We start from the raw sequence: 144,179 nt of genomic DNA on the forward strand, positions 1-144,179 counted from the left end.
CCCATCAATCCACCAAAATCAAGTTTGATTGATTCAAAAGCTATAGCAACAATGAAAATGACTCAAGAAAGTCTTAATACACTAGATCAATCTGGAAATTATCAGCTAGAATGAATTAAATTCAGATTAGACATCCAAGGATTTTTAAGCATGGTGAAAACCTTGAAATAAGACCAAAATAGTAGGTTCTTCTGGTTTATGAGGCAACCAAGCTATTCTAGATGCGTTTCATTGCTTGTTATGGTTTGCCATACCATTTGCAACCTTAGACAACACCAAACAGTGGTGGACAATGCATCAGAACAGACTTAAAAGACTTAAAACGGATTCAAAGAAAACTTAAACCAGAAATGAATTTTCAATCAGATTTGAAACTTGAACCAGAGCTTTAGTGATTCTGCTCATATCACCAAGGCTAGATTAACCTTTCATTGCCTTATTTGGTTGATATATGAATTCACTTTCATCTGAACTCAAGCACATCCAAAGATGGAGGAATAGCTTAGCTCTTGGTGCGTGGACGACCTAAGCTCATGATACCACTTGATGGAAGAAGGATCCAGCTGATTTTGGTGCAAGATGGAATCAACGGAACTTCTCCTAGGAACTTCTGGAATTTGAACTAGAAAGGAGGATGAACATCATTTTGTTGCAGCGGAAGAAGATGAATTATGATGATTATGACCGGAGGAAGCATAAACTCTGGAACCCACTCTTCAAACAGTGTTCGGTGACTGGATTGAAGGAGAGTAGATGATTCAGTGATGAAGATAAGTTTGAGGCAAAGGAGGATTGAATCAAACAGTGATGCGGTGAAGAAAACAGATGAATCGAGGATGGAGAAAATGGAATGAAGGAAGTGGTTTAGGTGCTGAAATATGATACGGAATGTGTAGAGGAATGCTAGGAATGGAAGCCTAGCTAGGGAGAGAGGCTAGAGGAAACTCTCAGGCTCTCTCTCTCGGTGACCTTCAATAAGAAGAAAGTTCTGGACAGCATCAACAGAAAAAATTTCTTCATTCAAATCAAAGGTGCGGTTACAAGCACTGGAGCAAGGTATTTAAAGGAGAAACAAAGCTCCTGGTTCACGCCTACACTTAGCTACGTTAGCTATGATGCAAGGGCCAACTGTGCAAGTGGAAAGAAAATGTGAGTGGCTACGTGGCCTATCAAACAAGAAGCTGGTGAAGAAATGTGAGTGGCAACTGGTGCATTTGTTGACGCTGGGCGCAAACCCTCATCTGTTGAGCACTAGGCTTTCTTCAACTTCAACCAAGCTGCTGGTTGAAGATTTGGCTTGCTTCTTCATTCTTGATGTTTCCTTGCTTCTTGATTTATCAAGTTTCTTGGCTATTTGATCCATGATCTCCTAGCTTTATTAGACCCTACAAAACACATATAAACATATTAAAGAGAATCCTACTAACACTTAGAGAAAGAAACTTAAGAAAGAGTCTTTAACAGTCCTTCTTCACTTCCCTTTCTTAGCCTTAGCTTAAGTTGATACTCCTTTGAATGGACTGCCCTAAATGGGTTTCCATCATTATTCTTCTTCTTGTTCTTCTTCTTGTCCTTCTTGTTCTTGTTCTTATTCTTCTTTTTCCACTTCGTCCACGTCTTCCACTATGTCTACTTCATCCACTTTGCCACTTCGTCCACATCGTCCACTTCGTCAATTTCGTCAACTTCGTCAACTTCGACAACTTCGTCCACTTCGTCCACTTCCACTTCGTCCACATCGTGAACTTCGTCCACTTCGTCCACTTCGTCCACTTCGCCCACTTCGTCCACTTCGCCCACTTCGTCCACTTCGTTCACATCGTCCACATCGTCCACTTCGTCCATTTCGTCCACTTCGTGAACTTCGTCCACTTCGTCCACTTCGTTCACTTCGTCAACTTCGTCAACTTCGTCAACTTCGTTCACTTCGTCAACTTCGTCAACCTCGTCCACTTCGACCACTTCGTCAACTTCGTCCACTTCAACTTCTTCCACTTCGTCCACTTCTCCCACTTCTTCCACTTCTTCCACTTCTTCTTCTTATTCTTCTTCCACTTCTTCTTCTTGTTCTTCTTCTTGTTCATCTCTTTCTGCTTATTCTGCTCCTTCCACTACTTCCACTTTGTCCACTTCGTCCACTTCTCCATCTTCTTCCACTTCTTCTTCTTATTCTTCTTCCACTTCTTCTTCTTGTTCTTCTTCTTGTTCATCTTGTTGTACTTATTCTGGTTTTTCCACGTCTTCCACTACGTCTACTTCGTCCACTTCGCCACTTCGTCCACATCGTCCACATCGTCCACTTCGTCAATTTCGTCAACTTCGTCAACTTCGTCCACTTCGTCCACTTCCACTTCGTCCACTTCGTCCACATCGTGAACTTCGTCCACTTCACCCACTTCGCCCACTTCGTCCACTTCGTCCACTTCGTTCACATCGTCCACATCGTCCACTTCGTCCATTTTGTCCACTTCGTCCACTTCGTTAGCTTCGTCCACTTCGTCCACTTCGTTCACTTCGTCAACTTCGTCAACCTCGTCCACTTCGTCAACCTCGTCCACTTCGACCACTTCGTCAACTTCGTCCACTTCAACTTCTTCCACTCCGTCCACATCTCCCACTTCTTCCACTTCTTCTTCTTATTCTTCTTCCACTTCTTCTTCTTGTTCTTCTACTTGTTCATCTTCTTCTGCTTATTCTGCTTCTTCCACGTCTTCCACTTCGTCCACTACGTCCACTTCTCCCACTCCGTCCACTTCGTCCACTTCGTCCGCTTCGTTCACTTCGTCTACTTCGTCCACTTCGTCCACTTCGTCCATTTCGTCCACTTCCTCCACTTCGTCCACTTCGTTCACTTCGTCAACATCGTTAACCACGTCCATTTCGACCACTTCGTCCACTTCAACTTCTTCCACTTCGTCCACTTCTCCCACTTCTTTCACTTCTTCTTCTTATTCTTCTTCCACTTCTTCTTCTTGTTCTTCTTCTTTTTCATCTCTTTCTGCTTATTCCGCTTCTTCCACTTCTTCCACTTTGTCCACTTCGTCGACTTCTCCATCTTCTTCCACTTCTTCTTCTTATTCTTCTTGCACTTCTTCTTCTTGTTCTTCTTCTTGTTCATCTTGTTCTACTTATTTTGGTTTTTCCACGTCTTCCACTATGTCTACTTCGTCCACTTCGCCACTTCGTCCACATCGTCCACATCGTCCACTTCGTCCACTTCGTCAATTTCGTCAACTTCGTCAACTTCGTCCACTTCGTCCACTTCCACTTCGTCCACTTCGTCCACATCGTGAACTTCGTCCACTTCGTCCACTTCTTCCACTTCGTCAACTTTGTCAACATCGTCAACTTCGTCAACTTCATCAACTTTGTCAAATTCGTCCACTTCAACTTCTTACACTTTGTCCACTTCGTCTATTTCTTCCACTTCACCCACTTCTTCGACTTCTTATTCTTATTCTTCTTCCACTTCTTCTTTTTGTTCTTCTTCTTGTTCATCTTCTTCTACTTATTCTGCTTCTTCCACGTCTTCCACTTCGTCCATTTCGTCCATTACTTCAACTTCTCCCACTTCTTCCACTTCTTCTTCTTATTCTTCTTCCACTTCTTCTTCTTGTTCTTCTTCTTGTTCATCTTGTTCTACTTACTCTGCTGCTTCCAGTTGTTCCACTTCGTCCACTTCTTCCAATTCTTCAACCTCGCCATTGAGTCCACTTCGTCCACCTCGTCCACCTCGTCTACTTTGTCTACTTGGTCCACTTCGTCCATTTCATCCACTTCGTCCACTTCGTCCACTTCGTCCACCTCGTCAACTTCGTCCACTTCACTCACTTCGTCCACTTCGTCTACTTCGTCCACTTCGTCCACTTCGTTCACATCGTCCACATCGTCCATTTCGTCCATTTCGTCCACTTCGTCCACTTCGTCAACTTCGTCCACTTTGTCCAATTTGTCCACTTTGCCACTTCGTCAACTTTGTCCACGTCGTCCACTTTGATGGACAAATTTGTAAGCACCAAAATATGATGTCACAAACTTGTTTCACAATCGGCAAGTATGACCGAATCGTTCAAGTAATAAAACTTGGTAAGACCAAGTATCGTTCTTCCCAAAGGACTCACGGCCTAGTTTAGTTATGTGGTTTCTTGATTAACTAAGACTTACAAACGAAATATTTGAGTTTAAAATGCAAGACAGAAAATAAACATGTATGCATGAATTTTGATCAATGGCAAAGACAAAAGATAAACACTTTCAATGGAATATATGAATGAATATGTTGTTGGGGGTCAATTTCATCTCATCCACTCTCATATATTTTAGGAATTCAACATTCAAATCATCATTGTTAATGCCACTCTCTAATGTACCATTCTAGATGGCTTCTCCCTAATCAAATAGTTCATACAATTCCTAGCATTCCTAATGATTAGTTCATGAGTGCAGGAGCTTAAAGGCAACCAATAGAATATTGTCAGTATAATATTGGGAGAAATTCCCCGGATCTAGACTTCCCCGTACGTGTCCGTATCGACAAAACCAATAATCATGCATTAGAATGAGTTAAACAATGCAAGCATTGAGCAAAGAGGAAAAACCCTAACTAATGATGAAAGAAAGCATATGTCTTAATTCAAAGATGTACTCAACAGATTCCATATATGAGAGCTTCAAGAGATTACATTGATTCCCCAACAAACATACAAGGTTTAGTTCACCATATTCATGGTGAACCTAGATGAATAACAATGAAAGTATGAAAGAATAAACCCAATAAAGTGGAAGAGGTAGCCTGAGCATCCAAGATCCTCCTTCAAAGGGGTGAAAGAGAGAGTGTTTGCCTCGTTTCTGCCAAAGATCCCTAACTAAAGGACGTGCAAGCCCTTATATACTAATCTAGAGTTACAAAAGATTACAAAAGCCCAAGCCCAAAAAGTGCCGCTCAGCGCCATTTACCGCTCAGCGGTGGTTACGCGTCTTCTTTCTTCCCCTCAGCGGCCATTTGCCCCTCAGCGGTTCCAACGCCACCTCTTGAGTGCCGCTCAGCGGTAGTTTGCCGCTGAGCGGTGCCTTCGACTTCTCTTTTTGCACTCTTTCTTGTCTTTTCTAATGTCCTCTCTCTCATTCTTCACTTCTTTCACCAAATTCACCTCAAAACCTGCACAAAAGCACTTAAATCAAGCATAAACCTGTCCAGCTCTCTTATTTCTGAAAATATAAACAAAATGCATGATTTCAAGCTAGTTTCTAAGTCTAAAGGTTGCTTTTAGTATCACTTTTAAGCATGAAAATAACAGTTTTTCAACTGTTATCACAACCCCAAACTTAGAACTTTGCTTGTCCTCAAGCAAATAAAATGTAACTCCATCTCCAACCAATTCATATGATGGTTCACTCATTCAAAATCCTCTTTTCAAGATAAGTAATAACTTCACTCAAACTTAAGACCAAGAGTTCAATCAAGATGTGCACATGCTTTAGTGTTCACAAAGTCATTTAAATTCCAACAAATGCTATTTTTCATGAATGATCAATCAATTAAGCATGGATGTTCATGTGCTTATGGAATATTTCCTCACTAGGTAAAGTGTTTCACTCAACACACAAGTGTATAAGAGGTAAAGTGTTTCACTCATTCACTCCACTATCACAATCGCATGAATCAACTTTGACTTTCATTTAACCACAATCAAATACATTCACAAGCATGCATCATCACAAGGACTTTTCAATGGCTTATAATGTGGCTGGGCTAACAAGAAAATTGGTTTTTCTGGATCACAAAATCCTTGTGTTAAGAGAATCATAACAACACAATCTTCTTATTCATTCCCAACTTTCTTTTGCCTTTGCTTTTGCATTTGCATTGAGCTTTGCTTCTTTTTCTTTTCTTTTCTTTACATATTCTTACTTTTTAGCTGTTAGCTCAATGCTTTTTCCTTTTTCATGTTTCCCCAATAACCCCAAACTTGAACATTTAACAATACCACACAAGATCTTCTACTTAACTCAAGGTAAAGATTATCAATCAAGGGTGTTCAGTGTATATTTAAGGCTAAGGGTTCAAAGGATAGAACACAACGTGTTCTCTTTTAGAAGGCTAACTTTAGGAATTTGGCCAATAAAAAGGGTTTCAAAAACACGGCCTTTGATCATATGATGCAAAACAAGCAATTGATTCAATCATAGAAAACCTGGGCAAAGTCATTCATGCTTTCAAAGTAACAGCATTCAACAATAACAACTCTGGAGCTCAAAACCTCACATATAAGCTCATTCACATTTGACATGCACATCCTGCTTAATTTCACAATCACAATCATGATATTATGCATTTGTTCACAAAGCTTGTGAATCACCTGTATAAGCATTTTAATGTGCACATCATCTCAACATCAATCAATCAATAAGCATCATCAAGCATTACTTATCACACAATCACAGTTAATAGCAAACCATCATAACAAACCATCATAACAAACCAGGTGTTCAATAGAGTACATCAAACCCTAATCTAAAAACAAAAACAAATAAGTTCAGAAAACTTAAACCACACAAAGCATAAGTCCTGCTCTAGTTATGATAACATTCATCAGTAAATGCTATCTCAACTCCTCCTCAATCTGAGCTGTCCTCTGTATCCTCCTTCTTCTTGGATCTTATAGTCTTGATTCTTTTTGCCCGATGAGGAGGCCATCCCTGCATCAAACATAATTCACAAAACCAAAAGATACATTGTTAAGCATTAGTAAACCATAATGAAGAAATCAGCCCCTTCAATGATGCTCTCTCCCAACCCCAAACTTAGATGGAAAACTAGTGAGCAAGTGAGTGGAAGAGAAATTTTCTTAAGAGGGAAGAGTAAAAAGATGTGGAAAACCTAAGAGAAGGTATGTGGGAGTGTTTGTGCAGAGAAGAGCTTGAAAGACTGAGAAATTACGCAGCTTAGGGTTTAAAAATACCCCAATGGGCTCGGGTTCCGCTAAGGGGAACTTAAGCCCATCTGCAATAGTACCGCTCAGCGGTAATTGCCGCTCAGCGGCACTTTCTTGATGTGCCCTTCTCCTTCTTTTCTTGACCTACGTGCCTTCCTAACCTACCCCTCATAGGTTCCCTGTAATTCAATGTTAAAAATGCTTATGCAAACCCTAACTAAAATAGACAAACAGAAAACAATCAATCAACTGGGTTGCCTCCCAGGTAGCGCTTGTTTAACGTCACGAGCCTGACCCAAAATCCACCAACACCCATCAGTAGGTGTTTCAAACTTACCAGCACCCATCAGTAGGTGCAAAATCTTCTCACCAACACCCATCAGTAGGTGTTACAAACTTAGTATCCTTCAGTAGATACTTAACCACCTAGCATCCTTCAGTAGATGCTAAATCCAAAAAAAAAAAAAAAAAAAATTACAGAATAATATTCACAAATTATAAATTACAAAACCAAATCAAAAGTTTGTAAATCCACTGGGTTGCCTCCCAGCAAGCGCTTCTTTAACGTCACTAGCTTGACCCTGTTAAAGCTCACGTTCCATCTTCTTTATAGTTGACGTAGTCCTTCCACCAACCCTTCAACTGCTTCCTTTGGACTGTCTTAGATTCTCTAGAATATGGAGACTCTATCTCTATCATCTCCTTCTCTTTAAAGCCTTTAATAACCCACAACTTGTTCTTGAGTCTTACAGGTGTGCCAAGTTGGAGTCTTAATTTTTTCCAGTCTCTAGGAACTTCTTCTCCTTTTCCAATCTCTTCTACCTTGGGTGCCTGAAAATACAAACAATGGTTATCAGAAACCTTAAGATTTTTATTTTTACCTCTCGTTATGGGTGCATCTCGAAATGCAGCTTTATAACTGGCTTCTTCCTCCTTTGTTTGTATCTCATCTTTGAACACATCCACCACCACTCTCTCCTCTCTGTCTTGGAGAACCACTATACCTTCATTCACATCAATGATAGCCCTGGCCGTTTTCATAAACGGTCTTCCAAGTATGATAGGTATCTTCTCGGTCTCCATCTTCATCACCACAAAGTCTGCCAAGAACTGAAGTTTGCCAACACAAACTATAATGTCCTCTACAATTCCACTTGACTCCTTTGAAGATCCATCGGCCATTACTATTCTAACCTTTGCAGGTTTCATTTTAACCTTGCCAATTTGCTCCAGTAAAGAATAAGGCATCAAGTTAACACTTGAACCTAAATCAAGGAGAGCTTTCTTTACCTTTTTCTTCCCTATAGAACAAGGGATAGAAAAGCTGCCTGGATCAGATGCTTTAGGAGGGAATGGCTCTTTTTTAACAGCTATACACTTCTTTGCTTCCTCATCTCTACGTCTTTTCTTTGTAGAGATGTTCTCATCAGATTTTGTGTAAACTGTGATTTTCTGTAGAATCTGCTCCCAAGGTGCTTCATTATCCAACATATTAAATAATTCTGTGAAATCCATTTGTTTCTCCTGATTTATTGGAAAAGGAAAATTATTTTCACTCTCTATTTCTCTTCTTTCTTCTGTTTCTTCTTCTTCTTCCAACTCAATGATCTCTTCATTTACACTCTTGACCACTTTGCACTCTTCTCTGGGGTTAACCTCAGTATTAGCCCCAAAGTTTCTGTTGGGTCTTTCTTCCAATTGCTTAGTGATCTGACCCATCTGAATCTCCAGATTCCTTATAGCAGCTTCAGTGCTCTTTTGAGAAGATTCAGTTTTTTGGATGAATTGCTGAAGAGTTTCTTCCAACTTTGTTGATCTGTCATTAAGCATAGATAATTGTTGCCACAAAGTTGGTTGCTGCTGCTGCTTATTAAACTGATTAGCCTGCCTAGTTTGTCCTTGGCCAATGCTTGGATGTGGTTTCCAACCCTGATTATAATTTCCTTGACGGTATGGAAACTGATTAGCCATGAAGTTAACATCCTCCAAGGCCTCTACTGGAAAAGCACACTGGCCATTGATGTGATCACCTCCACACAGTTCGCACAACTGGGTTTGTACCTGTGCAGCAGATTTTAACTCTTTAGGTAGTGAAGCAAGAGTTTTGGTCAGAGTTTCCAGCTGTTGAGTTAGAATCTTATTCTGTGCTAGCAGAGCATCATGGGTTTGTAATTGAAGAACCCCTTTCTGTTGCATAGGGGCGCCTCTTTCATTGTGAAGCTCATTATCACTTGTAGCCATATTTTCAATAATTTCAGTTGCTTCCTCTGGAGTTTTCCATTTGATATTGCCTCCAGCTGAGGCATCCAACATCATCTTGGTTTGTGAACCAAGCCCTCCAAGGAAAGTTAGGACTACTTCTTGATCTTCAAAGCCATGCGTGGGAGTTTTACGTAACAAGCTTTTATACCTGTCCCATGCATGTCCCAGTGATTCCTCCATGCCCTGCTTGAATGAAGATATCTCTTGCTTTCCTTTAGTCACTTTAGATTGTGGAAAGTATTTGCTTAGAAACTTTGTAACCACTGCTTCCCACTCCGTGAAACTTTCTTCTGGAAAAGAGTTCAACCAAAGCTTAGCATTGCCTCCCAATGAGAAAGGAAACAAGCTAAGTTTGATAGCTTCGTCTGGCACCCCGTTAATCTTGACCGTGTTACAGATCTCATTAAATGTTGTAAGGTGCTCATATGGGCTTTCATGTGATAACCCATTAAATTGATTACTCTTTACCAGTTGAATTAATGCTGGTTTGACCTCCATGTTGGCTGCATTGACTCTAGGCCGAGCTATGCTATTGAAGTGCTGAGGTCCAGCAAGATTAGTGTAATCTGCAAGAGTTCTTCTAGCATTATTATTGTTCTCCATACTCCCTGTGCTATGAACAGAACCTTGTGGTGATGATTGTAGGAGAGTTTCAGGAGAAGGGAAAAGTTCTCTGGACGTTCTGATTCTTCTCCTCCTTCTACTCTCTTCTAGCCCTTCAAGTAGTGGTTCTGTTGTTTTCTTACTTGTAGTTCGAATTGCCTTCTGCATGCACAAGAAAACAAAACCCTAGAACAGATTTGTTAGCACAAAAAGATATAGAAGAAAATAAAGATTGAAAAGATATAAGAAGATAAAAGATTTAGAAGATAGAATCAAATAAAATATAATAAAACCTAATCTAAAAAATAAAATCTAATCTAAAAAGATAAAAATCTAACCTAACCTAAAAGATAAAAATAAAATCTAATAAAATCTAACCTAAAAATAAAAAACAGAAAACAGAAAAACAGAAAACAGAAAAATAAAATAAAAATTCGAAAATAAAATAAAATCTAATCTAAAAAGATAAAAATAAAATCTAATCTAAAAGATAAAAATCAAATCTAAAAAAAAATAAAATCTAATAAAAACAGAAAAAATAAAAACAGAAATTCAAAATTAAAGTCAAAGGTAATCAATAATCACACAAATTAACCAGTTAAACCATGAATCCCCGGCAACGGCGCCAAAAACTTGATGGACAAATTTGTAAGCACCAAAATATGATGTCACAAACTTGTTTCACAATCGGCAAGTATGACCGAATCGTTCAAGTAATAAAACTTGGTAAGACCAAGTATCGTTCTTCCCAAAGGACTCACGGCCTAGTTTAGTTATGTGGTTTCTTGATTAACTAAGACTTACAAACGAAATATTTGAGTTTAAAATGCAAGACAGAAAATAAACATGTATGCATGAATTTTGATCAATGGCAAAGACAAAAGATAAACACTTTCAATGGAATATATGAATGAATATGTTGTTGGGGGTCAATTTCATCTCATCCACTCTCATATATTTTAGGAATTCAACATTCAAATCATCATTGTTAATGCCACTCTCTAATGTACCATTCTAGATGGCTTCTCCCTAATCAAATAGTTCATACAATTCCTAGCATTCCTAATGATTAGTTCATGAGTGCAGGAGCTTAAAGGCAACCAATAGAATATTGTCAGTATAATATTGGGAGAAATTCCCCGGATCTAGACTTCCCCGTACGTGTCCGTATCGACAAAACCAATAATCATGCATTAGAATGAGTTAAACAATGCAAGCATTGAGCAAAGAGGAAAAACCCTAACTAATGATGAAAGAAAGCATATGTCTTAATTCAAAGATGTACTCAACAGATTCCATATATGAGAGCTTCAAGAGATTACATTGATTCCCCAACAAACATACAAGGTTTAGTTCACCATATTCATGGTGAACCTAGATGAATAACAATGAAAGTATGAAAGAATAAACCCAATAAAGTGGAAGAGGTAGCCTGAGCATCCAAGATCCTCCTTCAAAGGGGTGAAAGAGAGAGTGTTTGCCTCGTTTCTGCCAAAGATCCCTAACTAAAGGACGTGCAAGCCCTTATATACTAATCTAGAGTTACAAAAGATTACAAAAGCCCAAGCCCAAAAAGTGCCGCTCAGCGCCATTTACCGCTCAGCGGTGGTTACGCGTCTTCTTTCTTCCCCTCAGCGGCCATTTGCCCCTCAGCGGTTCCAACGCCACCTCTTGAGTGCCGCTCAGCGGTAGTTTGCCGCTGAGCGGTGCCTTCGACTTCTCTTTTTGCACTCTTTCTTGTCTTTTCTAATGTCCTCTCTCTCATTCTTCACTTCTTTCACCAAATTCACCTCAAAACCTGCACAAAAGCACTTAAATCAAGCATAAACCTGTCCAGCTCTCTTATTTCTGAAAATATAAACAAAATGCATGATTTCAAGCTAGTTTCTAAGTCTAAAGGTTGCTTTTAGTATCACTTTTAAGCATGAAAATAACAGTTTTTCAACTGTTATCACACTTCGACCACTTCGTCAACTTCATCCACTTCAACTTCTTCCACTTGGTTCACTTCTCCCACTTCTCCTCCTTCTTCCACTTCTTCTTGTTGTTCTTCTTCTTGTTCATGTTGTTCTGTTATTCTGCTTCTTCCGCGTCTTCCACTTCGTCCACTACGTCCATTTCGTCCACTTCGTCAACTTCGTCCGCTTCACCACTTCGTCAACTTCGCCCACTTCGTCCATTTCGTCCACTTCGTCCACTTCGTAAACTTCGACCACTTCGTCCACTTCGTTCACTTCGTCAACTTCGTCAACCTCGTCCACTTCGACCACTACGTCAACTTCGTCAACTTCGTCCACTTCAACTTCTTCAACTTCATCCACTTCTCCCACTTCTTTCACTTCTTCTTCTTATTTTTCTTCCACTTCTTCTTGTTCTTCTTCTTGTTCATTTCTTTCTACTTCTTCCACTTCTTCCACTTTGTCCACTTCGTCCACTTCTCCGACTTCTTCCACTTATTCTTCTTATTCTTCTTCCACTTCTTCTTCTTGTTTTTCTTCTTGTCCATCTTGTTCTATTTATTCTGCTTTTTCCACATCTTCCACTATGTCCACTTCGTCCACTTCGCCACTCCGTCCACATCGTCCATTTCGTCAATTTCGTCAACTTCGTCCACTTCGTCCACTTCCACTTCGTCCACTTCATCCACGTCGTCCACATTGTCCACGTTGTCCACGTCGTCCACCGTCGTCCACCTCGTCCACCTCGTCTACCTCGTCCACCTCGTCCACCTCGTCCACCTCGTCCACCTCGTCCACCTCGTCCACTTCGTCCACATCGTCCATTTCGTCTACTTCGTCCACTTTGTCTACTTCGTCAACTTCTCCACTTCTTCCACTTCTTGCACTTCTTCTTGTTCATCTATTTCTGCTTATTCTTCTTCTTCCACTTCTTCAACTTTGTCCAGTTCTCCCACTTCTTCCACTTGTTCTTCTTATTCTTCTTCCACTTCTTCTTCTTATTCTTCTTCTTGTTCACCTTGTCCTACTTATTCTTCTTTTTCCACGTCTTCCACTTCGTCCACTACGTCCACTTCGTCCACTACGTCCACTTCGTCCACTTCGCCCACTTCCTCCACTTCGTTCACTTCGTCCACGTCGTCCACTTCGTCCATTTCGTCAACTTCGTCCACTTCGTCCACTTCGTCAACTTCTCCCACAACTTACACTTCTTCTTCTTATTCTTCTTCCGCTTCTTCTTCTTGTTCTTCTTCTTGTTCATCTTGTTCTGCTTACTCTACTTCTTCCACTTGTTCCAATTCGTCCAATTCATCCACTTCATCCAGTTCATCAACTTCGTCCACCTCATCCACCTCGTCCACCTCGTCCACATCGTCCACTTCGTCCACTTCTGCCACTTCTTCCACTTCTTCTTCTTGTTATTCTTCATCTTATTCTTCTTCTTCTTCTTCATCTTCTTCTTCTTCGTCCACTTTGTCGACTTCGTGCACTTCGTCCACTTCCTCTTCTTATTCTTCTTCCACTACTTCTTCTTCTTTTTCTTCTTGTTCTTCTTGTTCTTCTTGTTGTTCTTCTTCTCCTTCTTTTTCGTCCACTTCGTCCACTTTGTCCACTTCGTATTCTTGCTCTTCTTTCACTTCTTCCACTTCTTCCACTTCTTCCACATTTTCCACTTCTTCCACTTATTCCACTTCGTCCACTTCGCCACTTCGTCCACTTCGTCCCCGTCGTCCACTTCGTCCCCTTCGTCCTACTTCGACCACTTCGTCCACTTTGTCCACTTCGTCCACTTCTTCCACTTCGTCAACTTTGTCAACTTTGTCAACTTCGTCCACTTCAACTTCTTACACTTTGTCCACTTCGTCCAATTCTTCCACTTCTCCCACTTCTTCCACTTCTTCTTCTTATTCTTCTTCCACTTCTTCTTGTTCATCTTGTTCTGCTTATTCTGCTTCTTCCACGTCTTCCACTTCGTCCATTTTGTCCACTTCGTCAACTTCTCCCACTTCTTCCACTTCTTCTTCTTATTCTTCTTCCACTTCTTCTTCTTGTTCATCTTGTTCTGCTTACTCTGCTGTTTCCCGTTGTTCCACTTCGTCCACTTCTTCCAATTGTTCAACTTCACCATTGAGTCCACTTCGTCCACTTCGTCCACTTCGTCCACCTCGTCCACCTCGTCTACTTCGTCCACCTCCTCCACCTCGTCTACTTTGTCTACTTCGTCCACTTTATCCACATCATCCATTTCGTCCATTTCGTCCACTTCGTCCACCTCGTCAACTTCGTCCACTTCGCACACTTCGTCCACTTCGTCCACTTCGTACACTTCGTCCACTTCGTCCACTTCGTCCACTTCGTCCACTTCGTCCACTTCGTTCACATCGTCCACATCGTTTACTTCGTCCATTTCGTCCACTTCGTCCACTTCGTCCACTTCGTCCACTTCGTCCACTTCGTCAACTTCGTCCACTTCGTCCACTTTGTCCACTTCGTCCACTTCGCCACTTCATCAACTTCGTCCACGTCGTCCACTTCGACCACTTAGTCAACTTCGTCCACTTCTCCCACTTCTCCCACTTCTTCTTGTTGTTCTTCTTCTTGTTCATCTTGTTCTGCTTATTCTGCTTCTTCCGCGTCTTCCACTTCGTCCACTACGTTCACTTCGTCCATTTCGTCCACTTCCTTCACTTCGTCAACTTCGTCCACTTCCTCCACTTCGCCACTTCATCCACTTCGTAAACTTCGACCACTTCGTCCACTTCGTTCACTTCGTCAACTTCGTCAACCTCGTCCACTTCGACCACTTCGTCAACTTCGTCCAATTCAACTTCTTCCACTTCATCCACTTCTCCCACTTTTTTCACTTCTTCTTCTTATTTTTCTTCCACTTCTTCTTCTTGTTCTTCTTCTTGTTCATCTCTTTCTGCTTATTCTGTTTCTTCCACTTCTTCCACTTTGTCCACTTCGTCCACTTCTCCGACTTCTTCCACTTCTTCTTCTTATTCTTCTTCCACTTCTTCTTCTTGTTCTTCTTCTTGTTCATCTTGTTCTATTTATTCTGCTTTTTCCACATCTTCCACTACGTCCATTTCATCCACTTCGCCACTCCGTCCACTTCGTCCACATCGTTCACTTCGTCAATTTCGTCAACTTCGTCAACCTCGTCCACTTCGTCCACTTCCACTTCGCCTACTTCATCCACGTCGTCCACATTGTCCACGTTGTCCACATCGTCCACGTCGTCCACGTCGTCCACCTCGTCCACCTCATCCACCTCGTCCACCTCGTCCACCTCGTCCACCTAGTCCACCTCATCCACCTCGTCCACTTCGTCCACATCGTCCACTTCGTCTACTTCGTCCACTTTGTCCACTTCGTCAACTTCTCCACTTCTTCCACTTCTTGCACTTCTTCTTGTTCTTCTTCTTGTTCATCTCTTTCTGCTTATTCTTCTTCTTCCACTTCAACTTTGTCCACTTCTCCCACTTCATCCACTTGTTCTTCTTATTCTTCTTCCACTTCTTCTTCTTGTTCTTCTTCTTGTTCATCTTGTCCTACTTATTCTTCTTTTTCCACGTCTTCCACTTCGTCCACTTCGTCCACTTCGCCCACTTCGCCCACTTCGTCCACTTCGTTCACTTCGTCCATTTCTTCTTCTTGTTCATCTTGTTCTACTTACTCTACTTCTTCCACTTGTTCCACTTCGTCCAATTCATCCACTTCTTCCAGTTCATCAACTTCGTTAATTGAGTCTACTTCTTCCACTTCATCCACTTCATCCACTTCGTCCACATCGTCGACTTCGTCAACTTCTGCCACTTCTTCCACTTCTTCTTCTTGTTCTTCTTCATGTTATTCTTCTTCTTCTTCTTCATCTTCTTCTTCTTCGTCCACCTCGTCCACTTCTTCTACTTATTCTTCTTCCACTACTTCTTCTTCTTTTTCTTCTTGTTCTTCTTGTTGTTGTTGTTCTTCTTCTTTTTCGTCCACTTCGTCCACTTTGTCCACTTCGTCTTCTTGCTCTTCTTCCACTTCTTCCACATTTTCCACTTCTTCAACTTATTCCACTGCGTCCCCTTCACCACTTCGTCCACTTCTTCCCCGTCGTCCACTTCGTCCACGTCGTCCACGTCGTCCACCTCGTCCACCTCCTCCACGTCGTCCACTTCGTCCCCTTCATCCTACTTTGACCACTTCGTCCACTGATAACAGTTGAAAAACTGTTATTTTCATTCTTAAAAAGGATACTAAAAGCAACCTTTAACACTTAGAAACTAGCTTGAAATCATGCTTTTGGTTATATTTTTAGAAATAAGAGAGCTTGACAGGTTTATGCTTGATTTCAATGTTTTTATGCAGGTTTTAAGGTGAATTTGGTGAAAGAAGTGAAGAAGGATAGAGATGGAATCAGAAAAGACATAAAAAAGTGCAAAAGGAGAAACCGCAACTGCCGCTCAGCGGCACTCAGAAACCTACGTTGGCTCCGCTGAGGGGTGAAAAGGCCGCTGAGGGGAGAAAAACAACTCACGCACTTACCGGTAAGTGTTAACTCTTTGGCAAGTGTACCAAATCGTTCAAAGTAATAAAACCGGTAAGACCGGATATCGTTTCCCAAGAGACTCGTGTCACCAAACAATCGTATAATTTCACCCTAACTTAGACTAAAGAATGCTTCATAATTTGTGTTTTTATGCAAATAAAGTAAACATGAAACATAATTAATAAAAGTGATCTTAGATACTCAAACACTTGGAAATGGAAAGATTAGAAATGATATGGAATGGTATTGTTGGGGGTATGATTTCACCTACTTCACTCTTATGTAAAGAAAATCACTTCCTCTTCATTCAAAAGCCAATGTCAATCTACTAAATTACTCAAACCCAATTCCTTGGTAGAGAGAGCCTAGACTTCCTTATTAGACTCCAATTCCTTGGAAAACCTAACAATTATTTCTGCATTAAGAATTGAGATCTTAAGACAACCAAAAGTCCTAGCTCTATCCCTAGATACTATTTCCTTTAGGTGTTTAATCCAAGTCCAGATTTACCCAACATTTTCCAATATCAAGCAAACCCTAAAATCATGTAATGGGTAGCAATTTCACAACAAGCATTAAGAAAAGGAATTAAACACTAACAATCAATGAAAGAGGCATAAATTCATTCAAAACATAGTATTTTACATAAGATTTCAGTGGCTACATCAATCCCCCAACAATAATGAAACTAGCTCTCCATGAATGGAGAGCTCAAGCTTACAACAATGGTGGAAATGGGAGAAGGAAGAAGACCCAAGGATGAAGAAGGACTGTTTCCACAGCTCCTAGCTCGCCTCCAAGAGCTCCAATTGAGAGAAATCGTGTCTGGGCAGCAAAAGATCCCTTCCCCTTCGCGTTTTAGGGTTAAATAAGCTGTCTGCCACATCAGTAAAAATCGCGCCCGGGCGCCCTCTGTCAGTTGCGCCCGAGCGCGAAGCTCTCGTAAAAATTCAAACCTGGCGAAAAGTCGCGCCCGGGCGCCCTCTCTGTTTCGCGCCCGGGCGCGAGCCTCTCGCATCTGGACGAGCGCCCTATTCTGGCTTGGACGAGCGTCCTCTGCCTGGGACGAGCGTCCTATCATGGACGAACGTCCTCTCCTCTGGACGAGCTTTCTGGACGAACGTCCTCTGCCTGGCTGGACGAGCGTCCACTTCTGCCTGGCTGGACGAGCGTCTGCTTCTTGGACGAGCGCCCGCTTCTGGGACGAGCGCCCTCGGACAAGCGTCCTCCTGGACGAGCGTCCTCCTTCCTGGACGAACGTCCACTGTCCTGGGACGAGCGTCATCCTTCCTAGACGAACGTCCACTGTTCTGGGACGAGCGTTCGCTCGTGCTTCCACTCTGGACGAGCGTCCGTTCTTCTGCCTTCTGGACGAGCGTCCGCTCTCCTGGGACGAGCGTTCTTGCACTGCTGATGGCATTTCTTCGTGCTAATTTCTTGGTCCAGTTCTATCGTTTGTTGGAGAGTCTTCCAAGCTCATTTTTAGCTACAAAATAAGGGATTATTGATGAAAGTACATCAAGGTAGCCAAAAACACAAATATATAGAAAACAAGACAAAACAAGAGGACTAAGCAAGTTATAAGTTAGAAAGGAGTTGATTTTGCTACTAAAATGATGCTTAAAATATGGTAAAATTTAGCATTATCAAATACCCTCAAACTTACAACTTTGCTTGTCCTCAAGCAAAAGTACTTCTCCTAGCAAACAATTCAATCACAATGGTCTAGCTGGTCAAGCATAGTTTCAATCAAATAAACAAAATCAATCATGCTTGCTCAACTTATAAATCACATTCAAGAGACAATATAGTCTTAACAAGCTAAACTTCAATCATGGTGCTCACAAATTAAAAGTCACAAGATAGATGCAAATGATAGATCAACAAACATGGCAAGATGTTTTCAATGAGTGCATGGAACCAATCCTCACCAAGGAAAGTGTTTCACTCAAGCACAATGGTGTATAAGGATGTGTGTCTAACTCTCAAATATCACAATGTTACACAAATAAACTTTGCCTTTCGTTTCAACAATTTCAAACACATTACAAGCAAGTTACATCACAAGGACTTTTTGAAGCTTGTATTGTGGCTGGGCTAAGAAGAAAAATTGGTTTTTCTCAACAACAAAGTACCTTGAGATAAGAGACCAAACAATTTAATTCATGATATAACATAGTATCTCTTTTTCTCCAAAATTGAATAAACCACTCTCAACCTATTTCCCAACTCTTGGTCATTGAATTCATGTTTTTGTTTTTCTTCCTCTTTCTTCCTTTTCTTTCTTTTTAACTCAACTTATTGTTTTCTCAATGCTCCCCTTTTTACACTCCCCCAAAACTTAGACCATTCTCCTCACTCTAATATATATGATCATCTCAACTCAAGGTAAGGAGGTTAAGGATTTTTCAATAAGCTTAAGGTTTCGGGAATGAGAAAGTTTTCTTTAAGGTTCAAAGGTTATACATTGGCTTTTAGGTTCAAAATGTAGAAGAGGTGGAAGAACAAGATGGCCTTGATCATTTGTAACAAGCAAGCAAATAGTTCAAATAGAGAAACTTAGGCAAAATCAACTGTGATTCCAAAGTAATAACATTCAGCAATAAACTCTGAGGCACAACATCTCACAGGTTTACTCAAAGTTCCAAAGTTTGATAAACATCATGCCAAGAATATTGATCACAATTAAAACCAAGCATCTATCTAAACAGATACAAGCAACCACAATCTCTGTTCAACAAGCTCAACCACATAATCTAATCAGATTTTCAAAACAATTCTCATAGATAAAGAGCAAGCACAAGAGATTTGCATTCATTTCAAGCTTAACATATGATTCACTCAAATCACCAGACCAATTGCACAAGAACTATCCACAAGGCAAGTCAAAAAGAAATCAAAAACACAAATACTGAAAGCAAATAAGAACTGGAAATTAAAACTGAAAAACCGAATTAAAATGGACTCTTTGCATCTCCAGCAGTGTAGGACACTAGCTTCACTTTCATCTAAAACATCTTCCTCCAACAGTAGAGTATACTCCGCAACTGCTCCACCTCCCCCATCAGTAGGGGCCTGGCCCCCAGGCCATGCTACACGAGCAGCAAAATTTTCAAGTCATAGGTTGGCCAATGGTGGTTTCAAACTTGTTAAGTCCTTAGGAAGATCTTATCCTGTAACAACAAAGCTCAAAGCAAACTTAGTATCTCATAGTCAACAACTGGAGAGAAGAATCCATAAAACAAACTAAAAGAAATATGCAAAAGAAAGCAAAAAAAAAAACAAAACAATGAAAGCCAAAACAAACAAAGACAAAGTACAAGAACAAAGAGGGAAATCTTAGAATTAAGCTTCCCAAAGGTACAACAACACAAAAAGGAATAACAACACATCAAAAGGAGTGTGTGAAAGAGTGCAAAAGAATGGGAAACTCATCATAAATCAAGAAAACAAAAGTGCAGAACCAGAATTTTTGGTGCTGGGCGCCCCTGGTGCAGCTCACGCCCGGGCGCCCCTGGTGCAGGGGGGCTTGGGCGCCACTCAGTCAATCTGGTGCAGAGGCCACTGGTGCAGCTCGCGCCCGGGCGCCCCTCAGCAGGGGGGGCTTGGGCGCCATATCAGTTTTCTGCATAATGCAGATTTCTACGAAATTGGCCACTCACCATGTGATTTTTGGTTCTAGACCTTCATTCAATGCACTTACACACAAACCAAGCTACAAATAACATAAAACTTATACAAACCACAAAAACAACATTACAACTCAAAAATCACAACAATTCAAAACTACACAAACATGCAAAACATAAGCTACTAATACACAAAACACAAAAATCACACAACCATAAGTAAAAAGGGTAAGAAAATTGGGTTGCCTCCCAAAAGCGCTTGTTTAACGTCATTAGCTTGACATCATTAAGCTCAAGTTTGATTCTTGATGTTGCAGTGTCTCTTCTTGTCATGACACCAACATCCTCTCAGTAATTTCCTAGTCACCAACTTGACTCTCCTAGAATATGGAGCCTCGATCTCAAGTACTCCATTTATCTTGATGTTCTTGATGACCCATAACCTATTCTTGAATTTCACTGGTTTGCCATGTTTGGGCTCATCGCTTGCTTTCACAGAATTTTGGTGAACTAGTTCTTCTTCCTTTTCTTCTTCCTCTCCCTTTACTCTTGGGGATAAACAGCTGAGGCTCCTCTTGACCAACTTGGCAGCTTGCTCTGTTAGACTAGTGATTGATAAAATTTCATCAGTGGCTTCAATACTAGTCTCTTTTTCATGATTTTGCTGCTCAACCCCAAAGACGTTGAAAGTTACTTCCTCATCTTGGTCCTTTAATTTCACTGTTCCTTCTTCCACATGAATGACAACCTTTGCTGTCTTCATGAAAGGTCTTCCAAGTATGAGTGGTATCTCTGCATCTTCTTCCATGTCCATAACTACAAAATCCACCGGGAATTGGAGTTTATCTATTTTGACCACCACATCTTCCATGACACCATACGGATACTTGATGGATCTGTCCGCCAGCTGCAGCATCATTTTTGTAGGCTTGACTTCAAGACCACCAATCTTCTGAAGCATAGATAGGGGTATCAGATTGATACTAGCCCCCAAGTCAATGAGAGCCTTCCCTATATCATGGTCTCCAATGGTGCACGGGATGGTGAAACTTCCCGGATCTTTAAATTTTGGAGGGAGAGTCTTCTGCATGATGGCACTACAATTTCCCTGCACTTCAATTGTTTCCCTCATCTAAATACCTCTTTTTCTTGTTGAGGAATTGCTTCATGTGCTTTGCATAGGCGGGAATTTGTTGCAATGCTTCAGTAAAGGGTATGGTGATCTCAAGCTGGTTGAAGATATCCATAAACCGCCCCAATTGCTTCTCTTTCTCCTTTCTTGAGTAGATTTGTGGATAGGGAAGAGGCTTCTCAACTTCCTTTCCTTTTCTTCTCTCATCTCCCTCTTCTTTCTTTTTCTCTCCTCTAACATTTTCCTTTTCTTCTGACTCATCTTCTTTCAATTTATTATTCTCTCCACTAACTTGTTCCATCTCATAATCTTTCTTTGCTTTTTCCTCCATCTCTCTCTGAGCTAATACCTTTCCACTTCTAGTACTGATTACATTGCATTCTTCCTTCGGATTAGTTTCAGTATTGGCTCCAAAACTCTTATTAGACTTTTCCTCTAGCTTCTTGGCCAGTTGACCAACTTGTATCTCCAAATTCCTGATGGAAGCTTCCGTGCTTTTATGGTTGGAGATGGACACTTGCATAAACTGCTGAAGAGTATCCTCCAACTTTGAGGTCCTGTCTAATAAAGAGGAATGTTGTTGATATTGTTGTTGTGGTGGTCTATTTGATGGCCCAGCTTGTTCTTGACCCATGCTTGGGTGAGGTCTCCACCCTTGGTTGTAGTTACCTTGTCTACCTTGATTACCCATATAGTTCACCTCTCCTTGGGACTTTGCTTGCATGGCACACTGACCATTCACATGATCTCCACCACATAACTCACAACCTTGATGTTGAGCTTGAGAAACATTTTGGAGCTCTTTTGGCAACTGAGAGAGTTTGTTCATGAGAGCTTCAAGTTGTTGAGTCATTATCTTGTTTTGAGCTAACAAGGCGTCCTGAGATTGTAGTTGAAAAACACCTTTTTGTTCGAGTTGAGCCCTTTCATTTTGCACTTCATTGTCATTAGAAGCCATATTCTCTATCAGCTCATGGGCTTCGTCTGGAGTCTTCCAGCGGATATTTCCTCCTGCTGAGGCATCCAACATCAATTTGGTTTGGGATCTCAATCCTACCAAAAACATGTTGAGAACGGTAGGCTCATCAAACCCATGAGTGGGTGTCTTTCTCAGTAGCCCTTTGAATCTGTCCCAGGCTTGACTCAGAGTCTCATTGACATCCTGCTGAAAAGATGAAATCTCCTGTTTCCCTTTGTTAACCTTGGACTGTGGAAAGAATTTGTTGAGGAATTTTGCCACAACATCTTCCCAAGTAGTAAAGCTATTTTCAGGGAAAGAATTCAGCCACATCTTCGCATTACCTCCCAAGGAGAATGGAAATAAGCTGAGCCTTATCGCTTCATCCGGCACTTGATGAATCTTTACAGTGTTGCAAATTTCCAAGAAAGTTGCCAAATGATTATAAGGGTTCTCGTGTGATAGGCCATTGAACTGATTACTCTGCACCAGATGAATGAGAGCAGGCTTCATTTCCATGTTCACAGCATTTACCTGTGGTCGAGCAATACTATTAAAGTGGAGCGGTCCTGCGAAAGTAGAGTAATCTTCCAAGGTGCGCCTTGCTTGTCTATCACCATTGTCATTCATATTGTCACCCATATCCCCCATTTCCTGATCAGCTGTAGGAGAGTTTGGTAGCTCAGAGGTTACAGGTGTAGGAGAAATGTCTCTTGAAGTCCTGTTTTCTCTTCTTCTTTGGCTATTGTTTCTTCTTACTGTCTTTTCAACTTCAGGATCCAATAGAAGAGGTTCAAGTGATGGTGTGCTTCTAGTACGAATTTTTGTCTGCATTCACTAAAAACAACAATACTAGAGCACAAGATTAACTTTAAGATTAATAAAAACAAATTTATTCACAGTATAAAGAATATAAGAATAAAGCCTAAGTTGGTTAAGAATTACACAACAGTAAAGTACTAACACCGAGTCCCCGGCAACGGCGCCAAAAACTTGTTAACTCTTTGGCAAGTGTACCAAATCGTTCAAAGTAATAAAACCGGTAAGACCAGATATCGTTTCCCAAGAGACTCGTGTCACCAAACAATCGTATAATTTCCAACTAACTTAGACTAAAGAATGCTTCATAATTTGTGTTTTTATGCAAATAAAGTAAACATGAAACATAATTAATAAAAGTGATCTTAGATACTCAAACACTTGGAAATGGAAAGATTAGAAATGATATGGAATGGTATTGTTGGGGGTATGATTTCACCTACTTCACTCTTATGTAAAGAAAATCACTTCCTCTTCATTCAAAAGCCAATGTCAATCTACTAAATTACTCAAACCCAATTCCTTGGTAGAGAGAGCCTAGACTTCCTTATTAGACTCCAATTCCTTGGAAAACCTAACAATTATTTCTGCATTAAGAATTGAGATCTTAAGACAACCAAAAGTCCTAGCTCTATCCCTAGATACTATTTCCTTTAGGTGTTTAATCCAAGTCCAGATTTACCCAACATTTTCCAATATCAAGCAAACCCTAAAATCATGTAATGGGTAGCAATTTCACAACAAGCATTAAGAAAAGGAATTAAACACTAACAATCAATGAAAGAGGCATAAATTCATTCAAAACATAGTATTTTACATAAGATTTCAGTGGCTACATCAATCCCCCAACAATAATGAAACTAGCTCTCCATGAATGGAGAGCTCAAGCTTACAACAATGGTGGAAATGGGAGAAGGAAGAAGACCCAAGGATGAAGAAGGACTGTTTCCACAGCTCCTAGCTCGCCTCCAAGAGCTCCAATTGAGAGAAATCGTGTCTGGGCAGCAAAAGATCCCTTCCCCTTCGCGTTTTAGGGTTAAATAAGCTGTCTGCCACATCAGTAAAAATCGCGCCCGGGCGCCCTCTGTCAGTTGCGCCCGAGCGCGAAGCTCTCGTAAAAATTCAAACCTGGCGAAAAGTCGCGCCCGGGCGCCCTCTCTGTTTCGCGCCCGGGCGCGAGCCTCTCGCATCTGGACGAGCGCCCTATTCTGGCTTGGACGAGCGTCCTCTGCCTGGGATGAGCGTCCTATCATGGACGAACGTCCTCTCCTCTGGACGAGCTTTCTGGACGAACGTCCTCTGCCTGGCTGGACGAGCGTCCACTTCTGCCTGGCTGGACGAGCGTCTGCTTCTTGGACGAGCGCCCGCTTCTGGGACGAGCGCCCTCGGACAAGCGTCCTCCTGGACGAGCGTCCTCCTTCCTGGACGAACGTCCACTGTCCTGGGACGAGCGTCATCCTTCCTAGACGAACGTCCACTGTTCTGGGACGAGCGTTCGCTCGTGCTTCCACTCTGGACGAGCGTCCGTTCTTCTGCCTTCTGGACGAGCGTCCGCTCTCCTAGGACGAGCGTTCTTGCACTGCTGATGGCATTTCTTCGTGCTAATTTCTTGGTCCAGTTCTATCGTTTGTTGGAGAGTCTTCCAAGCTCATTTTTAGCTACAAAATAAGGGATTATTGATGAAAGTACATCAAGGTAGCCAAAAACACAAATATATAGAAAACAAGACAAAACAAGAGGACTAAGCAAGTTATAAGTTAGAAAGGAGTTGATTTTGCTACTAAAATGATGCTTAAAATATGGTAAAATTTAGCATTATCAGTAAGCGGCACTATTTTGGGCTTGGGCCTAATTTTTCTGTAATTTTAGAATAGTATATAAGCTTTAGGACATCCTAGGGTTTGTATCTTTGGCAGAGGACGAAGCAAACACTCACTTTTCCATCCCTTGAAGGAAGATCTTGGATGCTCAGGCTACCTCCTCCTCTTTCTAGGGTTCTATCTTTCGTTCTTTCATTATTATTCATCTAGTTTCACCATGAATATGGTGAACTAAACCTTGTATTGTTGTTGGGGAATCAATGTAGTCTTGTGAAACTCTCATATATGGAATTTATTTTAACGTCTTATATTAAGATATATGCTTTCTTTCATCTTTAGCTAGGGTTTTTCCTCTTTGCTTATTGCTTGCTTTGTTTAACTCATTCATTGCCATGATTATTGATTTTGTCGAAACGTACATGGAAGTCTAGATCCGGGGAATTTCTCCCAATAGCATATTGGTTGCCTTTAAGCTCCTGCACTTTAAGAAATAATTACTAGGAATGCTAGGAATTGTATGAACACATAATTAAGGATAGGCCTTCTTGCAAGGTGATTTAGAGAGTGGCATTAGCATTGATGATAAGAATGATGAATTCCTAAAAGTATATGAGAGTGGATAAGATGAAATTGATAACCCCAACAACATACTCATCCATCTAATTCATTGAAGTGTTTGTATTCTGTATTTCTCCATTGATCAAATTCATGCATACATATTTAATTACTGTCTCTTGCATTTAAACCTACAATCAATTTGTTCTTAAGTCTTAAATAATCAACAAAACATATAGCTAAACTAGGCTGTGAGTCCTTTGGGAAAACGATACTTGGTCTTACCTTGTTTTATTACTTGATACGATTCGGTCACACTTGCCGATTGTTAAACAAGTTGGTGGCGCCGTTTTTCGGTGATCATAAATTTGTCATCATCCACTTCATCCACTTCTTCCACTTCGTCAACTTTGTCAACTTTGTCAACCTAGTCAACTTCGACCACTTCAACTTCTGACACTTTGTCCACTTCGTCCACTTCTTCCACTTCTCCCACTTCTTCCACTTCTTCTTCTTATTCTTCTTCCACTTCTTCTTATTGTTCTTCTTCTTGTTCATCTTGTTCTCCTTATTCTGCTTCTTCCAGTTGTTCCACTTCGTCCACTTCATCCACTCCTTCCAATTCTTCAACTTCGCCATTGAGTCCACTTCGTCCACTTCATCCACCTCGTCCACCTCGTCCACCTCGTCTACTTCGTCTACTTCGTCCACTTTGTCCACTTCGTCCACATCGTCCACTTCGTCCATTTCGTCCACTTCGTCCACTTCGTCAACTTCGTCCACTTCGCCCACTTCGTCCACTTCTTCTTCTTGTTCTTCTTCCACTTCTTCCACTTCTTCTTCTTATTCTTCTTCTACTTCTTCTTCTTGTTCTTCTTCTTGTTCATCTTGTTTTGCTTACGCAACTTCTTGTTCTTCTTCTTGTTCTTCTTCTTGTTCTTCCACTTCAACTTCTTACACTTTGTCCACTTCGTCCACTTCTCCCACTTCTTCTTCTTATTCTTCTTACACTTGTTCTTCTTGTTGTTCTTCTTGCTCAACTTGTTCTGCTTATTCTGCTTCTTCCACGTCTTCCACTTCATCCACTTCGTCCACTGCGTCCACTTCGTCCACATCGTCCACTTCGTCCACTTCGTCCATTTCGTCCACTTCGCCCATTTCGTCAACTTCGTCAACTTCATCCACTTCGTCCACGTCTTCCACTTCGTCCACTAAATCCACTTCGTCCACTTCGCCCACTTCGTCCACTTCGTACACTTCGTCCACATCGTCCACATTGTCCACTTCGTCCACTTCATCCACTTCTTCTTGTTCTTCTTCCACTACTTCTTCTTGTTCTTCTTCCACTATTTCTTCTTGTTCTTCTTTTTCTAGTTCTTCTTCTTCTTCTTTTTCTTCAACTTCGTCCACTTCGTTCACTTCGTCTTCTTCCTCTTCTTAACCTTCTTCCACTTCGTCCATTTCGTCCAATTCGTCCCCTTTGCCAACTTCGTCTCTTCGTCCATTTCGTCAACTTCGCCCACTTCGTCCACTTCGTTCACTTCGTCAACTTCGTCACCTTCGTCCACTTCGTCTACTTCGTCCACTTCGTCAACTTCGTCAACTTCGTCAACTTCGTCAACTTCGTCAACTTTGTCCAATTCAAATTCTTCCACTTCGTCCACTTCGTCCATTTCGTCCACTTCTCTTTCTTATTCTTCTTCGACTTCTTCCTCTTGTTCATCTTATTCTGCTTACTCTACTTCTTCCACTTGTTCCAATTCATCCACTTCATCCACTTCTTCCAGTTCGTCAACTTCGTCCATTGGGTCCACTTCGTCCACCTCGTCCACTTCGTCCACGACGTCCACTTCTCCCACTTCTTCCACTTCTTCTTCTTGTTCTTCTTCTTCTTCTTCTTCTTCTTCTTCTTCTTCTTCTTCTTCTTTGTCCACTTCGTCGACTTCGTCCACTTCTTCTTCTTGGTCTTCTTCCATTACTTCTACTTGTTCTTCTTATTCTGGTTCTTATTATTCTTCTTCTTCTTTTTCTTCCACTTCGTCCATTTCGTCCACTCGTCCATTTCGTCCACTTCGTCCATTTCGCCCACTTCGTCCACTTCGTAAACTTCGTCCACTTTGTCCACTTCGTTCACTTCGTCAACTTCGTCCACTTCGTCCACTTCGTCCACTTCGTCCACTTCGTCAACTTTGTCAACTTCGTCCACTTCGTCCACTTCAACATCTTCCACTTCGCCCATTTCCTCCACTTCTTCTTCTTATTCTTCTTCCACTTCTTCTTCTTATTCTTCTTCTTGTTCATCTTCTTCTACTTAGTCTGGTTCTTCCACTTCTTCCACTTCGTCCACTTTGTCCACTTCGTCCACTTCGTTCACTTCGTCCACTTCGTTCACTTCATCCACTTTGTTCACTTCGTCCACTTTGTCCCCTTCGTCCACATCGTCCACTTCGTCCACTTCGGCACTTCGTCCACTTCGTCCACTTCGTCCACTTCATCCACTTATTCTTCTTGTTCTTCTTCTTGTTCTATTTCTTCTTGTTCTTCTTCTTGTTCTTCTTCTTTTTCTTCCACTTCATCCACTTCGTCTTCTTCTTCTTCTTCCACTTCTTCCACTACTTCCACTTCTTCCACTTCTTCCACTTCGTCAAATTCGTCAACTTCGTCCACTTCAACTTCTTCCACTTTGTCCACTTCGTCCACTCCGTCCACTTCTTACATTTCTTCCAGTTCTTCCACTTCGTCAAATTCGTCAACTTCGTCCACTTCAACTTCTTCCACTTTGTCCACTTCGTCCACTCCGTCCACTTCAACTTCTTCCACTTTTTCTGCTTATTCTTCTTCTTGTTCATCTTGTTCTGCTTATTCTGCTATTTCCACGTCTTTCACTTCGTCCACTACGTCTACTTCGTCCACTTCGTCCACATCGTCCACTTCATCCATTTCGTCCACTTCGTCAACTTTGTCAACTTCGTTCACTTCTTCCACTTTGTCAACTTTGTATACTTCGTCAACTTCCTCCACTTCGTCCACTCCGTCCACATTGTCCATTTCGTCCACTTCGTCCACTTCGTCAATTTCGTACACTTCTTCAACTTCGTTCACTTCGTCAACATTGTCAACTTCGTCCACTTTGTCAACTTCATCCACTTCTTCTTCTTGTTCTTCTTCCACTACTTGTTCTTTTTCTTCTTCTTGTTCTATTTGTTCTTGTTCTTGTTCTTCTTCTTCTTCTTTTTCTTCCACTTCATCCACTTTGTCTTCTTGTTCTTCTTCAACTTCTTCCACTACTTCCACTTCTTCCACTTCTTCTACTTCGTCAAATTCGTCAAATTCTTCCACTTCGTCCACTTCAACTTCTTCCACTTTGTCGACTTCGTCCACTTCTCCCACTTCTTCCACTTCTTCTTCTTATTCTTCTTCCACTTCTTCTTCTTGTTCTTCTTCTTGTTCATCTTGTTTTGCTTACTCTGCTTCTTCCACTTGTTCCACTTCGTCCACTACGTCCACTACGTCCACTTCGTCCACTACGTCTACTTCGTCCACTTCGTCCACTTCGTTCACTTCGTCAACTTTGTCAACTTGGTCCACTTTGTCAATTTCGTCAAATTCGTCAAATTCGTCCCCTTCGTCCACTTCAACTTCTTCCACTTCGTCCACTTCGTCCACTTCGTCCACTTCTCCCACTTCTTCCACTTCTTCTTCTTATTCTTCTTCCACTTCTTCTTCTTGTTCTTCTTTTTGTTCATGTTGTTCTGCTTAATCTGCTATTTCCACGTCTTTCACTTCGTCCACTACGTCCACTTCGCCGACTTCGTGCACTTCGTCCACTTCATCCATTTCGTCCACTTCGTCAACTTCGTCAACTTCGTCCACTTCCACTTCGTCCACTTCGTGTACTTCGTCCACCTCGTCCACTTCGGCCACTGCGTCCACTTCATCCACTTCTTCTTCCTGTTCTTCTTCCACTACTTGTTCTTGTTCTTCTTCTTGTTCTATTTGTTCTTGTTCTTCTTCTTCTTTTTCTTCCACTTAATCCACTTCGTCTTCTTCTTCTTCTTCTTCCACTTCTTCCACTTTGTCCACTTCAACTTCTCCCACTTCTTCCACTTCTTCTTCTTATTCTTCTTCCACTTCTTCTTCTTGTTCTTCTTTTTGTTCTTCTTCTTGTTCATCTTGTTCTGGTTAATCGGCTTCTTCCACTTGTTCCACTTCGTCCACTACGTCCACTTCGTCCACTTCGTCGACTTCGTTCACTTCGTTCACTTCCTCAACTTTGTCAACTTCGTCCACTTTCTCAACTTCGTTAACTTCGTCCACTTCAACTTCTTCCACTTTGTCCACTTCGTCCATTTCGTCCACTTCGTTCACTTCGTCCACTTCCACTTCGTCCACTTCGTCCACCTCGTCCACCTCGTCCACTTCGTCCCACTTCGTCCACTTCGGCCACTTCGTCCACTTCATCCACTTCTTCTTCTTGTTCTTCTTCCACTACTTGTTCTTGTTCCTCTTCTTGTTCTATTTGTTCTTGTTCTTGTTCTTGTTCTTGTTCTTCTTCTTTTTCTTCCACTTCGTCCACTTCGTCTTCTTCTTCTTCTTCCACTTCTTCGACTACTTCCACTTCTTCCACTTCTTCCAATTCGTCCACTTCGTCCACTTCGTCCACTTCGTCAACTTCGTCCACTTCGTACACTTCTCCTACTTCTTCCACTTCTTCTTCTTACTCTTCTTCCACTTCTTCTTCCTGTTCTTCTTTTTGTTCTTCTTCTTGTTGATCTTGTTCTGCTTACTCTGCTTCTTCTTGTTCCAATTCGTCCACTTCGTCCACTTCTTCCAGTTCGTCAACTTCGTTCATGTCGTCCACTTCATTCACCTCATTCACTTCGTCCACGTCATCCACTTCGTCCACTTCTCCCACTTCTTCCACTTCTTCCTCTTATTCTTCTTCCACTTCTTCTTCTTGTTCTTCTTCATGTACTTCTTGTTCTTCTTGTTCTTCTTCCACTTCGTCCACTTCGTCCCCTTCGTCCCCCTTGTCCCCTTCGTGCACTTCGTCCACTTCGTCAACCTCGTCCGCTTCGTCCAGTTCGTCGACTTTGTCAAATTCTCTCACTTCTTCCACATCTTCTTTTTGTTCTTCTTGTTCTTCTTCCACTTCTTCTTCTTGTTCTGCTGGTTCTTCTTCTTCTTCCACTTCGGCCACTTCGTCCACTTCGTCCAACTCGTCCACTTCGTCCAGTTCGTCGACTTTGTCCACTTCTCCCACTTCTTCCACTTCTTCTTGTTCTTCTTGTTCTTCTTGTTATTCTTCTTCTGCTGGTTCTTCTTTTTCTTCTTCTTCTACTTCGTCCATTTCATCCACGTCGTCAACTTCGTCCACTCCGTCCACATCGCCCATTTCGTTTACTTCGTCCATTTCGTCAACTTCGTTCACTTCGTCAACTTCGTCCACTTCGTCAACTTCGTCCACTTCGTCCAGTTCAACTTCTTCCACTTCGTCCACTTCGTGCATTTCGTCCACTTCGTCTATTTCGTCCAATTCGTCCAATTCGTCCAATTCGTCCACTTCGTCCACTTGGTCCACCTCGTCGACATCATCCACATCGTCCATTTCGTCCACTTCGACCAATTCGTCGAGTTCTTCCATTTCGTTCACTTCGTCAACTTTGTCAACTTCGTCCACTTCGTCCACTTTGTCAACTTCGTCAACTTCGTCCACTTCAACTTCTTCCACTTCTTCCATTTTGTCCACTTCGTTCCCTCCGTCCACTTCTCCCACTTCTTCCACTTCTTCTTCTTATTCTTCTTCCACTTCTTCTTCTTGTTCATCTTGTTATGCTTATTCTAGTTCTTCCACTTCGTCCACTTCGTCCACTTCGTCTGCTTCGTCCACTTCGTCCACTACGTCCACTTCGTTCACTTCGTCCACTTCGTCCACATCGTCCACTTCGTCCACATCGTCCACTTCATCCACCTTTGCCACTTCGTCCACTTCATCCACTTCTTCTTCTTGTTCTTCTTCCACTACTTGTTCTTGTTCTTCTTCTTGTTCTATTTGTTCTTGTTCTTGTTCTTCTTCTTCTTCTTTTTCTTCCACTTCATCCACTTCGTCTTCTTCTTCTTCTTCCACTACTTCCACTTCTTCCACTTCTTCCACTTCGCCCACTTCGTCGACTTCGTCAACTTCATCAACTTCATCCACTTCAACTTCTTCCACTTCGTCCACTTCGTGCACTTCTCCCACTTCTTCCACTTCTTCTTCTTATTCTTCTTCCACTTCTTCTTCTTATTCTTCTTTTTGTTCTTCTTCTTGTTCATCTTGTTCACCTTAATCTGCTTCTTCCACTTGGTCCACTTTGTTAACTACGTCCACTTCCTCTACTTCCTCCACTTCTTCCAATTCCTCAACTTCGTCCGTTGAGTCCACTTCGTCCACTTTGTCCACTTCGTCCACTTCGTCCACCTCGTTCACGTCGTCCACTTCGTCCACTTCTCCCACTTCTTCCACTTCCTCTTCTTGTTCTTCTTCCACTTCTTCTTCTTGTTCTTCTTCCACTTCTTCTTCTTGTTCTTCTTCATGTACTTCTTGTTCTTCTTTTTCTTCTTCTTCTTTGACTTTGTCCACTTCGTCCCCTTCGTCCCCCTCGTCCACTTCGTCCACTTCGTCAACCTCGTCCACTTCGTCCAGTTCATCAACTTTGTCAACTTCTCTCACTTCTTCCACTTCATCTTCTTGTTCTGCTTCCACTTCTTCTTCTTGTTTTTCTGGTTCTTCTTCTTCTTCAGCTTCGTCCACTTCGTCGACCTTGTCCACTTCTCCCACTTCTTCCACTTCTTCTTCTTTTTCTTCTTGTTCTTCTTCCACTTCTTCTTCTTGTTCTGCTGGTTCTTCTTCTTCTTCCACTTCGTCCGCTTTGTCCATTTCGTCCACTTTGTCCACCTCGTCCACCTCGTCCACTTCGTCCAGTTCGTCGACTTTGTCCACTTCTCCCACTTCTTCCACTTCTTCTTGTTCTACTTGTTCTTCTTCCAGTTCGTATTCTTGTGCTGCTGGTTCTTCTTTTTCTTCTTCTTCCACTTCGTGCACTTCGTCCACTTCGTCCACTTCCTCCACTTCGTCCACCTTGTCCACTTCGTCAACTTCGTCCACTCCGTCCACATCGTCCATTTCGTCCACTTCGTCTACTTCGTCAACTTCGTCCACTTCATTCACTTCAACTTCTTCCACTTCATTCACTTCAACTTCTTCCACTTCGTCTACTTCGTCTACTTCCTGAACTTCGTCAACTTCATCCACTTCGTCAACTTCGTCAACTTCGTCGACTTCGTCCACTTCATCCACTTCAACTTCTTCCACTTCGTCCACTTCTCCCACTTCATCCACTTCTTCTTCTTATTCTTCTTCCACTTCTTCTTCTTGTTCTTCTTCTTGTTCATCTAGTTCTGCTTATTCTGGTTCTTCCACTTCTTCCACTCCATCCACTTCCTACACTTCGTCCAGTTCATCGACTTTGTCCACTTCTCCCACTTCTTCAACTCCTTCTTCTTGTCTTCTTGTTCTCCTTCCACTTCTTCTTCTTGTTCTGCTGTTTCTTCTTCTTCTTCCACTTCTTCCACTTCGTCCACTTCGTCCACTTCGTCCACTTCGTCCACTTCGTCCACTTCGTCCACTTCGTCAACTTCGTCCACTTCGTCCACATCGTCCATTTCGTCCACTTCGTCCACTTCATCAACTTCGTCCAGTTCTTTACTTCATCAACTTCGTCAACTTCGTTAACTTCGTCCACTACGTCCACTTCGTCCACTTTTTCCACTTCTCCCACTTCTTGCACTTCTTCTTCTTATTCTTCTTCCACTTCTGCTTCTTGTTCATCTTGTTCTCCTTATTCTAGTTCTTTCACTTCTTCCACTTCGTCCACTACGTCGACTTCGTCCTCTTCGTTCACTTCGTCCGCTTTATCCACTTCGTACACTTCATCCACTTCGTTCATTTCGTCCACTTCGTCCACTTCGTCAACTTCGTCCACTTCGTCCACTTCTTCCACTTCGTTCACTTCGTCAACTTTGTAAACTTCGTCCACCTTATCAACTTCGTCAACTTCGTCCACTTCAACTTTTTCCACTTCGTCCACTTCGTCCCCTTCGTCCACTTCTCCCACTTCTTCCACTTCTAATTCTGATTCTTCTTCCACTTCTTCTTCTTGTTCATCTTGTTCTACTTATTCTGGTTCTTCCCCTTCTTCCACTTCGTCCACTTCATCCACTTCGACCACTACCTCCACTATGTCCACTTCGTCCACTTCGTTCACTTCGTCCACTTTGTCCACTTCGTCCCCTTCGTCCCCTTCGTCCACTTCGTCCCACTTCGTCCCCTTCTTCCACTTCATCCACTTCGTCCCACTTCGTCCCCTTCGTTCACTTCGTCCACATCGTCTAGTTCGTCCACTTTGTCCACTTCGTCCACATCGTCTAGTTCGTCCACCCTGCTTCTTCCACTTGGTCCACTTTGTTCACTACGTCCACTTCCTCCACTTCTTCCAGTTCCTCAACTTCGTTCGTTGAGTCCACTTCGACCACCTCGTTCACGTCGTCCACTTCGTCCACTTCTCCCACTTCTTCCACTTCTTCTTCTTGTTCTTCTTCCACTTCTTCTTGTTCTTCTTCCACTACTTCTTCTTGTTCTTCTTCATGTACTGCTTGTTCTTCTTCTTCTTCTTTGACTTTGTCCACTTCGTCCCCTTCATCCCCTTCGTCCCCCTCGTCCCCTTCGTCCACTTCGTCAACCTTGATGAGTCGTTATTTCTGGAATTATATTTAGTTTATTGCACTTAAATAAACCAGGGAATTGTGTTTAATTGTCTGTCATTTCCCCGTTTTCTGAATTCTGCTTAATTTGGTCGGAAATTCGTAATTGTGCTAATTTGGGTTTTCTGAGCTGATTAAGTGCATTTCTGGTTGCAGGGCAGTTGTGGAAACATCATCTGGAGCATTGGGATATTGAGTGACACACTCAAAGGCTCAACATTTAGTCATTTAGATTCTAATTAAAGTTGTAATTTCGTTTTCTAGAAGCCCTTAATTAGAATTAGGTGTTTTGGACCCTTTTAGGGGCAATTTTGTAAAAATATTTTTTTTTAGGACATATGGCTTTTAGGTTAGGGTTTGTAATTTTGTGTGTGGACCTTACCCTTATTAAAAGAGGGACACACGGCCCTTGTGCACAGCCGCCACTTGACACGGACCAATTACTCTTTCATTTTTGGACCTTAGTTTTTTTTCCGAGAACGTTGTTTTGATAATGAAGGAAGAACAAATATTCTCTTTTTCTTGGAGGATGAAACACTGATTCATTGTGCCCTTGTTTTATTCGGCTACACTATGCACGTTATTTTTCTTGGCTTGGAGAAATGATGATTTAACTTGGGAGGGGCTGGAACGTTTTTTTTGAGTATTCACTTTTCAAAAAGAGGGGCGCTGATTCCAGTAGCTGCACGGAGAAGGGCTGGAATGAAGGGAGCGTATGGAAGGAAGAAGCTGGATGGTGTCCTTATTTTTATTCAGAGAAATGGAACGTTTGAGGGAAGTGGTGAAGTGGTGTGGTAGGAGCTGATTCCATTTCGGAAGAAGCTTGTGCAGCGTGCGCGTGTTGGACGTCTTGGAAGAAGTGAGGCGCACGGCTGCCACATCATTGAAGAAGTGTTGTCTCGGTTGGAAAGTAGGAAGGCCACGGAAGCAGCTGGCAGCAGGGCACGTTGTTGAATGTAGTAGGAGAATGGTGTGCACGGTGCAAGCTGCTGGAAGGTTGATTAAAGAAGAAGCTGGAGAAGGTGTGTGGTGAGCACGAAGATTAAGAAGGAAGAAGCGGTCTAGAGAAGGGCTGGAACGGTGATTGACTTTAGGAGTTTATTTCTATTAGCTTAGCTGGAATAGAGAATGTAAGGTGGACACTTGGAAAGAACAGCACGGTGTAGTGTTTCTTTCGGCTTGGAGCACAAGCATGGGAGCGTCCTGGAATGAAGCGGTAATGAGTTTTAATTTCTTTCTTGGAGAAAGAAGTGAAATGGTGTCATGTTTAGGAAGCACACACGGGCATTGAAATAGCATGGATGCACACGGCCATTTTTATTTTTGCTGGAGAAGCTTTATGCTTTGAGGATTGGGAGACGTGAAGTTAATTTAAGTAGGGGCTGATTTCATTTGTTGAGCTGCTCATTAAAATCTTGAAAAAGAAGAGGTGATTGGACGGAGGGGCAGTTCTACGTTGGAAGAGGAGAAATCATTTTTTTGGAGAAAGGCACAGTGATTGATAATGGAGAAAAGAAAGAGCACGTTGCTGGAAGTGGGAAACATTTCCATTTTTATCTTTCTTTGAATGAAACACATTAGGTGCAGGGATGCTACGGCTTAGAGGAAAAGTATAGCTTTGCTTTTGATTATTTTTTTTGGAGATGGAAAGGAGTTGGTGGTGTGCACGGTGTTGAATGGTGAGACGTGCCAAGACTAGGCAAGTACACGGTCACGGGTGCAGCAAGAAAAATGGAATTGGGTCACGGTCTATGGTAGAGAAAAATTTATTTTCTATTACTTTGTGTGCTTAAAATATTTTATATCATGTTGAGTTGATTTTCTTCCATTTGGTTGTGAATGCGTAGGATAAATGACAACATTGTGTATTTGATGTTTTAGTGTAATCGTTGCATGTTTACAGCTTGAATTGTGTTTCGGTATTTATCTGTTGTAATTTCCATTTTAATGTTTGTATTCATGTTCGATTGTGTTTAATTCCCAGTTTTAATTTAATTTATTTCCAATCACAAGAACACTTTCAAACCCCCCCCCCCCACTACGTGTTGATCTAAGACTGAACCCAATTTGGTCCTTGAGAGACGACCTAGGAGTCACTTCCTAGTACTATACTGCATTCTTTTATGCACAATTTTTGTGGGAGGTGCGACCCTCTCATCAAAATGGCGCCGTTGCCGGGGACCAACGGTTCAGTTTTAGGTCTTTTGTGTTGATAATGTGTTGTTTGTTTGTTGTGTTTGTCTTGTATGTTTGAGTGTGTGTGATTTGTTTGTTTAGGTTGTTTTGTGTGTTCAAAATTTTTGTGATATCGTTTCATGATTTTAGGGTGTTGTGACTTAGTGCATGACTAGGGGAAATCCTGGGCCTATACCACCCTTTGATCCTGAGATTGATAGAACTTTTCATAGGTTAGCTAGGCATTCTAGAAATTTATCTTTAGAGTCTGTTTTTGAGTCTGTTCCATTGGATACTGTGCATCCCACTGCTGAGTACTTTGTGCATACTGCATCTACTGCATCTGTTGCATCTGCACGTGATTCTGATTCTGATTCTGTTGTTTTTCACACTGAGAACAATATGGCACAACCTCCACCTCGTGAGAGGACTTTTAGGGAGATGGCTGCACCTGATTTCGATATCGAAAGCTTGTGCATCCAATATCCTGATGAGGACGTTCCATTTGTTCTCAAGACTGGACTGATCCATTTGTTGCCCAAGTTTCATGGTCTTGCAGGTGAGAGTCCTCATAAGCATTTGAAGGAATTCCACATTGTCTGTTCTAGTATGAAACCACATGATGTTCCTGAAGAGCACATCTTCTTGAAGGCATTCCCTCATTCATTGGAAAATGTTGCTAAGGATTGGTTGTATGGTTTGGCGCCTAGATCCGTCACTAGCTGGGATGATCTGAAGAGGCTGTTCTTAGATAAATTTTTTCCAGCAGCCCGGACCACAGCTATCAGAAAAGACATAACTGGGATTAGGCAGCTTGGTGGAGAGAACTTATATGAGTATTGGGAGAGATTCAAGACACTTTGTGCTAGTTGTCCCCACCATCAGATACCTGAGCATCTCCTTGTCCAGTATTTCTATGAGGGTTTGAACAACATGGACCGTGGTATGATTGATGCTGCCAGTGGTGGAGCTCTTGGAGACACCACACCTGCTGAGGCCAGGCAATTGATTGAGAAGATGGCCTCCAACTCCCAGCAGTTTAGCACCAGGAATGATGCCATTGTGGTGAGGGGCGTACATGATGTTGTTGCCCAGTCTTTATTAGCTGTTGAAAGCAAGTTGGAAGGAAAGATTGACTCTCTTACGAAGATGGTGACACAGTTGACTACCAACCAGAGATCTGCAGCTCCATCTGCATCTGTTGCACGACTATGTGTTATTTGTCCTTCTAGTGACCATTATACAGATGCTTGTCCTTCTTTGCAGCACTCTGCTGCCTCTGATGCGCCTCAGGCTTATGCTACGAACATCTACAACAACAGGCAGCAACAACAGCAAAATCATGACTTATCCAGCAACAGGTACAACCCAGGGTGGAGGAATCACCCCAATCTGAGATGGAATAATGCGCCACAGCATCAACAGCAGGCACCACCTTTCCAAAATGCTGGAGCACCTAACAGATATGTGCCTCCACCTATGCAACAACACCAGAGGCAACAACAACAACAGCAACAAGAGGCACCTGCCCAACCAGTTGCCCAACCTTCCACTTCGTCTGAACCTTCATTGGAAGAGTTAGTGAGACAGATGACTATGCAAAACCTGCAGTTTCAGCAGGAGACTAGAGCTTCCATACAGAGTCTCACTAACCAGATGGGTCAGATGGCTACTCAGATAAACCAGGCGTAGTCTCAGAATTCGGATAAGTTGCCATCCCAAACTGTGCAGAACCCAAGGAATGTGAGTGCCATAACCCTTAGATCAGGGAAGCAGATTTTTGTGCCTTGAGAGCCCGCTTCTACACCTACGCCCATGCCTGCTACTTGTCCTAGAAAGAACGACCATGACGGTCCGAGCAAGGCATTTGAGGTGGGTGAATCTTCTTCTCCAGCCGGTGGTTCTTCTTCAGGTGGATCTTCTCCCTCTTCCACCACCACCGCTGCCACACCTTCTCCATTGGTTGACCGACCTATCCCTCTACCATTCCCTTCACGGGAACTTCCTAGCAAAAAGATGGAAGAGGTGGATAGGGAAATTCTGGAGACCTTCAGGAAGGTAGAGGTGAACATACCTCTACTCGATGCCATCAAGCAGATACCGAAGTATGCCAAATTCTTAAGGGAGCTGTGCACACACAAGAGGAAGATGAAGGGAAATGAGAGGATTAGCATGGGAAGGAATGTATCTGCGCTTATTGGTAAGTCGGTCCCGCACATCCCTGAAAAGTGCAAGGACCCAGGTATATTTTGCATTCCTTGTGTGATTGGAAACAATAAATTTGAAAATGCCATGCTTGATTTGGGTGCTTCTGTTAATGTCATGCCTTTGTCTATATATGCATCTTTGTCTCTTGGTCCCTTGCAAACCACGGGTGTGGTCATTCAGTTGGCCAATAGGAGTGTTACCCACCCAGCAGGTTTCATAGAGGATGTCTTGGTTAGGGTTGGTGAATTGATTTTTCCTCCTGACTTTTATGTTTTGGAAATGGAGGAGGGATTCTCTCATGGATCCGTTCCCATTATCTTAGGCAGGCCATTCTTGAAAACTGCCCGAACTAAGATTGATGTGTATGCTGGAACTTTGTCTATGGAATTTGCTGATATTGTTGTTCATTTTAATATCCTTGATGCAATGAAATTTCCAGCTGAGGACCATTCTCTGTTTAGGATCGATGCATTGGATGACATTATTGATAAATATGTTGTTGATGATTTTGATTCTTTGCATAAGAAAGAGCATTCTTTTCTATCTTCTCTACACACATGCATTGAATCTGAATTTGAGAATTATGTTGATTTTGAAGAGAATTTTGATATCCATGATGTTGATGATGTTTTTGATATGGATGATGTTGATAATGTAATTGTCATGGATATGGATTTGGAGCTTGATGAGATAGGTGTTCCGCCTTTAGCTGTGAATTCTTTGGAGTGAGAATGCACTAACCACTTTGTAGGAAGTACAAATGAATCTGACTTGCAGGCACCTACTCTTGAGTTGAAACAGCTCCCAGATAACCTCAAGTACGTGTACTTGGAGGATGATGAGAAGAAACCAGTGATCATTTCTACCTCCCTTGATTCTGTTCAAGAGGAGAAGTTGCTTGGTGTGCTGAGGAAGCACAAGAAGGCCATTGGTTGGAGTTTGGCTGACATACCTGGTATTAGCCCATCCACATGCATGCATAGAATTCTTTTGGAAGATGGGGCAAGGCCAGTGAGACAGCCACAAAGAAGGCAAAACCCCGTGATCATGGACGTCATCAAGAAGCAGGTGACCAAGCTTTTGCAAGCTGGGATCATCTACCCTATTTCAGACAGTCAGTGGGTTAGCCCCATCCATGTTGTGCCCAAAAAACTGGCCTCACTGTGGTGAAGAATGAGAGGAATGAGCTTATCCCAGCTAGAGTACAGAACAGTTGGAGAGTCTGCATTGACTATAGGAGGCTCAACCAAGCAACCAGGAAAGATCATTTCCCCCTGCCATTCATTGATCAGATGTTGGAGCGCCTGGCAGGTAAATCTCATTATTGTTTTCTTGATGGTTTTTTTGGTTACTTTCAAATAAATATTGCGCCTGAGGATCAAGAAAAAACCACATTCACCTACCCCTTTGGCACTTTTGCCTATAGGAGGATGCCCTTTGGTCTATGCAACGCCCCTGGTACCTTCCAGCGGTGCATGCTTAGCATTTTTAGCGACTTTCTTGAGAATTGCATAGAGGTGTTTATGGATGATTTTACTGTGTATGGATCCTCCTTTGATGCATGTTTAGACAGTCTGGAAAAAGTTTTGAAAAGATGCATAGAAACAAACCTTATTCTCAATTTTGAGAAATGTCACTTCATGGTTGGACAAGGTTTGGTTCTAGGGCATATCATTTCTGAAAAGGGAATAGAGGTAGACCCTGCTAAGATATCTGTAATTTCGCAGTTGCCTTACCCCTCTTGCGTGCGAGAGGTGCGATCTTTTCTTGGACATGCAGGTTTCTACAGGCGCTTCATCAAAGATTTCAGCAAGAAGGCGCTTCCCCTGTCCAGACTGCTGCAGAAAGATATTGACTTTTCTTTTGATGACAGATGCAAGCAGGCGTTTGATTGCCTGAAGGAAGCTTTGACTACCGCCCCTATCATTCAGGCACCGGATTGGACAGCCCCATTTGAGCTCATGTGTGATGCGTCTAATTATGCATTAGGGGCTGTCTTGACACAGAAAATTGACAAGCTGCCGAGAGTGATCTACTATGCTTCACGCACTTTGGATGTTGCCCAGGCAAATTATACCACCACTGAAAAAGAGTTGTTGGCAATTGTTTTTGCCCTTGATAAGTTTAGGTCATATTTGCTTGGATCACCTGTTATTGTGTATACTGACCATGCAGCTCTAAAGTTTTTGTTGAAAAAGGCTGAGTCAAAGCCTAGATTGATCAGGTGGATGCTACTGCTCCAAGAGTTTGACTTGCAAATTGAAGACCGGAGTGGAGCACGAAATTTGGTTGCAGACCACCTAAGCCGGATTGAAAAAGCTGGGAATGAAGCTGATGTGTTGCCCATACAGGATGCCTTTCCTGACGAGAGTTTGTTGATGATTTCTTACTCTCACCCCACTCCTTGGTTTGCACACATTGTAAATTACTTGGTTGCTTTTGTTTTTCCTCCCTTAGCATCACGTGCTCAGATTGCTAAAATTAAGAGTGATGCTAAGTATTATGTTTGGGATGACCCATATCTGTGGAAGTTGTGCAGTGACCGGGTTACTAGGAGATGCATTCCGGACCATGAGATTGACTCGGTCCTGCAGTTTTGTCATGCCTCCTCACCTGGTGGTCATTTGGGGATACAGAGAACAGCTCGCAGGGTGCTGGACTATGGTTTCTATTGGCCTTCCATCTTCAAAGATGCGGAGAAGATTTGCAGCACTTGTGAGCCTTGTCAGAGAACAGGAGGATCAATTTCACAAAGACAAGAGATGCCTCAACAACCTATGTTGTTCTGTGAGGTGTTTGATGTATGGGGTATAGATTTCATGGGTCCTTTTCCTGTTTCTTTTGGTTTCTGTTATATTCTCCTTGCTGTGGATTATGTTTAAAAATGGGTGGAAGCTAGAGCCACCAGGACTAATGATGCTCGGGTTGTTGTAGATTTTGTTAGATCTCACCTCTTTTGCAGGTTTGGAGTGCCTAAAGCAATTGTTAGTGATCAAGGAACCCATTTTTGCAACAGATCCATGCAAGCTTTGCTCAAGAAATATGGGGTGACGCATAGAGTTTCTACACCTTACCACCCCCAAACAAATGGGCAGGCTGAGATCTCCAACAGGGAGATTAAGAGGATTTTGGAGAAGATTATCCAGCCCAACAGGAAAGATTGGAGCAATAGGTTGGATGATGCTCTTTGGGCTCACAGGACAGCTTACAAAGCACCGATAGGGATGTCTCCCTACCGGGTTGTCTTCGGAAAGGCATGTCACCTACCGGTCGAGATTGAGCATCGGGCATATTGGGCTGTGAAGATTTGCAACTTCTCCATGGACCAAGCTGGAGAGGAAAGAAAGTTGCAACTGAATGAATTGGATGAGATCCGATTGGAGGCATATGAGAACTCGAAGTTCTACAAGGAAAGGACAAAGAAGTTCCATGATAGTTCTATTGTTAGAAAGGACTTCGAGGTTGGCCAACAGGTTTTGTTGTATAACTCTAGACTGGGCCTCATGGGTGGTAAGTTGAGATCAAAATGGACTGGACCTTTTGTTGTGACTAATGTTTATCCTTATGGTGCAGTAGAGATCCAAGGTCCATCTACAGCTAAAAGCTTCAAGGTGAACGGGCATAGACTGAAGCCTTTCCTCAGCAACCCTTCTTTAGTGGATGTAGTGGTGGAGGAGACGTCTTTGGTCCACCCCACCTATCCTCCCATCTGACTCAGGGAGTTTCTCTTCTCCTTCCCTCCTCACTTTTATTGCACTTTGTCGATATCTGATGATTGTTCTGATTGTTTGATCTACTGATTGTGACACACTGAGGACATTGTGTCGTTTAAGTGTGATCTATTAGGGGAGGTTGTTTCTTTGTTCGTGTTTCGGTTTTTATGTAGTTTGTTGTGTCTTGTGTACAGTTTTGCATGCTTTTCGTAAATTCTGGATTGTGGTTCGGTTGTCAGTTTTCCTTCACTTCATTGATACTCTGAGATGTGGATTCCTTGCTTTTCTTTGCTTGGAAGATGATCATGATGTTTGAAAGTTGAATTGATTGTGACACAAATGCCCTGTGTGAGAATTTGAGCCACTTTATGTTCTTTCTTGTGTGATATGTCTCTTGATTGCTTGCACATATGCCTTGGCTTGACTCTTGTTGATAATTCTTGATTGATATGCATGTTTGGAAGTGATAAAGGCAGTTTTGTTCTTGAGCCTCTCTAGCCAAATAAGCCTACCTTGTTCTGATCCTTTGAAAACCCTTTTTGAGCCTATACTTTCCCCCATTTCTTTGTTTTGAATGCTCATACACTAGCCCTAAGAGAAAAACCATGATTACCTTAACCTTAGGGAATTTTGGAGCTTTGGAAGTGTTTTGGGAACAAGTGTGGTCTCATGGGGGTTTCTGATGAGTTGGCCGGTTGGTTCCTCTTCTTGTTTGTTTTGGTAAATATATGTGTATCTTGTCTTTTACAGTTTTGTTTTGAAAAGAGAGAAAAGAAAAGAGATAGGATGAAAAAAAAAGAGAGCAGTAAAATAGTGAAAAAAAAATGTGTGAATAATTGTGAATAATGGAGTCAAGAAGAGGATGGAATTAGAGGTTGTGGGTGTGTTTGAATGTGTTTACACTTGTTCCCCATTGCTCCTCTGTTCCTTATGGTTTGTAGCTTCTTATCCAGATATATCCTCCCTTGTCCTTGGCCCCATTACAACCATGAAAAGACCTTTTGATTTGAACATGCGTATGTGTTTGAGTGTTGATATTAGAGGCTTGCCAAGTCTATTTGTGATTGCTTTCTTGAGTGCATTGAGTGACATTGATTTACCTTAAACACTTGAGAGAAACACTGATTGTGTGCATCTGTGAGGCTCTGTTGCTTTTGATTCATCTCTTGAACTGATTGAATGTTTTCCTTGTACTGAACTGTTTGGATGATTCTTTGAGTATTTGCTTTCAAACCTCGTCCACTTCGTCCAGTTCATCGACTTTGTCAACTTCTCCCACTTCTTCCACTTCTTCTTCTTGTTCTGCTTCCACTTCTTCTTCTTGTTTTTCTAGTTCTTCTTCTTCTTCAGCTTCGTCCACTTCGTCCACTTCGTCGACTTTGTCCACTTCTCCCACTTCTTCCACTTCTTCTTCTTCTTCTTCTTCTTCTTCTTCTTCTTCTTCTTCTTCTTGTTCTTCTTCCACTTCTTCTTCTTGTTATGCTGGTTCTTCTTCTTCTTCCAGTTCGTCCGCTTCGTCCGCTTCGTCCACTTCGTCCACCTAGTCCACCTCGTCCACTTCGTCCAGTTCGTCGACTTTGTCCATTTCTCCCACTTCTTCCATTTCTTCTTGTTCTTATTGTTCTTCTTCCAGTTCTTATTCTTGTTCTGCTGGTTCTTCTTTTTCTTGTTCTTCTACTTCGTCCACTTCGTCCGCTTCGTCCACTTCCTCCACTTCGTCCACCTCGTCCACTTCGTCAACTTCGTCCACTTCGTCCACTCCGTCCACATCGTCCATTTCGTCCACTTCGTCTACTTCGTCAACTTCGTCCACTTCGTCCACTTCGTTCACTTCCTGAACTTTGTCCACTTCGTCCACTTCGTCCACTTCGTCAACTTCGTCAACTTCGTCCACTTCGTCAACTTTGTCAACTTCGTCCACTTCATCCACTTCAACGTCTTCCACTTCGTCCACTTCTCTCACTTCTTCGACTTCTGCTTCTTATTCTTCTTCCACTTCTTCTTCTTGTTCTTCTTCTTGTTCTTCTTCTTGTTCTTCTTCTTGTTCTTCTTCTTGTTCTTCTTCTTGTTCATCTTGTTCTGCTTATTCTGGTTCTTCCACTTCTTCTACTTCATCCACTTCCTCCACTCCGTCCATTTCGTCCAGTTCATCGACTTTGTCAACTTCTCCCACTTCTTCCACTCCTTCTTCTTGTTCTTCTTGTTCTCCTTCAACTTCTTCTTCTTATTCTGTTGTTTCTTCTTCTTCTTCCACTTCGTCCACTTCGTCCTCTTCGTCTACTTCGTCCACTTTGTCGACTTCGTCCACTTTGTCCACTTTGTCCACTTCGTCAACTTCGTCGACTTCGTCCACATCGTCTATTTCGTCCACTTCGTCAACCTCCTCCACTTCGTTCACTTCCTCAACTTTGTCAACTTCGTCTACTTCATCCACTTCGTCAACTTCGTCAACTCCGTCCACTTCGTCCACTACATCCACTTCGTCCACTTTGTCCACTTATCCCACTTCTTCCACTTCTTCCACTTCTTCTTCTTATTCTTCTTCCACTTCTTCTTCTTGTCCATCTTGTTCTGCTTATTCTGGTTCATTCACTTCTTCCACTTCGTCCAATTCGTCAACTACGTAGACTTATTCCACTTCGTCCACTACGTCGACTTCGTCCTCTTTGTTCACTTTGTCCACTTCGTCTACTTCGTCCCTTTTATCCACTTCGTACACTTCGTCCACTTCGTCCATTTCGTCCACTTCGTCCACATCGTCCACTTCGTCCACTTCGTCCACTTCGTCCACTTCGTCCACTTCGTCCACTTCGTCCACTTCGTCCACTTCGTCCACTTCGTCCACTTCGTCCACTTCGTCAACTTCGTCCACTTCTTCCACTTTGTCCCCTTCGTCCACTTCTTTCACTTCTTCTTCTCATTCTTCTTCCACTTCTTCTGCTTGTTCATCTTGTTCTGCTTATTCTGGTTCTTCCATTTCTTCCACTTCGTCCACTTCGACCACTTCGTCCACTTCGTCCACTTCCTCCACTTCCTCCACCTCGTCCACTTCGTCCACTTCCTCCACTTCGACCACTTCGACCACTTCGTCCACTTCGACAACTACGTCCACTACGTCCACTTCGTCCACTTCGTTCACTTCATCCACTTCGACGACTTCGTCCACTTCGTGCACTTCGTCCACTTCGTGCACTTCGTCCACTTCGTCCCCTTCGTCCACTTCGTCCCACTTCGTCCCCTTCTTCCACTTCGTCCACTTCGTCCACTTCGTCCCACTTCGTCTCACTTCGTCCCACTTCGTCCCACTTCGTCCACTTCGTCCACTTCGTCCACTTCGTCCACTTCGTCCACTTCGTCCACTTCGTCCACTTCGTCCACTTCGTCCACTTCGTCCACTTCGTCCACTTCGTCCACTTCGTCCACTTCGTCCACTTCGTCTAGTTCGTCCACTTTGTCCACTTCGTCTACTTCGTCCACCTCGTCCACTTCGTCCACTTCGTCCACTTCGACCACTTCGTCCACTTCGTCAACTTCGATCGCTACGTCCACTACGTCCACTTCGTCCACTTCGTTCACTTCGTCCAGTTCGTCGACTTCGTCCACTTCGTGCACTTCGTCCACTTCGTGCACTTCGTCCACTTCGTCCACTTCCTCCCCTTCGTCCCACTTCGTTCCACTTCGTCCACATCGTCTAGTTCGTCCACTTTGCCCACTTCGTCCACTTCGTCCACCTCGTCCACTTCGTCCACTTCGTCTATGATGGAGAAATTTATGAACACCAAATTATGATGTCACAAACTTGTTTTTCAATCGGCAAGTGTGACCGAATCGTTCAAGTAATAAACTTGGTAAGACCAAGTATCGTTCTTCCCAAAGGACTCACGGCCTAGTTTAGTTGTGTGGTTTCTTGATTAGCTAAGACTTAAAGACGAAATATTTGGATTTTATATGGAAAAGAGGAAAATTAAATATGTATGCATGAAGTTTTGATCAATGGCAAAAAGCAAAAGATAAACACTTTCAATGAAATATATGTATGAATATGTTGTTGGGGGTCAATTTCATCTTATCCACTCTCATATATTTTAGGAATTCAACATTCAAATCATCATTGTTAATGCCACTCTCTAAAGTACCTTTCAAGAAGGCTTCTTCCTAATCACGAGTTCATACAATTCCTAGCATTCCTAATGATCAGTTCATAAGTACAGGAGCTTAACGACAACCAATATAATATTGGGAGAATTTCCCCGGATCTAGACTTCCCCGTACGCGCCCGTATCGACAAAACCAATAATCATGCATCGAATGAGTTAAACAATCCAAGCATTACGCAAAGAGGAAAAACCCTAACTAATGATGAAAGAAAGCATAGGTCTTAATTAAAATATGTAAAAAACAGATTCCATATATGAGAGCTTCAAATGATTACATTGATTCCCCAACAAACATACAGAGTTTAGTTCACCATATTCATGGTGAACCTAGATGAATTACAATGAAAGAATGAAAGATAAAACCCTAAAAAGGTGAAGAGGAAGCCTCAGCATCCAAGATCCTCCTTCAAAGGGGTGGAAGAGAGAGTGTTTACTTCGTTCCAGCCAAAGATACAAACCCTAGGAAACCCTAAAGCTTATATATTATTCGTAAATTACAGAAAATTAGGTCCAAGCCCATTAAAGTGCCGCTCAGCGGTAAAATACCGCTCAGCGGTAAGTGCGTGTCACGTTTCTTCCCCTCAGCGGCCATTTTGCCCCTCAGCGGTCCTCCCGTGAGCTCCTGAGTGCCGCTCAACGGTAAACTGCCGCTGAGCGGTGACTTCGGCTTCTCCTTTTGCACTTTTTGATGTCTTTTCTGATTCCATATCTCTCCTTCTTCACTTCTTTCACCAAATTCACCTTAAAACCTGCACAAAAACACTGAAATCAAGCATAAACCTGTCCAACTCTCTTATTTCTGAAAATATGAAGAAAAGCATGATTTGAAGCTAGTTTCTAAGTATAAAGGTTGCTTTTAGTATCAATTTTAAGCATGAAAATAATAGTTTTTCAACTGTTATCACAACCCCAAACTTAGAACTTTGCTTGTCCTCAAGCAAACAAGATGTAACTCCATCTTCAACCAATTCATATGATGGTTCACTTCATTCAAAAATCTTCTTTTCAAGATAAGTAAAAACATCAATCAAACTTATGATCAAGATTTCAATCAGGATGTGCACATGCTTTAATGTTTCACAAAATCAGTTAATACCCAACAAATGCTCTTTTTCATGAATAACCAATCAATTAAGCATGGATGTTCATGTGCTAATGGAATATTTCCTCACTAGGTAAAGTATTTCACTCAACACACAAGTGTATAAAAGGTAATCACTCATTCACTCTACTATCACAATGTCACCTGAATCAACTTTGCCTTTCATTTTACCACAATCAAAAACATTCACAAGCATGCATCATCACAAGGACTTTTCAATGGCTTATAATGTGGCTGGGTTAACAAGAAAATTGGTTTTTCTAGATCACAAAATCCTTGAGTTAAGAGAATCATAACAACACAATCATCTTATTCATTCCCAACTTTCTTTTGCCTTTGCATTGAGCTTTGCTTCTTTTTCTTTTCTTTTCTTTTTCTTTGCATATTCTTACTTTTTAGCTCTTAGCTCAATGCTTTTCCTTTTTCATGTTTTCCCAACAACCCCAAACTCAAACATTTAACAATATCACACAAGATCTTCTACTTAACTCAAGGTAAAGATTTTCAATCAAGGGTTTCAGTGTATGTTCAAGGCTAAGGGTTCAAAAGATAGAACACAAAGTGTTCTCTTTTAGTGGGCTAACTTTATGAATTTGGCCAATAAAAAGGGTTCCAACAAACGGCCTTGATCACATGATGCAAAACAAGCAATTGATTCAGTCATAGAAAACCTGAGCAAAGTCATTCATGCTTTCAAAGTAATAGCATTTGACAATAACAACTCTGAAGCTCAAAACCTCACACATATAAGCTCATTCACATTTGACATACACATCCTGCTTAATTTCACAATCACAATCATAATATCATGCATTTGTTCACAAAGCTTGTGAATCACCTGTATAAGCATTTTAATGTGCACATCATCTCAACATCAATCAATCAATAAGCATCATTCAGTATTACTTATCACACAATCATAATTAATAGCAAACCATCATCAAACCAGGTTTTCAATAGAGTACATCAAACCCTAATCTAAAAACAAAAACAAATAAGTTCAGAAAACTTAAACCATAAAAGCATAATCATATGATAGCATTTATCAGTAAATGCTATCTCAGCTCCTCATCAGTCTGAACTGTCCTCTGTATCTTCTTCTTCTTCCTCATCTTCAGCATCTTCAAATGCATCATCATCAACTTCATCTTCTTCCATCTCTCTAACTGAAGCTTCAGCTGCTCCAGCTCCTCCTCCATGCACTGGTTCCTCTGGCCAAGCTACCACATTATGGAATTCATCCATAGTCCACCTGTGAGCTGGAGGTGTATCATACATCCCCACAATCATCTCAGCAGTAGCCACCTGCCCTCTGTGAATGGACTGCAACTGAGCACCTATAAGAGACATATACATGTCCCTCATCTGGAATGGTTCTGCTTCATGTGTATCAGCAGATGTCTGGCTCTATGCTGGCCCTCTCTCTCTACGAGCCCGGCGTGGTGGAACTGGCTGAGCTGCATCCTCACCTCCACAGTACTGTCTGTAATAGGCCTCATCAATAGCTTTTCTTGGCCTCTCAAATGGTGGAGCAGAAGTGTCCACCCGAGCTATCTTGCAAAGGTGCGTGATCAAAGAAGGATGTCCTAGTGGTGCTTTGTTGTTTGAAGTATTGGCGCACACACTAATCTCATCAGCTATCACCTGCCCAATATGAACATTCAAGTTTCTGATAGCACAGTAGATGAAGAATGCCCTGCTGAGAGTAATATCTGACACATGTGAACATGGCTGAATGTTGGCATGAGAAAACGCCATCCAATACTTTGCAAGAGGAGTCAAATCCGTCCTCCTAATGTTAACCACTGAGCCAGATCTATTCCGTTGGAAGTGTCCTCCAGGTATACACAATACTCTCTCCACATCCTCATAATCAGCACCTTCCTCCATGCAAAGAGCAAACTGGCACTACTCACCAGCCCATACAGTGTTGATGGACAAATTTATGAACACCAAAATATGATGTCACAAACTTGTTTTTCAATCGGCAAGTATGACCGAATCGTTCAAGTAATAAACTTGGTAAGACCAAGTATCGTTCTTCCCAAAGGACTCACGGCCTAGTTTAGTTATGTGGTTTCTTGATTAGCTAAGACTTAAAGAAGAAATATTTGGAGTTTAATATGCAAGACAGAAAATAAACATGTATGCATGAAGTTTTGATCAATGGCAAAAAGCAAAAGATAAACACTTTCAATGAAATTTATGTATGAATATGTTGTTGGGGGTCAATTTCATCTTATCCACTCTCATATATTTTAGGAATTCAACATTCAAATCATCATTGTTAATGCCACTCTCTAAAGTACCTTTCTAGAAGGCTTCTCCCTAATCACGAGTTCATACAATTCCTAGCATTCCTAATGATCAGTTCATAAGTGCAGAAGCTTAACGACAACCAATATCATATTGGGAGAAATTCCCCGGATCTAGACTTCCCCGTACGTGCCCGTATCGACAAAACCAATAGTCATGCATCGAATGAGTTAAACAATGCAAGCATTAAGCAAAGAGGAAAAACCCTAACTAATGATGGAAGAAAGCATAAGTCTTAATTAAAAGATGTAAAAACAGATTCCATATATGAGAGCTTCAAAAGATTACATTGATTCCCCAACAAACATACAGAGTTTAGTTCACCATATTCATGGTGAACCTAGATGAATTACAATGAAAGAATGAAAGAATAAACCCTAAAAAGGTGAAGAGGAAGCCTCAGCATCCAAGATCCTCCTTCAAAGGGGTGGAAGAGAAAGTGTTTACTTCGTTCCAACCAAAGATACCTAACCCTAGGAAACCCTAAAGCTTAAATACCATTCGTAAATTACAAAAAATTAGGTCCAAGCCCATTAAAGTGCCGCTCAGCGGTAAGTGCGTGTCTTGTTTTCTCCCCTCATCGGCCATTTTGCCCCTCAGCGGATCTCCCGTGAGTGCCTGAGTGCCGCTCAGCGGTAAACTGCCGCTGAGCGGTGACTTCGGCTTCTCCTTTTGCACTTTTTGATGTCTTTTCTGATTCCATATCTCTCCTTCTTCACTTCTTTCACCAAATTCACCTTAAAACTTGCACAAAAACACTGAAATCAAGCATAAACCTGTCCAACTCTCTTATTTCTGAAAATATGAAGAAAAGCATGATTTGAAGCTAGTTTCTAAGTATAAAGGTTGCTTTTAGTATCAATTTTAAGCATGAAAATAATAGTTTTTCAACTGTTATCACAACCCCAAACTTAGAACTTTGCTTGTCCTCAAGCAAACAAGATGTAACTCCATCTTCAACCAATTCATATGATGGTTCACTTCATTCAAAAATCTTCTTTTCAAGATAAGTAAAAACATCAATCAAACTTATGATCAAGATTTCAATCAGGATGTGCACATGCTTTAATGTTTCACAAAATCAGTTAATACCCAACAAATGCTCTTTTTCATGAATAACCAATCAATTAAGCATGGATGTTCATGTGCTAATGGAATATTTCCTCACTAGGTAAAGTATTTCACTCAACACACAAGTGTATAAAAGGTAATCACTCATTCACTCTACTATCACAATGTCACCTGAATCAACTTTGCCTTTCATTTTACCACAATCAAAAACATTCACAAGCATGCATCATCACAAGGACTTTTCAATGGCTTATAATGTGGCTGGGTTAACAAGAAAATTGGTTTTTCTAGATCACAAAATCCTTGAGTTAAGAGAATCATAACAACACAATCATCTTATTCATTCCCAACTTTCTTTTGCCTTTGCATTGAGCTTTGCTTCTTTTTCTTTTCTTTTCTTTTTCTTTGCATATTCTTACTTTTTAGCTCTTAGCTCAATGCTTTTCCTTTTTCATGTTTTCCCAACAACCCCAAACTCAAACATTTAACAATATCACACAAGATCTTCTACTTAACTCAAGGTAAAGATTTTCAATCAAGGGTTTCAGTGTATGTTCAAGGCTAAGGGTTCAAAAGATAGAACACAAAGTGTTCTCTTTTAGTGGGCTAACTTTATGAATTTGGCCAATAAAAACGGTTCCAACAAACGGCCTTGATCACATGATGCAAAACAAGCAATTGATTCAATCATAGAAAACCTGAGCAAAGTCATTCATGCTTTCAAAGTAATAGCATTTGACAATAACAACTCTGAAGCTCAAAACCTCACACATATAAGCTCATTCACATTTGACATACACATCCTGCTTAATTTCACAATCACAATCATAATATCATGCATTTGTTCACAAAGCTTGTGAATCACCTGTATAAGCATTTTAATGTGCACATCATCTCAACATCAATCAATCAATAAGCATCATTCAGTATTACTTATCACACAATCATAATTAATAGCAAACCATCATCAAACCAGGTTTTCAATAGAGTACATCAAACCCTAATCTGAAAACAAAAACAAATAAGTTCAGAAAACTTAAACCATAAAAGAATAATCATATGATAGCATTTATCAGTAAATGCTATCTCAGCTCCTCATCAGTCTGAACTGTCCTCTGTATCTTCTTCTTCTTCCTCATCTTCAGCATCTTCAAATGCATCATCATCAGCTTCATCTTCTTCCATCTCTCTAACTGAAGCTTCAGCTGCTCCAGCTCCTCCTCCATGCACTGGTTCCTCTGGCCAAGCTACCACATTATGGAATTCATCCATAGTCCACCTGTGAGCTGGAGGTGTATCATACATCCCCACAATCATCTCAGCAGTAGCCACCTGCCCTCTGTGAATGGACTGCAACTGAGCACCTATAAGAGACATATACATGTCCCTCATCTGGAATGGTTCTGCTTCATGTGTATCAGCAGATGTCTGGCTCTATGCTGGCCCTCTCTCTCTACGAGCCCGGCGTGGTGGAACTGGCTGAGCTGCATCCTCACCTCCACAGTACTGTCTGTAATAGGCCTCATCAATAGCTTTTCTTGGCCTCTCAAATGGTGGAGCAGAAGTGTCCACCCGAGCTATCTTGCAAAGGTGCGTGATCAAAGAAGGATGTCCTAGTGGTGCTTTGTTGTTTGAAGTATTGGCGCACACACTAATCTCATCAGCTATCACCTGCCCAATATGAACATTCAAGTTTCTGATAGCACAGTAGATGAAGAATGCCCTGCTGAGAGTAATATCTGACACATGTGAACATGGCTGAATGTTGGCATGAGAAAACGCCATCCAATACTTTGCAAGAGGAGTCAAATCCGTCCTCCTAATGTTAACCACTGAGCCAGATCTATTCCGTTGGAAGTGTCCTCCAGGTATACACAATACTCTCTCCACATCCTCATAATCAGCACCTTCCTCCATGCAAAGAGCAAACTGGCACTACTCACCAGCCCATACAGTGTTGATGGACAAATTTATGAACACCAAAATATGATGTCACAAACTTGTTTTTCAATCGGCAAGTATGACCGAATCGTTCAAGTAATAAACTTGGTAAGACCAAGTATCGTTCTTCCCAAAGGACTCACGACCTAGTTTAGTTATGTGGTTTCTTGATTAGCTAAGACTTAAAGAAGAAATATTTGGAGTTTAATATGCAAGACAGAAAATAAACATGTATGCATGAAGTTTTGATCAATGGCAAAAAGCAAAAGATAAACACTTTCAATGAAATTTATGTATGAATATGTTGTTGGGGGTCAATTTCATCTTATCCACTCTCATATATTTTAGGAATTCAACATTCAAATCATCATTGTTAATGCCACTCTCTAAAGTACCTTTCTAGAAGGCTTCTCCCTAATCACGAGTTCATACAATTCCTAGCATTCCTAATGATCAGTTCATAAGTGCAGGAGCTTAACGACAACCAATATCATATTGGGAGAAATTCCCCGGATCTAGACTTCCCCGTACGTGCCCGTATCGACAAAACCAATAGTCATGCATCGAATGAGTTAAACAATGCAAGCATTAAGCAAAGAGGAAAAACCCTAACTAATGATGGAAGAAAGCATAAGTCTTAATTAAAAGATGTAAAAACAGATTCCATATATGAGAGCTTCAAAAGATTACATTGATTCCCCAACAAACATACAGAGTTTAGTTCACCATATTCATGGTGAACCTAGATGAATTACAATGAAAGAATGAAAGAATAAACCCTAAAAAGGTGAAGAGGAAGCCTCAGCATCCAAGATCCTCCTTCAAAGGGGTGGAAGAGAAAGTGTTTACTTCGTTCCAACCAAAGATACCTAACCCTAGGAAACCCTAAAGCTTAAATACCATTCGTAAATTACAAAAAATTAGGTCCAAGCCCATTAAAGTGCCGCTCAGCGGTAAGTGCGTGTCTTGTTTTCTCCCCTCATCGGCCATTTTGCCCCTCAGCGGATCTCCCGTGAGTGCCTGAGTGCCGCTCAGCGGTAAACTGCCGCTGAGCGGTGACTTCGGCTTCTCCTTTTGCACTTTTTGATGTCTTTTCTGATTCCATATCTCTCCTTCTTCACTTCTTTCACCAAATTCACCTTAAAACTTGCACAAAAACACTGAAATCAAGCATAAACCTGTCCAACTCTCTTATTTCTGAAAATATGAAGAAAAGCATGATTTGAAGCTAGTTTCTAAGTATAAAGGTTGCTTTTAGTATCAATTTTAAGCATGAAAATAATAGTTTTTCAACTGTTATCACAACCCCAAACTTAGAACTTTGCTTGTCCTCAAGCAAACAAGATGTAACTCCATCTTCAACCAATTCATATGATGGTTCACTTCATTCAAAAATCTTCTTTTCAAGATAAGTAAAAACATCAATCAAACTTATGATCAAGATTTCAATCAGGATGTGCACATGCTTTAATGTTTCACAAAATCAGTTAATACCCAACAAATGCTCTTTTTCATGAATAACCAATCAATTAAGCATGGATGTTCATGTGCTAATGGAATATTTCCTCACTAGGTAAAGTATTTCACTCAACACACAAGTGTATAAAAGGTAATCACTCATTCACTCTACTATCACAATGTCACCTGAATCAACTTTGCCTTTCATTTTACCACAATCAAAAACATTCACAAGCATGCATCATCACAAGGACTTTTCAATGGCTTATAATGTGGCTGGGTTAACAAGAAAATTGGTTTTTCTAGATCACAAAATCCTTGAGTTAAGAGAATCATAACAACACAATCATCTTATTCATTCCCAACTTTCTTTTGCCTTTGCATTGAGCTTTGCTTCTTTTTCTTTTCTTTTCTTTTTCTTTGCATATTCTTACTTTTTAGCTCTTAGCTCAATGCTTTTCCTTTTTCATGTTTTCCCAACAACCCCAAACTCAAACATTTAACAATATCACACAAGATCTTCTACTTAACTCAAGGTAAAGATTTTCAATCAAGGGTTTCAGTGTATGTTCAAGGCTAAGGGTTCAAAAGATAGAACACAAAGTGTTCTCTTTTAGTGGGCTAACTTTATGAATTTGGCCAATAAAAACGGTTCCAACAAACGGCCTTGATCACATGATGCAAAACAAGCAATTGATTCAATCATAGAAAACCTGAGCAAAGTCATTCATGCTTTCAAAGTAATAGCATTTGACAATAACAACTCTGAAGCTCAAAACCTCACACATATAAGCTCATTCACATTTGACATACACATCCTGCTTAATTTCACAATCACAATCATAATATCATGCATTTGTTCACAAAGCTTGTGAATCACCTGTATAAGCATTTTAATGTGCATATCATCTCAACATCAATCAATCAATAAGCATCATTCAGTATTACTTATCACACAATCATAATTAATAGCAAACCATCATCAAACCAGGTTTTCAATAGAGTACATCAAACCCTAATCTGAAAACAAAAACAAATAAGTTCAGAAAACTTAAACCATAAAAGAATAATCATATGATAGCATTTATCAGTAAATGCTATCTCAGCTCCTCATCAGTCTGAACTGTCCTCTGTATCTTCTTCTTCTTCCTCATCTTCAGCATCTTCAAATGCATCATCATCAGCTTCATCTTCTTCCATCTCTCTAACTGAAGCTTCAGCTGCTCCAGCTCCTCCTCCATGCACTGGTTCCTCTGGCCAAGCTACCACATTATGGAATTCATCCATAGTCCACCTGTGAGCTGGAGGTGTATCATACATCCCCACAATCATCTCAGCAGTAGCCACCTGCCCTCTGTGAATGGACTGCAACTGAGCACCTATAAGAGACATATACATGTCCCTCATCTGGAATGGTTCTGCTTCATGTGTATCAGCAGATGTCTGGCTCTATGCTGGCCCTCTCTCTCTACGAGCCCGGCGTGGTGGAACTGGCTGAGCTGCATCCTCACCTCCACAGTACTGTCTGTAATAGGCCTCATCAATAGCTTTTCTTGGCCTCTCAAATGGTGGAGCAGAAGTGTCCACCCGAGCTATCTTGCAAAGGTGCGTGATCAAAGAAGGATGTCCTAGTGGTGCTTTGTTGTTTGAAGTATTGGCGCACACACTAATCTCATCAGCTATCACCTGCCCAATATGAACATTCAAGTTTCTGATAGCACAGTAGATGAAGAATGCCCTGCTGAGAGTAATATCTGACACATGTGAACATGGCTGAATGTTGGCATGAGAAAACGCCATCCAATACTTTGCAAGAGGAGTCAAATCCGTCCTCCTAATGTTAACCACTGAGCCAGATCTATTCCGTTGGAAGTGTCCTCCAGGTATACACAATACTCTCTCCACATCCTCATAATCAGCACCTTCCTCCATGCAAAGAGCAAACTGGCACTACTCACCAGCCCATACAGTGTTGATGGACAAATTTATGAACACCAAAATATGATGTCACAAACTTGTTTTTCAATCGGCAAGTATGACCGAATCGTTCAAGTAATAAACTTGGTAAGACCAAGTATCGTTCTTCCCAAAGGACTCACGGCCTAGTTTAGTTATGTGGTTTCTTGATTAGCTAAGACTTAAAGAAGAAATATTTGGAGTTTAATATGCAAGACAGAAAATAAACATGTATGCATGAAGTTTTGATCAATGGCAAAAAGCAAAAGATAAACACTTTCAATGAAATTTATGTATGAATATGTTGTTGGGGGTCAATTTCATCTTATCCACTCTCATATATTTTAGGAATTCAACATTCAAATCATCATTGTTAATGCCACTCTCTAAAGTACCTTTCTAGAAGGCTTCTCCCTAATCACGAGTTCATACAATTCCTAGCATTCCTAATGATCAGTTCATAAGTGCAGGAGCTTAACGACAACCAATATCATATTGGGAGAAATTCCCCGGATCTAGACTTCCCCGTACGTGCCCGTATCGACAAAACCAATAGTCATGCATCGAATGAGTTAAACAATGCAAGCATTAAGCAAAGAGGAAAAACCCTAACTAATGATGGAAGAAAGCATAAGTCTTAATTAAAAGATGTAAAAACAGATTCCATATATGAGAGCTTCAAAAGATTACATTGATTCCCCAACAAACATACAGAGTTTAGTTCACCATATTCATGGTGAACCTAGATGAATTACAATGAAAGAATGAAAGAATAAACCCTAAAAAGGTGAAGAGGAAGCCTCAGCATCCAAGATCCTCCTTCAAAGGGGTGGAAGAGAAAGTGTTTACTTCGTTCCAACCAAAGATACCTAACCCTAGGAAACCCTAAAGCTTAAATACCATTCGTAAATTACAAAAAATTAGGTCCAAGCCCATTAAAGTGCCGCTCAGCGGTAAGTGCGTGTCTTGTTTTCTCCCCTCATCGGCCATTTTGCCCCTCAGCGGATCTCCCGTGAGTGCCTGAGTGCCGCTCAGCGGTAAACTGCCGCTGAGCGGTGACTTCGGCTTCTCCTTTTGCACTTTTTGATTTTCTTTTATGATTTCATCTCTCTCCTTCTTCACTTCTTTCACCAAATTCACCTTAAAACCTGCACAAAAACAGTGAAATCAAGCATAAACCTGTCCAGCTCTCTTATTTCTAAAAGTATGAAGAAAAGCATGATTTCAAGCTAGTTTCTAAGTGTAAAGGTTGCTTTTAGTGTCAATTTTAATCATAAAAATAACAGTTTTTCAACTGTTATCAAGTGTCCAGGAAGTTATTAATAGAATCAGGATCATACCTGATAGCATGGCCTCTAACATAGCCCAAATAATTCTCAGCTGGATAATCACCAATCTTCTTTGCATTGGTGTAAAATTCCTTTACCACAGCTATGTTGGCAGGTGCAGGATAAGTGGCTAGCTTTCCCCAGTCATTCCCTAAAACTTGCTCTCCAAATTGAGGAGCAAAGTTAGGTATCATTCCAACCTTTTTCTCCATCAGAAGTCTCCTGTCCTGAACCACTTTAAAGTGCTTCTCATGTTTCCTAGAGAGGAACCTGCTAGAGTGGGGTTGCTCTGGTTCCTTTTCCTTTCTCTTGGTTGCCATGGTTTTCAATCTTTTTCCTGAAGAGGATGTCATTCCTACATTCAAAACACAAATACAAAACCACAGAACGTGATGTTAATCATTAGTAAAACACAGAACACAACTCCTTTCGAAGCTAAACCACCGCTGAGGGACAGAATTTCCCCTCAGCGCCACCAGTGCCACATTCCAGATCAAAAAAAATCAGAAAAGCCAAATCTGGCAGAGTGCCGCTCAACGGCAATTTACCCCTCAGCGGTAACTCTGCAGATTTTTGAAAATCTTGTTTTAAAGCTGTCCTAACTCCACCCAAATGTAATTTTCAGTTTTCCAGTTCATAATCATGCAGTTTAATCGGTTCAAACATCAAATATATCATCAAATCATGCATAGAAATCAAAACCCCTAAATATTCATGCTTTGACAATCACATTCAAATTCAAGAACCCTAGAATGAACAAAATGCATTTTACTTACTTGGGTGGAGATACTAGATGCAATAAGAATGCTTCCAAGCTAAGATACTCTCTTCCAACCCCAAACTTGAATGGAACACTAGTGAGCAAGTGAGTGGAAGAGAAATTTTCAAGAGGCAAGAATGAAAAGATGTGGAAAACCTTGGAAAAGGTATGTGAAAGTGTTTGTGCAGAGAAGAGCCTGGATAGAAAACTTAAAACGCAGCTTGGGGTATAAAAATACCCTAATGGGCTCGGGTCCCGCTAAGGGGAAACTAAAGCCCATCTGCGAGAGTACCGCTCAGCGGTAAGTTACCGCTCAGCGGCACTTTCGTGATGTGCTCTTCTCCTTCTTTTCTTAACCTACGTGCCTCCCATACATGCCCCTCACTGGTTCCCTGCAATTCAATATTTAAAATGCTTATGCAAACCCTAACTAAAATAAACAAACAGAAATATTCAATCAACTGGGTTGCCTCCCAGGTAGCGCTTGTTTAACGTCACGAGCCTGACCCAAAATCCACCAACACCTTCAATAGGTGCAAAATTTTCTTACCAACACCCATCAGTAGGTGTTAAAACCCTAGTATCCTTCAGTAGATACTTAACCATCTAGCATCCTTCAGTAGATGCTATCTCCAACAAAATATTTACAAAAAATAATGTTCACAAATTAAAAATTAAAAAACCAAATCAAAAGTCTTTAAATCCACTGGGTTGCCTCCCAGCAAGCGCTCTTTTAACGTCATTAGCTTGACCCAATAAAGTTCAAGTTCCATCTTCTTTATAGTTGATGTTATCATTCCACCAACTCCTCAGCTGTTTCCTTTGAATTGTTTTGGTCCTTCTAGAATATGGAGACTCTATCTCTATCATCTCCTTCTCTTTAAAGCCCTCACAACCCACAACTTGTTCTTGATTCTTACAGGTGTTCCAAGTTGGAGTCTTCTTTTCTCCCAGTCACTAGGAATTTTTTCTCCTCTTCCAGTCTCTTCTTCCTTGGGTACCTGAAACAACAAACAATGGTTACCTACAACCTTGAGATTTTCATCTTTACAGCTAGTCATGGGTGCATCTCGAAATGCAGCTTTATAACTAGCCTCTTCCTCCTTTGCTTGTGTCTCATCTTTGAAGACGTCTATAACCACTCTCTCCTCCCTGTCCTGGAGCACCACTATACCTTCATTTACATCAATGATAGCCCTGGCCGTTTTCATAAACGGTCTTCCAAGTATGATAGGTATTTTCTCTGTCTCCATCTTCATCACCACAAAGTCTGCCAAGAACTGAAGTTTGCCAACACAAACTATAATGTCCTCTACAATCCCACATGGCTCCTTTGAAGATCCATCGGCCATTACTATTTTAACCTTTGCAGGTTTCACTTTAACATTGCCGATTTGCTCCAGTAAAGAGTAAGGTATCAAGTTAACACTTGTACCTAAATCAAGGAGAGCTTTCTTTACCTTTTTCTTCCCTATGGTACAAGGGATAGAAAAACTACCTGGATCTAATGCTTTAGGAGGGAATGGCTCTTTTTTAACAGTTATACATTTTTTTGCTTCATCACCTCTACGTCTTTTCTTTGTAGAAATGTTCTCATCAGATTTTGTGTAAACTGTGATTTTCTCTAGAATCTGCTCCCAAGGTGCATCATTATCCAACATCTTGAATAGTTCTGTGAAATCCAATTGTTTCTCTTGATTTATTGGAAAAGGAAAAATATTTTCGCTCTCTATTTCTCTTCTTTCTTCTGGTTCTCCTTCTTCTAACTCAATTATCTCTTCATTCACACTCTTTACCACCTTGCACTCTTCTCTGGGGTTAACCTCAGTATTAGCCCCAAAATTTCTATTTGGTCTTTCTTCCAATTGCTTGGTAATCTGACCCATTTGAATCTCCAAATTCTTTATAGCAGCTTCAGTGCTCTTTTGAGAAGATTCAGTTTTCTGTATGAATTGCTGAAGAGTTTCTTCCAACCTTGTTGATCTTTCATTAAGCATAGATAACTGTTGCCAAAAGGTTGGTTGCTGCTGCTGCTTATTATATTGATTAGCTTGCCCAGTTTGTCCTTGACCAATGCTTGGATGTGGTTTCCAGCCTTGATTGTAATTCCCTTGACGGTATGGAAATTGATTAGCCATGAAATTAACATCCTCCACGGCTTCCACTGGAAAAGCACATTGACCATTGATATGGTCACCTCCACATAATTCGCACAACTGGGTTTGTACCTGTGCAGCAGTTTTTAACTCTTTAGGTAATTGTGTAAGAGTTTTAGTCAGAGTCTCCAGTTGTTGAGTTAGAATTTTATTTTGAGCTAGCAAGGCATCATGTGTTTGTAATTGAAGAACCCCTTTTTGTTGCATAGGAGCTCCTCTCTCACTGTACAGCTCATTATCACTAGTAACCATGTTGTCAATGATTTCTATAGCTTCCTCTGGAGTTTTCCATTTGATATTTCCTCCTGCTGAGGCGTCAAGCATCATCTTGGTTTGTGAACCAAGACCTCCAAGGAAAGTTAAGACTACTTCCTGTTCTTCAAAGCCATGCGTGGGTGTTTTTCTTAGCAGACTTTTGTATCTATCCCATGCATGCCCCAGTGATTCTTCCATGCCCTGCTTAAATGAAGATATCTCTTGCTTTCCTTTTGTTACCTTTGATTGTGGAAAGTACTTGTTCAAAAACTTTGTTACCACTGCTTCCCACTCTGTGAAACTTCCTTCTGGAAAAGAATTCAACCAAAGCTTAGCATTGCCTCCCAATGAGAAAGGAAACAAACTAAGTTTGATCGCTTCATCTAGCACCCCATTAATTTTGACTGTGTTGCAAATTTCATTGAATGTAGTAAGGTGCTCATATGGGCTTTCATGAGATAACCCATTAAATTGGTTACTTTTCACCAGTTGGATCAGTGCTGGTTTGACCTCCATGTTAGCTGCATTGACTCTTGGTCTAGCTATGCTGTTAAAGTGCTGAGGTCCAGCTATATTGGTGTAATCAGCAAGAGTTCTTCTGATATTATTGTTCTCCATATTTTCTGTGCTATGAACATAACCTTGTGGTGATGGTTGCAACAGAGTTTCCGGAGGAGGAAAAAGTTCTCTAGATGTTCGGATTCTTCTCCTCCGTCTACTGTCTTCTAATCCTTCAAGCAGAGGTTCTGTTGTTTTCTTGCTCCTAGTTCGAATTGCCTCCTGCATACACAAGAACACAAAACCCTAGAAAAGATTTGGTTAGCACAAGGAGAAGATAAAAACAGAAAACAGAAAATAAAATAAAATAAAATAAAAACCGAAAAAATAAAACAGAAAATAAAAACAGAAATTCAAAATTAAAGTCAAAGATAATCAATAATCACACAAATTAACCAGTTAAACCACGAGTCCCCGGCAACGGCGCCAAAAACTTGATGGACAAATTTATGAACACCAAATTATGATGTCACAAACTTGTTTTTCAATCGGCAAGTGTTACTGAATCGTTCAAGTAATAAACTTGGTAAGACCAAGTATCGTTCTTCCCAAAGGACTCATGGCCTAATTTAGTTGTGTGGTTTCTTGATTAGCTAAGACTTAAAGACGAAATATTTGGATTTTATATGCAAAAGACGAAAATTAAATATGTATGCATGAAGTTTTGATCAATGGCAAAAAGCAAAAGATAAACACTTTCAATGAAATATATGTATGAATATGTTGTTGGGGGTCAATTTCATCTTATCCACTCTCATATATTTTAGGAATTCAACATTCAAATCATCATTGTTAATGCCACTCTCTAAAGTACCTTTCAAGAAGGCTTCTTCCTAATCACGAGTTCATACAATTCCTAGCATTCCTAATGATCAGTTCATAAGTACAGGAGCTTAACGACAACCAATATAATATTGGGAGAATTTCCCCGGATCTAGACTTCCCCGTACGCGCCCGTATCGACAAAACCAATAATCATGCATCGAATGAGTTAAACAATGCAAGCATTACGCAAAGAGGAAAAACCCTAACTAATGATGAAAGAAACATAGGTCTTAATTAAAAGATGTAAAAACAGATTCCATATATGAGAGCTTCAAAAGATTACATTGATTCCCCAACAAACATACAGAGTTTAGTTCACCATATTCATGCTGAACCTAGATGAATTACAATGAAAGAATGAAAGATAAAACCCTAAAAAGGTGAAGAGGAAGCCTCAGCATCCAAGATCCTCCTTCAAAGGGGTGGAAGAGAGAGTGTTTACTTCGTTCCAGCCAAAGATACAAACCCTAGGAAACCCTAAAGCTTATATATTATTCGTATATTATTCGTAATTTACCCCTCAGCGGTAACTCTGCAGATTTTTGAAAATCTTGTTTTAAAGCTGTCCTAACTCCACCCAAATGTAATTTTCAGTTTTCCAGTTCATAATCATGCAGTTTAATCGGTTCAAACATCAAATATATCATCAAATCATGCATAGAAATCAAAACCCCTAAATATTCATGCTTTGACAATCACATTCAAATTCAAGAACCCTAGAATGAACAAAATGCATTTTACTTACTTGGGTGGAGATACTAGATGCAATAAGAATGCTTCCAAGCTAAGATACTCTCTTCCAACCCCAAACTTGAATGGAACACTAGTGAGCAAGTGAGTGGAAGAGAAATTTTCAAGAGGCAAGAATGAAAAGATGTGGAAAACCTTGGAAAAGGTATGTGAAAGTGTTTGTGCAGAGAAGAGCCTGGATAGAAAACTTAAAACGCAGCTTGGGGTATAAAAATACCCTAATGGGCTCGGGTCCCGCTAAGGGGAAACTAAAGCCCATCTGCGAGAGTACCGCTCAGCGGTAAGTTACCGCTCAGCGGCACTTTCGTGATGTGCTCTTCTCCTTCTTTTCTTAACCTACGTGCCTCCCATACATGCCCCTCACTGGTTCCCTGCAATTCAATATTTAAAATGCTTATGCAAACCCTAACTAAAATAAACAAACAGAAATATTCAATCAACTGGGTTGCCTCCCAGGTAGCGCTTGTTTAACGTCACGAGCCTGACCCAAAATCCACCAACACCTTCAATAGGTGCAAAATTTTCTTACCAACACCCATCAGTAGGTGTTAAAACCCTAGTATCCTTCAGTAGATACTTAACCATCTAGCATCCTTCAGTAGATGCTATCTCCAACAAAATATTTACAAAAAATAATGTTCACAAATTAAAAATTAAAAAACCAAATCAAAAGTCTTTAAATCCACTGGGTTGCCTCCCAGCAAGCGCTCTTTTAACGTCATTAGCTTGACCCAATAAAGTTCAAGTTCCATCTTCTTTATAGTTGATGTTATCATTCCACCAACTCCTCAGCTGTTTCCTTTGAATTGTTTTGGTCCTTCTAGAATATGGAGACTCTATCTCTATCATCTCCTTCTCTTTAAAGCCCTCACAACCCACAACTTGTTCTTGATTCTTACAGGTGTTCCAAGTTGGAGTCTTCTTTTCTCCCAGTCACTAGGAATTTTTTCTCCTCTTCCAGTCTCTTCTTCCTTGGGTACCTGAAACAACAAACAATGGTTACCTACAACCTTGAGATTTTCATCTTTACAGCTAGTCATGGGTGCATCTCGAAATGCAGCTTTATAACTAGCCTCTTCCTCCTTTGCTTGTGTCTCATCTTTGAAGACGTCTATAACCACTCTCTCCTCCCTGTCCTGGAGCACCACTATACCTTCATTTACATCAATGATAGCCCTGGCCGTTTTCATAAACGGTCTTCCAAGTATGATAGGTATTTTCTCTGTCTCCATCTTCATCACCACAAAGTCTGCCAAGAACTGAAGTTTGCCAACACAAACTATAATGTCCTCTACAATCCCACATGGCTCCTTTGAAGATCCATCGGCCATTACTATTTTAACCTTTGCAGGTTTCACTTTAACATTGCCGATTTGCTCCAGTAAAGAGTAAGGTATCAAGTTAACACTTGTACCTAAATCAAGGAGAGCTTTCTTTACCTTTTTCTTCCCTATGGTACAAGGGATAGAAAAACTACCTGGATCTAATGCTTTAGGAGGGAATGGCTCTTTTTTAACAGTTATACATTTTTTTGCTTCATCACCTCTACGTCTTTTCTTTGTAGAAATGTTCTCATCAGATTTTGTGTAAACTGTGATTTTCTCTAGAATCTGCTCCCAAGGTGCATCATTATCCAACATCTTGAATAGTTCTGTGAAATCCAATTGTTTCTCTTGATTTATTGGAAAAGGAAAAATATTTTCGCTCTCTATTTCTCTTCTTTCTTCTGGTTCTCCTTCTTCTAACTCAATTATCTCTTCATTCACACTCTTTACCACCTTGCACTCTTCTCTGGGGTTAACCTCAGTATTAGCCCCAAAATTTCTATTTGGTCTTTCTTCCAATTGCTTGGTAATCTGACCCATTTGAATCTCCAAATTCTTTATAGCAGCTTCAGTGCTCTTTTGAGAAGATTCAGTTTTCTGTATGAATTGCTGAAGAGTTTCTTCCAACCTTGTTGATCTTTCATTAAGCATAGATAACTGTTGCCAAAAGGTTGGTTGCTGCTGCTGCTTATTATATTGATTAGCTTGCCCAGTTTGTCCTTGACCAATGCTTGGATGTGGTTTCCAGCCTTGATTGTAATTCCCTTGACGGTATGGAAATTGATTAGCCATGAAATTAACATCCTCCACGGCTTCCACTGGAAAAGCACATTGACCATTGATATGGTCACCTCCACATAATTCGCACAACTGGGTTTGTACCTGTGCAGCAGTTTTTAACTCTTTAGGTAATTGTGTAAGAGTTTTAGTCAGAGTCTCCAGTTGTTGAGTTAGAATTTTATTTTGAGCTAGCAAGGCATCATGTGTTTGTAATTGAAGAACCCCTTTTTGTTGCATAGGAGCTCCTCTCTCACTGTACAGCTCATTATCACTAGTAACCATGTTGTCAATGATTTCTATAGCTTCCTCTGGAGTTTTCCATTTGATATTTCCTCCTGCTGAGGCGTCAAGCATCATCTTGGTTTGTGAACCAAGACCTCCAAGGAAAGTTAAGACTACTTCCTGTTCTTCAAAGCCATGCGTGGGTGTTTTTCTTAGCAGACTTTTGTATCTATCCCATGCATGCCCCAGTGATTCTTCCATGCCCTGCTTAAATGAAGATATCTCTTGCTTTCCTTTTGTTACCTTTGATTGTGGAAAGTACTTGTTCAAAAACTTTGTTACCACTGCTTCCCACTCTGTGAAACTTCCTTCTGGAAAAGAATTCAACCAAAGCTTAGCATTGCCTCCCAATGAGAAAGGAAACAAACTAAGTTTGATCGCTTCATCTAGCACCCCATTAATTTTGACTGTGTTGCAAATTTCATTGAATGTAGTAAGGTGCTCATATGGGCTTTCATGAGATAACCCATTAAATTGGTTACTTTTCACCAGTTGGATCAGTGCTGGTTTGACCTCCATGTTAGCTGCATTGACTCTTGGTCTAGCTATGCTGTTAAAGTGCTGAGGTCCAGCTATATTGGTGTAATCAGCAAGAGTTCTTCTGATATTATTGTTCTCCATATTTTCTGTGCTATGAACATAACCTTGTGGTGATGGTTGCAACAGAGTTTCCGGAGGAGGAAAAAGTTCTCTAGATGTTCGGATTCTTCTCCTCCGTCTACTGTCTTCTAATCCTTCAAGCAGAGGTTCTGTTGTTTTCTTGCTCCTAGTTCGAATTGCCTCCTGCATACACAAGAACACAAAACCCTAGAAAAGATTTGGTTAGCACAAGGAGAAGATAAAAACAGAAAACAGAAAATAAAATAAAATAAAATAAAAACCGAAAAAATAAAACAGAAAATAAAAACAGAAATTCAAAATTAAAGTCAAAGATAATCAATAATCACACAAATTAACCAGTTAAACCACGAGTCCCCGGCAACGGCGCCAAAAACTTGATGGACAAATTTATGAACACCAAATTATGATGTCACAAACTTGTTTTTCAATCGGCAAGTGTGACTGAATCGTTCAAGTAATAAACTTGGTAAGACCAAGTATCGTTCTTCCCAAAGGACTCATGGCCTAATTTAGTTGTGTGGTTTCTTGATTAGCTAAGACTTAAAGACGAAATATTTGGATGTTATATGCAAAAGACGAAAATTAAATATGTATGCATGAAGTTTTGATCAATGGCAAAAAGCAAAAGATAAACACTTTCAATGAAATATATGTATGAATATGTTGTTGGGGGTCAATTTCATCTTATCCACTCTCATATATTTTAGGAATTCAACATTCAAATCATCATTGTTAATGCCACTCTCTAAAGTACCTTTCAAGAAGGCTTCTTCCTAATCACGAGTTCATACAATTCCTAGCATTCCTAATGATCAGTTCATAAGTACAGGAGCTTAACGACAACCAATATAATATTGGGAGAATTTCCCCGGATCTAGACTTCCCCGTACGCGCCCGTATCGACAAAACCAATAATCATGCATCGAATGAGTTAAACAATGCAAGCATTACGCAAAGAGGAAAAACCCTAACTAATGATGAAAGAAACATAGGTCTTAATTAAAAGATGTAAAAACAGATTCCATATATGAGAGCTTCAAAAGATTACATTGATTCCCCAACAAACATACAGAGTTTAGTTCACCATATTCATGCTGAACCTAGATGAATTACAATGAAAGAATGAAAGATAAAACCCTAAAAAGGTGAAGAGGAAGCCTCAGCATCCAAGATCCTCCTTCAAAGGGGTGGAAGAGAGAGTGTTTACTTCGTTCCAGCCAAAGATACAAACCCTAGGAAACCCTAAAGCTTATATATTATTCGTATATTATTCGTAATTTACCCCTCAGCGGTAACTCTGCAGATTTTTGAAAATCTTGTTTTAAAGCTGTCCTAACTCCACCCAAATGTAATTTTCAGTTTTCCAGTTCATAATCATGCAGTTTAATCGGTTCAAACATCAAATATATCATCAAATCATGCATAGAAATCAAAACCCCTAAATATTCATGCTTTGACAATCACATTCAAATTCAAGAACCCTAGAATGAACAAAATGCATTTTACTTACTTGGGTGGAGATACTAGATGCAATAAGAATGCTTCCAAGCTAAGATACTCTCTTCCAACCCCAAACTTGAATGGAACACTAGTGAGCAAGTGAGTGGAAGAGAAATTTTCAAGAGGCAAGAATGAAAAGATGTGGAAAACCTTGGAAAAGGTATGTGAAAGTGTTTGTGCCCAATATAATATTGGGAGAATTTCCCCGGATCTAGACTTCCCCGTACGCGCCCGTATCGACAAAACCAATAATCATGCATCGAATGAGTTAAACAATGCAAGCATTACGCAAAGAGGAAAAACCCTAACTAATGATGAAAGAAACATAGGTCTTAATTAAAAGATGTAAAAACAGATTCCATATATGAGAGCTTCAAAAGATTACATTGATTCCCCAACAAACATACAGAGTTTAGTTCACCATATTCATGCTGAACCTAGATGAATTACAATGAAAGAATGAAAGATAAAACCCTAAAAAGGTGAAGAGGAAGCCTCAGCATCCAAGATCCTCCTTCAAAGGGGTGGAAGAGAGAGTGTTTACTTCGTTCCAGCCAAAGATACAAACCCTAGGAAACCCTAAAGCTTATATATTATTCGTAAATTACAGAAAATTAGGTCCAAGCCCATTAAAGTGCCGCTCAGCGGTAAGTGCGTGTCACGTTTCTTCCCCTCAGCGGCCATTTTGCCCCTCAGCAGTCCTCCCGTGAGCTCCTGAGTGCCGCTTAGCGGTAAACTGCCGCTGAGCGGTGACTTCGGCTTCTCCTTTTGCACTTTTTGATGTCTTTTCTGATTCCATATCTCTCCTTCTTCACTTCTTTCACCAAATTCACCTTAAAACATGCACAAAAACACTGAAATCAAGCATAAACCTGTCCAGCTCTCTTATTTCTGAAAATATGAAGAAAAGCATGATTTGAAGCTAGTTTCTAAGTATAAAGGTTGCTTTGAGTATCAATTTTAAGCATGAAAATAACAGTTTTTCAACTGTTATCAGTCTAGTTCCTCGACTTTGTCCACTTCTCCCACTTCTTCCACTCCTTCTTCTTGTTCTTCTTCCACTTCTTCTTCTTGTTTTGCTGGTTCTTCTTGTTCTTCCACTTCGTCCACTTCGTCCACCTCGTCCACCTCTTGCACTTCGTCCACTTTGTACATTTCGTCCAGTTCGTCGACTTTCTCCACTTCTCCCACTTCTTCCACTTCTTCTTGTTCTTCTTGTTCTTCTTCCACTTCTTATTCTTGTTATGCTCGTTCTTCTTTTTCTTGTTCTTCCACTTCGTGCACTTCGTCCACTTCGTCCTCTTCGTCCACTTCCTCCACTTCGTCCACCTCGTCCACTTCGTCCAATTCGTCAACTTCGTCCACTTCGTGCACTCCGTCAACTTCGTCATCTTCGTCCACTTCGTCGACTTCGTCCACTTCATCCACTTCAAATTCTTCCACTTCGTCCACTTCTCCCACTTTTTCCACTTCTTCTTCTTATTCTTCTTGCACTTCTTCCTCTTGTTCTTCTTGTTGTTCATCTTGTTCTTCTTATTCTGGTTATTCCACTTCTTCCACTTCGTCTACTTCGTCCACTTCGTCCATTTCGTCCGCTTCGTCCTCTTCATCCCCTTCGTCCACTTCGTCAACTTTGTCGACTTCGTCCACTTCGTCCACTGCGTCCACTTCCTCCATTTCGTCCACTCCGTCCACTTCGTCAACTTCGTCCACTTCGTCCACTACATCCACTTCGTCCACTACGTCCACTTCCTCCACTTTTCCACTTTTCCCACTTCTTCCAGTTCTTATTCTTCTTCCACTTCTTCTTCTTGTTCATCTTGTTCTGCTTATTCTATTTCTTCCACTTCGTCCACTACGTCGACTTCATCCTCTTCGTTCACTTCGTCCACTTCGTTGACTTCGTCCACTTCGTACACTTCGTCCACTTCGTCCACGTCGTCCACTTCGTCCACTTCGCCTACTTCGTCCACTTCGTCCACTTCGTCCACTTCGTCCATTTCGTCCACTTCTTCCACGTCGTCCACGTCGTCCACCTCGTCCACCTCGTCCACCTCATAAACCTCGTCCACCTCGTCCACCTCGTCCACCTCGTCCACCTCATGCACTTCATCCACATCGTCCTCTTCGTTCCACTTCGTCCACTTCATCCACTTCGTCGACTACAACCACTTCGTCAACTTCTCCAATTCTTCCACTTCTTCCAGTTCGAGGAGTTCATCCACTTCGTCCATTTCGTCCAATTAGTCAGCTTCGACCACTTCGTCCACTTCTTACACTTCTCCCACTTCTTCCACTTCTTCTTCCACTTCTTCTTGTTCTTCTTCTTGTTCTTCTTGTTCTTCTTCTTGTTCTTCTTGTTCTTCTTCCACTTCGTCCACTTCGTCCACTTCGTCCACTTCTCCCACTTCTTCCACTTCTTCTTCTTATTCTTCTTCCCCTTCTTCTTCTTGTTCTTCTTCTTGTTCATCTTGTTCTACTTATTCTGCTTCTTCCCCTTCGTCCATTTCGTCCTCTTCGTCTACTTCGTCCATTTCGTCCTCTTCGTCTACTTTGTCCACTTCGTCCACCTCGTCCACTTCTTCCACTTCGTCCATTTCGATCACTTTGTCCACTTCGTTCACTTCGTTCACTTCGTCCACTTCGTCCACTTCGTCCACTTCGTCCACTTCGTCCACTTCGTCCACTTCATCCACTTCGTCATCATCATCCTCCTCGTCCACTTCGTCAATTTCTCCCACTTCTTCTACTACTTCTTCCTTTTCGTCTTCCAGTTCTTCTTCTTGTTCTTCTTTTTGTTCTTCTTCGTCTTCTTCTTCCATTTCGTCCAATTCTTCCACTTCTTCTTCTTGTTCTTCCTCTTCTTCTTCTTGTTCTTCCTCTTCTTCTTCTTGTTCTTCCTCTTCTTCTTCCACTTCTTCCACTTCGTCCACTTCCTCCATGTCGTCCACTTTGTTTCCCTCGTCCACTTCGTCCACTTCGTCCATTTTGTCCACTTCGTCCACCTCGTCCACTTCTCTCAATTCTTCCACTTCTTCTTCTTATTCTTTTTCCACTTCTTCTTTTTCTTCTTCTTGTTCATCTTGTTCTGCTTACTCTCCTTCTTCCACTTGTTCCACTTCGTCCACTTCGTCCACTTCAACCACTTCGTCAACTTCGTCCACTTCTTTCACTTCTTCTTCTTGTTCTTTTTGTTCTTCTTCCACTTCTTTTTCTTGTTCTGTTGGTTCTTCTTCTTCTTCTTCTTCTTCTTCTTCTTCTTCTTCTTCTACTTCGTCCAATTCGTCCACTTCCTACACTTCGTCCACTTAGTGCACTTCGTCGACTTCAACAACTTAGTCAAATTCTCCAATTCTTCCATTTCTTCCAGCTGGTTGAGTTCGTCCACTTCGTCCATTTCGTCCAATTCGTCAGCTTCGACCAGTTCCTCCACTTCCTCCACTTCTCCCACTTCTTCCACTTCTTCTTCCACTTCTTCTTCTTGTTCTTCTTCTTGTTCTTCTTGTTCTTCTTCCACTTCTTCCACTTCGTCCACTTCGTCCACTTTGTCCACTTCCCCCACTTCTTTCACTTCTTCTTCTTATTCTTCTTCCCCTTCTTCTTCTTGTTCTTCTTCTTGTTCATCTTGTTCTACTTATTCTGCTTCTTCCACTTTGTCCTCATCGTCCACTTCGTCTGCTTCGTCAACTTCGTCAACCTCGTCCACTTCGTCCACCTCGTCCACTTCGTCAACTTCCACTTCATCCACTTCGTCCACTTCCACTTCGTCCACTTCCACCTCGTCCACCTCGTCCATTTCTTCCACTTCGTCCACTTCGTCCATTTCGTCCACTTCGTCCACTTCTCCCACTTCTTCCACTGCTTCTTCTTATTATTTTTCCACTTCTTCTTCTTGTTCATCTTGTTCTGCTTACTCTGCTTTTTCCACTTGTTCCACTTCGTCCACTACGTCCACCTCGTCCACTACGTCCACTACGTCCACTTCGTCCACTATGTCCACTCTAACCATTTCGTCAACTTCGTCCACTTCTTCCACTTCTTCTTCTTGTTCTTTTTGTTCTTCTTCCACTTCATCTTCTTGTTCAGCTGGTTTTTCTTCTTCTTGTTCTTCTTCTACTTCGTCCAATTCGTCCCTTCGTCCACTTCGTCAACCTCATCCACTTCATCCATTTCGTCCACTTCGTCCACTTCGTCCACTTCGTCCACTTCGTGCATTTCGTCCACTTCGTCCACTTCGTCAACTTCGTCCACTTCGTCCACCTCGTCCACTTCGTCCATTTCGTCCCCTTCGTCCACTTCGTCAACTTCGTCCACTTCGTCCACCTCGTCAACTACGTCAACTTCGTCCACTTAAACTTCTTGTTCTTCTTCCACTTCGTCCACTTCGTCCACTTCATCAACTTCGTCCACTTCTTCCACTTCGTCCACTTCGTCCATTTCGTCCACTTCGTCCACTTCTCCCACTTCTTCCACTTCTTCTTCTTATTCTTTTTCCACTTCTTCTTGTTCATCTTGTTCTTGTCCACTTCGTCCACTACGTCCACTTCAACCACTTCGTCAACTTCATCCACTTCTTCCACTTCTTCTTCTTGTTCCTTTTGTTCTTCTTCCACTTCTTCTTCTTATTCTGCGGGTTCTTCTTCTTCTTCTTCTTCCATTTCATCCAATTCTTCCACTTCTTCCACCTCGTCCACTTCTCCCACTTCTTGTTCTTCTTGTTCTTCTTCCACTTGTTCCACTTCGTCCACTTCCTCCATGTCGTCCACTTCGTTTACCTCGTCCATTTCTTCCACTTCGTCCACCTAAGCTTCTTCCACTTCGTCCACTTCGTCCATTTCGTCCACTCCGTCCACTTCTCCCACTTCTTCCACTTCTTCTTCTTATTCTTTTTCCACTTCTTCTTCTTTTTCTTCTTCTTGTTCATCTTCTTCTGCTTACTCTGCTTCTTCCACTTCGTCCACTACGTCCACTTCGTCCACTACGTCCACTTCAACCACTTCGTCAACTTCGTCCACTTCTTTCACTTCTTCTTCTTGTTGTTTTTGTTCTTCTTCCACTTCTTCTTCTTGTTCTTCTGGTTCTTCTTCTTCTTCTTCTTCGTCTTCTACTCCGTCCAATTCGTCCACTTCCTACACTTCGTCCACTTCGTCAACTTCGTCCTCTTCGTTCCACTTCGTCGACTTCAACCACTTCGTCAAATTCTTCAATTCTTCCACTTCTTCCAGTTGGTTGAGTTTATCCACTTCGTCCATTTCGTCCACTTCGTCCATTTCGTCCAATTCGTCAGCTTCGACCACTTCGTCCACTTCCTCCACTTCTCCCACTTCTTCCACTTCTTCTTCCACTTCTTCTGCTTATTCTTCTTCTTGTTCTTCTTGTTCTTCTTCCACTTCTTCCACTTCGTCCACTTCGTCCACATCGTCCACTACGTCCACTTCGTTCACTTCGTCTACTTCGTCCACTTCGTCCACTTCGTGCACTTCGTCCACTTCGTCCCCTTCGTCCACTTCGTCCCACTTCGTCCCCTTCTTCCACTTCGTCCACTTCGTCCACGTCGTCCACTTCGTCCCACTTCGTCTCACTTCATCCCACTTCGTCCCACTTCGTCCCACTTCGTCCACTTCGTCCACTTCGTCCACTTCGTCCACTTCGTCTAGTTCGTCCACTTTGTCCACTTCGTCCACTTCGACCACTTCGTCCACTTCGTCAACTTCGACCACTACGTCCACTTCGTCCACTTCGTCCACTTCGTCCACTTCGTCCACTTCGTCCACTTCGTCCACTTCGTGCACTTCGTCCACTTCGTGCACTTCGTCCACTCCGTCCCCTTCGTCCCCTTCTTCCACTTCGTTCACTTGTTCCACTTCGTCCACTTCGTCCACTTCGTCCACTTCATCCCCTTCGTCCCCCTTCGTCCCATTTCGTCCACTTCGTCCATTTCGTCCAATTCGTCAGCTTCGACCACTTCATCCACTTCCTCCACTTCTCCCACTTCTTCTGCTTGTTCTTCTTCTTGTTCTTCTTCCACTTCTTCCACTTCGTCCACTTCGTCCACTACGTCCACTTCGTTCACTTCGTCTACTTCGTCCACTTCGTGCACTTCGTCCACTTCGTCCCCTTCGTCCACTTCGTCCCACTTCGCCCCCTTCTTCCACTTCGTCCACTTCGTCCACTTCGTCCACTTCGTCTCACTTCGTCCCACTTCGTCCCACTTCGTCCACTTCGTCCACTTCGTCTAGTTCGTCCACTTTGTCCACTTCGTCCACCTCGTCCACTTCGTCCACTTCGTCCACTTCGACCACGTCGTCAACTTCGACCACTACGTCCACTTCGTCCACTTCGTCGAGTTCGTCCACTTCGTCGACTTCGTCCACTTCGTGCACTTCGTCCCCTTCGTCCACTTCGCCCCACTTCGTCCCCTTCTTCCACTTCGTTCACTTCGTCCACTTCATCCCCTTCGTCCCACTTCGTCCCACTTCGTCCACATCGTCTAGTTCGTCCACTTTGTCCACTTCGTCCACTTCGTCCACCTCGTCCACTTCGTCCACTTCGTCTAGTTCCTCGACTTTTCCACTTCTCCCACTTCTTCTGCTCCTTCTTCTTGTTCCTCTTCCACTTCTTCTTCTTGTTCTGCTGGTTCTTCTTGTTCTTCCACTTCGTCCACGTGGTCCACTTTGTCCACCTCGTCCACCTCGAGCACTTCGTCCACTTTGTACACTTTGTCCAGTTCGTCGACTTTGTCCACTTCTCCCACTTCTTCCACTTCTTCTTGTTCTTCTTGTTCTTCTTCCACTTCTTATTCTTGTTCTGCTGGTTCTTCTTTTTCTTGTTCTTCCACTTCGTGCACTTCGACCACTTCGTCCTCTTCGTCAACTTCCTCCACTTCGTCCACCTCGTCCACTTCGTCCACTTCGTCAACTTCGTCCACTTCGTGCACTCCGTCAACTTCGTCAACTTCGTCCACTTCATCCACTTCAACTTCTTCCACTTCGTCCACTTCTCCCACTTTTTCCACTTCTTCTTCTTATTCTTCTTGCACTTCTTCTTCTTGTTCTTCTTCTTGTTCATCTTGTTCTGCTTATTCTGGTTCTTCCACTTCTTCCACTTCGTCTACTTCGTCCACTTCGTGCATTTCGTCCGCTTCGTCCTCTTCGTCCCCTTCATCCACTTCGTCAACTTTGTCGACTTCGTCCACTACATCCACTTCCTCCATTTCGTCCACTTCGTCAACTTCGTCCACTTCGTCCGCTTCATCATCTTCCACGTCGTCCACTTCGTCCACCTCGTCCACCTCGTCCACCTCGTCCACCTTGTCCACCTCATAGACCTCGTCCACCTCGTCCACCTCGTCCACCTCGTACACCTCGTCCACCTCATCCACCTCGTCCACCTCATGCACTTCATCCACATCGTCCTCTTCGTTCCACTTCGTCCACTTCATCCACTTCGTCGACTACAACCACTTCGTCAACTTCTCCAGTTCTTCCACTTCTTCTAGTTCGAGGAGTTCATCCACTTCGTCCATTTCGTCCACTTCGTCCATTTTGTCCTCTTCGTCCATTTCGTCCAATTAGTCAGCTTCGACCACTTCGTCCACTTCTTACACTTCTCCCACTTCTTCCACTTCTTCTTCCACTTCTTCTTGTTCTTCTTGTTCTTCTTCTTGTTCTTCTTGTTCTTCTTCCACTTCGTCAACTTCGTCCACTTCTCCCACTTCTTCCACTTCTTCTTCTTATTCTTCTTCCCCTTCTTCTTCTTGTTCTTCTTCTTGTTCATCTTGTTCTTCTTATTCTGCTTCTTCCACTTCGTCCACTTTGTCCTCTTCGTCTACTTCGTCCATTTCGTCCTCTTCGTCTACTTCGTCCACTTCGTCCACCTCGTCCACTTCGTCCACTTCGTTCACTTTGTCCACTTCGTTCACTTCGTCCACTTCGTCCACTTGTTCTTCTTGTTCTGCTGGTTCTTCTTCTTCTTCTTCTTCTTCTTCTACTTAGTCCAATTCGTCCACTTCGTCCACTTCCTACACTTCGCGCACTTAGTGCACTTCGTCGACTTCAACAACTTAGTCAAATTCTCCAATTCTTCCACTTCTTCCAGTTGGTTGAGTTCATCCACTTCGTCCACTTCGCCCATTTCGTCCAACTCGTCAGCTTCGACCACTTCTTCCACTTCCTCCACTTCTCCCACTTCTTCCACTTCTTCTTCAACTTCTTCTTCTTGTTCTTCTTGTTCTTCTTCCACTTCTTCCACTTCTTCCACTTCGTCCACTTTGTCCACTTCCCCCACTTCTTTCACTTCTTCTTCTTGTTCTTCTTCCACTTCTTATTCTTGTTCTGCTGGTTCTTCTTTTTCTTGTTCTTCCACTTCGTGCATTTCGTGCACCACGTCCTCTTCATCCACTTCCTCCACTTCGTCCACCTCGTCCACTTCGTCCACTTCGTCCACTTCGTCAACTTCGTCCACTTCGTGCACTCCGTCAACTTCGTCATCTTCGTCAACTTCGTCAACTTCGTTGACTTCGTCCACTTCATGCACTTCAACTTCTTCCACTTCGTCCACTTCTCCCACTTTTTCCACTTGTTCTTCTTATTCTTCTTGCACTTCTTCTTCTTGTTCATCTTGTTCTGCTTATTCTGGTTCTTCCACTTCTTCCACCTCGTCTACTTCGTCCATTTCGTCCGCTTCGTCCTCTTCGTCCCCTTCGTCCACTTCGTCAACTTTGTCGACTTCATCCACTTCGTCCACTGCGTCCACTTCCTCCATTTCGTCCACTCCGTCCACTTCGTCAACTTCGTCCACTTCGTCAACTTCGTCCACTTCAACGTCTTCCACTTTGTCCACTTCGTCCACTACGTCCACTTCGTCCACTTTTCCACTTCTCCCACTTCTTCCACTTCTTCTTATTCTTCTTCCACTTCTTCTTCTTGTTCATCTTGTTCTGCTTATTCTATTTCTTCCACTTCGTCCACTATGTCGGCTTCATCCTCTTCGTGCACTTCGCCCACTTCGTCTACTTCGTCCACTTCATCCGCTTCGCCCACTTCGTCCACTTCGTCCACTTCGTCCACTTCGTCCACTTCGTCCACTTCGTCCAGTTTATCCATTTCGTCCACGTCGTCCACTTCTTCCACGTCGTCCACTTCGTCCACCTCGTCCACCTCGTCCACCTCGTCCACCTCGTCCACCTCATAAACCTCGTCCACCTCGTCCACCTCGTCCACCTCGTCCACCTCATGCACTTCATCCACATCGTCCTCTTTGTTCGACTTCGTCCACTTCATCCACTTCGTCGACTACAACCACTTCGTCAACTTCTCCATTTCTTCCACTTCTTCCAGATCGAGGAGTTCATCCACTTCGTCCATTTCGTCCAATTAGTCAGCTTCGACCACTTCGTCCACTTCCTACACTTCTCCCACTTCTTCCACTTCTTCTTCCACTTCTTCTTCTTGTTCTTCTTGTTCTTCTTCCACTTCGTCCACTTCGTCCACTTCTCCCACTTCTTCCACTTCTTCTTCTTATTCTTCTTCCCCTTCTTCTTCTTGTTCTTCTTCTTGTTCATCTTGTTCTGCTTATTCTGCTTCTTCCACTTCGTCCACTTTGTCCTCTTCGTCTACTTCGTCCATTTCTTCCTCTTCGACTACTTCGTCCACTTCGTCCACCTCGTCCACTTCGTCCACTTCGTTCACTTTGTCCAGTTCGTCCACTTCGTTCACTTTGTCCACTTCGTCCACTTCATCCTCTTCGTCCACTTCGTCCACTTTGTCCACTTTGTCCACTTCGTTTACTTCGTCCACTTCGTCCACTTCATCCACTTCGTCCACTTCGTCATCATCATCCTCTTCGTCCACTTCGTCAACTTCTCCCACTTCTTCTACTACTTCTTCCTTTTCGTCTTCCACTTCTTCTTCTTGTTCTTCTTCTTGTTCTTCTTCGTCTTCTTCTTCCATTTCGTCCAATTCTTCCACTTCTTCTTCCACTTCTTCTTGTTCTTCCTCTTCTTCTTCCAGTTCTTCCACTTCGTCCACTTCCTCCATGTCGTCCACTTTGTTTACCTCGTCTACTTCGTCCACTTCGTCCGTTTCGTCCACTTCGTCCACCTCGTCCACTTCTCTCACTTCTTCCACTTCTTCTTCTTATTCTTTTTCCACTTCTTCTTCTTTTTCTTCTTCTTGTTCATCTTGTTCTGCTTACTCTGCTTCTTCCACTTGTTCCACTTCGTCCACTACGTCCACTTCAACCACTTCGTCAACTTCGTCCACTTCTTTCACTTCTTCTTCTTGTTCTTTTTGTTCTTCTTCCACTTCTTCTTCTTGATCTGCTGGTTCTTCTTCTTCTTCTTCTTCTTCTTCTTCTTCTACTTCGTCCAATTCGTCCACTTCCTACACTTCGTCAACTTAGTGCACTTCGTCGACTTCAACAACTTAGTCAAACTCTCCAATTCTTCCATTTCTTCTAGTTGGATGAGTTCATCCACTTCGTCCACTTCGTCCATTTCGTCCACTTCGTCCATTTCGTCCAATTCGTCAGCTTCGACCACTTCGTCCACTTCTCCCACTTCTTCCACTTCTTCTTCCACTTCTTCTTCTTGTTCTTCTTCTTGTTCTTCTTGTTCTTCTTCCACTTCTTCCACTTCGTCCACTTTGTCCACTTCCCCCACTTCTTTCACTTCTTCTGCTTATTCTTCTTCCCCTTCTTCTTCTTGTTCTTCTTCTTGTTCTTCTTCTTGTTCATCTTCTTCTGCTTATTCTGCTTCTTCCACTTCGTCCTCTTCGCCCACTTCGTCCACTTCGTCAACTTCGTCAACCTCGTCCACTTCCACTTCGTCCACTTCCACCTCGTCCACTTCGTCAACCTCGTCCACCTCGTCCACCTCGTCCATTTCTTCCACTTCGTCCACTTCGTCCATTTCGTCCACTTCTCCCACTTCTTCCACTGCTTCTTCTTATTATTTTTCCACTTCTTCTTCTTGTTCATCTTGTTCTGCTTACTCTGCTTTTTCCACTTGTTCCACTTCGTCCACTACGTCCACCTCGTCCACTACGTCCACTACGTCCACTTCGTCCACTTCGTCCACTATGTCCACTTCAACCACTCAACTTCGTCAACTTCGTCAACTACGTCCACTACGTCCACTATGTCCACTTTCGTCCACTACGTCCACTACGTCCACTTCGTCCACTATGTCCACTTTAACCATTTCGTCAACTTCGTCCACTTCTTCCACTTCTTCTTCTTGTTCTTTTTGTTCTTCTTCCACTTCATCTTCTTGTTCATCTGGTTTTTCTTCTTGTTCTTCTTCTACTTCGTCCAATTCGTCCACTTCGTCCACTTCGTCAACTTCATCCACTTCGTCCATTTCGTCCACTTCGTCCACTTCGTCAACTTCGTCCACTTCGTCCACCTCGTCCACTTCGTCCATTTCGTCCCCTTCGTCCACTTCGTCAACTTCGTCCACTTCGTCCACCTCGTCCACTACGTTCACTTCGTCCACTTCAACTTCTTGTTCTTCTTCCACTTCGTCCACTTCGTCCACTTCATCAACTTCGTCCACTTCTTCCACTTCGTCCACTTCATCCATTTCGTCCACTTCTCCCACTTCTTCCACTTCTTCTTCTTATTCTTTTTCCACTTCTTCTTCTTGTTCATCTTGTTCTGTCCACTTCGTCCACTACGTCCACTTCAACCACTTCGTCAACTTCATCCACTTCTTCCACTTCTTCTTCTTGTTCTGCTGGTTCTTCTTCTTCTTCTTCTTCAATTTCATCCAATTCTTCCACTTCTTCCACCTCGTCCAGTTCTCCCACTTCTTGTTCTTCTTGTTCTTCTTCCACTTCTTCCACTTCAGTCCACTTCCTCCATGTCGTCCACTTCGTTTACCTCATCCATTTCGTCCACTTCGTCCACCTAAACTTCTTCCACTTCGTCCATTTCGTCCACTTCGTCCACTTCTCCCACTTCTTCCACTTCTTCTTCTTATTCTTTTTCCACTTCTTCTTCTTTTCCTTCTTCTTTTTCATCTTGTTCTGCTTACTCTACTTCTTCCACTTGTTCCACTTCGTCCACTACGTCCACTTCAACCACTTCGTCAACTTCGTCCACTTCTTTCACTTCTTCTTCTTGTTCTTTTTGTTCTTCTTCCACTTCTTCTTCTTGTTCTTCTAGTTCTTCTTCTTCTTCTTCTTCTTCTTCTACTCCGTCCAATTCGTCCACTTCCTACACTTTGTCCACTTCGTCAACTTCGTCCTCTTCGTTCCACTTCCTCCACTTCGTGCACTTCGTCGACTACAACCACTTCGTCAAATTCTTCAATTCTTCCACTTCTTCCAGTTGGTTGAGTTCATCCACTTCGTCCACTTCGTCTATTTCGTCCACTTCGTCCATTTCGTCCAATTCGTTAGCTTCGACCACTTCCCCCACTTCCTCCACTTCTCCCACTTCTTCCACTTCTTCTGCTTGTTCCTCTTCTTGTTCTTCTTGTTCTTCTTCCACTTCTTCCACTTCGTCCACTTCATCCACTTCTTTCACTTCTTCTTATTATTCTTTTTCCCCTTCTTCTTCTTGTTCTTCTTCTTGTTCATCTTCTTGTTCATCTTGTTCTGCTTATTCTGCTTCTTCCACTTCGTCAATTTTGTCCACTTCGTCAACTTCGTCAACCTCGTCCACCTCGTCCACGTCGTCCACTTTGTCCACTTCGTCCACTTCTTCAACTTCGTCCACTCCGTCCACTTCCACCTCGTCCACTTCAACCACCTCGTCCACCTCGTCCATTTCTTCCACTTCGTCCACTTCGTCCATTTCGTCCACTTCGTCCACTTCTCCCACTTCTTCCACTACTTCTTCTTATTATTTTTCCACTTCTTCTTCTTGTTCTTCTTCTTGCTCATCTTGTTCTGCAATTCTTCCACTTGTTCCACTTGTTCCACTTCATCCACTACGTCCACTTCAACCACTTAGTGAACTTCGTCCACTTCTTCCACTTCTTCTTCTTGTTCTTTTTGTTCTTCTTCCACTTCTTCTTCTTGTTCAGCTGGTTCTTCTTCTTCTTCTTCTTCTACTTCGTCTAATTCGTCCACTTCGTCCACTTCGTCAACTTCATCCACTTCGTCCATTTCGTCCACTTCGTCCACCTCGTCCACTTCGTCCACTTCGTCCATTTCGTCGACTTCGTCCACTTCGTCAAGTTCGTCCACTTCCTTCACTTGGTCCACCTCGTCCACTACGTCCACTTCTTCCACCTCAACTTCTTGTTCTTCTTCCACTTCGTCCACTTGGTCCTCTTCGTCCACTTCATCAACTTCGTCCACTTCTTCCACTTCGTCCACTTCGTCCATTTCGTCCACTTCGCCCACTTCTCCCACTTCTTTCACCTCTTCTTCTTATTCTTTTTCCAATTCTTCTTCTTGTTCATCTTGTTCTGTCCACTTCGTCCATTTCGTCCACTTCTCCCACTTCTCGCACTTCTTCTTCTTATTCTTTTTCCACTTCTTCTTCTTGTTCTTCTTCTTGTTCATCTTATTCTGCTTACTCTGCTTCTTCCACTTGTTCCACTTAGTCCACTTCGTCCACTATGTCCACTTCAACCACTTCGTCAACTTCATCCACTTCTTTCACTTCTTCCTCTTGTTCTTTTTGTTCTTCTTCAACTTCTTCTTCTTGTTCTACTAGTTCTTCTTCTTCTTCTTCTTCTTCCATTTCGTCCAATTCGTCCACTTCGTCCACTTCGTCCACTCAGTGCACTTCGTCGACTTCAACAACTTAGTCAAATTCTCCAATTCTTCCACTTCTTCTAGTTGGATGAGTTCATCCACTTCGTCCACTTCGTCCATTTCGTCCACTTCGTCCATTTCGTCTAATTCATCAGTTTCGACCACTTCGTCCACTTCCTCCACTTCTCCCACTTCTTCCACTTCTTCTTCCACTTCTTCTTCTTGATCTTCTTCTTGTTCTTCTTGTTCTTCTTCCACTTCTTCCACTTCGTCCACTTCCTCCATGTCGTCCACTTCGTTTACCTCGTCCACCTCGTCCATTTCGTCTACTTCGTCCACTTCGTCCACTTTGTCCATTTTGTCCACTTCGTCCACCTCAACTTCTTCCACTTCGTCCACTTCGTCCATTTCGTCCACTTCGTCCACTTCTCCCACTTCTTCTTCTTATTCTTTTTCCACTTCTTCTTCTTGCTCTTCTTCTTGTTCAACTTGTTCTGCTCACTCTGCTTCTTCCACTTGTTCCACTTCGTCCACTACGTCCACTTCCTCCACTTCGTCTACTACGTCCACTTCCTCCACTTCGTCTACTACGTCTACTTCTTCCACTTCGTCCACTACGTCCACTTCAACCACTTCGTCAACTTCGTCACTTCTTCCACTTCTTCTTCTTGTTCTTTTTGTTCTTCCTCCACTTCTTCTTCTTGTTCTGCTTGTTCTTCTTCTTCTTCTTCTTCTTGTTCTACTTCGTCCAATTCGTCCACTTCGTCCATGATGAGTCAATATTTTCTTGATTTCACTTAGCTTATTGTGTTAGATTTAATCAGGGAATTGTGCTTAAATGTCCGGTATTTTTCCGTTTTTGCTAATTGTGCTTAATTTGACAAAAAATTCTTATTTTAGTTAATTTGAATTATATGAGCTAATTATTTGCATTAGTAATTGCAGGGAAAATTTTGGAAATACAAATTGGGACATTTCAAAAAAATGGAAAAGATATTTGGTTCATGAAGCTTGGTTTCGGTTTTGTTGCTGGAAACAAAGTAGTCTACGGAACCAAGTGGCAAACCATCTCATAAATTCTTGAATTTTAAGAAGCAAAATGGAGGGGACCACATTGAAATGAAGCTCACAGTTTTATAGCTGGAAGATAACAAGTGTGCTGCCACATTTTCTAAGTAAATTTCACGGCCATTGCTTGGATTCTTTTAAGAAGTAAATCAATTGGAATGAAAATACGTGGACCACACAGCAGCTCACAGGATTCCATTTAGATGGGGTGCAACAAAGAAGGTAACGACCCATGGGACCCATCCACCGCCAACAAATTCATTTTCTTTGGAAAAGAGAAGCAAGCACGTCCATGATGGCACACGACCCACAAGAAAGAAGCACACGGAAGAGGAGTGTTGCTGTCACATCCACAAAGTCTAGCAACTTAGGCAGCAAAACGTCCAAGTAATCACACGGTGCTGGATCTTTGGAGAATGGCTGCCACACTTGGCACGCAACAACAGCATGACGACCCAGCACACTCCACACACACGTCCAAGGCAGCAACACTCTACACAAGGGGCCCACGTATAAATTAACAAGAAGCAGCACGCAGCAGGGTTGGACGGGAGAGGAGCCAGCCACCACACTCTTTTGCTTGATTTTCTTGAACGTTTTGAGATATGGGATGAATGGGGGGAGAGCTGGAGAAAGAAAAGCACGTATGGAAGGGTACGGGTGAGGGTTGGGGCACTAGCTGAAGCCGCCACTTGCCACTCACTCTCAGTCTCAGTCTTTAGTCTTTAGGCTTTTGTTTTTGAACTTTTTCTTTGGCTGGAAACGCTGTTTTGAATGAAGAGCACATATTCTATTTTTCATTTTCGTTTGTCAAGTGCTGGATTCATGAACAATGTATGTTTAATTTTTCATTGAATGAAAGCTTGTGCACGTTAATCTCTACTCGGTTTTTGTGATTTTGGAAGTGGCACTCGGTGATTGATTTAAATTCACGCTGTTGGAGTCTTTGCTGGCACGAAGCAAAGAGGGAGTGGAGAGAACGTTGGCAGCAGTGTGGTGTCACGGAAGCAGTCCAGCAACACATGGTGATTCAAGGGAGAAGAAAGGCAGCAAAGTGGGAGACGCATAAATGGAGCAGCGTGAATTGAGTTTTTTTTTTCTTTCTTTAAATACTAGTGCGAAACGTGGAGATGGGAAGAAGGGCATGGTGTGCACCGGAATGTGAGCTGGAACTAGATTAGGTTGGAGATGTCTTTTCTTTGAGAAATGAAGAAGTAGATTAGGTGGGAGTAGGTGTCACGTCCAGCAAAGGGGAGAAGTCTCATCAATTCTAGCACATTTGGAGCATCAGCACGTGAATGAGCAAATTCTCATTACATTTTTTTTCATTTGGTTTTGTCCACGGCTGGAGAGGCAGTAACTCATGTCCCAGGAGGCGCACGAAGATCGAGAATGAAGTGGTGATTTATTTTAGAAGAGCACGGAGATTGGTTCTTCTTTAATTGGGTGCAACACATATTTTTTTATTGCTTTCTTAGTTGTTCCGAGTATTGCATTTTCATTTATTAGATAAGGCATAGCTTCTTTTATTCCAGTAGTAATGATGCATTTTGTCATTTATTTATTGTATTTTCACGCATCACACACTTTGGCATTTCGTTTATATCCGCTGCATTTCAATTGGTTCCAACTCTTTTAAATTGAAGTTTTATTAGCTTAAGTGTAGCAATTGTTTATTCCAAGATGCAATGTGTGTTTTCTGATGTATCAATTTTTATTCAAGTGAGTCAAGCAAGTTTTCTTTAATTTAATGTTAGCTTAAGTTAGTTGGATTGGTCATTAGTGATATTACATTGTTTCTCTGAAATTTTCGGACTGTACTTGTGTTTATTATGCTTTGCTTATTGGTGTTTTAATTTAGTTCATTTTGAATCACAAAAACACTTTCAAAACCCCCCCACTACGTGTTTGACCTGAGACTCGAACCACATTTGGTCCTTGAGAGACGACCTAGGAGTCACTTCCTAGTTTATACTGCATTAATTTTTGCAATCAACTTTTGTGTGAGGTGCGACCCTCTCAACAAAATGGCACCGTTGCCGGGGACCAACGGTTCGGTCTTAGGTCTTTTGTTGTGTTAGTGTGTGTTGTGTTTTGTCTTGTCTTGTGATGTGATGTTCTGTTTTGTGTGTGCGTGTTGCATGTATAAATGTGTTGTGTTTTATTTGTTTCGTAATTTTTAGTACTTTTTCTTTTTCCAAGTCTACCTATTTTGATTATGTGAATACTGCTTCTTCTGCCTGTGCCTACGATTATGATTCTCCTTCTGCATCTAACTCTGAGTATAGTCTTCATGTATATTCTGCTGATTTCGATGTTGAGAACAATATGACTCATCCTCTAACTTATGAGAGTGCTCCTTGTGAGTCGGTTTCACTTAATGAGGATGATGTTCATTGCGTTCTCACCACTGGACTGATACATCTGTTGCCTAAGTTTCATGGTTTTGTAGGAGAATGCCCACATAGACATTTGGAGGAGTTCCACATCATGTGCTCTTCACTGAAGCCTCCACATGTCCCTCTTGATCACATTTTCTTGGGGGCATTTCCGCATTCATTACAAGGAGCAGCTAAGGATTGGAAAGACTCTCTTCCTCTAAGATCCGTTACCGATTGGGCATATCTTGACCATCAGTTTCTGAGCAAATTCTCCCCTGTGCAGTATGGTTACAGCAACGATCCTGGATGGAATGATCCTAACCTGGGATGGCATAGTACTCTACAACATCATTATCAAGAACCACAATACCAGAGTACTTTTATGTCTCCAGCAGTCCAACAATACGAGAGTCAGCAGTATGATGCTCCTGCCCAAATAGCTCCTCTGCCTTCTACTTCTGAGCCTACATTGGAGGAGTTGTTGGGCAATTGACCATGCAGAACCTTCAGTTTCAGCAAGAGAACAGAGCACACCTTCAATGTTTGAGCAATCAGATAGGGCAGATGACCACTCAACTCAATCAGGAACAGTCTCAAGATTTAGAGGAATCACCATTTCAGACTGTTCTGATTCCTGATGATGTTAGTGTCATCCACATAGAAGATAAGGAGCAGAGTTATGAACTTACTACTACGCCACATACTTTCCCACCTTCAAATGTCCCTACTCTTGCATCTGAGGAGACTGATAAAGATCTAAAGGAACAGGCAGAAATAAGCAGTAATTCTGAACCAGGTAGACCACCTTTATTTTCCCACACTCTACCAATCTTCAAGGAAGTGGAGGTAAACATACCTAATTTTGACTATGCTGTTGATGATTATGCTGTTGATAGGGATGTTACTGATAATCATATTGTTGTTGAGCATGTTTTTAATTCCCCCTCTCTGCATGATGAGAACCAATTTTTTATATCAAATTCGTGTGTTTATTCTCCGTGCACTGAACATGAATCTGAGTCTGTGGTTGATATTGTTTTTGAATTTGAAAGTGATCCATGTTCTGAGAGTATATCTGAGGTTCAGCCTGTTACGCTGGGATTGGGTGTTATACCCCTGCATGTAATTTTTGTAGAGCCACATTACACTAACCATGTTGCAGGAGGTACACATGAATTTGACCAACATGCACCCACAGTGGAAGAAAAAGGTGCTTACATACACAACAGTCTCAACATCAATAGGCACCAGCTGAACCCGCTCATCAACAATCACTTCTTAGATCCAGTTGTGGAAGACATTTCCCTGCTCGATCAAATATGGAGGATGAAGCAGTTCTTCCTCAAAACTTCCTTGCTAGACCCTAAGATGGAAGACATCTCCCTACAAGTCCAAAATTGGCAACTGCCACCATGATCAGGGGAGTTTTCCTCTTCTCTTCTCCTCCTTTTCCTACTTTTATTGCACTTGTCCATGATCTGTTGATTGTTCTGATTTTTGATCTTATGCTTATGACACATTGAGGACACTGTGTAGTTTAAGTGTGGTCTATTGGGGGAGATTCTTATTTTTCTTCCTTAGTTTTTGTTTTCTTGGTTAAATTTTTTTTTTCTTTTCTAGGTTGTTTTTGTTGTGTCTTGTGTACAGTTTTGCATGTTTCTCATAATTTCTGGATTTTGTTTAAGTTGTAGACTTGTCTTTCACTTCATTGATACTTGGCTTGAAATCTTTGCTTTTCTTTGCTTGGAAGATGATTATGATTTTTGAGAGTTGAATTGATTGTGACAGAATTACCCTGTGTGAGATTTGAGCCACTTTATGTTCTTTCTTGTGTGTGATATGTCTCTTGATTTCGTGCGCATATGCCTTGGCTTGACTCTTGTTGATAATTCTTGATTGATATGCATGTTTGGAAGTGATAAGGCAGTTTTGTTTTTGAGCCTCTCTAGCTAAATAAGCCTACCTTGTTCTAATCCTTTGATAACCCCTATTGAGCCTATATTTTCCTCATTTCTTTGTTTTGAAGCTCATACTCTAGCCCTTAGTGAAAAACCTTGATTACCTTAACCTTTGATGAATTGGTCCGCTGCATTTCAATTGGTTCCAACTCTTTTAAATTGAAGTTTTATTAGCTTAAGTGTAGCAATTGTTTATTCCAAGATGCAATGTGTGTTTTCTGATGTATCAATTTTTATTCAAGTGAGTCAAGCAAGTTTTCTTTAATTTAATGTTAGCTTAAGTTAGTTGGATTGGTCATTAGTGATATTACATTGTTTCTCTGAAATTTCCGGACTGTACTTGTGTTTATTATGCTTTGCTTATTGGTGTTTTAATTTATTTCATTTTGAATCACAAAAACACTTTCAAAACCCCCCACTACGTGTTTGACCTGAGACTCGAACCACATTTTGTCCTTGAGAGACGACCTAGGAGCCACATCCTAGTTTATACTGCATTAATTTTTGCAATCAACTTTTGTGTGAGGTGCGACCCTCTCAACAGTCCACTTCCTACACTTCGTCCACTTCGTCAACTTCGTCCTCTTCGTTCCACTTCGTCCACTTCGTCAACTTCTCCAATTCTTCCACTTCTTCCAGTTCGTGGAGTTCATCCACTTCGTCCATTTCGTCCACTTCGTCCATTTCGTCCAATTCGTCACTTCGACCACTTCGTCCACTTCCTCCACTTCTCCCACTTCTTCTACTTCTTCATCTTGTTCTTCTTCTTATTCTTCTTGTTCTTCTTCCACTTCTTCCACTTCGTCCACTTCTCCCACTTCTTCCACTTCTTCTTCTTATTCTTCTTCCGCTTCTTCTTCTTGTTCTTCTTCTTGTTCTTCTTCGTGTTCATCTTGTTCCACTTCGTCCACTTCTTCCACTTCGTCCTCTTTGTCCACTTCGTCCATTTCGCCACTTCGTCAACTTCGTCAACCTCGTCCACTTCGTCCACCTCGTCCACCTCGTCCACTTCGTCCACTTCTTCAACTTCGTCCACTTCCACTTCGTCCACCTCGTCCACCTCGTCCACCTCGTCCACCTCGTCCACCTCGTCCACCTCGTCCACCTCGTCCACTTCCTCCACTTCCTCCACTTCGTCCACTTCGTCCACTTCGTCCACTTCGTCCACTTCGTCCCACTTGGTCCACTTTGTCCACTTCGTCCACTTCGTCCACGTCGTCCACTTCGTCCACTTCGTCCCACTTCGTCCACCTCGTCCACTTCGTCCACCTCGTCCTCTTCTCCCAGTTCTTCCACTTCTTCTTCCAGTTCTTCTTCTTGTTCTCGTTCTTGTTCTTCTTGTTCTATTCCACTTCTTCCACTTCGTCCACTTCCTGCATGTCGTCCACCTCGTCCATTTCGTGCACTTCTCCCACTTCTTCCACTGCTTCTTCTTATTAGTTTCGCACTTCTTCTTCTTGTTCTTCTTCTTGTTCATCTTGTTCATCTTGTTCTGCTTACTCTGCTTCTTCCACTTGTTCCACTTCGTCCACTACGTCCACTTCGTTCACTTCGTCCACTACGTCCACTTTAACCACTTCGTCAATTTCATCCACTTCTTCCACTTCTTCTTCTTGTTCTTTTTGTTCTTCTTCCACTTCTTCTTCCAGCTGGTTCTTCTTCTTCTTCTTCTTCCACTTCGTCCAATTCGTCCACTTCGTCTACTTCGTCAACTTCATCCACTTCGTCCATTTCGTCCTCTTCGTCCACTGATAACAGTTGAAAAACTGTTATTTTCATGCTTAAAATTGACACTAAAAGCAACCTTTATACTTAGAAACTAGCTTGAAATCATGCTTTTCTTCATATTTTCAGAAATAAGAGAGCTGGACAGGTTTATGCTTGATTTCAGTGTTTTTGTGCAGGTTTTAAGGTGAATTTGGTGAAAGAAGTGAAGAAGGAGAGAGATGAAATCAGAAAAGACATCAAAAAGTGCAAAAGGAGAAGCTGAAGTCACCGCTCAGCGGCAGTTTACCGCTGAGCGGCACTCAGAAGCTCACGGGGGATCCGCTGAGGGGCAAAATGGCCGCTGAGGGGAAGAAACCAACTCACGCACTTACCGCTGAGTGGTACTTTACCGCGGAGCGGCATTTTTATGGGCTTGGACCTAATTTTCTGTAATTTACGAATAATATATAAGCTTTAGGGTTTCCTAGGGTTAGGCATCTTTGGCAGAAACGAAGCAAACACTCTCTCTTCCACCCCTTTGAAGGAGGATCTTGGATGCTTAGGCTTCCTCTTCACCTTTCTAGGGTTTTATCTTTCATTCTTTCATTGTTATTCATCTAGGTTCACCATGAATATGGTGAACTAAACTTTGTATGCTTGTTGGGGAATCAATATAATCTTTTGAAGCTCTCATATATGGAAATTGTTTTTACATCTTATATTTAAGACCTATGCTTTCTTTCATCATTAGTTAGGGTTTTTCATCTTTGCTTAATGCTTGCATTGTTTAACTCATTCGATGCATGATTATTGGTTTTGTCAATACGGGCACGTACGGGGAAGTCTAGATCTGGGGAATTTCTCCCAATAAGTATATTGGTTGCCTTAAGCTCCTGCACTTGATGAACTAATTATTAGGAATGCTAGGAATTGTATGAACTCGTAATTAGGGAGAAGCCTTCTTGAAAGGTACTTTAGAGAGTGGCATTAACAATGATGATTTGAATGTTGAATTCCTAAAATATATGAGAGTGGATAAGATGAAATTGAACCCCAACAACATATTCATACATATATTTCATTGAAAGTGTTTATCTTTTGCTTTTGCCATTGATCTAAACCTCATGCATACATGTTTATTTTCGTCTTTTGCATATAAAAATCCAAATATTTCGTCCTTAAGTCTTAGCTAATCAACAAACCACACAACTAAACTAGGCCGTGAGTCCTTTGGGAAGAACGATACTTGGTCTTACCAAGTTTATTACTTGAACGATTCGGTGATACTTGCCGATTGTAAAACAAGTTTGTGACATCATATTTTGGTGATCATAAATTTGTCCATCAAGTTTTTGGCGCCGTTGCCGGGGACTCGTGGTTTAACTAGTTAATTTGTGTGATTATTGATTATCTTTGACTTTAATTTTGAATTTTCTGTTTTTATTTTCTGTTTTTTTTATATTTCGGTTTTTATTTGATTTTATTTTATTTTATTTGATTAGATTAGATTTTATTTTATTTTATTTTATTTTCTGTTTTTATTTGTATTTTTCTGTTTTCTGTTTTTATCTTCTCCTATATCTTTTTGTGCTAACCAAATATTCTAGGGTTTTGTGTTCTTGTGTATGCAGGAGGCAATTCGAACTAGGAGCAAGAAAACAACAGAACCTGTGCTTGAAGGTTTAGACGAGAGTAGATGGAGGAGAAGAATCCGAACATCTAGAGAACTTTTCCCTCGTCCGGAAACTCTGTTGCAACCATCACCACAAGGTTCTGACAATAGCACAGAAAATATGGAGAACAACAATGTTAGAAGAACTCTTGCTGATTACACCAATATAGCTGGACCTCAGCACTTTAACAGTATAGCTAGACCTAGAGTCAATGCAGCTAACATGGAGGTCAAACCAGCACTGATCCAACTGGTAAAAAGCAACCAATTTAATGGGTTATCTCATGAAAGCCCATATGAGCACCTCACTACATTCAATGAGATTTGCAATACAGTGAAGATTAATGGAGTGCCAGATGAAGCGATCAAACTTAGTTTGTTTCCTTTCTCATTGGGAGGCAATGCTAAACTTTGGTTGAATTCTTTCCCAGAAGGAAGTTTCACAGAGTGGGAAGCAGTGGTAACAAAGTTTTTAAACAAGTACTTCCCACAATCAAAGGTGACAAAAGGCAAGCAAGAGATTTCTTCATTTAGGCAAGGCATGGAAGAATCACTGGGGCATGCATGGGACAGATACAAAAGCTTGCTAAGAAAAACACCCACGCATGGCTTTGAAGATCAGGAAGTAGTCTTAACTTTCCTTGGAGGGCTTGGTTCACAAACCAAGATGATGCTGGACGCCTCAGCAGGAGGCAATATTAAATGGAAAACTCCAGAGGAAGCAACAGAGATTATAGAAAACATGGCTACTAGTGATAATGAGCTCCACAGTGAGAGAGGAGCTCCTATGCAACAAAAAGGGGTTCTCCAATTACAGACACATGATGCCTTGCTAGCTCAAAACAAAATTCTAACTCAACAGCTGGAGACTCTGACCAAAACTCTTGCACAATTACCCAAAGAGTTGAAAACTGCTGCACAGGTACAAACCCAGTTGTGCGAATTGTGTGGAGGCGACCATATCAATGGTCAATGTGCTTTTCCAGTTGAAGCCGTAGAGGATGTTAATTTCATGGCCAATCAATTTCCATACCGTCAAGGGAACTACAATCAAGGGTGAAAACCACACCCAAGCATTGGTCAAGGACAAACTGGGCAAGCTAGTCAATATAATAAGCAGCAGCAGCAACCAACCTTATGGCAACAGTTATCTATGCTTAATGAAAGATCAACAAGGTTGGAAGAAACTCTTCAGCAATTCATACAGAAAACTGAATCTTCTCAAAGGAGCACTGAAGTCGCTATAAAGAACTTGGAAATTCAAATGGGTCAGATTACCAAGCAATTGGAAGAAAGGCCAAATAGAAATTTTGGGGCTAATACTGAGGTTAACCCCAGAGAAGAGTGCAAGGTAGTAAAGAGTGTTAATGATGAGAAAGTTGAGTTAGATACAGAAGAGAGCAAAAGTACTTTTCCTTTTCCAATCCATCAAGGGAAACAACTGGACTTCACAGAATTATTCAGAATGGTGGATAATGAAGCACCTTGGGAACAAATTCTACAGCAAATCACAGTTTACACAAAATCTGATGAAGAAATCTCTACAAAGAAGAGACGTAGAGATGATGAGGAAAAAGAGTGTATAACTGTTAAAAAAGAGTCATTCCCTCCTAAAGCAACAGATCCATGCAGTTTTTCTATCCCTTGTACCATAGGGAAGAAAAAGGTGAAGAAAGCTCTCCTTGATTTAGGTTCAAGTGTTAACTTGATACCTTATTCTTTACTGGAGCAAATCGGCAATGTTAAAGTGAAACCTGTAAAGGTTAATCTAGTAATGGCCGATGGATCTTCAAAGGAGCCATGTGGGATTGCAGAGGACATTATAGTTTGTGTTGGCAAACTCCAATTCTTGGCAGACTTTGTGGTGATGAAGATGGAAACAGAGAAGATACCTATCATACTTGGAAGACCGTTTATAAAAACGGCCAGAGCTATCATTGATGTAAATGAAGGTATAGTAGTGCTCTAGGACAGAGAGGAGAGAGTGGTGGTAGACGTCTTCAAAGATGAGACGCAAGCACAGGAGGAAGAAGCTAGTTATAAAGCTGCATTTCAAGATGCACCCATGACTAGCTATAAAGATGAAAATTTCAAGGTTGCAGGTAACCATTGTTTGTTGTTTCAGGTACCCAAGGAAGAAAAGATTGGAAGAGGAGGAGAAATTCCTAGTGACTGGGAGAAAAGAAGACTCCAACTTGGCACACCTGTAAGAATCAAGAACAAGTTGTGGGTTGTGAAGGGCTTTAAAGAGAAGGAGATGATAGAGATAGAGTCTCCATATTCTAGAAGGACCAAAACAGTTCACAGGAAACAGCTGAGGAGTTGGTGGAATGACAACATCAACTATAAAGAAGATAGAACTTGAACTTTATTGGGTCAAGCTAATGACGTTAAAAGAGCGCTTGCTGGGAGGCAACCCAGTGGATTTAAAAACTTTTGATTTGGCTTTGTAATTTTTAATTTGTGGACTCTATTTTTGTAACTATTTTGTTGGAGATAGCATCTACTGAAGGATGCTAGGTGGTTAAGTATCTACTGAAGGATACTATGTTTGTAATACCTACTGATGGGTGTTGGTGGATTTTGGGTCAGGCTCGTGATGTTAAACAAGCGCTACCTGGGAGGCAACCCAGTTGATTGAATATTTCTGTTTGATTATTTTAGTTAGGGTTTACATAAGCATTTTCAACATTGAATTGCAGGGAACCAGTGAGGGGCACGTATGGGAGGCACGTAGGTTAAGAAAAGAAGGAGAAGAGCACATCACGAAAGTGCCGCTGAGCGGTAACTTACCGCTGAGCGATACTCTCGCAGATGGGCTTTAGTTCCCCTTAGCGGGACCCGAGCCCATTAGGGTATTTTTAAACCCTAAGCTGCGCAATTTCTCATTCTTTTAGGCTCTTCTCTGCACAAACACTCCCACATACCTTCTCCAAGATTTTCCACATCTTTTCACTCTTCCCTCTTAAGAAAATTTCTCTTCCACTCACTTTTTCACTAGTGTGCCATCAAAGTTTGGGGTTGGAAGAGAGCATTCTAGCTTGGAAGCATTCTCATTGCATCTAGTATCTCCACCCAAGTAAGTAAAATGTATTTTGTTCATTCTAGGGTTCTTGAATTTGAATATGATTGTCAAAGCACTAGTGCAGCGAGGGGTTTTTACCGCGGTTATTTTTCACTATACGTCGCGGTTTACGAACCGCGGCATATTCAGCCGCGGTAGTAAGTCAGAGACTTTAGGCCGCGGTTATGACCGCGGTATATAGGTTGCGGAATATGCCGCGGTTGTCCAAAGAACCGCTGCCTAAATCCTTTTTTTAAAAAAAAAAAATTTGTCCACTATAACCGCGGCATATTCCCCTGCAGTTTTTTAAAATTGCAGGTCTGTTTTTGTGACATCCACTACCACAAAAACAGACCTGCATATAGTAGTGTCTTGAATCTCTGCAAAAGACAATTCATATTAATTAGTGTATATGAATTCAACATTTGGGAAAAAATCAAAATTTGTTAAAGTTATCAAAATTTGTTAAAGTTACCACTAATGAAGAAATCATGTTAAGAATGCAAAAGGGCATAAATACCTGGAACAGGGGCGACGAAAAAGCTTGGTGCAACAAAGGGGAATGGCAGCGGAGAGGAATGACAGGCGTTTCAAACGATTTTGATCGGCTAAAACTATTTTTTATCGTCAAAAATGGGAAATGACCGAACAATTTTGAGTTTAAACGGTGAAGAAACGAGGGAACTGAGATGGGTGGTCGGCGGGAGAAGAAAACTCGAAGTTGTTGAGCGTCTGCGCGAACAAGACGATACTGTTCCAAAGTTTTATTTTTTAACTCTGACTGGGGAATCTACCGCGGTTCACTATTTAACCGCGGTATAAGATGGCATTTTTGAAACTATTTTTAAACTATATGCCGCGGTTCGGCGGCAACCGCGTTATAAGATGGCATTTTTGAAATTATTTTTAAACTATATGCCGCGGTTCGGCGGCAACCGCGGTATAAGATGACATTTTTGAAATTATTTTTAAACTATATGCCGCGGTTCGGCGGCAACCGCGGTATAAGATGGCATTTTTGAAATTATTTTTAAACTATATGCCGCGGTTCGGAGGGCAACCGCGGTATATTCCTCTAAATATTTCAAATTCATTTTAAATTTATTTCAGGTAGGAGAATAGGTTGCGGTTACTCTCAGAACCGCGGCATATACCCCTGTAAGTTCTGAAATTCTCTGACTCAGTCAGCCCCTGCAATAAATTGGCAGGGGTATATGCCGCGGTTTTCCAGAGAACCGCGGCATATAGGCTGTTATTTAATTTTTTTTTCAGACGTGGCGTCAAAGGGGATGGTTGACTGGCGTATATGCCGCGGTTCCCCTCTGAACCGCGGCATATTCCTTCGATTTATTTACAAAACTGCCACCGCGCACCATTATGCTGCGGTTTCTAGTGAACCGTGGCATAATGTGCGCTGTAAAAACCCAATTTTTTACTAGTGAAGCATGAATATTTAGGGGTTTTGATTTCTATGCATGATTTGATGATATAGTTGATGTTTGAACCGATTAAACTACATGATTATGATCTGGAAAACTGAAAATTGCATTTGGGTGGAGTTAGGACAGCTTTAAAATAAGATTTTAAAAAATCTGCAGAGTTACCGCTGAGGGGTAAATTGCCGCTGAGCGGCACTCTGCCAGATTTGGTTTTTCTGATTTTTTGTGATCTGGAATGTGGCACTGGTGGCGCTGAGGGGAAATTCTGGCCCTCAGCGGTGGTTTAGCTTCGAAAGGAGTTGTGTTGTGTGTTTTACTAATGATTAACATCATGTTCTGTGGTTTTGTATTTATGTTTGAATGCAGGAATGGCATCCTCTTCAGGAAAGAGATTGAAAACCATGGCAACCAAGAGAAAGGAAAAGGAACCAGAGCAACCTCACTCTAGCAGGTTCCTCTCTAGGAAACATGAGAAGCACTTTAGGGTGGTTCAGGACAGGAGACTTCTGATGGAGAGAAAGGTTGGAATGATACCTAACTTTGCTCCTCAATTTGGAGAGCAAGTGTTAGGGAATGACTAGGGAAAGCTAGCCACCTATCCTGCACCTGCCAACATAGCTGTGGTAAAGGAATTTTACACCAATGCAAAGAAGATTGGTGATTATCCAGCTGAGAATTATTTGGGCTATGTCAGAGGCCATGCTATCAGGTATGATCCTGATTCTATCAATAACTTTCTGGACACTGTGTGGGCTGGTGAGCAATGCCAGTTTGCTCTTTGCATGGAGGAAGGTGCTGATTTTGAGGACGTGGAGAGAGTATTATGCATACCTGGAGGACACTTCCAAAGGAATCGATCTGGCTTAGTGGTTAACATTAGGAGGACGGATTTGACTCCTCTTGCAAAGTATTGGATGGCGTTTTCTCATGCCAACATTCAGCCATGTTCACATGTGTCAGATATTACTATCAGCAGGGCACTATTCATCTATTGTGCTATCAGAAACTTATATGTTAATATTGGGCAGGTGATAGCTGATGAGATTAATGTGTGTGCCAATACCTCAAACAACAAAGCACCACTAGGACATCCCTCCTTGATCACTCACCTTTGCAAGATAGCTGGGGTGGACACTTCTGCTCCACCATTTGAAAGACCAAGAAAAGCTATTGATGAGGCTTATTACAGACAGTATTGTGGAGGTGAGGAAGCAGCTCAGCCAGTTCCACCACGCCGTGCTCATAGAGAGAGAGGGCCAGCACAGAGCCAGACATCTGCCGAGACACATGAAGCAGAACCATTCCAGATGAGGGATATGTACATGTCTCTTATAGATGCTCAGTTGCAGTCCATTCACAGAGGGCAGGTGGCCACTGCCGAGATGATTGTGGGGATGTATGATATACCTCCAGCCCACAGGTGGACTATGGATGAATTCCATAATGTGGTAGCTTGGCCAGAGGAACCAGTACATGGAGGAGGAGCTGAAGCAGCTGAAGCTTCAGTTAGAGAGATGGAAGAAGATGAAGCTGATGATGATGATGCATTTGAAGATGATGAAGATGAGGAAGAAGAGGAAGATATAGAGGACAGCTCAGACTGATGAGGAGCTGAGATAGCATTTATTGATAAATGCTATCATATGATTATGCTTTTGTGGTTTAAGTTTTCTGAACTTATTTGTTTTTTTGTTTTTAGATTAGGGTTTTATGTACTCTATTGAACACCTGGTTTGTTATGATGGTTTGCTATTAACTGTGTTTGTTTGATAAGTAATGCTTGATGATGATTAGTGGTTGATTGATGTTGAGATAGATGTGCACATTAAAATGCTTATACAGGTGATTCACAAGCTTTGTGAACAAATGCAGGATATTATGATTGTGATTGTGAAATTAAGCAGGATGTGTATGTCAAATGTGAATGAGCTTATATGTGAGGTTTTGAGCTCCAGAGTTGTTATTGTTGAATGCTATTACTTTGAAAGCATGAATGATTTTGCCCAGGTTTTCTATGATTGAATCAATTGCTTGTTTTGCATCATGTGATCAAGGCCGTTTGTTGGAACCCTTTTTATTGGCCAAATTCATAAAGTTAGCCCACTAAAAGAGAACACTTTGTGTTCTATCCTTTGAACCCTTAGCCTTGAACACACACTGAAACCCTTGATTGAAAATCTTTACCTTGAGTTAAGTAGAAGATCTTGTGTGGTATTGTTAAACGTTCAAGTTTGGGGTTGTTGGGAAAACATGAAAAAGGAAAAGCATTGAGTTAAGAGCTAAAAAAGATAAGAATATGCAAAGAAAAAGAAAAGAAAAGAAAAAGAAGCAAAGCTCAATGCAAATCCAAAGGCAAGTTGGGAAGAATAAGAATAATTGTGTTGTTATGATTCTCTTAACTCAAGGATTTTGTGATCCAGAAAAACCAATTTTCTTGTTAGCCCAGCCACATTATAAGCCATTGAAAAGTCCATGTGATGATGCATGCGTGTGAATGTTTTTGATTGTGGTAAAATGAAAGGCAAAGTTGATTCATGTGACATTGTGATAGTAGAGTGAATGAGTAATTACCTCTTGTACATTTGTGTGTGAGTGAAATACTTTACCTAGTGAGGAAATATTCCATGAACACATGAACATCCATGCTTAATTGATTGATCATTGATGGACAAATTTGTAAGCACCAAAATATGATGTCACAAACTTGTTTCACAATCGGCAAGTATGACCGAATCGTTTCAAGTAATAAACTTGGTAAGACCAAGTATCGTTCTCCCAAAGGACTCACGGCCTAGTTTAGTTATGTGATTTGTTGATTAGCTAAGACTTAAGAACACAATAATTGAAGTTTAATATGCAAAGACGAAAATTAAATATGTATGCATGAATTGATCAATGACAAAGACAAAAGATAAACACTTTCAAGGAAATATATGAATGAATATGTTGTTGGGGGTCAATTTCATCTCATCCACTCTCATATATTTTAGGAATTCAACATTCAAATCATCATTGTTAATGCCACTCTCTAATGTACCATTCTAAATGGCTTCTCCCTAATCAAATAGTTCATACAATTCCTAGCATTCCTAATGATTAGTTCATGAGTGCAGGAGCTTAAAGGCAACCAATATAATATTGTCAGTATAATATTGGGAGAAATTCCCCGGATCTAGATTTCCCCGTACGTGTCCGTATCAACAAAACCAATAATCATGCATTAGAATGAGTTAAACAATGCAAGCATTGAGCAAAGAGGAAAAACCCTAACTAATGATGAAAGAAAGCATATGTCTTAATTCAAAGATGTACTCAACAAATCCATATATGAGAGCTTCAAGAGATTACTTTGATTCCCCAACAAACATACAAGGTTTAGTTCACCATATTCATGGTGAACCTAGATGAATTACAATGAAAGTATGAAAGAATAAACCCAATAAAGGTGAAGAGGTAGCCTGAGCATCCAAGATCCTCCTTCAAAGGGGTGAAAGAGAGAGTGTTTGCCTCGTTTCTGCCAAAGATACCTAACTATAGGACGTGCAAGCCCTTATATACTAATCTAGAGTTACAAAAGATTATAAAAGTCCAAGCCCAAAAAGTGCCGCTCAGCGGTGATTGCGCGTCTTCTTTCTTCCCCTCAGCGGCCATTTTGCCCCTCAGCGGTTCCAACGTCACCTCTTGAGTGCCGCTCAGCGGTAGTTTGCCGCTGAGCGGTGCCTTCGACTTCTCCTTTTTGCACTCTTTCTTGTCTTTTCTAATGTCCTCTCTCTTATTCTTCACTTCTTTCACCAAATTCACCTCAAAATCTGCACAAAAACACTTAAATCAAGCATAAACCTGTCCAGCTCTCTTATTTCTGAAAATATAAACAAAAGGCATGATTTCAAGCTAGTTTCTAAGTCTAAAGGTTGCTTTTAGTATCAACTTTAAGCATGAAAATAACAGTTTTTCAACTGTTATCACAACCCCAAACTTAGAACTTTGCTTGTCCTCAAGCAAACAAAATGTAACTCCATCTCCAACCAATTCATATGATGGTTCACTCATTCAAAATCCTCTTTTCAAGATAAGTAATAACTTCACTCAAACTTATGACCAAGAGTTAATTCAAGATGTGCACATGCTTTAGTGTTCACAAAGTCATTTAAGTTCCAACAAATGCTATTTTTCATGAATGATCAATCAATTAAGCATGGATGTTCATGTGCTTATGGAATCTTTCCTCACTAGGTAAAGTGTTTCACTCAACACACAAGTGTATAAGAGGTAAAGTGTTTCACTCATTCACTCCACTATCACAATGTCACATGAATCAACTTTGCCTTTCATTTTACCACAATCAACAACATTCACAAGCATGCATCATCACAAGGACTTTTCAATGGCTTATAATGTGGCTGGGCTAACAAGAAAATTGGTTTTTCTGGATCACAAAATCCTTGAGTTAAGAGAATCATAACAACACAATTATTCTTATTCATTCCCAACTTTCTTTTGCCTTTTTTTTTTTTTGCATTTGCATTGAGCTTTGCTTCTTTTTCTTTTCTTTGCTTTTTCTTTGCATATTTTTACTTTTAGCTCTTAGCTCAATGCTTTTCCTTTTTCATGTTTCCCCAATAACCCCAAACTTGAACATTTAACAATACCACACAAGATCTTCTACTTAACTCAAGGTAAAGATTTTCAATCAAGGGTGTTCAGTGTATGTTTAAGGCTAAGGGTTCAAAGGATAGAACACAACGTGTTCTCTTTTAGTAGGCTAACTTTATGAATTTGGCCAATAAAATGGGTTTCAACAACACGGCCTTGATCATATGATGCAAAACAAGCAATTGATTCAATCATAGAAAACCTGGGCAAAATCATTCATGCTTTCAAAGTAATAACATTCAACAATAATAACTCTGGAGCTCAAAACCTCACATATAAGCTCATTCACATTTGACATGCACATCCTGCTTAATTTCACAATCACAATCATGATATTATGCATTTGTTCACAAAGCTTGTGAATCACCTGTATAAGCATTTTAATGTGCACATCATCTCAACATCAATCAATCAATAAGCATCATCAAGCATTACTTATCACACAATCACAGTTAATAGCAAACCATCATAACAAACCAGGTGTTCAATAGAGTACATCAAACCCTAATCTAAAAACAAAAACAAATAAGTTCAGAAAACTTAAACCATAAAAGCATAATCATATGATAATTCATCAGTAAATGCTATCTCAGCTCCTCATCAGTCCGAGCTCTCTGTATCTTCCTCTTCCTCTTCATCATCATCTTCATCAAATGCATCCTCCTCCTCAACTTCATCTTCATCCATGTCTCGGGCTGAAGCTTCAGCTGCTTCAGCTCCTCCATGCCATGGTTCTTCTGGCCAAGCTACCACATTATGGAATTCATCCATAATCCACCTGTGTGCTGGAGGGGTATCATACATCCCCACTATCATCTCAGCCGTGGCCACCTGCCCTCTGTGGATGGACTGCAACTGAGCACCTATAAGAGACATATACATGTCCCTCATCTGGAATGGTTCTGCCTCATGAGTATCAGCAGAAGTCCTGCTCTGTGCTGGCCTTCTCTCTCTACGAGCCTGGCGTGGTGGCACTGGCTGGGCTGCCTCCTCACCTCCACAGTACTGTCTGTAATAGGCCTCATCTATAGCTTTTCTTGGCCTCTCAAATGGTGGAACAGAAGTGTCCACCCCAGCTAGCTTGCAAAGGTGAGTGATCAAAGAAGGATGTCCCAGTGGTGCTTTGTTGTTTGAGGTGTTAGCACACACACTAATCTCATCAGCTATCACCTGCCCAATATTAACATTCAAGTTTCTGATAGCACAGTAGATGAAGAGTGCCCTGCTGAGAGTAATATCTGACACATGTGAACATGGCTGAATGTTGGCATGAGAAAAGGCCATCCAATACTTTGCAAGAGGAGTCAAATCTGTCCTCCTAATATTAACCACTGAGCCAGATCTATTCCTTTGGAAGTGTCCTCCAGGTATGCATAATACTTTCTCAACATCCTCAAAGTCAGCACCTTCCTCCATGCTAAGAGCAAACTGGCATTGCTCACCAGCCCACACAGTATCCAGAAAGTTATTGATGGAGTCAGGATCATACCTAATAGCATGGCCTCTAACATAGCCCAAATAATTCTCAGCTGGATAATCACCAATCTTCTTTGCATTGGTGTAGAATTCTTTCACCACAGCTATGTTGGCAGGTGATGGATAAGTGGCTAGCTTCCCCCAATCATTCCCTAACACTTGCTCTCCAAATTGAGGAGCAAAGTTAGGTATCATTCCAACCTTTCTCTCCATTAGAAGTCTCCTGTCCTGAACCACCCTAAAGTGCTTCTCATGTTTCCTAGAGAGGAACCTGCCATTATGGGGCTGCTCTGGTTCCTTTTCCTTTCTCTTGGTTGCCATGGTTTTCAATCTCTTTCCTGAAGAGGATGCCATTCCTGCATTCAAACATAAATCCAAAACCACAGAACATGATGTTAATCATTAGTAAACACAAAACAAAACTCCTTTTGAAGCTAAACCACCGCTGAGGGCCAGAATTTCCCCTCAGCGCCACCAGTGCCACATTCAACACGCAATAAACCAGAAAAAACAAATCTGGCAAAGTGCCGCTCAGCGGTAAATGCCGCTCAGCGGTGATCTGCAGATTTTTGCAAATCTCTTTTTAAAACAGTCCTAACTCCACCCAAATGCAATTTTCAGTTTTCCAGTTCATAATCAAGCAGTTTAATCGGTTCAAACATCAAATATATCATCAAATCATGCATAGAAACTAAAACCCCTAAGTATTCATGCTTTGACAATCACATTCAAATTCAAGAACCCTAGAATGAACAAAATGCATTTTACTTACTTGGGTGGAGATGCTAGATGATATGAGAATGCTTCCAAACTAGAATGCTCTCTTGCAACCCCAAACTTTGATGGCACACTAGTATAAAAGTGAGTGGAAGAGAAATCTTCTAAAGAGGGAAGAGTAGAAAGATGTGGAAAACCTAGGAGAAGAGGTGTGGAAGTGTTTATGCAGAGAAGAACTTGAAAGAGTGTAAAAACGCGCAGCTTAGGGTTTAAAAATACCCCAATGGGCTCGGGTTCCGCTAAGGGGAACTTAAGCCCATCTGCGTTAGTACCGCTCAGCGGCACTTTCGTGATGTGCCCTTCTCCTTCTTTTCTTGACCTACGTGCCTTCCTAGCATACCCCTCATAGGTTCCCTGCAATTCAATGTTAAAAATGCTTATGCAAACCCTAACTAAAATAGACAAACAGAAAACAATCAATCAACTGGGTTGCCTCCCAGGTAGCGCTTGTTTAACGTCACGAGCCTGACCCAAAATCCACCAACACCCATCAGTAGGTGTTTCAAACTTACCAGCACCCATCAGTAGGTGCAAAATCTTCTCACCAACACCCATCAGTAGGTGTTACAAACTTAGTATCCTTCAGTAGATACTTAATCACCTAGCATCCTTCAGTAGATGCTAGATCCAACAAAATAATGTCCAGAATAATGTTCACAAATTATAAATTACAAAACCAAATCAAAAGTTTGTAAATCCACTGGGTTGCCTCCCAGCAAGCGCTTCTTTAACGTCACTAGCTTGACCCTGTTAAAGCTCACGTTCCATCTTCTTTATAGTTGACGTAGTCCTTCCACCAACCTTTCAACTGCTTCCTTTGGACTGTCTTAGATTCTCTAGAATATGGAGACTCTATCTCTATCATCTCCTTCTCTTTAAAGCCTTTAATAACCCACAACTTGTTCTTGAGTCTTACAGGTGTGCCAAGTTGGAGTCTTAATTTTTTCCAGTCTCTAGGAACTTCTTCTCCTTTTCCAATCTCTTCTACCTTGGGTGCCTGAAAATACAAACAATGGTTATCAGAAACCTTAAGATTTTTATTTTTACCTCTAGTTATGGGTGCATCTCGAAATGCAGCTTTATAACTGGCTTCTTCCTCCTTTGCTTGTATCTCATCTTTGAACACATCCACCACCACTCTCTCCTCTCTGTCTTGGAGAACCACTATACCTTCATTCACATCAATGATAGCCCTAGCCGTTTTCATAAACGGCCTTCCAAGTATGAAAGGTATTTTCTCAGTTTCCATCTTCATCACCACAAAGTCTGCCAAGAACTGAAGTTTGCCAACACAAACTACAATGTCTTCTGCAATCCCACATGGCTCCTTTGAAGATCCATCAGCCATTACAAGATTAACCTTTACAGGTTTTATTTCAACATGGCCAATTTGCTCCAATAGAGAATAAGGCATCAAGTTAACACTTGAGCCTAAATCAAGGAGAGCTTTCTTTACCTTTTTCTTCCCTCTAATGCAAGGGATAGAAAAACTGCCTGGATCTGCTGCTTTTGGTGGGAATGATTCTTTCTTAACAGTTATACACTTTTCTTCCTCATCCTCTCTACGTCTTCTTTTTGTAGAGGTTCCTTCATCTGATTTGGTGTAAACTGCTATTTTCTGTAGAATTTGTTCCCAAGGAGCTTCATTATCAACCATTTTGAATAAATCTGTGAAATCCATTGGTTTCTCCTGATTTGTTAGAAAAGGAAAAGTGTCCTTTCTTTCTTTTTCTCTTCTCTCTTCTGTTTCATCTTCTTCCAACTCAATGATCTCTTCATTTACACTCTTGACCACTTTGCACTCTTCTCTGGGGTTAACCTCAGTATTAGCCCCAAAGTTTCTGTTGGGTCTTTCTTCCAATTGCTTGGTGATCTGACCCATCTGAATCTCCAGATTCTTTATAGCAGCTTCAGTGCTCTTTTGAGAAGATTCAGTTTTCTGGATGAATTGTTGAAGAGTTTCTTCCAACTTTGTTGATCTGTCATTAAGCATAGATAATTGTTGCCACAAGGTTGGTTGCTGCTGCTGCTTATTAAACTGATTAGCCTGCCCAGTTTGTCCTTGGCCAATGCTTGGATGTGGTTTCCAACCCTGATTATAATTCCCTTGACGGTATGGAAACTGATTAGCCATGAAGTTAACATCCTCCAAGGCCTCCACTGGAAAAGCACACTGGCCATTTATGTGATCACCTCCACATAGTTCGCACAACTGGGTTTGTATCTGGGTAGCAGACTTCAACTCTTTAGGTAATTGAGCCAAAGTTTTTGTCAGAGTCTCTAGCTGTTGAGTTAGAATTTTATTCTGTGCTAGCAGAGCATCATGCGTTTGTAATTGTAGAACCCCTTTCTGTGGCATAGGAGCTCCTCTTTCATTGTGCAGCTCATTATCACTTGTAGATTTCAGTTGCTTCCTCTGGAGTCTTCCATTTGATATTGCCTCCAGCTGAGGCATCTAGCATCATCTTGGTTTGTGAACCAAGCCCTCCAAGGAAAGTTAGGACTACTTCTTGATCTTCAAAGCCATGCGTGGGAGTTTTACGTAACAAGCATTATCAATCATTCATGAAACAAATAGCATTTATTGGAATTTAAATGACTTTGTGATGGAAGACCATCTAAGATGCACATTGGACCTCTTACTAGAGCCATGGCAAAGAGGATTCAAGAGGAAGAAGGACCACATACTATTTTGCTTCTATGGAAGGTTACTTATAAAAATCCTTCTTCTCTTAACTAAAGCATTTATACTTTGTTTTGTAGGAATTAATAAATCTTGGAGACTATGATTGAGCCATCCAAGAAGATAAATCAATAGATCAAGCAAAAGAGCCAAAAAGAGGTGCTTACGGCATGCACCAACATTTTCCACGTGAAATGGGCTGATGTGGAAGGAAGCACACACCTTGCTTGATGAGCTGGAAAGAGGCATGGACCTTGCTTGATCAAAATAAATCTGAACCATTTGAATTTAGGAGTGAATTAGAATTAGAAATTAGGCTCCTCTTCACCTATAAATAAGAGGGCCTTTTCCTTGTATTGATTCACTTTTGAGCTTAATAATATGCTGCAGAAATTGTTTTCCAGCTTTTGTACTCTTAAGTCACCTTTGAATTACTACTTCTCCTCCTTTCCTCAAGCTTCCTTCCTCTGTATGAAGGCCCTCTGAGCTGTGAGGCTTCACCCATACACCTTTCCTCCATTAAAACACATCAAACACTGCATCATTTCATCCATCCGCTGCACCAATTTTCATTACTGGTTTTCTCTGGTCTGGAACCTCTTCCTACACGTTTCCAGCTGGGAATTGGTTTCCATCAAGTGGTATCATGAGCTTAGGTCATCCACGCACCAAGAGCTAAGCTATTCCTCCATCTTTGCACTCCATTTCTACATTCTGTTGTGATCTCTGTTCCAGCTTTCCAGTTCTGTTTTAAGTACTTTTGTTTCTGTTTTGTGCTTTTTCCAGTTATTAATTTCGTGTTTCCTGTGCATTATTTGTGTTTCCAGTAGTCATACATGTTTGTTACTCATTTTAAACGGTGAATCATTCTTGTTTATGTCTCTTCCAGCTTTAATTTTCAATTCCAGTTATGTTTTAGTCTTGTGCAGTCCATATTTGCAGTTTTAATTCTGTTTCACTTTGGTTTTCTGTTCTGCTGGGTTTCATTTTGGTTTATTTGAGTTTAGAGTGCTGGAAAAGCTTTAAATCAACCAAATAAGGCAATGAGAACATGTTCTAGCCTTCGTGATGGAAGCAAAAGCACTAGAAACTAATTCTGGTTTTCAAATCTGCTCAAGAAATTCAAATCTGGTTTTAAAATTTGAAATCTGTTTCAGCTGATTTTATTTGATTCTGTTGCTTGGTAAAAATTTGTTTGCTGTTATTGGAAGTGGCTAAAGGTGTGTCAGACCATTAAAAGCAAGGAAATGCATCTAGCATAGCTTGGTTGCCTTAAAAACCAGTAGCCTTTGCTGTCCAGTTTGTTTTGTTTTTCTGTTCTAGCTTTTCACCGTGCTACCATTCTTTGCTGTCCAGTTTGAGTTTATTCATACTAAGCACTTTAATCCTAGCTTAGTTCAGTGTAATAACATTCTCTAGAGTCATTGTGTGTGCTGTCCAACCTTATATCCACAAGGTTCTTAAATCTGGTGCTGTTTTGGTGGGAATTTGCTGCATAAATAGGCTATAGCAAGGGTGAATTGTTGAGTCTTGCTATTTCTGTGCATTTACAACATTTGAGCAAGTTTAAATTGTCATTCCAAAGTTGTTTACACTGTTCATTTGGTCATTTTTTAGCCTATATGCAGATTTGCTTTTTAAACCTTAAAATTGCCTTTAAAATGGAAGTGCACCAGTGAATTCACATTGCAATCTGTTTTCTAGCTGTTTCAATGTTTAAACATCTTTAAAATGATGATACAAAGTTGTTTGATGCATCAATTGAACTGCTAAATCACTTCCAATCAATTTTGGGTTTAAAACCACCATTTCAAGCCATTTTTTCTGGTGCAGAAATCATTTTCCAGCAACTGTTTTGGTCATTCTTGTTCAAATTCATTTCTGGATTGTAGTAAGAGCTGGTTCATTACTTTAAACTGAAATTAAATGATCAAAATAAGTCAGAGCAAGTGTTAAAAAGCCTGTTGAATCGTGCAATCCAGGTTTTGGCAGTTAAAAACCCCAAAACACCAAATCTGGTTTTCATTGGGGCATTTTAACAAACACTTTGGTAAAATATCAAACAGTTTGGTCTAGATGAGTTTGTGATCTGCTATTTCTGTTTTTGTTGCTTTCTTAATCTGTTCTAGTACCATTATTAGGTTCCTTTTGAGTGCTTTCTGTTATTCCATCCCTGTTTCCATTTGATTTCCCATTCTTGGCTTCCAAATTGTCAAACATTCAAAACAAAATCTGGTTTGAAATTCTGGTGCAGTTTGCTAATTCTGTTTGGTGTGTTTGACTGGAATCTTGAGGTGATGTGGTGATGAGAGGGTCGCACCTCCCAACAAAAGTTGTGCATAAACGAATGCAGTATAGACTAGGAAGTGACTCCTAGGTCGTCTCTCAAGGACCAAATTTGGTTCAGTTTCGGATCAAACACGTAGAGGGGGGGTTTGTGAAAAGTTTGTGAATGCAATTAGACTAAATCTAAACTTTAAAATCATACACAACCTAATATGACTAGAAACATTAAAATGAAAATTGCTTTGAACAAATTAAACATGCAACAAACCGAAAGGTATCAAACTGACAATTCCATAAACGCAAGTAGGCGCCAACTCATACGCACATAATTCAGCAAAAAAAAAAAAATTTGCGGAAGTTGGTAATTGGAATGCACCAAAAGTCAATCACGCTTCAATTGGGATGTATGCTAAGAAAAAGAGGATCCACTTCCGTGCACCCTTCTACTTCAAAGCAATTGAATAAAAATTCCCTTTCTCAAGCTTACCACCGTACACCTACCACATCTAATCACTTCTTCAATCTCAAGCAAAAAAAACAATTCTCTTTTCTTCCAACCGTGAATCATTCTCCAACTCCACGTGCTCCCTTCTTGTAAAATGAATTCTTTCTTCTTTCCCAGGTGGCAGCTGGACTCGCTTCCCACAATTCCCTAAGCCAAAAATAAGTGCTCTCCTTCCAATTTAATCACCGCTTGCAGCATCCCATTCCAGCCCCCGTTCCATTTCTCTAAATAAAATAAGGACACCATCCTGGAGCATTCTCTCCCTCTCGGTTGCAGCTGTGGCACATCAATCTTCCACCACCTAACCGTGCACACCATACTCCCATTACCTCTTCATTTAGCACCGCTCCATGCTTCCAGCCGTGCATCAAACTTCAACACGTTCCAGCACAACATGCGGACACCATTGCCCTGCATCCATTCAACACCGCTTCATTCTCCTTCTCCCGTGCGCTACCTTTCTTTCCCTCTCGGTGGCTGCTCCAATACATCACCTTGCTGCACTCCAAAAGCAAGTGAAACAGCTGTGTGCTTCCTAATTAAATCCTCATTCTTCCAGCTACCATTCCCGTACGCTCCCTGCTTCCAACTCCTTTACCATTTCCTCCACCAAATGAAATCACCATTCCAGCTCCACATTATGCAAACCGAGAAAGGAAGGGGGCGTCTGGAATGAAAAAAAACGAGAGCCTTCCCAGGAACCTAGTGAATTCCCGTGAGCTGCTTCTATGCTTCCAGCTCACCGTGTGCGTACAGCTGCTGGACGAACGTGAGGACCAAAACTTCTTTTCAAAATGAAATAACAACCTAATTTAGAGAATATGAAGATGGAATTTTAATTCAAGCTTGCAAAAGAAAAACGAGACCGGACACCATCCATGATTGAAAGCAAAATAAATTCACGCTGGAATCAAAATCACCCGAAAACTGAGACCGAGAGTAGAGAAAATCAAAACAGTGCCAAAACAAAGTGTCCAAAAAGTGGTCCGGTCAAGTGGCGGCTAGGGCGCCTCTAAGGACGTGTGTCCTCCTTTTAATAGGGATGGGGTCCACACACTAAAACCCTAGGGTCCAAGTCATTAATTTCTAATTTTGGGTCTAATCTAATTTACCAAAAATTGACCCAAAATATAAGAGTTGATACAGAAATTTTAAACTACTGAATTACAATTTAATTAATTCAAAAATGTCTGTCTGGAGAATCTTGAATTTATTTGACATTCTTCCTGATGTCCCAAAATGTATTTCCGAAATTTTCCTGCATTTCAAAATTGCACTTAATCAGCTTAGAAAATCCAAATTAGCACAATTACAAATTTCCGACCAAATTAAGCGGAATTCGGAAAACTGGGAAATAACAAACAATTAAACACAATTCCCTGGTTTATTTAAGTGCAATAAACTAAATATAATTCAAGAAATAACGACTCATCAAAATAGACCACACTTAGTCTTTTGCACTCCTGGGCAAAACTAAAACGAAAACCAGGGAACTACTCAAACATCAGGGAGTTGACACAGACTCGACAGACAGACAACAAAGACTCCAAAACAGAAACACAGTTGCACAATTCTCACAAAATTCTGGACGGTAAAAGGTATAGGCAGAATCCCACACAGAGTCAATGAAAGCAAATACTCAAAGAATCATCCAAACAGTTCAGTACAAGGAAAACAGCCAATCAGTTCAAAAGATGAATCAAAAGCAACAGAGCCTCACAGATGCACACAATCAGTGTTTCTCTCAAGTGTTTAAGGTAAATCAATGTCACTCAATGCACTCAAGAAAGCAAACAACAACAGACTTGGCAAGCCTCTAATATCAACACTCAAACACATATGCATGTTCAAATCAAAAGGTCTTTTCATGGTTGTAATGGGGCCAAGGACAAGGGAGGATATATCTGGATAAGAAGCTACAAACCATAAGGAACAGAGGAGCAATGGGGAACAAGTGTAAACACATTCAAACACACCCACAACCTCTAATTCCATCCTCTTCTTGACTCCATTATTCACAATTATTCACATTTTTTTTTTCACTATTTTTCTGCTTTCTTTTTTTTCCATCCTGTCTCTTTTCTTTTCTCTCTTTTCAAAACAAAACTGTAAAAGACAAGATACACATATATTTACCAAAGCAAAACAAGAAGAGGAACCAACTAGCCAACTCATCAGAAACCCCCAAGAGACCACACTTGTTCCCAAAACACTTCCAAAGCTCCAAAATTCCCTAAGGTTAAGGTAATCATGGTTTTTCACTTAGGGCCAGTGTATGAGCTTCAAAACAAAGAAATGAGGAAAGTATAGGCTCAAAAAGGGTTTTCAAAGAATCAGAGCAGGGTAAGCTTATTCGGCTAGAGAGGCTAAAAAACAAAACTGCCTTTATCACTTCCAAACATGCATACCAATCAAGAGTTATCAACAAGAGTCAAGCCAAGGCATATGCGCAAGCAATCAAGAGACATATCACACACAAGAAAGAACATAAAGTGGCTCAAATCTCACACAGGGTAATTCTGTCACAATCAATTCAACTCTCAAAAATCATGATTATCTTCCAAGCAAAGAAAAGCAAGGAATCCAAAATCTCAGAGTATCAATGAAGTGAAGGAAAACTGACAACCTAACCACAATCCAGAATTTACGAAAAGTATGCAAAACTGTACACAAGACACAACAAACTACATAAAAACCGAAACATGAACAAAGAAACAACCTCCCCGAATAGACCACACTTAAACGACACAATGTCCTCAGTGTGTCACAATCAGTAGATCAAACAATCAGAACAATCATCAGATATCGACAAAGTGCAATAAAAGTGAGGAGGGAAGGAGAAAAGAAACTCCCTGAGTCAGATGGGAGGATAGGTGGGGTGGACCAAAGATGTCTCCTCCACCACTACATCCACTAAAGAAGGGTTGCTGAGGAAAGGCTTCAGTCTATGCCCGTTCACCTTGAAGCTTTTAGCTGTAGATGGACCTTGGATCTCTACTGCACCATAAGGATAAACATTAGTCACAACAAAAGGTCCAGTCCATTTTGATCTCAACTTACCACCCATGAGGCCGAGTCTAGAGTTATATAACAAAACCTGTTGGCCCACCTCGAAGTCCTTTCTAACAATAGAACTATCATGGAACTTCTTTGTCCTTTCCTTGTAGAACTTCGAGTTCTCATATGCCTCCAATCGGATCTCATCCAATTCATTCAGTTGCAACTTTCTTTCCTCTCCAGCTTGGTCCATGGAGAAGTTGCAAATCTTCACAGCCCAATATGCCCGATGCTCAATCTCGACTGGTAGGTGACATGCTTTTCCGAAGACAACCCGGTAAGGAGACATCCCTATCGGTGCTTTGTAAGCTGTCCTGTGAGCCCAAAGAGCATCGTCCAACCTATTGCTCCAATCTTTCCTGTTGGGCTGGACAATCTTCTCCAAAATCCTCTTAATCTCCCTGTTGGAGATCTCAGCTTGCCCATTTGTTTGGGGGTGGTAAGGTGTAGAAACTCTGTGCGTCACCCCATATTTCTTGAGCAAGGCTTGCATGGATCTGTTGCAAAAATGGGTTCCTTGATCACTAACAATTGCTCTAGGCACTCCAAACCTGCAAAAGAGGTGAGATCTAACAAAATCTACAACAACCCGAGCATCATTAGTCCTGGTGGCTCTAGCTTCCACCCATTTTGAAACATAATCCACAGCAAGGAGAATATAACAGAAACCAAAAGAAACAGGAAAAGGACCCATGAAATCTATACCCCATACATCAAACACCTCACAGAACAACATAGGTTGTTGAGGCATCTCTTGTCTCTGTGAAATTGATCCTCCTGCTCTTTGACAAGGCTCACAGGTGCTGCAGATCTTCTCCGCATCTTTGAAGATGGAAGGCCAATAAAAACCACAGTCCAGCACCCTGCGAGCTGTTCTCTGTATTCCCAGATGACCACCAGGTGAGGAGGCATGACAAAACTGCAGGACCGAGTCAATCTCATGGTCTGGAATGCATCTCCTAGTAACCTGGTCACTGCACAACTTCCACAGATATGGGTCATCCCAAACATAATACTTAGCATCACTCTTAATTTTAGCAATCTGAGCACGTGATGCTAAGGGAGGAAAAACGGAAGCAACCAAATAATTTACAATGTGTGCAAACCAAGGAGTGGGGTGAGAGTAAGAAATCATCAACAAACTCTCGTCAGGAAAGGTATCCTGTATGGGCAACACATCAGCTTCATCATCAGCTTTTTCAATCCGGCTTAGGTGGTCTGCAACCAAATTTCGTGCTCCACTCCGGTCTTCAATTTGCAAGTCAAACTCTTGGAGCAGTAGCATCCACCTGATCAATCTAGGCTTTGACTCCGCCTTTTTCAACAGAAACTTTAGAGCTGCATGGTCAGTATACACAATAACAGGTGATCCAAGCAAATATGACCTAAACTTATCAAGGGCAAAAACAATTGCCAACAACTCTTTTTCAGTGGTGGTATAATTTGCCTGGGCAACATCCAAAGTGCGTGAAGCATAGTAGATCACTCTCGGCAGCTTGTCAATTTTCTGTGTCAAGACAGCCCCTAATTAGACGCATCACACATGAGCTCAAATGGGGCTGTCCAATCCGGTGCCTGAATGATAGGGGCGGTGGTCAAAGCTTCCTTCAGGCAATCAAACGCCTGCTTGCATCTGTCATCAAAAGAGAAGTCAATATCTTTCTGCAGCAGTCTGGACAAAGGAAGCGCCTTCTTGCTGAAATCTTTGATGAAGCGCCTGTAAAAACCTGCATGTCCAAGAAAAGATCGCACCTCTCGCACGCAAGAGGGGTAAGGCAACTGCGAAATCACAGATATCTTAGCAGGGTCTACCTCTATTCCCTTTTCAGAAATGATATGCCCTAGAACCAAACCTTGTCCAACCATGAAGTGACATTTCTCAAAATTGAGAACAAGGTTTGTTTCTATGCATCTTTTCAAAACTTTTTCCAGACTGTCTAAACATGCATCAAAGGAGGATCCGTACACAGTAAAATCATCCATAAACACCTCTATGCAATTCTCAAGAAAGTCGCTAAAAATGCTAAGCATGCACCGCTGGAAGGTACCAGGGGCATTGCATAGACCAAAGGGCATCCTCCTATAGGCAAAAGTGCCAAAGGGACAGGTGAATGTGGTTTTTTCTTGATCCTCAGGAGCAATATTTATTTGAAAGTAACCAGAAAAACCATCAAGAAAACAATAATGAGATTTACCTGCCAGGCGCTCCAGCATCTGATCAATGAATGGCAGGGGGAAATGATCTTTCCTGGTTGCTTGGTTGAGCCTCCTATAGTCAATGCAGACTCTCCAACTGTTCTGCACTCTAGTTGGGATAAGCTCATCCCTCTCATTCTTCACCACAGTGAGGCCAGTTTTCTTGGGCACAACATGGATGGGGCTAACCCACTGATTGTCTGAAATAGGGTAGATGATCCCAGCTTGCAAAAGCTTTGTCACCTCCTTCTTGATGACGTCCATGATCACGGGGTTTTTCCTTCTTTGTGGCTGTCTCACTGGCCTTGCCCCATCTTCCAAAAGAATTCTATGCATGCATGTGGATGGGCTAATACCAGGTATGTCAGCCAAACTCCAACCAATGGCCTTCTTGTGCTTCCTCAACACACCAAGCAACTTCTCCTCTTGAACAGAATCAAGGGAGGTGGAAATGATCACCGGTTTCTTCTCATCATCCTCCAAGTACACGTACTTGAGGTTATCTGGGAGCTGTTTCAACTCAAGAGTAGGTGCCTGCAAGTCAGATTCAGTTGTACTTCCTACAAAGTGGTTAGTGCATTCTGACTCCAAAGAATTCACAGGTAAAGGCGGAACACCTATCTCATCAAGCTCCAAATCCATATCCATGACAATTACATTATCAACATCATCCATATCAGAAACATCATCAACATCATGGATATCCAAATTCTCTTCAAAATCAACATCATTCTCAAATTCAGATTCAATGCATGTATGTAGAGAAGATAGAAAAGAATGCTCTTTCTTATGCAAAGAATCAAAATCATCAACAACATATTTATCAATAATGTCATCCAATGCATCGATCCTAAACAGAGAATGGTCCTCAGCTGGAAATTTCATTGCATCAAGGATATTAAAATGAACAACAATATCAGCAAATTCCATAGACAAAGTTCCAGCATACACATCAATCTTAGTTCGGGCAGTTTTCAAGAATGGCCTGCCTAAGATAATGGGAGCGGATCCATGAGAGAATCCCTCCTCCATTTCCAAAACATAAAAGTCAGCAGGAAAAATCAATTCACCAACCCTAACCAAGACATCCTCTATGAAACCTGCTGGGTGGGTAACACTCCTATTGGCCAATTGAATGACCACACCCGTGGTTTGCAAAGGACCAAGAGACAAAGATGCATATATAGACAGAGGCATGACATTAACAGAAGCACCCAAATCAAGCATGGCATTTTCAAATTTATTGTTTCCAATCACACAAGGAATGCAAAATATACCTGGGTCCTTGCACTTTTCAGGGATGTGCGGGACCGACTTACCAATGAGCGCAGATACATTCCTTCCCATGCTTATCCTCTCATTTCCCTTCATCTTCCTCTTGTGTGTGCACAGCTCCTTCAAGAATTTGGCATACTTCGGTATCTGCTTGATGGCATCAAGTAGAGGTATGTTCACCTCTACCTTCCTGAAGGTCTCCAGAATTTCCTTATCCACATCCTCCATCTTTTTGCTAGGAAGTGCCCGTGAAGGGAATGGTAGAGGGATAGGTCGGTCAACCAATGGAGAAGGTGCGGCAGCGGTGGTGGTGGAAGAGGGAGAAGATCCACCTGAAGAAGAACCACCGGCTGGAGAAGAAGATTCACCCACCTCAAATGCCTTGCTCGAACCGTCATGGTCGTTCTTTCTAGGACAAGTAGCAGGCATGGGTGTAGGTGTAGAAGCGGGCTCTGAAGGCACAAAAATCTGCTTCCCTGATCTAAGAGTTATGGCACTCACATTCCTTGGGTTCTGCACAGTCTGGGATGGTAACTTATCCGAATTCTGAGACTGCGCTTGGTTTATCTGAGTAGCCATCTGACCCATCTGGTTAGTGAGACTCTGTATGGAAGCTCTAGTCTCCTGCTGAAATTGCATGTTATCTTTCTGAAACTGCAGGTTTTGCATAGTCATCTGTCTCACTAACTCTTCCAATGAAGGTTCAGACGAAGTGGAAGGGTGGGCAGCTGGTTGGGCAGGTGCCTCTTGCTGTTGCTGTTGTTGTTGCCTCTGGTGTTGTTGCATAGGTGGAGGCACATATCTGTTAGGAGCTCCAGCATTCTGGAAAGGTGGTGCCTGCTGTTGATGCTGTGGCGCATTGTTCCATCTCAGATTGGGGTGATTCCTCCACCCTGGGTTGTACCTGTTGCTGGATAAGTCATGATTTTGCTGTTGTTGCTGCCTATTGTTGTAGATGTTCGTAGCATAAGCCTGAGGCGCATCAGAGGCAGCAGATTGCTGCAAAGAAGGACAAGCATCTGTATAGTGGTCACTGGAAGGACAAATGGCACATAGTCGTGCAACAGATGCAGATGGAGCTGCAGATTTCTGGTTGGTAGTCAACTGTGTCACCAACTTCGTAAGAGAGTCAATCTTTCCTTCCAACTTGCTTTCAACAGCTGATAAAGACTGGGCAACAACATCATGTACGCCCCTCACCACAATGGCATCATTCCTGGTGCTAAACTGCTGGGAGTTGGAGGCCATCTTCTCAATCAATTGCCTAGCCTCAGCAGGTGTGGTGTCTCCAAGAGCTCCACCACTGGCAGCATCAATCATACCACGGTCCATGTTGTTCAAACCCTCATAGAAATACTGGACAAGGAGATGCTCAGGTATCTGATGGTGGGGACAACTAGCACAAAGTGTCTTGAATCTCTCCCAATACTCATATAAGTTCTCTCCACCAAGCTGCCTAATCCCAGTTATGTCTTTTCTGATAGCTGTGGTCCGGGCTGCTGGAAAAAATTTATCTAAGAACAGCCTCTTCAGATCATCCCAGCTAGTGACGGATCTAGGCGCCAAACCATACAACCAATCCTTAGCAACATTTTCCAATGAATGAGGGAATGCCTTTAAGAAGATGTGCTCTTCAGGAACATCATGTGGTTTCATACTAGAACAGACAATGTGGAATTCCTTCAAATGCTTATGAGGACTCTCACCTGCAAGACCATGAAACTTGGGCAACAAATGGATCAGTCCAGTCTTGAGAACACATGGAACGTCCTCATCAGGATATTGGATGCACAAGCTTTCGATATCGAAATCAGGTGCAGCCATCTCCCTAAAAGTCCTCTCGCGAGGTGGAGGTTGTGCCATATTGTTCTCAGTGTGAAAAACAACAGAATCAGAATCAGAGTCACGTGCAGATGCAACAGATGCAGTAGATGCAGTATGCACAAAATACTCAGTAGTGGGATGCACAGTATCCAATGGAACAGACTCAAAAACAGACTCTAAAGATAAATTCCTAGAATGCCTAGCTAACCTATGAAAAGTTCTATCAATCTCAGGATCAAAGGGTGGTATAGGCCCAGGATTTCCCCTAGTCATGCACTAAGTCAGAACACCCTAAAATCATGAAACGATATCACAAAAATTTTGAACACACAAAACAACCTAAACAAACAAATCACACACACTCAAACATACAAGACAAAACACAACACACCAACAACACATTATCAACACAAAAGACACTAACACAACAAAACACCTAAGCCTGAACCGTTGGTCCCCGGCAGCGGCGCCATTTTGATGAGAGGGTCGCACCTCCCAACAAAAGTTGTGCATAAACGAATGCAGTATAGACTAGGAAGTGACTCCTAGGTCGTCTCTCAAGGACCAAATTTGGTTCAGTTTCGGATCAAACACGTAGAGGGGGGGTTTGTGAAAAGTTTGTGAATGCAATTAGACTAAATCTAAACTTTAAAATCATACACAACCTAATATGACTAGAAACATTAAAATGAAAATTGCTTAGAACAAATTAAACATGCAACAAACCGAAAGGTATCAAACTGACAATTCCATAAACGCAAGTAGGCGCCAACTCATACGCACATAATTCAGCAAAAAAAAAAAAAATTTGCGGAAGTTGGTAATTGGAATGCACCAAAAGTCAATCACGCTTCAATTGGGATGTATGCTAAGAAAAAGAGGATCCACTTCCGTGCACCCTTCTACTTCAAAGCAATTGAATAAAAATTCCCTTTCTCAAGCTTACCACCGTACACCTACCACATCTAATCACTTCTTCAATCTCAAGCAAAAAAAACAATTCTCTTTTCTTCCAACCGTGAATCATTCTCCAACTCCACGTGCTCCCTTCTTGTAAAATGAATTCTTTCTTCTTTCCCAGGTGGCAGCTTGACTCGCTTCCCACAATTCCCTAAGCCAAAAATAAGTGCTCTCCTTCCAATTTAATCACCGCTTGCAGCATCCCATTCCAGCCCCCGTTCCATTTCTCTAAATAAAATAAGGACACCATCCTGGAGCATTCTCTCCCTCTCGGTTGCAGCTGTGGCACATCAATCTTCCACCACCTAACCGTGCACACCATACTCCCATTACCTCTTCATTTAGCACCGCTCCATGCTTCCAGCCGTGCATCAAACTTCAACACGTTCCAGCACAACATGCGGACACCATTGCCCTGCATCCATTCAACACCGCTTCATTCTCCTTCTCCCGTGCGCTACCTTTCTTTCCCTCTCGGTGGCTGCTCCAATACATCACCTTGCTGCACTCCAAAAGCAAGTGAAACAGCTTGTGTGCTTCCTAATTAAATCCTCATTCTTCCAGCTACCATTCCCGTACGCTCCCTGCTTCCAACTCCTTTACCATTTCCTCCACCAAATGAAATCACCATTCCAGCTCCACATTATGCAAACCGAGAAAGGAAGGGGGCGTCTGGAATGAAAAAAAACGAGAGCCTTCCCAGGAACCTAGTGAATTCCCGTGAGCTGCTTCTATGCTTCCAGCTCACCGTGTGCGTACAGCTGCTGGACGAACGTGAGGACCAAAACTTCTTTTCAAAATGAAATAACAACCTAATTTAGAGAATATGAAGATGGAATTTTAATTCAAGCTTGCAAAAGAAAAACGAGACCGGACACCATCCATGATTGAAAGCAAAATAAATTCACGCTGGAATCAAAATCACCCGAAAACTGAGACCGAGAGTAGAGAAAATCAAAACAGTGCCAAAACAAAGTGTCCAAAAAGTGGTCCGGTCAAGTGGCGGCTAGGGCGCCTCTAAGGACGTGTGTCCTCCTTTTAATAGGGATGGGGTCCACACACTAAAACCCTAGGGTCCAAGTCATTAATTTCTAATTTTGGGTCTAATCTAATTTACCAAAAATTGACCCAAAATATAAGAGTTGATACAGAAATTTTAAACTACTGAATTACAATTTAATTAATTCAAAAATGTCTGTCTGGAGAATTTGAATTTATTTGACATTCTTCCTGATGTCCCAAAATGTATTTCCGAAATTTTCCTGCATTTCAAAATTGCACTTAATCAGCTCAGAAAATCCAAATTAGCACAATTACAAATTTCCGACCAAATTAAGCGGAATTCGGAAAACTGGGAAATAACAAACAATTAAACACAATTCCCTGGTTTATTTAAGTGCAATAAACTAAATATAATTCAAGAAATAACGACTCATCATGTGGTAACTATTGTGAGGCATACAGAAGCAGAAACCTTTCCCTACTGAGGCACCATATTAGGAAGTGAAAAGGGGGCTGAAGTGGGAACAAAAAGGGAGCTTGTGAGCAGCTGCAACTCTGCTGTTCCAGCAGCTAAAAATACACCAGAAAAGCTTGAAGTGCAACCTGTTTTGGAGTAGCAATCTGCAGCAGCAAGAGAGTGAAGCTTACATTAGTTTTAGGCCTTCTTTTAAGTTTGTTTACACCACATATCACGGAACCTTTGTTGTTTAAAGTTGATTTTCATTTCTTGGCTAAGTGACTTGGGAAAATGCTCTTGAAGCAATTCCAAGATCACATTTAAACATTGTAATAGTGCAATTTCGTTTTCTTAGTGTGGAAGTGTGTCAAGGGGCTCCAAGTGTCACTTGCACTTTCACTTAGGGCCGTCTAGCATTTACATTCTTGCATCTTTATTGCTTTCTTTAATTTCTTGCTTAATCTTTTTGTTTTTAAGTCTCCGTGGTATATATAGGATTGCATAGCATTTAGTCAACCTTTCTTTGGTTATAGGTCCATAACATTTGAAAAGAATTTGAAGAATTTCTAATTAGAAACTTAGGTAAAAGATAACTCTAAGGAAACTCTGGCTAAGGAAGAACTTGGTTTTTAAGCTTGTCCATTAGTGACTCACCTCTTCTTCCTGGGAGCTACTTAGATACATCTTTCACCTTTAGAATCTCTTTAAGAAATTTTTCACCAAAAACAAAGAAAAAATTGTGAAAATCTTTTCATTCATTCTTTGTCAAATATTTTGAAAACCTTGTAAAAACCTTTTTCATTTGACAAGAATGAGTCAATCAAGTGTGCAAGGTAGCATCAAACCCAATAGTGAGAGTTCTTTAAGGGAAGAATTTCAACAAAAATTTGAACAAAGGGATAGAGAGATTAGTGAGCTCAAAGACATGATTAGTCAACTTTTGAATAATCAAGACAAAAGAAAAGAGAGATCTTCCCATAGGAGAAGAGAAGAATCATCATCTTCTAGTGAGCTTGAGCAAAATAGTAGTCATCACAATTATGACCACTACCAAATGCCTCCTAGAAGACATCATAGAGTGAGAGAACACCATCCAAGAGAGCCCAAAATTGATCTACCTTCTTTTCATGGAAAGGATGATGTGGAAGAATATTTAGAGTGGGAAATGAAAGTTGAGCAATTGTTTGAGTGCCACCAAATAGATGATGAAAAGAGAGTCACCATGGCTTCTCTAAGCTTTCAAGGCTATGCCTTAATTTGGTGGACAGCCTTGGTCAAAGATTATAGGCTAAGACACTTACCTCCCATTAGATATTGGAATGAGTTAAGAACTGCCTTGAGGAGGAGGCATGTACCAGCCTACTATGATAGGGAGATAATGGATAAACTCCATAAACTCCAACAAAGGAACATGAGTGTTGAGGAATATAGACAAAAAATGGAATTACTCATGTTGAGGGCTGGGATAAGAGAAGAACCTAGGATAACAATTGCTAGATTTCAAAGTGGACTCAACTATGACATAAGAGATAGGGTTGAACTTATACCCTACAATGATCTCAATGAGTTAGTCCAACTTTGTGTGAGGGTAGAGCAACAACTAAAGAGGAAAAGCTCCACCAAGAAAGATTACCCTCATAGTTTTCACCATAAGAAAGAGTATAAGAGGGAGGGTAGTCAAACCAAGCCAAGATATGAAGAAAGAGAGAGAGAGAGAGGAAAAGAAAAAGTCAAAGAACCTTCAAGAGATCATAAGAGTAAGGAGACTAAGTGTTTTAGATGTGGGGAAAAAGGGCACTATGCGTCTGAGTGCCGCAATAGAAGGTCAACTTACATCCTTGAGCATGAGAGTGAAAGTGAGGGTTCTTCATATAGTGAGTCTGAAACATCCATTTCTGAAGAAGAAGAAGCTTTACCTTGTGATGGTGACTTACTTATGGTAAGGAGACTCCTGGAAAGTAAACATGTAGAATTAGAACAGTCACAAAGAGAGAACCTATTCCACACAAGATGCAAAGTTTTAGAAAAGACATGTTCAATGATAGTGGATAGTGGCTCTTGTTGCAACTGTTGTAGTTCTAGAATGGTAGAAAAGCTTGGCTTAACCACTACTCCTCATCCTAAACCTTATAAACTTCAATGGATCAAAGAGGATGATGGAATAGTAGTTAAAGAACAAGTCAGTGTACCTATTTCCATTGGCAAATATGAAGATCAAATTGTTTGTGATATAGTACCAATGGAAGCTGGGCACATATTACTTGGAAGACCTTGGCAATATGATAAACAAGCTTTACATGATGGAGTCACCAACAAAATCACCATTCAACACAAAGGAAAGAAAATTATTTTGTGTCCTCTTACACCTTCACAAGTGAGAGAGGATCAAATAATTCTTAAGAAGAAGTTGGATGGAGAAAAGAAAAAAGAAACTAAGAAAGAAAGAAAGAATTTGGTAACCCATGCCTCAGCCCATGAAGTTGTCCAACCTCAAACCTTGAATATTTCCAAAAATCTTTTTCTTGGACAACCTCATTTCCTTCTTTATTGCAAAGAGGCATTTGTTTCAATCACTCATGAACTTGGTTCTCTACCAAAGGGGTTGCAAAAACTTTTAAAGGAATTTGATGATATATTTCCCAAAGAGGTACCAAGTGGATTACCACCTTTGAGGGGAATAGAACATCAAATAGATTTGGTGCCTGGGGCAAGCCTACCCAATAGGCCAGCCTATAGAACCAACCCTATGGAAACAAAAGAAATAGAGAAACAAGTTAATGACTTGTTGAACAAAGGGTGGATCCAAAAGAGTTTAAGTCCCTGTGCTGTGCCTGTGTTGTTGGTCCCTAAAAAGGATGGGTCTTGGAGAATGTGTACAGATTGTAGGGCCATCAACAACATAACTGTCAAGTATAGGCATCCCATTCCTAGGCTAGATGACATGTTGGATGAATTACATGGAGCAAATCTCTTCACCAAAATTGATCTTAAAAGTGGATATCATCAGATAAGAATTCATGAAGGAGATGAATGGAAAACTGCTTTCAAGACCAAGTTTGGTTTGTATGAATGGTTAGTCATGCCCTTTGGCTTGACCAATGCTCCAAGTACATTCATGAGATTAATGAATCATGTGCTTAGGGAATGCATAGGCAGATTTGTAGTGGTCTACTTTGATGATATCCTAGTCCATAGTCAAGGCCTTCAAGAACATCTTAACCATGTCAGAAAAGTCTTGCTTCTTCTTAGAGAACATCATCTCTTTGCCAACTTTGACAAATGTACTTTTTGTCAAGAAAGTGTGATTTTCCTTGGATTCAAAGTGGGAAAAGAAGGAGTACATGTTGATCTAGAGAAGATCAAGGCTATACAAGAATGGCCAACCCCTAAAAATGTAGGAGAGGTGAGAAGTTTTCATGGGTTAGCAAGTTTTTATAGAAGATTTGTAAAAGACTTCTCCACCATAGCTGCTCCTTTAAATGAGCTAGTCAAGAAAGATATGCCTTTTATTTGGGGTGATAAGCAAGAGTTGTCTTTTGAGACTTTAAAACACAAGTTAACACATGCACCTATTCTAGTTTTGCCTGATTTTTCCAAAGCCTTTGAACTAGAATGTGATGCATCTGGGGTAGGAATAGGAGCTGTTTTAATACAAGGAGGACATCCCGTAGCTTACTTTAGTGAAAAACTTAGGGGGCCTACCTTAAACTATCCTACTTATGACAAAGAGTTGTATGCCCTCATTAGAGCTTTGAAAACTTGGGAGCATTACTTGGTAACTAGAGAATTCATCATACACACTGACCATGAATCTCTCAAGTACATTAAAGGGCAAGCAAAGCTAAACAAAAGACATGCAAAGTGGGTGGAATATCTTGAGCAATTTCCCTATGTCATCAAACACAAAAAGGGGAGTACTAATGTTGTTGCGGATGCTTTATCTAGAAGACATGCATTATTAGTAACCCTAGGATCCCAAATATTAGGATTTGATGACATAAAAGAGTTATATGAAAATGATGAAACATTTGCATCCACTTATTCATCATGTCTTAAGAAGCCTTTTGATGGATTCTATCTTTCTGAGGGGTATCTTTTTAATAAAGGAAAACTTTGTATACCCCAAGGATCCATTAGAAAACTTCTTATAAAAGAAAGTCATGGAGGAGGACTCATGGGCCATCATGGAGTTGATAAAACTCTAAACATTTTGAAAAGTAAATTTTATTGGCCACACATGAGAATAGATGTTCAAAGGCATTGTTCTAAATGTATAGCTTGTTTACAAGCTAAGTCCAAAATTATGCCTCATGGACTTTATACACCTCTTCCTATAGCTAATACCCCTTGGGAGGACATAAGCATGGACTTTGTCTTAGGATTGCCAAGAACTCAAAGGGGGTATGATTCTATATTTGTGGTAGTAGATCGTTTTAGTAAAATGGCTCATTTTATACCCTGCCACAAAGTAGATGATGCTAGCTATATCTCTAGACTCTTCTTTAAAGAGATAGTGAGATTGCATGGCTTACCCAAAACTATAGTGTCTGATAGAGATGTGAAGTTTCTAAGCCATTTTTGGAAAACTTTATGGGAAAAGCTTGGAACTAAACTTCTATTTTCTACTACATGTCACCCACAAACTGATGGGCAAACTGAAGTAGTAAATAGATCTTTATCTACATTATTAAGGGTAATATTAAGAGGAAATAACAAATCTTGGGATGAACATCTACCTCATATTGAATTTGCTTATAATAGAGTAGTCCACAAGACTACTAATCTTTCTCCTTTTGAGGTTGTTTATGGTTTTAACCCTATCACACCTCTTGATTTACTACCTCTTCCAGAATCATCTTCTTTTCTTCATAAAGAAGGTGCTTCTAAAGCGGAGTTTATCAAGAAGTTACATGAGAAAGTTAAAATCCAAATTGAAAAACAAACTCAAAAATATGCAGAACACAACAACAAAGGGAGAAAGAAAATAGTTTTTGAAAAAGGAGACCTAGTTTGGCTTCATTTGAGAAAGGAAAGATTTCCCTCTCAAAGGAAATCCAAACTTAGTCCAAGAGGAGATGGTCCATTCAAGGTGGTCAAAAGGATAAATGATAATGCATACATATTAGACCTTCCTGAAAGTTATGGTGTCAGTCCTACTTTTAACATCTGCGATTTAATTCCTTTCACAGGAGATGATCAACAGGATGAAGCAGATCTGAGGACAGATCTTTTTCAAGAGGGAGGGTCTGATGGAAGACCATCTAAGATGCACATTGGACCTCTTACTAGAGCCATGGCAAAGAGGATTCAAGAGGAAGAAGGACCACATACTATTTTGCTTCTATGGAAGGTTACTTATAAAAATCCTTCTTCTCTTAACTAAAGCATTTATACTTTGTTTTGTAGGAATTAATAAATCTTGGAGACTATGATTGAGCCATCCAAGAAGATAAATCAATAGATCAAGCAAAAGAGCCAAAAAGAGGTGCTTACGGCATGCACCAACATTTTCCACGTGAAATGGGCTGATGTGGAAGGAAGCACACACCTTGCTTGATGAGCTGGAAAGAGGCATGGACCTTGCTTGATCAAAATAAATCTGAACCATTTGAATTTAGGAGGGAATTAGAATTAGAAATTAGGCTCCTCTTCACCTATAAATAAGAGGGCCTTTTCCTTGTATTGATTCACTTTTGAGCTTAATAATATGCTGCAGAAATTGTTTTCCAGCTTTTGTGCTCTTAAGTCACCTTTGAATTACTACTTCTCCTCCTTTCCTCAAGCTTCCTTCCTCTGTATGAAGGCCCTCTGAGCTGTGAGGCTTCACCCATACATCTTTCCTCCATTAAAACACATCAAACACTGCATCATTTCATCCATCCGCTGCACCAATTTTCATTACTAGTTTTCTCTGGTCTGGAACCTCTTCCTACACGTTTCCAGCTGGGAATTGGTTTCCATCACTTTGTGAACACCAAAGCATGTGCACATCTTGATTGAACTCTTGGTCATAAGTTTGAGTGAAGTTGTTACTTATTTTGAAAAAGAGGATTTTTGAATGAGTGAACCATCATAAGAATTGGTTGAAGATTGAGTTACATCTTGTTTGCTTGAGGACAAGCAAAGTTCTAAGTTTGGGGTTGTGATAACAGTTGAAAAACTGTTATTTTCATGCTTAAAATTGATACTAAAAGCAACCTTTATACTTAGAAACTAGTTTGAAATCATGCTTTTCTTCATATTTTCAGAAATAAGAGAGCTGGAAAGGTTTATGCTTGATTTCAGTGTTTTTGTGCAGGTTTTAAGGTGATTTTGGTGAAAGAAGTGAAGAAGGAGAGAGATGAAATCAGAAAAGACATCAAAAAGTGCAAAAGGAGAAGCCGAAGTCACCGCTCAGCGGCAGTTTACCGCTGAGCGGCACTCAGAAGCTCATGGGGGATCCGCTGAGGGACAAAATGGCCGCTGAGGGGAAGAAACCAACTCACGCACTTACCGCTGAGCGGTACTTTACCGCTGAGCAGCACTTTTATGGGCTTGGACCTAATTTTCTGTAATTTACGAATAATATATAAGCTTTAGGGTTTCCTAGGGTTAGGCATCTTTGGCAGAAACGAAGCAAACACTCTCTCTTCCACCCCTTTGAAGGAGGATCTTGGATGCTCAGGCTTCCTCTTCACCTTTCTAGGGTGTCGCAACCGGAATCGCGACGGGACGACAATCCAAAAAGAAACGGGTTTTGAAAAGAGATTTGGGAGTCGCCACCATAGTTTATTATGGGAAACTACGGAAAAACCATAAAACGATAAAGCACGTTCCACGAAAACCAAAGATTGGGTTCGGGAGTCGGTTACGCGTGGGGAAGGTGTTAGCACCCCACAACGCCTGCCCTAAGGCAGTACCTTTAACTAAATGCACGAATATGATGTGGTTTTCAAAATGTTTAACTATCCCCTAAAATAAAATTCTAAATAAACAAAACATATTTTTTAGTTTTTTGGGCCCGACAAGGATTGACCTTGCTCCTACGTATTCTCATTCAAAAATGAGAAATCAGGGTTACGTAGTTCTTTTAGAAAACTGCTTGAAAATTTTGTTTGAAAATTGTTTAGAAAATTTTGTTTGGAAAATGATTATGGATAAATTTGGATTTTTGGGAAAGTGAACCTGACAAGGACTGGCCTTGCTCCTACGTATCTCCACTTTTGATGGAGAATCAAGGATCACGTAGTTCTGGGTAGGAAGATTGTTTGTTGTTTGAAAGTATGGATGTTTTTTTTTTTTTTTAGTCTTTGAAGATTTTATATTTTTTGAATTTTTTGTACTTAGGAAAGAGAAAAGGTTTTTAGCACAAGGACGATGCGTGCGATCACACATGTGCTTAACCTACAAAACATATTTTGTAATTTTATTTAAGAAAGAGAAAAGGTTTTTAGCACAAGGACGATGCGTGCGATCACACATGTGCCTAAACCTTTAAAACATATTTTTTTTGTAATTTTAATTAAGAAAGAGAAAAGGTTTTTAGCACAAGGACGATGCGTGCGATCACACATGTGCCTAAACCCTTTAAACATATTTTATTATTATTTGAGAAAAGAAGAAGAACAGGTTTTAGCACAAGGACGATGCGTGCGATCACACATGTGCCTAACCCCTTTAAAACATATTTTTGTAATTTTTAATTTTTATTTTTATTTTGTATTTTCCTTTTTGTTTTGTCTTTTAATTTTAATTTTTTTTTTATATTTATTAGATTTTTTTATGAACAAACCCGGCAAAACATAAGATGCATACATAGTCACATACAATAATATGAAAAGAAAACAATCAAGTAAAAGCAAAAAAAGCATTAAAGAGCATAAAACAAAGCAACCAATAAGCATAAAAGTGTAGAGATAAAAACCAGAGGTGTGGAAAGAAATGAAGCTCTTTGGTTTGAGCCCAAAACTCTTCTTCTTCAACTTTGGATCTGCTATGGGTGTAAACATGAAATTTGGAGTGCATCCCGAAATGTTTGCCCAGATTCAATTTTCCTTCTTTCTTATAAAAAGAGTGGGCTTAAGCCCGAACGAGATGCGGGTGGGAATGGAATGCAGGTGGCAGGAAGAAAGAAGCAGCCCATGCCGGGCCCCAGGTCCATTTCTCTTTCTCAGAACAGGATTCTCACCTTCTCATTCAAGCGCAAAACCTAGAGTCTCTCTTCCAAGGCAGCCAACGGAGGTCCCTCCACCCAGTCACGCAACGCCACTGCCTCAGCCAACACCGGCTTCCGCCAGCTGCAGTCAAAGCCACCGCCGGTACGCTGACCACCGCCGGTCACCACCGGAGTCCCACGCTCCCCTTTTTTCTCTTTTCCTCGCGTGCGTGAGGCCGCCTCTGCCAAGCCGGCTGCCGCAAAGAGCTCTCTGCCTGATCTCTAATGTCGCCGGCAGCTCACAGGCGTTTCCAAGGCCGCCGCTGGCCGCAGCGTCAGATCTTGCCCCCTCTCCGCTGTTGATGGTGATTTGGGAATGGGTTGGGTTATTTGGTTGTGTTGTGGTTAGTTTATGGGTGATGGTGTGAGGTGTGGTTACGCGAAGCTGATGGTGATGGAGGTTCGGTTCAATCTTCACGATTACGGGTGGATGCTGAAGGGTGGCTATGACAGTGGGTGAGTATGGATGAAGATGACGACTGGGTGAGGATAGATGGTGGCCGTGCGGTGTTGGTAGTGGCCGAGTATAAGGTGTAGAAAGTGTGTTCTAGATGATGGTCATCATGTTGGTTGTGTGAATGATGATGGTCCTCCAGTGGCCGTGGGTGTTTGGCCGTGTCAAGATGGCTATGGTAGTGAGTGAATATAGAGGATGGGCAGTTACTAGTAGCAGTGGGCGTAGGGATGAAGAGATGGATGTTGGAGGTGATGGGTGTTCCTAGTAGCCGTGAGCGTTGGAGATGGAGGGAGGTTTGAAAGCTTGGTTCCCTGGTCTGTGAAAAGTGGTAGTGGAAGGAAAAGATGGCTGGAAGGGTGTCGCGGGGGAGCCAGTGCCCCCCGTAGCTGTGGTCACCAGGTGTTCCAGATGAATGATGAATGAAGAGTAAGATGAAGATGATGTGATGAAGATGATGATGTTCGAGAGAATAAGGATGGTGACGGGAAAATGTAGTGGAGGTAGTGAGTGAGTTGTGAAGAGGAAATGGTTGGGATGGTTACGGATGGGAGGAGCAGAGGGGTTGGAGAGTATATTCGCTGTGTATGAATGATGATGGTCGTCCAGTGGCCGTGGGTGTTTGGCCGTGTCAAGATGGCTATGGTAGTGAGTGAATATAGAGGATGGGCAGTTACTAGTAGCAGTGGGCGTAGGGATGAAGAGATGGATGTTGGAGGTGATGGGTGTTCCTAGTAGCCGTGAGCGTTGGAGATGAAGGGAGGTTTGAAAGCTTGGTTCCCTGGTCTGTGAAAAGTGGTAGTGGAAGGAAAAGATGGCTGGAAGGGTGTCGCGGGGGAGCCAGTACCCCCCGTAGCCGTGGTCACCAGGTGTTCCAGATGAATGATGAATGAAGAGTAAGATGAAGATGATGTGATGAAGATGATGATGTTCGAGAGAATAAGGATGGTGACGGGAAAATGTAGTGGAGGTAGTGAGTGAGTTGTGAAGAGGAAATGGTTGGGATGGTTACGGATGGGAGGAGCAGAGGGGTTGGAGAGTATATTCGCTGTGTATGAATGATGATGGTCGTGTGATATTGTTGGAGATGAAGGCCAGTATAATGATCAAGATGATCGTTTTTGCCCTGGTTTTGGAGGGTGTGATTTTGTTGAGTGAATAGAGAAGAGTCTGAGAGTGAGTGGAAGATAGAATAAAAAAAGTGGTGGGTTCTGTGGCTTTTAGTGTACTGAAGGAATTGAGAACTTTTTTTGTGTGGAGGTATTGATTGAAGATTGATGTTGGCCGTAAGGTGTAAGGATGAAAAAAAAATCAGAGAAGCCTCCGGATGGGTGCTCGTGGGAGACAAACCCAAAAGCGAATGTGTCAGAAAATGATTCCCCTCTTCTGCAGAAACCCGTACTATGAGCTAGCTTTCACTTTGGACGCGTGTTTGCTTCATCATGTGTCTCCGACAATTGCTCTGCCGCGTTGGTACGCTTCCCTTCCAGCCAGGCCGTGAATATGGAGCTGCCCCTGCTGCTGCCAGCGTGTTGCTCCCCATGCTTCCAATCGTGTCTGCTTCCAGCCAAACATCTACCTTTATCCAAATTAAAATCCAAAAGTGAAAGCCTGCCAAAAATATTCTCTTGCAGAAACCCATACTGCAAATTCTCGTTAGTGGTCAAGGTGGGGATCCCTGGTGTAATGCTCAGGCCAAATTAAAAAACGCAACCACCGCTGCTTTTGGACGCTCGGTCCATACGGGAAACGGACGACCGTGCACATAAAATGAACGAACGTCCAGACCGAACGTTCACAAGGTAAAAGTTCTGATCCAGGTCGAACGCGAACGCTTAAGAGTTACCCGAGTATACCAAACGCCAAAACCGAACGCTCAAAATCACTACTACATAGACCGTGCTTATGACTCAAACCGATAATAAGACCGAACGCTCATAGACACTACAACAAGGACCGAACGCTTAAGATTTACAAATTAAAGCACGAACGCCCACAATCATCAATCCCACAAGACCGGACGCTCGAGATTGCTTTATGAGAATATACATCATCAAAACCAAAAGCTACTATTGACGCTCGCTCCCCAATAGGACGAACGTTAATATAGGACGAACGGTCACGTAGGATAGAGGACGAACGTTTGAAAGCGTAGAAAACGCACGCGCAAGGTGCAGGACGAACGCTTATGGTCAGGGATGGACGAGCGGTAGAAGAGGCGAAGTGATTAGGACGAGCGGCAGAAAGACAGGAATGATTAGGACGAGCGGTAGAAGAATGGAAGGGAGGGTCAGGACGAGCGGTAGAAGACTGAAATTAGCTGGGCGAACGGTAGAAAGGGGAAGTGATGGACGAGCGGTAGGAAGGAAAGTGATGGACGAGCGGTAGGGGGAATGATTAGGACGAACGCCTCACCACACTCTTTGCCGAACGCAATTTGTTTGTTGGCCGAACGCTTAAAACCGAACACTGGACGAAATTGAGCAAGAGAACGAACGCTAAAGACAACCGACATTGAGACCGAGCGTTCAAATGAAGGACTGAGCGTTCGAGTGAAGACCGAACGCTCATTAAACAATATAAACCAAACGCTCACTAACACATTACATGACCGAACGTTGACATAAAGTGACCGAAAGTTCACTAACATAAAACATAACCGAACGTTCACTAACACATAACATGACCGAACGTTCACTAACACAACATGACCGAACGGTCAATGCTGAGGGTTGCCGAACGTCATTGAGATATGGAGATGAGAAGAGCATGGTGGAGGACGAACGACGCACAGGTGAGGACGAACGGTCGAGGCTGAGAATTGCCGAACGTCCTTGAGGTAAGAAAGGACGAACGCTTTATTTTTATTTTTTTTTTTTTTTTTTTTTTTTTAACACTCCCCATGCAAAGAAAAATAAATCTATTAGCCAATCCGGACGAAATTGGGTGTTGACAGCTGCCCCTCTTTACTTAGATTTTACTAGATAATATGAAAATTTGAGATTTTTGTATTATCAGAGTAAAAGCTAAGTAAAGAAAGAAACACTAATTTCGTCCGTATTTCAAAATAAACAAGTGACAAACAGAGAATTTAAAACAAATATGAACAAAGCAAAGAGAATTGAGGTGTAACAACCTCGTGGGCGGTGTACCAACCCTATGGATGAAGTTTGTGAGGTATACAAACCTCGTGGAGGGTGTACCAACCCTATGGATGAAGTGAATGGGGTGTACTAACCTCGTGAAGGGTATACAAACCCTGTGCATGAATGATGCGAGGTGTACTAACCTCGTGGAGGGTGTACAAACCCTGTGGGTGAATGATGTGAGGTGTACTAACCTCGTGGGCGGTGTACCAACCCTTGTGAATGAATGATGTGAGGTGTACTAACCTCGCGGAGGGTGTACAAACCCTGTGGATGAATGATGTGAGGTGTACTAACCTCGCGGAGGGTGTACAAACCCTGTGGATGATGCGTGATATGAGGTGTACTAACCTCGTGGAGGGTGTAGAAACCCTGTGGATGAATGATGTGAGGTGTACTAACCTCGCAGAGGGTGTACAAACCCTGTGGATGATGCGTGATATGAGGTGTACTAACCTCGTGGAGGGTGTACAAACCCTGTGGAATAAATGTGGTGTACAAAAACCTCTTGGAGGGTGTACCAACCCTATAGAAAGCGAATGAGGTGTACAAACCTCGTGGAGGGTGTACCAACCCTGTGGATGAAGTGAATGGTTTGAGCTTGATTGCTGGGTTCGACCATTGCCTTGTAGAGGGCCGAGATACCAATAGCAGAAAGTAAAATTGGGCTCGACCATTGCCTTGCAGAGGGTCGAGATACCAATGGCAGAAAGTAAAATTGTTTGATTGTTTTGAATTTGAAATATGGATTTTGTTGAAATTTTGAGATGTTGAAATTTATTGATTTTTTTTTCTTGAGATAGAAATGAGTGTCCATTTTTATTTTTTGAAATGAGAAGCATGATTGATGTAAATTTGGAAATTGCAGGAGAAAGCTTTGATGCATGTTGATTTTTTTTGTCTTTTTGAAGGAAGAAGATTTGATAAATATTTACGAAAACAAATTCAATGTTTTTGAAAATATGTACATGATGTTGACTCTGATGATTTTTTTTTTGAAAGTTTTGAAATCAATAAACAAAGTGTTGCATTTTTGTACAAGGATTTGAAATCTCGATACGTAAGAGAGATATGGTGGATGTAAATTTTGAAATTTGAGGAGAAGACTTGGTTGTATGTTGATGATTTTTTTTGTCTTTTTGAAGGAAGAAGATTTGATAAACATTCATGAAAATAAATTCAAAGTTTATGAAAATATGTACATGATGTTGACTTGTGATTTTTTTGTTTTTGTTTTACTGGAAGATTATGAAACTATGACACTTTTTTTTTTATTGAGTCAATTTGTTTCCTTTGAAATCATCCAATTTATGAGGATTTAGACCTTCATTTTATTTTTACGATGGATGTTAAATTCTAAAAGTCAAATGTTCAAACTTGTGTGCTCAACATTTTCTTTTGAAACATCGGTGTATGCATGCCTGATATCAAGGGTTGGGACAAATGTGTGGAGGATGATTGGAAGGATTTGGAGAGTACCGGGTTGGCTACTTGGGCCTCTTACTCCTTAAAACGGCTACAAATGCCAATGTGAGGTAGTAGATACTCAGAAGCTACTCCAGTTTGGGGCATGGTAAAAAGGTAGGTATGGACAAATGTATCTGTGAATTGTGAGGGAATAAGTCATGAATCAGGGAGTGAGAATATCATGTGAGATTTACAAATTGCCCCAATTTTGGTGGTGATGGATTTTTGAAGTTCGGGGCGAACCAAAATCATGCGAGGCCCGACAAAGGATGCCCCAGTCTTTGTATGAGCTTTGAATATTCAGATGAAAGATTAACAAAGTTACCCAATATTTTGAGTGGGCCAAAAACACATGAAACTCACAAAATTGCCCCTAGTTTTGGAGAACGGGGAAGAGTTCGAATGGGATATGAATTTGTGATGTATATGAAAATGATTGGCTTGAAAGGATTGCCCCAATTGGCTTGATTTTCCTTTGTATAATTTTGATCAATAGGGAGTTCCCTTCTTCCAAGGACATTTATTTTTCATCATTTTTTTTTTAACAACTCATTGTTAGCCATTTTGTCTTGTCTCAAAATTAAGCTTTATGAAAATTTAAGCAACCATCTTTCAATCAGTGTGGACTTTTATTTAGCTTGTAATGTGGCTTGGGCTAAAGGGTATTGAAAGAAAGGATATAAAGGCCCAAATAAATGTTTATGGATTTTTTTTTTTTTTTTGAAACAAGAGTTACCATCTGCACCTTGTATCAATTATTCGTCAAATCCGTTTTGCCTATCTTGCCATTTCTCAAATTTCATTCTTTGTTTGTCATCACTTTGTGATTCTTTCTATTTTTTTTGCTTTGCTTTTGATGAATTCTCTTCATTTGATCACTAAGTGTGTTTTTTTTTTGCAATTTGAGTTGACTTCTACTGTGATGGTAACCCTTGTTTGGGTAAACTTTTGAAAAGAAATTTCTTATTGGCTCAAATTTGGGTATCAATGGATATATCTTTTTTTTTCTTTTTCTTTTTTTTTTTTTTGGGTGAAGAAAAATGGCCACACATCATTGCAAATTGTGGTTGTTTTATTTTCACAAGATTAATTAGGAGACAAAACTAAATGATCTCAACAAGAGTCATTTTTTCTTATTCTTTTTTTTCCTTTTTTGTTTTGTTTTTGTTTTGTCCTAACAGATTCAAGGATCTCCCAAATGAAAGCCAATGAAGGTAATCTTAACAAGGAAAATCTGCCCCAGTGTAAGAGTTTGCGTTTATTTGGGCTCAAGAACATGATTGGGGTCAATCTTTGGTTTAGTGAAGGTTGAAGGATGATGTTTCCAAGCAATGCACACACAAATACTTCTTAAGAATACATGATTTGACTATAGGAGATTATGACATCCATTAAATTTTTTGTTTTTTTTTTTTCCTTTTTTTTTTTGAAATGTCATAAAATTGATGATTTGCATCGAAAAAAAACTGACTCAACTTTGATACGATATGCATATTTTTTGGGTTTTATGAATGAAGAAATGTAATATGAAATGAAAATGATGCACGTAACTAAAGAAAATCTATTTTTTTATTTTTATGATTGAAGACATGTACAACTGGAAATTTTTTTTAGAGAAAATTGGGTTTAAGGGCCAGTCGAGCCTGACTTTGTGGGCCGGCGCTGAATCTGGGCTTTGTGGGCCAGCGTGAAAACTGGGCTTTGTGGGCCAGTGTGGAAACTGGGCTTTGTGGGCCAGTGTGAAAACTGGGCTTTTATGGGCCAGTGTAGGAACTGGGCTTTTGGGCCAGTGTAGGAACTGGGCTTTTGGGCTAGTGTAGGAACTGGGCTTTTGGGCTAGTGTAGGAACTGGGCTTTTTGGACCAGTGTGGAACTGGGCTTTTGAGCCAGTGTAGGAACTGGGCTTTTTGGGCCAGTGTAGGAAACCGGGCTTCTTGGGCCAATGTAGGAACTGGGTTTTTATGGGCCAGTGTAGGAACTAGGCTATTTGGGCCAGTGTGGAAACTGGGCTTTTATGGGCCAATGTAGGAACTGGGCTTTTTGGGCCAGTGTAGGAACTAGGTTTTTATGGGCCAGTGTAGGAACTGGGCTATTTGGGCCAGTGTGGAAACTGGGCTTTTATGGGCCAGTGTGGAAACTGGGCTTCGCAAGCCAGTATGGAAAATAAGCTTTGCGAGCCAGTATGGAAACTAGGCTTGGTGAACAATGCAAAAATTGATATGAGAAAGCTTGATTTAGAAAAAACGTTTGAGAAATAAATGTTTTTTTTTTCAAACTCCATCATTTTTAAATGTGAAAAATATTAAACCTATTAGAAGAAAAACTCTTTTTTTTTTGTGTTTTTATTGAAGATTATGTATGTAACTGGGCAAAAAATGAGCTCATAAATTGTTTGAACATTTTTTCATTTTGATTTTTGATTTTTTTTGTTTTTATTTTTGTTTTTATTATTTTTTTTTGACGTTTTTAATAATTTTTTGGAAGTTTTTTTTTTTTGAAGGATAACAATTCGCATTTTATGAAAAATGACGTCCAGAAATTCAAAACAATTATCTATTTGCCCCCAAAATATGTACAATTTATTTTTTTTTCATGCCCCAAAAATATTTTTAAGAAATTCTAATTTTTTTTATTTTTTAGAATGATACTGAGAATTTAATTAATTATGAATAAATTTCAATTATTTGTTTTCAAGTTTTCTCTTTTTTTTTAATTAATTTTTTTTAAAAGAAACATGACACATTTATTGTAAAATAGGAAATGACAGACAAACTGAAGAAAAATAGTCTCCCTTTCGTGCCTTATCAGAGGTCCCATGGCTTGGATTCGAGGTCAAGTATATGCAATTTCAACAGGACGGTCTCCTGAACCTAGAGGTCAATGGTCACTAGAGCTATGGCCCCCTTCATAGCATCTCCACAACAGTCGAGTAATCAACTAGATGAGGAGATACAAGTGAAGAGAACAGACTCTAGCTGGAGTTCTCACGATAGCCAGACAGGAAGTACATCCCAGAATGACACCGCTACACAACTCCTCTAATTCTAAGTTACGCTCAAACCCGGGTATAGGGCCCCACTCATGATATGCACAAAGTGTGTGTGTGAAGGGAGAATGCAATGCATACCCAAACCCTCACCTGCAAAACAACCAGAAAAATTCCCAGGCAGATATAAACATGTTTTCTACCCTAGGGTTCCATATTCAACAATTCACATGCAGTTATTCCAACTATCAGACACAGATAAAGAAAAAACAACAGGGGAAGAAAAACACAAAGAAAAATCATGTCAAATTCGCGCATCTAATTAAATGGCCTGACTCTCGAGTCCCTAGTGGAGTCGCCATCTGTCGCAACCGGAATCGCGACGGGACGACAATCCAAAAAGAAACGGGTTTTGAAAAGAGATTTGGGAGTCGCCACCATAGTTTATTATGGGAAACTACGGAAAAACCATAAAACGATAAAGCACGTTCCACGAAAACCAAAGATTGGGTTCGGGAGTCGGTTACGCGTGGGGAAGGTGTTAGCACCCCACAACGCCTGCCCTAAGGCAGTACCTTTAACTAAATGCACGAATATGATGTGGTTTTCAAAATGTTTAACTATCCCCTAAAATAAAATTCTAAATAAACAAAACATATTTTTTAGTTTTTTGGGCCCGACAAGGATTGACCTTGCTCCTACGTATTCTCATTCAAAAATGAGAAATCAGGGTTACGTAGTTCTTTTAGAAAACTGCTTGAAAATTTTGTTTGAAAATTGTTTAGAAAATTTTGTTTGGAAAATGATTATGGATAAATTTGGATTTTTGGGAAAGTGAACCTGACAAGGACTGGCCTTGCTCCTACGTATCTCCACTTTTGATGGAGAATCAAGGATCACGTAGTTCTGGGTAGGAAGATTGTTTGTTGTTTGAAAGTATGGATGTTTTTTTTTTTTTAGTCTTTGAAGATTTTATATTTTTTGAATTTTTTGTATTTAGGAAAGAGAAAAGGTTTTTAGCACAAGGACGATGCGTGCGATCACACATGTGCTTAACCTACAAAACATATTTTGTAATTTTATTTAAGAAAGAGAAAAGGTTTTTAGCACAAGGACGATGCGTGCGATCACACATGTGCCTAAACCTTTAAAACATATTTTTTTTGTAATTTTAATTAAGAAAGAGAAAAGGTTTTTAGCACAAGGACGATGCGTGCGATCACACATGTGCCTAAACCCTTTAAACATATTTTATTATTATTTGAGAAAAGAAGAAGAACAGGTTTTAGCACAAGGACGATGCGTGCGATCACACATGTGCCTAACCCCTTTCAAACATATTTTTGTAATTTTTAATTTTTATTTTTATTTTGTATTTTCCTTTTTGTTTTGTCTTTTAATTTTAATTTTTTTTTTATATTTATTAGATTTTTTTATGAACAAACCCGGCAAAACATAAGATGCATACATAGTCACATACAATAATATGAAAAGAAAACAATCAAGTAAAAGCAAAAAAAGCATTAAAGAGCATAAAACAAAGCAACCAATAAGCATAAAAGTGTAGAGATAAAAACCAGAGGTGTGGAAAGAAATGAAGCTCTTTGGTTTGAGCCCAAAACTCTTCTTCTTCAACTTTGGATCTGCTATGGGTGTAAACATGAAATTTGGAGTGCATCCCGAAATGTTTGCCCAGATTCAATTTTCCTTCTTTCTTATAAAAAGAGTGGGCTTAAGCCCGAACGAGATGGGGGTGGGAATGGAATGCAGGTGGCAGGAAGAAAGAAGCAGCCCATGCCGGGCCCCAGGTCCATTTCTCTTTCTCAGAACAGGATTCTCACCTTCTCATTCAAGCGCAAAACCTAGAGTCTCTCTTCCAAGGCAGCCAACGGAGGTCCCTCCACCCAGTCACGCAACGCCACTGCCTCAGCCAACACCGGCTTCCGCCAGCTGCAGTCAAAGCCACCGCCGGTACGCTGACCACCGCCGGTCACCACCGGAGTCCCACGCTCCCCTTTTTTCTCTTTTCCTCGCGTGCGTGAGGCCGCCTCTGCCAAGCCGGCTGCCGCAAAGAGCTCTCTGCCTGATCTCTAATGTCGCCGGCAGCTCACAGGCGTTTCCAAGGCCGCCGCTGGCCGCAGCGTCAGATCTTGCCCCCTCTCCGCTGTTGATGGTGATTTGGGAATGGGTTGGGTTATTTGGTTGTGTTGTGGTTAGTTTATGGGTGATGGTGTGAGGTGTGGTTACGCGAAGCTGATGGTGATGGAGGTTCGGTTCAATCTTCACGATTACGGGTGGATGCTGAAGGGTGGCTATGACAGTGGGTGAGTATGGATGAAGATGACGACTGGGTGAGGATAGATGGTGGCCGTGCGGTGTTGGTAGTGGCCGAGTATAAGGTGTAGAAAGTGTGTTCTAGATGATGGTCATCAAGTTGGTTGTGTGAATGATGATGGTCCTCCAGTGGCCGTGGGTGTTTGGCCGTGTCAAGATGGCTATGGTAGTGAGTGAATATAGAGGATGGGCAGTTACTAGTAGCAGTGGGCGTAGGGATGAAGAGATGGATGTTGGAGGTGATGGGTGTTCCTAGTAGCCGTGAGCGTTGGAGATGGAGGGAGGTTTGAAAGCTTGGTTCCCTGGTCTGTGAAAAGTGGTAGTGGAAGGAAAAGATGGCTGGAAGGGTGTCGCGGGGGGGCCAGTGCCCCCCGTAGCCGTGGTCACCAGGTGTTCCAGATGAATGATGAATGAAGAGTAAGATGAAGATGATGTGATGAAGATGATGATGTTCGAGAGAATAAGGATGGTGACGGGAAAATGTAGTGGAGGTAGTGAGTGAGTTGTGAAGAGGAAATGGTTGGGATGGTTACGGATGGGAGGAGCAGAGGGGTTGGAGAGTATATTCGCTGTGTATGAATGATGATGGTCGTCCAGTGGCCGTGGGTGTTTGGCCGTGTCAAGATGGCTATGGTAGTGAGTGAATATAGAGGATGGGCAGTTACTAGTAGCAGTGGGCGTAGGGATGAAGAGATGGATGTTGGAGGTGATGGGTGTTCCTAGTAGCCGTGAGCGTTGGAGATGAAGGGAGGTTTGAAAGCTTGGTTCCCTGGTCTGTGAAAAGTGGTAGTGGAAGGAAAAGATGGCTGGAAGGGTGTCGCGGGGGAGCCAGTACCCCCCGTAGCCGTGGTCACCAGGTGTTCCAGATGAATGATGAATGAAGAGTAAGATGAAGATGATGTGATGAAGATGATGATGTTCGAGAGAATAAGGATGGTGACGGGAAAATGTAGTGGAGGTAGTGAGTGAGTTGTGAAGAGGAAATGGTTGGGATGGTTACGGATGGGAGGAGCAGAGGGGTTGGAGAGTATATTCGCTGTGTATGAATGATGATGGTCGTGTGATATTGTTGGAGATGAAGGCCAGTATAATGATCAAGATGATCGTTTTTGCCCTGGTTTTGGAGGGTGTGATTTTGTTGAGTGAATAGAGAAGAGTCTGAGAGTGAATGGAAGATAGAATAAAAAAAGTGGTGGGTTCTGTGGCTTTTAGTGTACTGAAGGAATTGAGAACTTTTTTTGTGTGGAGGTATTGATTGAAGATTGATGTTGGCCGTAAGGTGTAAGGATGAAAAAAAAATCAGAGAAGCCTCCGGATGGGTGGTCGTGGGAGACAAACCCAAAAGCGAATGTGTCAGAAAATGATTCCCCTCTTCTGCAGAAACCCGTACTATGAGCTAGCTTTCACTTTGGACGCGTGTTTGCTTCATCATGTGTCTCCGACAATTGCTCTGCCGCGTTGGTACGCTTCCCTTCCAGCCAGGCCGTGAATATGGAGCTGCCCCTGCTGCTGCCAGCGTGTTGCTCCCCATGCTTCCAATCGTGTCTGCTTCCAGCCAAACATCTACCTTTATCCAAATTAAAATCCAAAAGTGAAAGCCTGCCAAAAATATTCTCTTGCAGAAACCCATACTGCAAATTCTCGTTAGTGGTCAAGGTGGGGATCCCTGGTGTAATGCTCAGGCCAAATTAAAAAACGCAACCACCGCTGCTTTTGGACGCTCGGTCCATACGGGAAACGGACGACCGTGCACATAAAATGAACGAACGTCCAGACCGAACGTTCACAAGGTAAAAGTTCTGATCCAGGTCGAACGCGAACGCTTAAGAGTTACCCGAGTATACCAAACGCCAAAACCGAACGCTCAAAATCACTACTACATAGACCGCGCTTATGACTCAAACCGATAATAAGACCGAACGCTCATAGACACTACAACAAGGACCGAACGCTTAAGATTTACAAATTAAAGCACGAACGCCCACAATCATCAATCCCACAAGACCGGACGCTCGAGATTGCTTTATGAGAGTATACATCATCAAAACCAAAAGCTACTATTGACGCTCGCTCCCCAATAGGACGAACGTTAATATAGGACGAACGGTCACGTAGGATAGAGGACGAACGTTTGAAAGCGTAGAAAACGCACGCGCAAGGTGCAGGACGAACGCTTATGGTCAGGGATGGACGAGCGGTAGAAGAGGCGAAGTGATTAGGACGAGCGGCAGAAAGACAGGAATGATTAGGACGAGCGGTAGAAGAATGGAAGGGAGGGTCAGGACGAGCGGTAGAAGACTGAAATTAGCTGGGCGAACGGTAGAAAGGGGAAGTGATGGACGAGCGGTAGGAAGGAAAGTGATGGACGAGCGGTAGGGGGAATGATTAGGACGAACGCCTCACCACACTCTTTGCCGAACGCAATTTGTTTGCTGGCCGAACGCTTAAAACCGAACACTGGACGAAATTAAGCAAGAGAACGAACGCTAAAGACAACCGACATTGAGACCGAGCGTTCAAATGAAGGACTGAGCGTTCGAGTGAAGACCGAACGCTCATTAAACAATATAAACCGAACGCTCACTAACACATTACATGACCGAACGTTGACATAAAGTGACCGAAAGTTCACTAACATAAAACATAACCGAACGTTCACTAACACATAACATGACCGAACGTTCACTAACACAACATGACCGAACGGTCAATGCTGAGGGTTGCCGAACGTCATTGAGATATGGAGATGAGAAGAGCATGGTGGAGGACGAACGACGCACAGGTGAGGACGAACGGTCGAGGCTGAGAATTGCCGAACGTCCTTGAGGTAAGAAAGGACGAACGCTTTTTTTTTTTTTTTTTTTTTTTTTTTTTTTTTTTTTTAACACTCCCCATGCAAAGAAAAATAAATCTATTAGCCAATCCGGACGAAATTGGGTGTTGACATAGGGTTTTATCTTTCATTCTTTCATTGTTATTCATCTAGGTTCACCATGAATATGGTGAACTAAAACCTTGTATGCTTGTTGGGGAATCAATGTAATCTTTTGAAGCTCTCATATATGGAATTTGTTTTTACATCTTATATTTAAGACCTATGCTTTCTTTCATCGTTAGTTAGGGTTTTTCCTCTTTGCTTAATGCTTGCGTTGTTTAACTCATTCGATGCATGATACGGGCACGTACTTGGAAGTCTAGATCCGAGGAATCTCTCCCAGTATGATATTGGTTGTCGTTAAGCTCCTGCACTTGATGAACTAATTATTAGGAATGCTAGGAATTGTATGAACTCGTAATTAGGGAGAAGCCTTCTTGAAAGGTACTTTAGAGAGTGGCATTAACAATGATGATTTGAATGTTGAATTCCTAAAATATATGAGAGTGGATAAGATGAAATTGAACCCCAACAACATATTCATACATATATTTCATTGAAAGTGTTTATCTTTTGCTTTTGCCATTGATCAAAACCTCATGCATACATGTTTATTTTTGTCTTTTGCATAGTATAATCCAAATATTTTGTTTTTAAGTCTTAGCTAATCAACAAACCACACAACTAAACTAGGCCGTGAGTCCTTTGGGAAGAACAATACTTGGTCTTACCAAGTTTATTACTTGAACGATTCGGTCATACTTGCCGATTGTAAAACAAGTTTGTGACATCATATTTTGGTGATCATAAATTTGTCCATCATCCACTTCGTCAACTTCGTCCACCTCCTCCACTTCGTCCACATCGTCAACTTCGTCCACTTCGTCAACTTCGTCAAATTCGTCAACTTCGTCCACTGATGGACAAATTTATGAACACCAAAATATGATGTCACAAACTTGTTTTTCAATCGGCAAGTATGACCGAATCGTTCAAGTAATAAACTTGGTAAGACCAAGTATCGTTCTTCCCAAAGGACTCACGGCCTAGTTTAGTTGTGTGGTTTATTGATTAGCTAAGACTTAAAGACGAAATATTTGGATTTTATATGCAAAAGACGAAAATTAAATATGTATGCATGAAGTTTTGATCAATGGCAAAAGCAAAAGATAAACACTTTCAATGAAATATATGTATGAATATGTTGTTGGGGTTCAATTTCATCTTATCCACTCTCATATATTTTAGGAATTCAACATTCAAATCATCATTGTTAATGCCACTCTCTAAAGTACCTTTCAAGAAGGCTTCTCCCTAATCACGAGTTCATACAATTCCTAGCATTCCTAATGATTAGTTCATAAGTGCAGGAGCTTAACGACAACCAATATGATATTGGGAGAAATTCCCCGAATCTAGACTTCCCCGTACGCGCCCGTATCGACAAAACCAATAATCATGCATCGAATGAGTTAAACAATGCAAGCATTAAGCAAAGAGAAAAAACCCTAACTAATGATGAAAGAAAGCATAGATCTTAAATAAAAGATGTAAAAACAAATTCCATATATAAGAGCTTCAAAAGATTACATTGATTCCCCAACAAACATACAGAGTTTAGTTCACCATATTCATGGTGAACCTAGATGAATAACAACGAAAGAATGAAAGATAAAACCCTAAAAAGGTGAAGAGGAAGCCTCAACATCCAATATCCTCCTTCAAAGGGGTGGAAGAGAGAGTGTTTTCTTCGTTCCGGCCAAAGATACCTAACCCTAGGAAACCCTAAAGCTTATATATTATTCGTAAATTACAGAAAATTAGGTCCAAGCCCATAAAAGTGCCGCTCAGCGGTAAGTGCGTGAGTCGTTTCTTCCCCTCAGCGGCCATTTTGCCCCTCAGCGGACCTCCCGTAAGCTCCTGATTGCCGCTCAGCAGTAAACTACCGCTGAGCGGTGACTTCGGCTTCTCCTTTTGCACTTTTTGATGTCTTTTCTGATTCCATCTCTCTCCTTCTTCACGTCTTTCACCAAATTCACCTTAAAACCTGCACAAAAACACTGAAATCAAGCATAAAGCTGTCCAGCTCTCTTATTTCTGAAAATATGAAGAAAAGCATGATTTCAAGCTAGTTTCTAAGTGTAAAGGTTGCTTTTTGTGTCAATTTTAAGCATGAAAATAACAGTTTTTCAACTGTTATCATCCACCTCGTCCACTACGTCCAATTCGTCCACTTCAACTAATTCTTCTTCCACTTTGTCCATTTCGTCAACTTGGTCCACTTCGTCCACTTCGTCCACTTCATCAACTTCGTCCACTTCTTCCACTTCGTCCACTTCGTTCATTTCGTCCACTTCATCCACTTCTCCAACTTCTCCAACTTCTTCCACTTCTTCTTCTTATTCTTTTTCCACTTCTTCTCGTTCTTCTTCTTATTCATCTTGTTTTGCTTACTCTGCTTCTTCCACTTGTTCCACTTCGTCCACTTCATCCACTTCGTCCACTTCGTCCACTACGTCCACTTCAACCACTTCGTCAACTTCGTCCACTTCTTCTTCTTGTTCTGCTGCTTCTTCTTCTTCTTCTTCTTCTACTACTACTTCGTCCAATTCGTCCACTTCGTCCACTTCCTACACTTCGTCCACATCGTCAACTTGGTCCTCTTCGTTCCACCTCCTCCACTTCGTCCACTTTGTCGACTTCAACCACTTCGTCAACTTCTCCACTTCTTCCACTTCTTCCAGTTCGTGGAGTTCATCCACTTCGTCCACTTCGTCCATTTCGTCCACTTCGTCCATTTCGTCAGCTTCGACCACTTCGTCCACTTCCTCCACTTCTCCCACTTCTTCCACTACTTCTTCCACTTATTCTTCCACTTCTTCTTCTTCTTCTTCCACTTATTCTTCCACTTCTTCTTCTTCTTCTTCTTCTTCTTCTTCTTCTTCCGCTTCTTCCAATTCCTCCACTTCGTCCACTTCTCCCACTTCTTCCACTTCTTCTTCTTATTCTTCTTCCCCTTCTTCTTCTTGTTCTTCTTCTTGTTCTTCTTCTTGTTCTGCTTATTCTGCTTCTTCCACTTCGTCCTCTTCGTCCACTTCGTCCATTTCGTCCACTTCGTCAACCTCATCCACCTCGTCCACCTCGTCCACTTCGTCCACTACGTCAACTTCGTCCACTTCGTTCACGTCGTCCCCTTCGTCCCACTTCGTCCACTTCGTCCACGTCGTCCACTTCGTCCACTTCGTCCACGTCGTCCCACTTCGTCCACTTCGTCCACTTCGTCCACCTCGTCCACTTCGTCCACCTCGTCCCCTTCTCCCACTTCTTCCAATTCTTCTTCCACTTCTTCTTCTTGTTCTTCTTCTTGTTCTTCTTGTTCTATTCCACTTCTTCCACTTCGTCCACTTCCTCTATGTCGTCTACTTCGTTTACCTCATCCACCTCGCCTACCTCGTCCATTTCGTCCACTTCGTCCACTTCTCCCACTTCTTCCACTGGTTCTTCTTATTATTTTTCCACTTCTTCTTCTTGTTCTTCTTCTTGTTCATCTTGTTCTGCTTACTCTACTTCTTCCACTTGTTCCACTTCGTCCACTAAGTCCACTTCATCCACTTCGTCCACGTCGTCCACTACGTCCACTTCAACCACTTCGTCCACTTCTTCCACTACTTCTTCTGGTTCTTTTTGTTCTTCTTCCACTTCTTCTTCTTGTTCAGCTGGTTCTTCCTCTTCTTCTTCTTCTTCTTCTTCTTCTTTTACTTCGTCCAATTCGTCCACTTCGTCCACTACGTCCACTTCAACAACTTCGTCAACTTCGTCCACTTCTTCTTCTTGTTCTTTTTGTTCTTCTTCCACTTCTTCTTCTTGTTCAACTGGTTCTTCTTCTTCTTCTTCCACTTCGTCCAATTCGTCCACTTCGTCCACTTCGTCAACTTCATCCACTTCGTCCATTTCGTCCTCTTCGTCCACTTCGTCAACTTCGTCCACCTCGTCCACTTCGTCCACCTCGTCCACTTCGTCAACTTCGTCCACTTCGTCAACTTCGTCAAATTCGTCAACTTCGTCCACTTCGTCCACTTCGTCCACCTCGTCCACTACGTCCACTTCGTCCACTTCAACTTCTTCTTCTTCCACTTCGTCCACTTCGTCAACGTGGTCCACTTCGTCCACTTCATCAACTTCGTCCACTTCTTCCACTTCGTCCACTTTGTCCACTTCGTCCATTTCGTCCACTTCATCCACTTCTCCCACTTCTTCTTCTTATTCTTTTTCCACTTCTTCTTCTCGTTCTTCTTCTTATTCATCTTGTTCTGCTTACTCTGCTTCTTCCACTTGTTCCACTTCGTCCACTTCGTCCACTTCATCCACTTCGTCCACTTCGTCCACTACGTCCACTTCAACCACTTCGTCAACTTCGTCCACTTCTTCCACTTCTTCTTCTTGTTCTTTTTGTTCTTCTTCCACTTATTCTTCTTGTTCTGCTGGTTCTTCTTCTTCTTCTTCTTCTACTACTACTTCGTCTACTTCGTCCACTTCCTACACTTTGTCCACATCGTCAACTTCGTCCTCTTCGTTCCACTTCCTCCATATCGTCCACTTCGTCGACTTCAACCACTTCGTCCACTTCTCCACTTCTTCCACTTCTTCCAGTTCGTGGAGTTCATCCACTTCGTCCACTTCGTCCATTTCGTCCACTTCGTCCATTTTGTCCAATTCGTCAGCTTCGACCACTTCCTCCACTTCCTCCACTTCTCCCACTTCTTCCACTTCTTCTTCCACTTCTTCTTCCACTTCTTCTTCTTCCACTTCTTCTAATTCGTCCACTTCGTCCACTTCTCCCACTTCTTCCACTTCTTCTTCTTATTCTTCTTCCCCTTCTTCTTCTTGTTCTTCTTCTTGTTCATCTTGTTCTGCTTATTCTGCTTCTTCCACTTCGTCCTCTTCGTCCACTTCGTCCATTTCGTCCACTTCGTCAACTTCGTCAACCACATCCACCTCGTCCACCTCGTCCACTTCGTCCACTTCTTCAACTTCGTCCAATTCCACTTCATCCACTTCCACTTCGTACACTTCGTCCACCTCGTCCACCTCGTCCACTTCGTCCACTTCGTCCACTTCGTCCACTTCGTCCCACTTCGTCCGACTTCGTCCCACTTCGTCCACTTCATCCACGTCGTCCACTTCGTCCACCTCGTTCCCTTCTCCCACTTCTTCCACTTCTTCTTCCACTTCTTCTTCTTGTTGTTCTTCTTGTTCTTCTTGTTCTATTCCACTTCTTCCACTTCGTCCACTTCCTCTATGTCGTCTACTTCGTTTACCTCGTC

At 41.5% G+C, this 144,179-nt stretch overlaps 1 protein-coding gene and 2 pseudogenes across 1 annotated transcript; 1 reads left to right on the forward strand and 2 right to left on the reverse strand.

The window, feature by feature from the left end:
• Positions 1-20,219: 20,219 nt before the first annotated feature.
• On the reverse strand, positions 20,220-22,851 carry LOC148197483 (uncharacterized; annotated as a pseudogene).
• A 13,405-nt stretch (positions 22,852-36,256) lies between these two features.
• LOC148197484 (uncharacterized) lies at positions 36,257-82,035 on the forward strand (annotated as a pseudogene).
• A 250-nt stretch (positions 82,036-82,285) lies between these two features.
• LOC148197485 (uncharacterized) lies at positions 82,286-115,253 on the reverse strand. The gene is made up of 3 exons (XM_088092019.1): positions 113,525-115,253; positions 111,881-113,488; positions 82,286-82,653 (listed from the first exon to the last, which is right to left on the reverse strand). The coding sequence occupies exons 1-3, from the start codon at positions 115,251-115,253 to the stop codon at positions 82,286-82,288; spliced, it is 3,705 nt and encodes a 1,234-aa protein (XP_087948145.1).
• Between the last annotated feature and the right edge of the window lie 28,926 nt (positions 115,254-144,179).

This window comes from Vigna umbellata, chromosome 5, assembly GCF_029865625.1.
Source record: "Vigna umbellata cultivar VRB3 chromosome 5, Vumbellata_1.0, whole genome shotgun sequence".
NCBI lineage: Eukaryota > Viridiplantae > Streptophyta > Magnoliopsida > Fabales > Fabaceae > Vigna > Vigna umbellata.

What these genes read in the sequence shown, in the direction of transcription:
- LOC148197485 (XM_088092019.1), bottom strand. Translation starts at nt 115,253, where the DNA reads ATGACTAGGGGAAATCCTGGGCCTATACCACCCTTTGATCCTGAGATT. An exon ending in GAGCAAGGCATTTGAGGTGG is followed by an intron (nt 113,489 to 113,524) that starts GTGAATCTTCTT and finishes GTTCTTCTTCAG; the next exon opens with GTGGATCTTCTCCCTCTTCC. An exon ending in GATGCTGGAGCGCCTGGCAG is followed by an intron (nt 82,654 to 111,880) that starts GTAAATCTCATT and finishes TTCTTTCTCCAG; the next exon opens with CTCTCCCCCCATTCATCCCA.